We start from the raw sequence: 139,591 nt of genomic DNA, 5'->3' as shown, positions 1-139,591 counted from the left end.
CCCCACAGCATGATGCTGCCACCCCTGTGCTTCACGGTTGGGATGGTGTTCTTTGGCTTGCAAGCCTCCCCCTCTTTCCTCCAAACGTAACAATGGTTATTATGGCCAAACAGTTCTATTTTTGTTTCATCAGACCAGATGACATATTTTCAAAAAGTGCGATATTTGTCCCCATGTGGAGTTGCAAACCATAGTCTGGCTTTTTTATGGCGGTTTGGAGCAGTGGCTTCTTCCTTGCTGAGCGGCCTTTCAGGTTATGTCGATATAGGATGTGTTTTACTGTGGATATAGATACTTTTGTACCTGTTTCCTCCAGCGTCTTCACAAGGTCTTTTGCTGTTGTTCTGGGATTGATTTGCACTTTCGCACCAAAGTACGTTCATCTCTAGGAGACAGAACGCTTCTCCTTCCTGAGCGGTATGATGCCTGTGTGGTCCCATGGTGTTTATACTTGTGTACATTTGTTTGTACAGATGAACGTGGTACCTTCAGGCATTTGGAAATTGCTCCCAAGGATGAACCAGACTTGTGGAGGTCTACAATTTTTTTTCTGAGGTCTTGGCTGATTTCTTTTGATTTTCCTATGATGTAAAGCAAAGAGGCACTGAGTTTGAAGGTAAGCCTTGAAATTCATCCAAAGGTACACCTCCAATTGACTCAAATTATGTCAATTAGCCTATCAGAAGCTTCTAAAGCCATGACATCATTTTCTGGAATTTTCCAAGCTGTTTAAAGGCACAGTCAACTTAGTGTATGTAAACTTCTGACCCACTGGAATTGTGATACAGTGAATTATAAGTGAAATAATCTGTCTGTAAACAATTGTTGGAAAAATTACTTGTGTCATGCACACCGTAGATGTCCTAAACGACTTGCCAAAACTATAGTTTGTTAAAGAGAAATTTGTAGAGTGGTTGAAAAATGAGTTTTAATGACTCCAACCTAAGTGTATGTAAACTTCCGACTTCAACTGTAGGTCCTGGATGGTAGGAAGCTTGGCCACTGTGATGTACTGGGCCGTACGCACTACCCTCTGTAGCGCCTTACAGTCAGATGCCAAGCAGTTGCCATACCTGGCTGTGATGCAGCCGGTTAGGATGCTCTCGATGGTGCAGCTGTAGAACTTTTTGAGGATCTGGGAACCCATGCCAAATCTTTTCAGTCACCTGAGGGGTAAAAGGTTTTGTTGTGCCCTCTTCACGACTGTCTTGGTGTGTTTGGATCATGATAGTTCGTTGGTGATGTGGTCACCAAGGAACTTGAAACTCTCAACCCGCTCCACTACAGCCCCGTCGATGTTAATGCGGGCCTATTCGGCCCGCCTTTCCCTGTATTCCACAATCAGCTCCTTTGTCTTGCTCACATTGAGGGAGAGGTTGTTGTCCTGGCAACACACTGCCAGTTCTCTGACCTCCTCCCTATAGGCTGTTTCATCGTTGTCGGTGATCAGGCCTACCACTGTTGTGTCGTCAGCAAACTTAATGATGGTGTTGGAGTCATTTTTGGCCACGCAGTTGTGGGTGAACAGGGAGTACAGGAGGGGACTAAGTACACACCCCTGAGGGGCCCCAGTGTTGAGGATCAGCGTGGCAGACGTGTTGTTGCCTACCCTTACCACCTAATTTGCTCATTGGTCCAGGCAGCCAAGTGTAGGGTACAGCGAAAAGCTGTAGCCAGAGACGGAGAAGAAAGCAAGACACCCCACTTGCTGTTGTTTTTTCTGGTTCAATGAAAGTCAATGAACTAAGTAGATCAGACCCAGTTGCTATTGCATTGGTTTCTATGGGAGACCCATTTCGTTAAGTAGACCGGAACTGACAATTATTTTCAATGTTAAATGGCCTGAGTGAACTCTCTTCATTTATCCACCATCTTTGCTGTAGCCCAAGATGATCTATTATATTGCTCAGCTCAGTCGCAACTCGCAAACTTCGCGATGTTTCTGATTAATAAACAATGCCATGATGGTGGGTGGTATCATTAAAATAAAACCCAGCCCTGAAACGAAACGTTGACTCTCAAAGAATTTACACATCATTTCATAGGAAAAAGACACATCATTTGCACGAAGCGGGGAGTTCGGTTTTGTCACTTCAAGCCTGAAATATCATACTTTGACTAAAACGATGACTTAATGACTTACATCGTTGTGCAATATCATGGGTAAGCTATGGCCATCATTTTCCAGCTCAAAAAAGTGGAATTCTACTTGTGTGGCCATTTAAATGCAAGGCTACATTTAACACAGTTGATTCACATTGAAAACGTGTACATTAAATTAGAGTTTCCATGATCCTGCAATTGGAACATTTCTAGCATACATGTAGAGTCTTCTGAACTATTGGTAATATCCTTGGGAGAATTTAAATTCCCATTGATAAGTGAACGATGTGAACGATGTCACCGACAAACTTTGCAGGACAGGATATCCTGGATTCTCTGACTGACGCACATTGAGCAGCTGCATGAACATGTGGACTGTGCTCTTTTTAACCACATTCTTCCCAAAGATACACACAAGGTCAGCCCTTAATGATGCCATCAAGCACATGTTAAACCTACAACACTAATGTGACATGCTAGCAACACAGCAGTAGGGTTAGGGTCAGAAATACCCTGAAAACAAATCTGCCATTTTCAGGTCATCAACAAAATAATTATTTTTAAGAAGTGGGAGTGCAGTGTGGAAATGGCAAAGGACACGTAGATGACCACTGCTTTGAGCTTTTTAGCGCCAGTGGCAGCTTAAGCATCACCCTAGTGGGTGCTGCACATTAGTAGAGGAGTGCGCCTACAAAGTCCCGTGTGGATGCAGAGAAGCTGAAGAGGACTGAGGATCACCTGGGGACCAGAGAGCAATTTAACATGACTCGTGCTGGTACCCGAACTAACCTCTCCCAGTACATCATACCAGCAGCCAGCTGAATGATCATCATTCACTGCAATGTACTGCAATTCAGCTCTTAGCTGCCAAATATGGCCTACATTTAATATTCATAATAAACTACTACTACGGTCGACTTCCTGAATTGGCTGGGTAAAGCTAAATTAACTCCAACTCCGCCCAATACGTTGAGATTCAGTAGGCTGGTCTCTACTACTGCAAGTAGTAGCTATATTCTGTCTCACCTGCCAGCCATGCTCTTGTCTCAAAGAGCTGATCACGGAGCTCCACCAGCAAACTCTGACTTGGCATGCTCAGAAAGACAGAGCAGACACCAAATAGGACTCCTCGCCGCACCATCCTGTGTTAGGAATAAAGAGGTTGGGTAAGCCATAGACCAATTGGACGAAAGACGAAAACAGTTTCCTATTTATGACCTGTGTTCAGATATACTCGCTGGTCAACGCGGTAGCGTACAGCCCAGACAAAGTCCAACAGAGCTCTGCCCATCTAAGTGGCCACATAGTCAAGTCCCAGCAATGGGGACATTGTCTGAGGCGACACCAGAATACGCAGTAGGGAATGATGGACATGTTTAAGACACCTCACTCAGTCACATACTAGTTTAGTCACAACAAGGGTGACATCTTATAAGGTCACATCAGGATATACAGTGCATTCGGGAAAGTATTCAGAACCCTTGACTTCTTCCACATTTTGTTACGTTACAGCCTTATTCTAAAATGTATTAAATTACTTTTTTACCTCATCAATCTACACACAATACCCCATAATGACAAAGCTAAAACAGGTTTTTAGAAATGTTTGCTAATAATAATAATTCTTATTTTTTAAATACCTTATTTGCATAAGAATTGAGACCCATACTCTGAATGATCGGCTATGAAAAGCCAACTGACATTTACTCCTGAGGTGCTGACCTGTTGCACCCTCCACAACCACTGATTATTATTATTTGACCCTGCTGGTCATCTATGAACATTTGAAAATCTTGGCCATGTTCTGTTATAATCTCCACCAGGCACAGCCAAAAGAGGACTGGCCACCCCTCATAACCTGGTTCCTCTCTAGGTTTCTTCCTTGGTTCTGGCCATTCTAGGGAGTTTTTCCTAGCCATCGTGCTTCTACACATGCATTGCTTGCTGTTTGGGGTTTTAGGCTGGGTTTCTGTACAGCACTTTGAGATCAGTTGATGTAAGAATGGCTTTATAAATAAATGTGATTTGATTTGACTTTGCTATGAGACTCAAAATTGAGCTCAGGTGCAACCTGTTTCCATTGATAATCTTTGAATGGAGTCCACCTGTGGTAAATTCAATTGATTGGACATGATTTGGAAAGGCACACACCTGTCTATATAAGGTTCCACAGCTGACAGTGCATGTCAGAGCAAAAACCAAGCCATGAGGTCAAAGGAATTGTCCGTAGAGCTCAGAGAGACAAGATTGTGTCGAAGCACAGATCTGGGGAAGGGTACCAAAAATGTCTGCAGCATTGAAGTGGAAGAAGTTGTAACCACCAAGACTCTTCCTAGAGCTGGCCGCCTGGCCAAACTAAGCAATCGAGGGAGAAGGGCCATGGTCAGGCAAGTGACCAAAAACCCAATGGTCACTGTGACAGAGCTCCAGACTTCCTCTGTGGAGATGGGAGAATCTTCCAGAAGGACAACCATCTCTGCAGGACTCCACCAATCAGGCCTTTATGGTAGAGTGGCCAGATGAAAGCCACTCCTCAGTAAAAGGCACTGAGGACTCTGACCATGAGAAACAAGATTCTCTGGTCTGATGAACTCTTTGGCCTGAATGACAAGTATCCCATCTGGAGGAAACCTGGCACCATCCCTATGGTGAAGCATGGTGGTGGCAGCATCATGCTGTGGGGATGTTTTTCAGCGGCAGGGACTGAGAGAGTGTGGATCGAGGGAAAGATGAACGGAGCAAAGTACAGAGAGATCCTTGATGAAAACCTGCTCCAGAGCACTCAGGACCTCAGACTGGGGTGAAGGTTCACCTTCCAACAGGACAACGACCTTAACCTCTCTTGGGTAGGGGGCAGTATTTTCACGTCCGGATGAAAAGCGTGCCCAAAGTAAACTGCCTGTTACTCAGGCCCAGAAGCTAGGATATGTCTGTGAGTATAACAGAACTGATATGGCAGGCAAAACCCCAAGGACAAACCATCCCCCCCAAAAAATGTTCAGCCTACCACTGTTTTCAATGGCTGTCACTTTTATTATAAGGCGAAATCCTCCCAGATTGTAGTTCCTAGGGCTTCCACTAGATGTCAACAGTCTTTAGAAAGAGTTTCATGCTGGTTTCTGGAAAAATGAGCCAGAAATTGTAGTTTTTCTAGGTGGCTCCCATTTTGGTTGTAGTGTTTCCAAGCGCGTGGAAGAGAGTGCGTTCTTTGGTATTTTTCTTCGGTAAAGACAATTTGATTATAAACTTTGTTTGACTTGTTTGGAAAAGTTTATTACTAACTTTTGGGATTCATTTTGTATGCATTTTGATGGAGGGAAACTGGGTGGATTATTGACTGAAGTGCGCCAGCTAAACTGAGTTTTTATGGATATAAAGAAGGACATTATCGAACAAAAGGACCATTTGTGATGTATCTGGGACCTTTTGGAGTGCCAACAGAAGAAGATCAAAGGTAAGGCATTTATTATATCGCTATTTCTGACTTTCGTGGCGCACCTGCCTGGTGGAAATATGTTTTTCATGCTTTTGTATGCGGGGCGCTGTACTCAGATAATCGCATGGTGTGCTTTCGCCGTAAAGCCTTTTTGAAATCTGACACAGCGGCTGGATTAACAAGAAGTTACGCTTTATTTTGATGTATTATACTTGTGATTTTATGAAAGTTAAATATTTATAATTCTGTAGTTTGAATTTCGCGCTCTGCAATTCTACTGGATGTTGGCCAGGTGGGACGCTACCGTCCCACCTGCCCATAATTAAGCACACAGCCAAGACAACGCAGGAGTGGCTTCGGGACAAGTCTCTGAATGTCCTTGAGTGGCCCAGCCAGAGCCCGGACTTGAATCCAATCTAACATCTCTGGAGAGACTTGAAAATAGCTGTGCAGTGGCGCTCCCCATGCAACCTGACAGAGCTTGAGAGGCTCTGCAGAGAAGAATGGGAGAAACTTCCCAAATGCCAAGCTTATAGCTTCATACCCAAGAAGACTCAAGGCTGTAATTGCTGCCAAAGGTGCTTCAGCAAAGTACTGAGTAAAGGGTCGGAATACTTACATAAATGTGATATTCGTATTTTTCTTTTTTTATACAATAGCAAACATTTCAAAAAATCTGTTTTTGCTTTGTCATCATAAGGTATTGTGTGTAGATTGATGACGGGAAAAAAGCATTACAAATGTAATCAATTTTAGAGTAAGGCTGTAACGTAATAAAATGTGGAAAAAGTAAAGGGGTCAGAAAACGTTCCGAAGGCACTGTACAGTAGGAAGTGATGGACATGTTTCGACACCTCACTCAGTCACATACTAGTCGAGTCACAGCAAGGGGGACATATGTGACCAGATTAAGGATCGTAGGTTTTTGATGCCATTTCCTACTTCACAGTAGGGCAAACATTATTTTTCTCTCCAGAAATGCCTTCTTGAACATGTGAACGCTCATATGTCTTAATGACAACTTGTATGGGATCTGTAAATATGAATAAAACATTTCAATTATGAGCCTAGTTTAGCAAAGGAGAAAGTACTGAGCTTTGTAGGAAGGTGACACCAGAAGAAATTGAGCCTACAGGAGCATTGACTGCTAGGTGCATCAGAAGGGCCAGCGTGTGGATCAGTCTCCCCATTACCAGGTGGTCAATGCCCAGCAAGTCAAAGGTCACCTGAGGCCTAGGAGTCAAGGTCAAGGAGGAATGTTTTAGTAATGGAACAACAATGTCTTTCACTTGAACACAAGATCTCAAATACAACTAACGTGTAACACAAATACACTATACTTCAAATGAACACACACACACACACCATCTCTCTCATTGCCTCAAACTCACTTGTTACTGACACACACACACACACACACACACACACACACACACACACACACACACACACACACACACACACACACACACACACACACACACACACACACACACACACACACACACACACACACACGTCATAGTTCCTGAGCAGGGAGAAGAAGAAGTGTCCAGCGACGGGCGTAACGGTTTGGGTTCATCTCCTGGTCAGCTGCCATGTCATAAGGGGTGAGCTCATCATCACTGGTTCAAACACACAAAGGACAGGGACATAGAGCTTAGTTAATACAACACTAATACATCATGCTTTCTTAAAGGAAAATTCCACCCCAAAACAATCTTTTGGTATTTGTTTCATTAGTACATTGCTGTAATGGTGTGAACTGGCGGCAGAGAAGTCAGACGCGGGAGAGAAATAGCTGTGTTTCCAACGGCGCAGTTTATTTACAAAAAACCCACCGGAAAACATAATAATAAAAATCAATTGGTAACATAACCCGACGCACACCAGTACAGACGTTCACATACACTTACAATAAACAATCACCGAAAAGGACATGAGGGTTAAATACACAACATGTAATTGATGGGATTGGAACCAGGTGTGATGGAAGACAAGACAAACCAATGGAAAATGAAAAATTGATCAACGATGGCTAGAAGGTTGGTGACGTCGACCGCCGAACACCGCCCGAACAAGGAGAGGGACCAACTTCGGCGGAAGTCGTGACAATTGTTGATATAGTCCCAAAATGTGTTGCATGTCAGCAATCAAGTTTTCAAGACATATAACTTTCAAAATACAGAAATACAGCTGGTATGATCTAAAATGCATCATAACACAGTAACACATACAGTAACAGTCAATAGTTTGGACAAACCTACTAATTTAAGGGGTTTTATTTATTTAGACTATTTTCTACATTGTCTAATAATAGTGAAGACATCAAAACTATGAAATGACACATGGAATCATCTAGTAACCAAAAAAGTGTTCATCAAATCAACAAAACAAAAATGTATTTGAGATTCTTCAAAGTAGCCACGCTTTGCCTTGATGACAGCTTTGTATTGAAAACAGGGGTGCAAATCATTTTGACCCTTATCTTTCTAGATCCGTTCATCATGTGGACTGACCACAAGAACCTGGAGTATCTCCACACCGCCAAGCACCTCAACTCCAGGCAAGCCAGATGGGCCCTGCTGTTCACACGGTTCAATTTATCCCTCTCGTACCGGCCGGGATCCAAGAATGTCAAGCCAGGTGCACTGTCCCGCCGCTATTGCCCCATGATTACTACCCCGGAACCCGAGACCATCCTTCCCACCTAATACCTGGCGACGGCACTCAGCTGGGGAATAGGGAAGCAGGTCCGGGGGGGGGGACCTGATAACCGGATGTCCGTTCCCGACACTGTCCGCTTCGTGGTCCTGGAGTGGGGGCACCCGTCGTGCCCATCCGGGCACCCGTCGGACCCTGGCCTTTGTGCGACAGAGCTTTTGGTGGCCTTCCATGGTCCCGGACGTGTCCGCATTTGTCACCGCTTGCACAGTTTGAGCACAGAACAAGACTCCCCGGTAAGCTCCGGCTGGTCTCCTCCAACCTCTGCCTGTCCCCCACCGTCCCTGGTCTCGCATCTCCGTGGACTTTGTCATGGGTCTTCCCTCGTCTGATGGCAACACCGCCATCCTGACCGTGGTGGATTGGTTCTCCAAATCCACCGCCCATTTCATTCCTCTCCCAAAACTACCCTCTGCCAAGGAGACGGCCCAGCTCATGGTGCAACGCGTCTTCCGGATCCATGGACTACCCGTGGACATGGTCTCCGACCAGGGTCCTCAGATCTAGTCCCAGCTCTGGAAGGCATTCTGCACCCTTATTGGGTCGTCGGCCAGCCTGTCCTCCGGGTTCCACCCCCAGTCCAATGGCCAGTCGGAGCGAGCCAACCAGGAACTCGAGAACACCCTGCACTGCCTGGTCTCCGCCAACCCCACCACCTGGAGCCAGCAGCTTGTGTGGGTCAAATATGCCCGCAACACCCTTCCCTGCTTTGCCACGGGCCTATCTCCCTTCGAGTGTTCCTCAGGGTATCAGCCCCCGCTCTTCCCTGAGCAGGAAGAGGAGGTCGGCATACCTTCTGCCCAGATGTTTGTCCGCCGCTGTCATCATACCTGGAGGAGAGCCCGGTCGGCCCTCCTCAAGACCACCTCCAGGTATCGACGACAAGCGGATCGCCATGGGACCCCGGCTACCCGGTATCGTCTCGGGCAGAAGGTATGGCTCTCGACCCGGGATCTGCCCCTCCGGGTGGAGTCTCGCAAACTGTCCCCCCGGTTTATCGGCCCTTTCCCCATCTTCAAGGTCATTAGCCACTCTGCTGTTCTTCTTCTGTTGCCCCGTACCCTTCGTATACACCCCACCTTTCATGTGTCCTCTATCAAGCCCGTGTATCAACAGTCCCTTGTCTTCCACTTCCAGGCCCACCCCTCCTCCCTGTGTCATCGATGGTCATCCGGCATACATGGTGAGACGCCTCCTGAGGGTTCGACCACGGGGCAGGGGTTTCCAGTACCTGGTTGACTGGGAGGGTTATGGCCCGGAGGAGAGGTGCTGGATCCCTACTAGAGACATCCTGGACCCAGCCCTCATCGCCGACTTCCACCACCGGCACCCCGGTCAACCAGGTATGCGCCCAGGTAGGAAGCCAGGTGGCGCCCCTAGGGGGGGGGGGGGGATACTGTCACGCCCTGATCTGTTTCACCTGTCTTTGTGCTTGTCTCCACCCCCCTCCAAGTGTCGCCCATCTTCCCCATTATCCCTGTGTACTTATACCTGTGTTTTCTGTTTATCTGATGCCAGTTCGTCTTGTTTGTCAAGCTTACCACCGTTTGTTCTGTCAGCTCCTGTTCTTTCCCAGCCTCTCTTTTCCTCGCCCTCCTGGTTTTTGACCCTTGCCTGTCCTGACCCTGAACCCGCCCGCCTGACCACTCTGCCTGTCCCTGACCCTGAGCCTGCCTGCCGTCCTGTACCTTTGTCCCTATCTGGATTTCTGACCTCTGCCTGACCTGACCATGAGCCTGCCTGCCGTCCTGTACCTTTGTCCCTATCTGGATTTCTGACCTCTGCCTGACCTGACCCTGAGCCTGCATGCCGTCCTGTACCTTTGCCTCTCTTGCTGTAATAAACATTGTTACTTCGACACGGTCTGCATCTGGGTCTTACCTTATCCTGATACTTACTTGTTGTACACTCACCTATATAAGTAGTGACCTTCTCTCCCTATCCTGTGCCAGGTAGCCGAGGAGAATCCTTAACACATGAGTCTGGAAGAAAATAAGATGAAGAGTTCTGCTATTACAGAGGTTTTTCCAATACCAACAATGACAGATTGACCAGACTCATAGTCTAGTTCACTTTCTCACCTCATACTTGTATTGGAGCAGCAGCAGTTTACAGGTGACGACAAACTGGGCCTTTTTGTTCTTCAACACCAGGTTCCCCATGATCCTGGACAGAGCATCAGGCCTAGGGGGAAAAGAGGACTTACATTACAAGAGAAAGAGAAATACTTTTTTTTGACACCTTTCGATAACCTCTAGCCATCTCCCTTTCTCTCACCGTTTGACAGCCTGCACCAGCCAAGTGAGCACACTCTAGCCAGCGGCTTCTAGCACAGCCTCTGCCACACCCTGTTTGAACGCGTGCAGGAGGAGAGGCGAGGGGCCATAACCCCAAATACTAACCCTGCAGAGAGAAACACATAACGATGTAACCTTTATGATTATACAATGGGAAAGTGTTGCAGTAGACAATCATCAATGCAGGACAATCATCAGTGCTGCCTTGCTTACCACCATGTCCCTGAACACAGGCCTCGCCCAGTGCCTTGGCCGAAAAACGTCAGGGAGCAGTATTTTCCATCTGGGAACAACAGTGTATTGACAGTGAGTGACACACATAATAACATACATTTCCGATAGGACAGTTAAAGTTAAAACAGAATGTACTATCTTCTGCAATATATAAAGTAGACATACAAACCTCTCAAAGCCTGGCAGGTTCTCTCCAGCGCGGTGAGCATTCCTCTGGCCAATAGTAGGTAGTACAGCTGGGGGAGGAAGAGGGTCTTGTTATGGTGGTGCAACTGGTTGGCAGTCAGGTCAGGCAGAGCCACCAGTCGGGGACCAGTCACCTGACAGCGGGACCACAGTAGGACTGTCAGAGGACCGCTCTGAAGGAACCCGCTCTAGGATGCTCTAGGATGCTAACCAAACGGTCCAGACCGGCACTGGGGCTGCTGGAGATAGACGATCACTCACTCACACACACACACACACACACACACTCACTCAGGGACATGTACGAGATGAGTATATCATTATCACACAGGTCCCCACCAGTAAAGACACAGTTCTTCATAGTATCCAATAGCCCCATTGTATTGACTGTCAATGCATTTTAATGCAAATGTACTTCCTGTCTCGCTGTCACGGGGAATGTGTCGTTAACAATCATCCCTTTCAATAGGGTTTAGCAAACCTTTGGAACTTTAATACCACTGAGAGTGTATCAAGTGTATCTTTTGTATTTGTAAAATTCTTTCTTGATGATATGAAGTTCCAAATGTTTCCAAAACCGTCTTGCAAGCGAGGATTAACATTGAGACATAGCGTTGGGACTGTTGTACACATTGGCCGCGCTGAGGTCCATGGCTCGAATAAGAATCCGAGAGGGCTGGTAGGACCAAGTAAACACTATCAACATCTTCCAACATGTTTCTCACCTCACTGCAACGACACCATCCATCAGCACTAACACAATTCTGTGCGCTGGGCAGCGGGAAAGAAGCTGGAACCAATCAGCATTGATGTTAATGATGAGAAACTGTAGGGCCCGGGTGTAGTGGGCTCGACTGAATTCTGCTTGCTGAGCTGAGGGGATTGTACTCTGAGACTCACTGTCCAGGTAACTGGTTAGTGTGTGTAGAGCTTTGGTCACCTCCTTCTCTTTGGAGGTATTGAGAGTTCGGACACATTGGCCCACTGAACTTCAACATCTGGGGTTAGGGACTGCATCCTTCAACTGCACCTGGTCGGGACAAGATGAGCTTCAATGCATACATTATCTATGTTAGATAATAGATCATGTGTTCTAACTTCTATCACTAAATATAAACGCAACATGTAAAGTGTTGGTCCCATGTTTCATGAACTGAAATAAAAGATCCCAAAAATGTTCCATACGCACCAAAAGCTTATTTCTCTCAAATGTTGTGCACAAATTTGTTTAATTATTAAATCCCTGATAGTGAGCATTTCTCCTTTCCCAAGATAATCCATCCACCTGACAGGTGTGGCATATCAAAAAGCTGATTAAACAGCATGATCATTACACAGGTGCACCCTGTGCTGGGGACAATAAAAGGCCACTCTAAAATGTGCAGTTTTGTCACACAACACAATGCCACAGATGGCTCAAGTTTTGAGGGAGCGTGCAATTGGCATGCTGACTGCAGGAATGTCGACCAGAGTTGTTGCCAGAGAATGTAATGTTAATTTATCTACCATAAGCCGCCTCCAACAATTTTAGAGAATTTGGCAGTAGGTCCAACCGGCCTCACAACCGCAGACCACGAGTAAGCATGCCAGCCCAGGACCTCCACATCCGGCTTCTTCACCTGCAGGATCGTCTGAGACCAGCCATCAGGACAGCTGATGAAACTGAGAAATATTTCTGTCTGTAATAACGCCCTTTTGTGGGGGAAAACTGATTCTGATTGGCTGGGCCTGGCTCCCAGGTCCACCCATGGCTGTGCATCTACCCAGTCATGTGAAATCCATAGATTATGGCCTACTGAATTTACTTCGAATGACAGATTTCCTTCTATGAACTGTAACTCAGTAAAATTGTTGAAATTCTTGCGTCTATATTTTTGTTCAGTATACATACATTTGGTAACAGCATAATGAGATTTTATTTAAGTAACTACTGACAGCCCAATCCCATAATTGCTATTATTGGACCAATTGCTATTGACATTCACACATACATCAACAGAAAAGGTCCCATGTGGGGATACTAATGATAGACACTTAATAGGCACTCACCTGAATGTTTAGCTAGCTAGCCAGTAGCCACCGTTAGGCAGGTTGACAGGTTGTATTTCCACACCGTGGGTGATAAACGACACATTTTAAATGGTTTGAAGCAGTGAATGAACATAAATGAACAAAAACCACAGACCAAAACAAGCTAAGGTTCAAATTTCTTGAAAAGGTAATTATTTATTATTCTAATTAGCTAGTATTAGCTAGCTATTTTTCACAATGGTAAAAATCGCCTCCTGCGCTCAATGAGTGCGCTAACAAAATACGTCCTTACTGAATAAAAGTACGTACTGTGTATCAAGCAAGGGACGTTTCGGGTGAGGATTTTTTTAATAGCATTCATGTTGGTAACAAGTCAGAGTTTTAATTCAGACTTTTAATTTATTCTGAATGAACCTGAATTGAAAACATGAATAAACATACTAGGTGCAACTTAGCATAAGCAATACTCAACATCTTTACTTGTACAGCGGTAGGCTACTTTGAACGATATAAAAATACATATACAATTATATGATAATATTGTACTGGTCATATAGAAACCTTAATATTGTACTAATGATTTTTCATTGTACAATCCTCTACCAGATTTGTGAAGTGGCCAAACTGGCCAAGAGGAATATGACTGCTGTACAAGGAATGATCCTTCACTCCAGTATCTCTCCTCCTCAGAACTCTGTCATGATGCCAAAGTACATCGATAAAAGACAGTACTGTGCAGCCGTCTTCAGCGACCTGGCCAAGGCTTTCGACTCTGTCAGTCACCTCATTCTTATCGGCAGACTCAATAGCCTTTGCTTCTCAAATGACTGCCTCGCCTGGTTCACAAACTACTTCTCAGATAGAGTTTAGTGTGTCAAATCGGAGGGCCTGTTGTCCGGACCTCTGGCAGTGTCTATGGGGGTGCCAGGGTTCAATTCTCGGGCCGACTCTTTTCTCTGTATATGTCAATGATGTCGCTCTTGCTGCGGGTGATTCTCTGATCCACCTCTACGCAGACGACACCATTCTGTAAACATCTGGCCCTTCTTTGGACACTGTGCTAACAAACCTCTAAACGAGCTTCAACGCCATACATCACACCTTCCGTGGCCTCCAACTGCTTTTAAATGCTAGTAAAACTAAGTGCATGCTCTTCAACCGATTGCTGCCTGCACCCTCCCGCCCGAATAGCATCACTAGTCTGAACGGTTCTGACCTAGAATATGTGGACAACTACAGATACCTAGGTGTCTGGTTAGACTGTAAACTCTCCCTCCAGACTCACATTAAGCATCTCCAATCCAAAATTAAATTTAGAATCGGCTTCCTATTTCGCAACAAAGCCTTCTTCACTCATGCCACCAAACATACCCTCGTAAAACTACAGATTCTTGACTTCGGCGATGTCATTTACAAAATAGCCCCCAACACTCTACTCAGCAAACTGGATGTAGTCTATCACAGTGCCATCTGTTTTATCACCAAAGCCACATATACTACCCACCACTGCAACCTGTATGCTCTCGTTGGCTGGCCCTCACTACATATCCGTCGCCAAACCCACTGGCTCCAAGTCATCTATAAGTCTTCGCTAGATAAAGCCCCACCTTATCTCAGCTCACTGGTCACCATAGCGACACCCACCCGTAGCACGCGCTCCAGCAGGTATATTGCACTGGTCATCCCCAAAGCAAACACTTCCTTTGGCCGCCTTTCCCTCCAGTTCTCTGCTGCCAATGACTGGAACAAATTGCAAAAATCTCTGAAGCTGGAGTCTTATATCTCCCTCTCTAATTTTAAGCATCAGCTGTCTGAGCAGCTTACCGATCACTGTACCTGTACACAGCCAATCTGTAAATAGCCCACCCAACTACCTCATCCCCATATTATTACTCACCCTCTTGCTTTTTTGCACCCCAGTATCTCTACTAGCACATCATCATCTATCACTCCAGTATTAATGCTAAATTGTACTTATTTTTTGCCTCTAGGGCCTATTTATTGCCTACCTCCCTACTCTTCTACATTTGCACACACTGTACATAGATTTTTCTGTTTTTCTTTTCTTTTGTTATTGACTGTACGTTTGTTAATGTGTAACTCTGTGTTGTTGTTTTTGTCGCACTGCTTTGCTTTATCTTGGCCAGGTCGCAGTTGTAAATGAGAACTTGTTCTCAACTGGCCTACCTGGTTAAATAAAGGTGAAATAAAAAAATTAAAAACATACATCCTTGGGTTAATTTCCATGAACCGTTGGACTGTTAACCGCACACTGCCCAAGCCTATCCCAACCACAGGGACTACTGGTATACTGGAATACTTCCCACCATCATGACTTCCATCAGAGGACACACAGGCCCTATCTGTTCCAACACACGCTTGTCATACTGTAGGTGGGGGTCTGTGGTACCTTTATCGGTGGCGGTGAGAATGGAGCCCCCTGATACTGTATGGTAGTGATCTCCATGGGACAGATTGCCCTACTGTTGCTCAGTATGAGAGGATGGTGTATAGCCAGTAAAGCTAACACTGTGCTGTTTCCAGGGGGCATAGCCTTGTTGTGGGCTCTGGTAGTACATGTCCATAGCCTGCAGGTGGGGATGATGGGTTGGGGATAGAGGGGTCCAGTATTGAGAAGGCTGATAGTTTTTTTTAATTGAACCTTTATTTAACTAGGCAAGTCAGTTAAGAACAAATTCTTATTTACAATGACGGCCTAGGAACAGTGGTTTAACTGCCTTGTTCAGGGGCAGAATGACAGATTTGTAACTTGTCAGCTCGGGGATTCGAGCTAGCAAACTTTCAGTAACTGGCCCAACACTCTAACCACTAGGCTACCTGCCACCCCATAGTGGGAAAAGGCAGGGACCTGGCTGGGGAGGTTCTGGTTCTTGGGATGGAGAGGGTATCCATAGGTCAGGGGAGTGGGTGATAGAGAATGAAAGGCTTCCTCTGGATTGAATGGGCAACACAAGAGAGAGAGCTAAGGTCAAGCCATTGTATTAGACAAAGTTGTTTTTTATTCAAAACTTAGACACAGTGCATTCGGAAAGTATTCAGACCCCTTACCTTTTACCACATTTTGTTACGTTGTTATTCCTCATCAGTCTACACACAATACCCCAAAGCAACATTTTAGCACATTTAAAAAAATAAATAAACAGAAATACCTTATTTACATAAGTATTCAGACCCTTTGCTATGAGACTCAAAATTGAGCTCAGGTGCATCCTGTTTCCATTGATCATCCTTGAGATGTTTCTGCAACTTGATTGGAGTCCACCTGTGGTAAATTCAATTGATTGTATATTATTGGAAAGGCACACCTGTCTATATAAGGTCCCACAGTTGACAGTGCATGTCAGAGCAAAAACCAAACCATGAGGTTGAAGGAATTGTCCGTAGAGCTCCGAGACAGGATTGTGTCGAAGCACAGTTCGGGAGAAGGGTACCAAAAAAATTCTGCACCATTGAAGGTCCCCAAGAACATAGTGGCCTCCATCATTCTTAAATGGAAGAAGTTTGGAATCACCAAGACTCTTCCTAGAGATGGCCGCCCAGCCAAACTGAGCAATCGGGGGAGAAGGGACTTGGTCAGGGAGGTCACCAAGAACACGATGGTCACTCTGACAGAGCTCCAGAGATCCTCTGTGGAGATGGGACAACCTTCCAGGAGGACAATGATTTCTTCTCCATGAGAAACAAGATTGAAATCTTTGGCCTGAATGCCGAGCGTCACGTCTGGAGGACACCTGGCACCATCCCTACGGTGAAGCACGATGGTGGCAGCATCATGCTCTGGGGATGTTCTTCAGCGGCAGGGACTGGGAGACTAGTCAGGATCAAGGGAAAGATGAACGGAGCAAAGTACAGTGAGATCCTTGATGAAAACCTGCTCCAGAGTGCTCAGGACCTCAGGCTGGGGCAAAAGTTCACCTTCCAACAGGACAACAACCCTAAGCACACAGCCAAGACAACGCATGAGTGGCTTCGGGACAAGTCTCTGAATGTCCTTGAGTGGCCAAACCAGAGCCCGGACTTGAACCCAATCAAACATCTCTGGAGAGATCTAAAAATAGCTGTGCAGCGACACTCCCCATCCAACCTGACGGAGCTTGAGAGGATCTGCAGAGAAGAATGGGAGAAACTTCCCAAATACAGGTGTGCCAGGCTTGTAGCGTCATACCCAAGAAGACTCAAGGCTGTAATCACTGCAAAAGGTGCTTCAACAAAGTACTGAGTAAAGGGTCTGAATACCTATGTGAAGATGATACCAGTTTTATGTTTTATATATACACTGCTCAAAAAAATAAAGGGAACACTTAAACAACACAATGTAACTCCAAGTCAATCACACTTCTGTGAAATCAAACTGTCCACTTAGGAAGCAACACTGATTGACAATAAATTCACATGCTGTTGTGCAAATGGAATAGACAACAGGTGGAAATTATAGGCAATTAGCAAGACACCCCCAATAAAGGAGTGGTTCTGCAGGTGGTGACCACAGACCACTTCTCAGTTCCTATGCTTCCTGGCTGATGTTTTGGTCACTTTTGAATGCTGGCGGTGCTTTCACTCTAGTGGTAGCATGAGACGGAGTCTACAACCCACACAAGTGGCTCAGGTAGTGCAGCTCATCCAGGATGGCACATCAATGCGAGCTGTGGCAAGAAGGTTTGCTGTGTCTGTCAGCGTAGTGTCCAGAGCATGGAGGCGCTACCAGGAGACAGGCCAGTACATCAGGAGACGTGGAGGAGGCCGTAGGAGGGCAACAACCCAGCAGCAGGACCGCTACCTCCGCCTTTGTGCAAGGAGTAGCAGGAGGAGCACTGCCAGAGCCCTGCAAAATGACCTCCAGCAGGCCACAAATGTGCATGTGTCTGCTCAAACGGTCAGAAACAGACTCCATGAGGGTGGTATGAGGGCCCGACGTCCACAGGTGGGGGTTGTGCTTACAGCCCAACACCGTGCAGGACGTTTGGCATTTGCCAGAGAACACCAAGATTGGCAAATTCGCCACTGGCGCCCTGTGCTCTTCACAGATGAAAGCAGGTTCACAATGAGCACGTAACAGACGTGACAGAGTCTGGAGATGCCGTGGAGAACGTTCTGCTGCCTGCAACATCCTCCAGCATGACCGGTTTGGCGGTGGGTCAGTCATGGTGTGGGGTGGCATTTCTTTGTGGGGCCGCACAGCCCTCCATGTGCTCGCCAGAGGTAGCCTGACTGCCATTAGGTACCGGGATGAGATCCTCAGACCCCTTGTGAGACTATATGCTGGTGCGGTTGGCCCTGGGTTCCTCCTAATGCAAGACAATGCTAGACCTCATGTGGCTGGAGTGTGTCAGCAGTTCCTGCAAGAGGAAGGCATTGATGCTATGGACTGGCCCGCCCGTTCCCCAGACCTGAATCCAATTGAGCACATCTGGGACATCATGTCTCGCTCCATCCACCAAAGCCACGTTGCACCACAGACTGTCCAGGAGTTGGCGGATGCTTTAGTCCAGGTCTGGGAGGAGATCCCTCAGGAGACCATCCGCCACCTCATCAGGAGCATGCCCAGGCGTTGTAGGGAGGTCATACAGGCATGTGGAGGCCACACACACTACTGAGCCTCATTTTGACTTGTTTTAAGGACATTACATCAAAGTTGGATCAGCCTGTAGTGTGGTTTTCCACTTTAATTTTGAGTGTGACTCCAAATCCAGACCTCCATGGGTTGATAAATTTGATTTCCATTGATAATTTTTGTGTGATTTTGTTGTCAGCACATTCAACTATGTAAAGAAAAAGTATTTAATAAGAATATTTCATTCATTCAGATCTAGGATGTGTTATTTTAGTGTTCCCTTTATTTTTTTGAGCAGTGTATTTGCAAAAATATTTAAAAAAAACAGTTTTTGCTTTGTCATTATGGGATATTGTGTGAAGATTGATGAGGGGGAAAAAACTATGTAATCAATTTTAGAATAAGGCTGTAACGTAACAAAATGTGGAAAAAGTCAAGGGGTCTGAATACTTTTCAAATGCACTGTATAGGCTACTATTAATCACCCTTTGCCCTCAGAACAGCCTCAATTTGTCTGGGCATGGCCTCTACAAGGTGTCAAAAGTGTTCCACAGGGATGCTGGCCCATGTTGCCTCCAATGCTTCCCACAATTGTGTCAAGTTGGCTGGATGTCCTTTGGGTGGTGGACCATTCTTGATACACATGGGAAACTTTGGAGCGTGAAAAAGCCAGCAGCGTTGAGGTTCTTGAAACAAACCAGTAAGCCTGGCACATACTACCATACCCCGTTCAAAGGCACTTAAATATTTTGTTCATCCTCAATGGCGCGCATACACAATCCATGTCTCAAGACTTAAAAATCCTTCTTTAACCTGTCTCCTCCCCTTCATCTACACTGATGGAAGTGGATTTAACAAGTGACATCAATAAGGGACCATAGTCTTCACCTGATCAGTCTATGTCATTGAAAGAGCAGGTGTTCTTAATGTTTTGTACACTCAGTGTTTAGGCTGCTGTAAATAACCTGTAGATAACACTGGGCAAATTTTAGAATGCCTGAACAATTTACTAAGGAACTGACAATTTCAGTTCTCCCTTGTTCTATAGAGGGACATTCTTTTTTTAATCACTGGATTTGCAGCAATATGATGTAAGAAAATAGATCAGTGGTGCAATCCTCCAATGAGCAGCAATCCAGGAAATATAACTGTCTAGACAGTTATTTGTCTACACCACAAATACTATTGGTCAAGACACTTCAAAGTACACTGCATTCTCTCTCCACGGAAACCACATTCTTATCACGGTTACAAGATACCACTGTGTCTTCATGTATGCAGTCTCTTGTATGGAAATGTGATGAGCAATATCATACGAAATAACGAGATCAAACAAAATATCATTTTATTATTTGATTTATTTTCTAATCTTACTTCATTGTTTTCTTTGACCTTTTTACAATGACTTGAAATTATAATTCCCCAAGAACAAGGATTACATCATTCAGATCTTCAAAGAAAAACATAGAGCAGTAAACAATACATTATCCTTCAGAATAAGAATAAACTTCAGTTGTACAAGTCTTGTTTCTACAATGTTCTCTTTTTTCCCTTCCCATTCATTTTAAATGGCAAGCCATGCACTACTATAGTAGTGATGTTTGTGCCTTGAGCAAAACTTTCTTTGGACATTGGAAGCTAGTGTGAGAGCAAAAAATTCACATTCCATTTTATATACACATTTAAGTTTTTTATAATTATAATTTAACAAACTGACAGTCACATACGGTCAGTCCTTTCCAAGGGCTCGTCATCAGGTTAGTAAGAGGGGAAATTATGAGAGTGAGGCACAGTGTTAAGACTAGCAGGCCTGTTTTTCAGGGCAGAGTTGGACTCAGCAATGATACTGAATTACTTTTCTGATGATAACGTTTTCAAATTTCAGCAAAGAAGAGATTGTGAGCCGATAGTTAAAATGGTCAGTGAGAAGTAAAACTTCGGTTCTTTGGTCAGTTTTAAAATGATGTGGTTAAAAAGAAATTGGAACGTGTTTAAAGTGCATTAGAGAATCCCATTGAATCAAGTTTAATGTCTGGACAGGACTCTTAGTCTAAGTCTAATCAGTCAGCTAGCAATCATGCTAGTGTAAGTCTCACAACTAGCTGTCTAAACTACAGTAGACAGTCTGAAATAAAAAATAAACAAGGAATAAAAAGAAAATAGGGTAATCCTGCTGCTGTATCCATGTAAGATAGGGGAAGATATGTCTTACGGTTTCCTCCTAGTAATGCACCACTGGCTGCTGGGTACTGTAGTAGTAAATGATTGGTTGAAGCCTCTTGAGCCTCATATCTGCTGGGGAAAGCAACCTATTACACTCAAAGGCAGAATGACTTGAACCACTCAGACAGTTCAGCCCTCTGTGGGCTGGCTTTCTGAGGCCTCACTATCTGTCCCGAGGCATCAGGCGCAGTGCAACTCCACTGACCTCCATATGATATGGATCAGTGAACCGAATGATCGGTTTTAAAGATTCAGGAAGTGATATACAATAGTGATCAGTAGTTCTGTGCCGTGCCTGTTCTCAGCTGGGGCGATAACAGAGGTGGCATGTGTCACTGACGTTGACTACAATGACAATGCCCTTTAAGAGGCCACTGTCTGCAACCTCAGCATTACAGTGGATCACACTTGAGTTGGGTTGAAGTGGAATGACCTCACCATAAACAGACATTTTGAAGTGGTCAGACGAGACTGAAGCACGCCAGTGTTGTCAATTCAATGGGTGCTCAATGCAACACTTTTGAAATGTACTGTATGCTACCTTGAGTACAAGATATATATTTCAATCTAAAATAATCAAATATTTTTCTCAAATCAACAATTTCCCCTCGAGTAGCATTCAACAATTAAATCCACTGAATGCCAGTTTCCCTTGAGAATCCATAGATTCCAAAACTATTTACAAACTTTTCCCTCAAAAACAACTGCTATTAGAGAGAAACAACAGGGCAGAGACTGCAAAGTGAAATGTAGAATAAATATCTGGTTGTGATTCACAGAAGGGAGAAATTGACGTGTACGGGCTACATGCTAGAGCGGCATACACAAGACCCTCCCATGGGGGAGGATCATATTTTTCAGCAGAAGACCAAAAAGAAAATGAAGAGAAATTCAATTTTTTCCCCCCTCAACTATAAAAATACCTAGAATCTAAAGGTTTGAAAAAATGACATGTACAAGTCGTTTACATCCAAGGCCATTTTCCATGGAGCGCTGAAGAGGAGAAAAGCGTGGTGACATACTATAGCAAGAGTTTAATAGGTGGTGGAGGTGACTGCGTTAGTTTTTTAGTATAGCTGCGTTGGTTGGTACAGTATACATTGCTGTTCATCCCTTTCACCCAGGGACAAACCACAAGCTGTCAGCAGTTCCAGCAAGTAAGAGTCCGCAACAGTGATATCCTTCAATATGTCCAGTATCTCAAGTCTCAGGGAGTGCATTAGTGAATAGGCAGCACTGATGACGTGTATTAATAGTCTGCCATTCTCATTTCCTCTTGCTTACGTCCAGAAATGTGGCGAAAAGTTCCGGAAATTCAGATTGGTGCTTAGTCAACTGAGGCTCATACAGTAAAGAAGGGAGTTTTGTTGGTTTGCTGACGTCTGTTTGTCCATGAAGTCTGTTCTTCTTCGTTCTCCACTGTTCTTCAGAACATTATTGCTTCATCTAAGTGTTAAACATGTTCTGCTCCTTTAAATCAAAAAGCTGTGAGAGAGTATCAACATGTAACCTCTTCGAAAAAGGTCAGTTTTCAAATCAATTCAGCATTCTTAATTAATTCATATTGTTTTAAAACAATATATCGTCATATTAGGATTACATCCCTTCACAATAATTTTTAACTTTTATTTCTATTTTTTTTTATACAAACAATACTTTTTTTTGTCTAAACCCCCCCCAAAAAATGAACCGATTCTATTCCTTCAATAAGACATGTCAAATTATTCAGCATTTTCTGTCTGAACATTTTTATGGAAAGTAAGTCACTTATCCAGTAAATGTTTTTGGTTACAAGCAGACCAGACATGTCCTTCCCACCGGATAAACTGGCTCCCTTTCACTTTCACTCAGCAAGGGTCCACTAAGGATCAGGTGGGTCAGTCACACTATAAAGAACAACACTTCCCAGCGCACTCAGCTCAAATAAAAACAACATAGCAACATTTTCTCTCAATTTGATTTAGTTTCCAAGTTAGACCATCCAATTATTTCTTGTCAGTATGACCAACATTTATGTCAGTATTTGTCAGTTTTTAACTACCTCAAAGTCAGAGCTAACATTAAAAGGAATTGATGTGATGGAGAAGTGTTCTCGTATTGGAGTATTTAGCCCGCCTGACCCCCTAGGACTCTGTTTCATTGTAAAAACAAACGGAGATGCAGCAAACAATAAGCCACTCGGCTTCACTGTGGAGACATTGAGGCTCACAAGAATGAACATGTCATTCGTGTTACTACCATTGTAGTCAAACATGTTTAACCTTTTTTCAAAACAAAGTATTGCAAGCAACACAAAATAACGTAAAACACACATACACAAATGCATGCACTCACACACACACACTAACCCTCAGGGCATTTCTTGTCCTCTACCCCAGGAACTGTCCCTCACCTGGGTTGCGTTAACTCACACTGGGAATATAATCCAAGTCAAAAGTCAAACCAGGATAAAGACTTACACTGCAAACGTGACACGGTTTATGTAGTAGGTGGCACCGCAAGTCTGTGTTCAAGAGAGCAGCCAGGGTCAACTTCATCTGACCTCGTCCCCTGTCCAGTGCTACATACGGTTTAAACGTGGATTAAACACGGTTCAGTCCGATACAGGAGAACGCTCCCAAACACCCCAGGAGATCATTTACTGAGCTCATGGTGAAAGATGGTATCGGCTGATATGTAGTGCAAGGACAATACATTTTAGAATCATGCTAGCATTGGTGCTCATAAGATTTCATTGCCAAAAAGATATTTAAGGGGACAGTGACACGTTAACCAGGTCTTCCATGGATTCCAAGAGTTCCTCAGAGAAAACACATTTGCACACACAACCTCAGACACACAAGGAAAACTCAGGTCCCTCTACCCAAATGCAGGGAAGTCATTAGAACCAAAGCCTACTGTATACAGGGGGAACAGACACACACACACAAAGCAAAGCTCAAATCCCAGGGACTTTAAACCATGTAGCTTATTTTTTCATAGACAACAGCCACCAACAGTGACAAAAAAATAAATCTTCTTTAATCTTCTTTAACGGTAATTGGAGTACTTTTCCCCCACCTAATATAGTCCAATAGGTATTGCTCTCTCTGTGGCCAGTCTCAGTAGCCAGTCTTTAAGTGTTTAGCCAGTCTCTCCTAGTATGGCAGTCCAGCGAGGCAGAGAGGCCGCCGGGCTGCCCTACTCCAAGACGAACACCTCTACTTGACTTCCAGCATGGAGGGGTTGGACTCCATGATGGCCACGATGATGCGGTCGATGTAGTCCTGTAGTCGGAAGTTGACGTCCTCCTGCTTGCGGATGGCCTCCATCAACTGCAAAAAAAACAAAAACATATCTAATGTTTACAAGGATAGTAACTTATTGAGACCTTTTCATTTGCACTGAAAAATTATTCAAGATGGTAAAACGGCACAACAAGATATACAATACAGAGTTCAGCAATAAACGTGAAAGATTCAGAATTGTGATGGGGCCGCCATCTGGGCACCAACAGTCTTAAGAAATGTATTTTATTCCACCTTTAATCATCAAGGTTAAAATGGGGAAAGGGAGATACCTAGTCAGTTGTACAACTGAATGCCTTCAACTGAAATGTGTATTCGGCATTTAACCCAACCCCTCTGAATCAGAGAGGTGCGGGGGGCTGCCTTAATCGTTAGTCTCACTAACCACGTTTCTATCCAATGGCAGTAGAAACGCTTTGATGCACAAACATTGATTTAATAACCATAATATCGAAGCAAACTTGGGAGACACGCGATGACGTGTGGTCCTCCCACTACGACGCGGGAAATCATGCAGTTTATTAGGCTACAGATGAAATAAGTTACGATGAACTTCACAGGGTGGTGAAAGTGCAAGGTGATGAGCTTGATGCTGCTTTCCAATAAATACTGAGGGTCTTATTCTGGTGACTTGAAGATCGATGCTTGGCTGCCGTTTGAAAAATTAAAATAATCTCGCTCTGTCCTTTTGCCCATAATAATCTCCCCATGTAGGCTATACCTGCACTGCATCTGCCAGCTGTGTGTACAAACTTTTGACTGGTACTGTATATTTATGGCCTGTACATTTTTGGCCTTCTCTGTATATCTATGGCCTTATATCTATGCTTAGCCTTCTCTGTAAATCTACGGCATGTACATCTATGTGTATCTACTGTTTACATGTATCTATCTATATTGTGACTCACCTCTCCCCGGGACACAGAGTTGATCTCGGCAGCCAGCGACTCGGAGAAGGAGGCCGTCACCAGGTTCTTGGCTCCCTGGATGCTCAGGTTGATAATCTGGCCGTTCAGCTCATCGTTCTGCTCCTTCAGACTGCGGTTGTCCTGCTTGAGGCGTCGGATCTCCTGCTCCAACTCGGCCTCGCGGGTGCGGCTCTGGTACTCCTGCAGCCCGGCACTGGGAGAGCGTCCTCTCCTAGCCTCTGCCTCCAGCTTGTACAACTGCAGGTGCTCCAACTGCTTCCGCAGGTCCTCAATCAGCTGGTGGAGGGAGAGAAGGGGGGATAGGAGAGAGAGAGAAAGACCGCTGTTAGAGAGAGATACCGCAATAGTCTATTCTGCAAGAGCAACTAGTCACCAACCGTTGGAGGGGTAGGTTGAAAAATAGAAAACTTTAAATTTTTTACATTTTTACATATGTTCTACCCAGCAGCAGAGAAATAAAGAAAAGTGAAAAGGAACCCTACTCATCGACAGACCAAAACTAAACGACGGACAGGATAGCCCTCCACATTTGACGTGCATTCAGAGTCAGACGGACGTACAGTTTGCGATGTACAGGTGTCACCTCGTGACCTCTCACCTCCTGCGTGTGCTCCTTTTCCTTCTGGTTCTGGTGGCGCTCGTGGGTCAGCTTGTCGGTAGTCTTCCTCCGGGTTTCCAGCTCCTCGTTCAGCCGCTCCGTCACGTCCTCCACCTCGTCTTCCAGCTTCCTCTTCTCCTGATAGGCAAACGAGGAGGAGGAGGAATGAGAGATAATAGAAATACATAGACACGGTATGGGAGGGAAGAGAAAGGACAGATGAGTGGGAGGGAAGGAAACTTGGGAAATGGGGGTTGAGGTAGATGGAAAGAAGAGGTGGATGAGAGGAGAGGTAAATAGACAAGGGATTGGAGGGAACAGAAAGGAGATGGGGGAAGAGAAGGAAACTGGAGATGATAGGGAGGTGAATGAAGAAGAAAGGGAGGAGTAGGAAGAGGGGAAGAAAGACGAGGAGGAGGAGAGAAGACAGTGCTCTTACCTCCTCTAGTCTCTCGATGTTGGCGCGGTAACAGGGCACACAGGATTTCAGCTCACTGTTCTCCTCATCCAGCTGCTGCAGCCTAGGGCAGAAAACTGAGCAGTTAAATTACATTCACCAATGCTAGAGCCACGGTACACAACACAATTGACAAAACCAATTCAATCTATTCAAATCATTCATTCAACAAATTAAATGAACATTCTGTTCCACACACTGGCACATTCACAGCTGAGCAGATACAGTACAGTACAACTGACCTAGCCTGACGACTCACACTCCATTCTTCCGCTGCTCTGTGGTTCGCGACATGCTTTAGTCTGAGACTGCCATCATTGAAGCTGTTTGTGGTGACGAGGGGCACGAGGGGTGTTGTACAAAACAAAGTCATCAGAGATTGGATCGTCTCTAACCAATCAACTATCAAAGCCACCGCTTCAACCACGTGTTCTTGCTCTGGCCCAACCCATCGGTTTCTGGACCAATCAGACGGCCCCGAATGCGTTCGCATTTGGTGAAGGGTCAGGGAAGTACTCAGATCCAGATTCATTGCGGAGAAGAAACTAACGTCCGTGGGTGTGGCCTTTGGCCAAAGCAAGGAGTCTGGTTAGTCAGGCAACAACTGACCTGCTGTGACACCTACATGTAACTGTCAAAATAAAGGAAACACCAACATAAAGTATCTTAATAAGGAGTTGGACCACCACGAGCCGCCAGAACAGCTTCAGTGAGCCTTGGCATAGATTCTACAAGTGTCTGGAACTCTATTGGAGGGATGCAAAACCATTCTTCCATGAGAAATTCCATAATTTGTTTTTTGTTGATGGTGGTGGAAAATGCTGTCTCAGGTGCTGCTCCATAATCTCCCATAAGTGTTCAATTGGGTTGAGATCTGGTGACTGAGACGGCCATGGCATATGGTTTACATCGTTTTCATGCTCATCAAACCATTCACTGACCACTCGGTGCCTGTGGATGGGGGAATTGCCATCTTGGAAGAGACCACTTCCATCAGGATAAAAATGATTCACCATAGGTTGAAGGTGATCACTCAGAATGGCAGTGTATTTACCTTGCCCTCTATGGGGTTGAGTGGACCTAAACCATGCCAGGAAAATGCACCCGATAACAGAGCTGCCAGAACCCTCATTTACTCAAGTGTTCCCTTTATTTTGGTAGCTACCTGTTACACGTCTACTCTACTGAGAAACAGCTTTGGGTTCAAGGGCTTTGGGAGGGTGGTCCTGGGGCCACCCCTGGGTGCACAGTTTTTGCCCTGGCACTACACAGCTGATTCAAATAACCAACTCATCATCAAGCTTTGATGATTTGAATCAGCTGTAAACCAGTAGGTGTCAGTGAAGCCCCACAATGTCACTGACCGACGCAATCATTGGAGCAGTGTTGACAATCACTGCCTTTAAAGGCCTATTTCCAGGCACACCTGCTGGCCACCCTTGCTACAGTCACACACACACTCTCTCTCTCTCTCTCTCTCACACACACACACACACAAGTACCTGGGCAGAGCTGAGGATGCTACACACAGGATGCTAACCACTCTCCTCGTCTTACTGGACACGCACACCACACACCCACCCCCCACATACCTAGCCTGCAGGTTCTCCAGCTCCAGGCCCCTCTCCCGCTCCAGCTTGGTGAGGGCGTCCTTGTGGCGGCGGGTCTCCTGGTGCAGGTGGTCCTCGGCGCGGAGCTCTTGCTCCTTGAGCTGCTCCTCCAGGGCGTTGGCCCGGTGCACCAGCTGCAGGTTCTCCTGGCGAAGGCGCGCGTGCTGCTCCCCGCTAGCCTCCGAGTCCTTCTCCAGCTCCGCCACGCGACGCTCCAGTAGGAGCACCTGGGAGGTGGACGGGGTGAGGGTTAGCACAGAACAGTGTTGTTTATTACGATCTCTTTAAGCCCACAATGGGCGGGGGGGGGTGGCTACAAGTGGCACTACACTGTGTAGAATTGACCGGTGCTTTGTTGCATTTAAATGATGCTATTGAGAACTGGATGCTATTTTTATTTTATGTTCAGTGGTTTCAAGTTTTAATGTCAAATGCACAGGTACAGTGAAATGCCTTTCTTGCAAGCTCTAAACCCAACAATGCAAGTATAATACTGTGTATCATACACTGCATGTGTTGTTTGACGCTAAACTCTTTCCTTTACATTGACATACAGTGCTGCATAATGCTGTTTGACACTGTTGATAAACTCGGTATGATGCCGAATAATCTTATGATGTTGAACTCTGACCTTGTCAGTGATGTCGGTGTCAGCCAGGTCCAGTATGTCCCGGGACAGCTCACTCATGCTGTCCAGCGTCATGGAGCTGTTCTGGAGGAGGTGTCTGAAACGCCAGGGAGAAGAAATAAACATTTGTGATAAAGAAAGCAGCTCAAAACTGTTCCGTCCTGGAAAACTTTCACGATAAGTCAAGATAGCTAGGTGTGTTTGTCAAAATCCACCATATTTCCACGTTCAATCTAAAATAATTTTCTACTGAATTGATTAAACCAACTCATTTTGACCTACCGTGCTACTTTCTTGCTGGACAGCCTCTTGCTGGAGCTGAATGGGGGGGGATAGAACAACAGAAAACCAGTCACGAAGGGAGAAAAGACAGATGAAAGAGACAACGTCTGTCTCTTGGTGTCCTCCCTCCCCACCCCCGCATCCCTCGCTCCAAAAAGCAGAGGGATAAAGAGGTTGTCATACCGGGAGCATAGGATCCTAATGTAAGGTACATGTTCATATGCACATCTGCAGACACGCCACAGCAATAAAACACACACACATGCGCATTTGAAATGCAACCCGAAAACAAAAATGCATGTTTTTTATTGGACTGGTCTATGAGGTAGGCCTAGTCACTCCCCGTTTCAGTCCATTTTCATCCGTTTGGTGTCTAATGAACACAACCCAGACACAAAAGCATGTGTATCAGTTAAAAAGGTTGGTTTTTCCATCAGCATTCATGCTTGAACAGGTACAAGATGATTCAATCCATTTGTAAGGTTGTAATAGAGTGAGTACTTTAAATGGAATATGAGAGCAATGATATAAGCCATGCATCACTGACAATGACGTCAATTACCTGGAAGTTAATTCAGGTGTAGCATAGTTTTTTGTTGTTGTTGCAATGTTTGTCACTGCACACATGGAATTGTTTCCATGACCTTGACAGGATGCGAGATATGTATGCATGGAACTCATAAGGCATGCAATGATACGAGCAATGGGAACTCTGGGCAGACCTTCTGTTGGCCACCTGGCACCAACAGCTAGAGCAAAGCGCGGCGGTCCACCAAACTCACCTTTACCAACATCGACTATGAACCTTAGAAACCTTATTTATAACGCCACAGTACAGACACCATGAGCAAACTTGAGTTTGAGTGAGAGGTTCTCCCCAAAGCCGAGTCGAACCAAGCACTGACGTTGTCAACACACCGCAACTCACACACAAACGTGCACTGAAGAGTCAAGATGAGTGGAGTGGAGATGTGTGTGACGACCTATTCAAAAACATACGCACAAACGCTGTCAAACTCTGTGCATGTGTCCGTCTGTTTGACAGTATTAAACACAACACACCTGTGTGCATCTTACAAACCGAACACAACAGGACAGCACACGCACAGAGAGCGAGAGCAGTGTGTGTTACCTAGTCAACACGGCAATACAAACACACGGGATAACCTAGTGGTGGTGGAGAATGTTACCTATTCATCTCTAGGAAATTGAGGCGAGTGGAGAGGTCCTCCAGGCGAGAGATTTGTTTGTGACATTGGTTACAGAAAAAGTCCAGCGCCTCCTCCCTGAGGAAGCTCTGAAAGCTGGCAGGGAGAGTAGTGGGGGTGCTGGGGAGAGAAAGAGAGGAGGAAAGGAGGAGAAGGGGAGTGAGTGACGGAAAAGGGAGGTGCACCGTGATGGAGAAGAGGAAGCGTCGGGGATCAAGAGTGCAGGATCATGAGAGTTTGTGAAAAGTGAAACTTTGTGAGTAATTGAGCTGTGTGGGGGTAAACTGAAAGGATGGACTCCGTCTAAGAGCGCTGTTCCAACCAAGGGTTCTTCCCGTCCCTTCAACAAAAGGGCTACTGTCATGGGGAACACTTTTATCTGTACATTCATGTATTACTTTAGTGACTTGGCTCCGAGGAGCTGCAGTGAGGTTCATATTCAGTTCACTATAACTAGCACACAAACAAACATCAATAGTTAACTGGAGTGTGTGTGGCCGCCGCAGCCTTTCCTCACGTCACCTTTTCTGGCTGATTATTTATTCAGAAGAGTGCGCCTCTGTATGCTTGGCGTGTGCGTCAATTCCTGTATGGATGGCGTGTGCGTCGATTCCTGTATGCATGGCGTGTGTGTCTCGAGGTGGTCATAGGTTCCTGAGAATCACTGCTGTGCTGTCTCAGGCATGTTCTGCTGGCTGGCCTGAAGTGAAGGACACTTATGTGAAGTAATAGCTGCAGTAGGGTTTGTGTGTAGCAGTAGTAGTGATGCAGAAGTGTGGGTTTGTAGACAGAGTGGCAGTGAAACAGCAGTGTAACATCTAGGTGTGTGTGTGTAGTAAGATGAGGAGAGTGGTTAGCATCCTGTGCGTACAGAGGAGTGTGTTTACACACAGCAGTGTGGAGAGGGTCAGAGAAATTTTACACTTCAGCTCTGATCAGTAGTAAGTCTCTCGGCATCACCGCCTACACTACTGCTGCACTAACCACAATGCTCCTGCAACACACTATGAATCACAATGGCCTCATTCAAATTGCCTTAGTGCCCACTCATTCCAGTTGGAAGGAATTTACGGTTGTAAGGTTGACTTACAGAGGGAGGGAAAGGTTTAGAATTACTGGTAACTTGGAAGGAATCATTAAAGCCAATCCATTTAGCCCGGCTTATTTCCATATTGTGCCCGAGAAAAACCTAGGCAGTTAGCTGGCTAAGAATTTGCAGGCATGAAAGATGAGGAAAAATATCACCCAAATGGGAATTACGCATTATCCGGCTTAGGGTCTCTGATGAAAACAGAGTGTAGGAGAAGGAGGGGGTGGAGCGACTGCAGAAAAAGAGGAGAGGAAGTGCTCAGGAGTGTTCAGGCGGAGCAGTACTGTGTCAGAAGAAAGAGAGAGGGGAGTGCGTGATCAGGTGTGGTCAGGTGAGACCGACTTAACACAGTCCATACTGGCCGGCTCAAACGCCAGCTTTGTTAGAGAGCCTATGGAAAGCCTGTAACTCTCCGTTTTGGCTGAATTCCATTCAATAAACACGCTTGGTTATGTCTCCCCTTGATGACTGGATATGTGTAAGTGTATGGTGTGCAGTAGCTCTAAAGAGTAAGCAGCAACAGGAAGAGTTGTAGTAAGTGAACTTTGCCCGTGTTCCCTTTTACCTCGCCCTTCAGGGGCAGGAGTCAGTGGGGGTGGACTGGAAAGGAAAGTCTCCAGAGAGTTCTTATCCATGTTTGACCTCCAGTCTTTCCAAACATACAGCCAGTCAGTCTTGTTATAACAGCACCAGGGAAAGTTGTGGCTAGGACACTGCAGCTGAGAATGTAGCTGGGAATGTGCCACCACCATTTCCAGAGACTAAATCCACCCTGCTACTCTATCCAGCAAGACAACACGTTCCCTGACAGGAGCCAATGATGAAGACTACCAACAACTGCACTGTGTGTTTGACTTTAGAGACGATACCCTAGGATAAAGTAATGTTATTGTTGGTAACAATGTGGCAGCTACTGTGGGTGACCTTCATCCGACACGCCAGAGTTTTGAACTGATTTGTGGCACTTAAAAACATAGCAGTTGTGTCGTATATGAACGTGTAGGCTGTCACAGTCTTACTTTGAGTGCTCAGTATGACCCTGGCTGCTGTTCTTTAGGGTGGCCCGTACCTGGGAGAGAGTAGCAGGGAGGAGCAGTTGCTCTGGTTGGGGGTCTGGAGGTGGGATGAGTCCCCCTCTCCCTCAGTTCCCTCCTCGGTGGTGTCCAGCAGCAGCTCCGAGGTGTTGCTCTCCCCAAAGTCCTCAAAATGTTCCTCATCCCCGCCAATCACTGTCACGAGGGTGTGGCTGTGCAACTCAGAGCTTAGGGAGAACCTGAGGGAGAGAGAAAAGAGGGATGATTGTGTATAAAACAGAGTGCGAGAGAAAGAAACATAGGAGGAAGAATACTCCTTCAGGTACACACACAGGAATTGCATATAGCCACGTTCACTGGGGTATTTTTCTACATTTACCCAACTTTGTGACTGTATTGGTGTCTGTATCAATGGTGTCTCAGGGGTGGAAATGCCAGAAAAATCTTGAATTTACCTACTCATGGTTTGTGGTTCTATGCCTGTATGTGCGTTTGTTCCTTACATTGTGTACAAACTCATTTACGGGCTAAAGTTAGGGCTCTGGCTTAGTTTTTACACCTGACTATCTCTGTTTATCACTTCACTGTAAAAACAGATCTGGGTTTCCTTCACCAACAGACCACGGAGGCAGCGTTTCCGTAACGCGGGCGATCTATTTTAACACGGCTTCAACCAAATTAGAAGCGCTCAACTATTACAGTACGAGTGTGGATATGTTCCAAGTTCTATATGTAGACTTTAGCACACAGTTTGTGTTGAACTGTGATGCCTTGAAAGCAACTAGCCTAAATCCAACAAATAGAATATTTGGTATCCCAGATTAAGACAGCCCTACAAAGCCCCCGGCAATCTGGACATGTTCTAAAATCAGTTGTCTTTAAGGGTAATCTGATAATTCATTAATCCCACAGACTCGTTAGTCAAGATGAAGCACATTTAATGTTTGTGGTCCACCGGCAATATACATCTGATGTCTAGCTACACTCGCTGCATGAGAGTGGAGCTTTCACTGGGTTCTATGTAGGGTAAGCTTAAGGGGTGACATTAATTGAGAAGAGACAGGGCGAAGCTTCTCGTCAAGTTAAAATTAGCAGGCAAATTTTCACACAAATACATGGAAAGCTAAAGTTAGCCATGTTTAGCCACCAAAATAGACATGCTTGGCTGAGTTCAGATGATATACAGTACAGTGGCATTGCCTTCTGTAACAAGAAAGGGTATTAGATAGCCAGACCTTCCTTTGTACCCCAACAGGACAGGAAGGGTGGCTGGATTGTAGCTACATACACACAGGATACACACCTCAGTACCATTCCAAGGGTTGCTGTCATCCAATGACAAAGCCTAGTTATATTTCTTGTGTTTACACATACAGAGTCAACAGACTTTTAACCCACTCAATCCTACCTTAAAATTCACTTTACGCTAACCACCGACAGGGTAGCCTGCACTTAGACACTGATCAACTTCAGATACACTTCAGCCTCTCAACCCAACATTAAAAAACAATTAACACTGACTACGCACAACACTTGCAACACCCTAACACTTGAACACTTTAGCATAGCCCTCAAAATCTCAACCTCAATACATTTGACTCGCAACCCAACATTCGGACCCACTTACCCACTACTCAGCCCAACACTGAGGTCCCTAGTAAGGTCCCGCACATGGAGGGCAGGTGAGGAGAGAGACCGCATCTTTAAACGCCGTCCACTGCCCCCGCGTCTCAACCTCGGAGCAACTGGAGACAGACGACCTCCAGTCAACCAGAGCGGAATCCTGAATGCTCACTGGTTACACCAACCCAAGAGGAGTACTGCCCAGTTCTTCAGTTATGAGACGGTCCCAAAGACCTTGTCCACTCAAGGGATTAGTCCATGGTACCCAGAAAATGTTACTGATAGTTGCACACTCTTCTTTCCTTGCACGTTTAATAGGTTACCGCCAACTTGGTCGACTAGAAAGTCTTCCTCACAGTCTGTAACCACAAATGATCAGTCCTCACAAGTGACCAGCCGGTTGTCCCGTTACCATGGGCTCTTCCCCGTAGACTTCAGGCAAGACGGGGAGGCAGGCTGTGAGTGGCTGAGGGTTAATACGATTAAGGGCTAAGCAGAGGCACCAGGCAGGTGCGGTGACCGGCCCGGGCCCAGCCGAGTGAGGTAGTGCTGGGGTAGGACACGAGGGGCGGACGGGCTGGGGCTGGGTAATCCTGTTAAACTCCTAATCCCCAGCCAAGAGCATAGACTCATTCATGTAACGGCCATCTCCCGGGGCACAGAAACTACTGGGAGGTGTTGAAAAAACAAATCTTAAACATTTTGTTAAATGTTACTGACACAGTGTTGAGTCATCATGTGTAGGAATAGGAAATTCATCTAGGTCTTTATGCAAGAGCACATGACAGGGAGGTGGGAGTGTGTTGGTATTGTTCTGATTCACTTAATTTGTTTTTTTTAATGGGGCAGGATCATCATGGGACTCATCACTTGTTTCCAGTGGACTCCAGTGGAATATGATGTGAGATACGCACACAGGCCTGCTGTACAACAATTGCAGCGTCTTTCATGAAGCCAATTTATAATTTTAGATTAGCACATCTGATTGCTGCATAATTCTTTTTTTTTATTCCTCTGATGGTCAAAGGGGACTGTTGTGATCCCACCGCTGACACCCATTGTAAACCTTTTCACCGTGACGTCAACTCAAAATGGTTGTGGTTGGTTTGTGTAACTCACCTGCAGTGATCTTCTGACTCAGTGACAGACAGGGCAATTCAAAACAGGAAATATGGAACTCAAAGAAGGAACTGAGCTGAAACGCAGAGGAATCTGCCTCAAGGAAGAATTGATAGGTGAGGCCTAAGATAGCCACAACAAGCGAACTCTAGAAAGTTGTATAAGAAAACACCTGTATGGCAAGAGTAACAGGGGCATGATCTGACATAGCAGAGTAGAAAATGGATGTTGGATAGACTTTGCAGTTTGGCATTTCTATTCAAAATGTGTCAACACGATTCAGCCCAGCGAAAGGTCAAAATACACTGAAAGTTCTTTATTTCTTGGGAAGTTCAGCCCTGGTGAGTCAGGGGATGACCTTCCATGATTCCTGCCAAACCGCTGATAGTGCAGGACTGCTGAAACAGGAGAAAGTGGAAGTGCCTGCCGGCCGCGCTTTGGCCCCCATCAGCATGAAGGAAAGATAGGGCCCCTTCCAGAAAAAAAGGAAAAGAGCAAAAAAAGAGCAAACTCCACACTTCCTGGAATTCAAGGCACAGCTGTTGACAGGAAGTCCAAACACATCCCTGTTAACTTGTCCACCCCCCCCAGATCCGTCATCTACCCGGACAGACAGGTTACACAGTCAGCAGATAAGACCTCATTCCCCTACACTTCCTCCTCCCTCGTGACTGACCCCAGCACTACATGCAAAAACAACTCATTAATACAGTCGGAATACAGACCCCAAACAGTAGCTACTTTCTTGAGTGGATTTACTTTCTTGAGCGGATGGTCAGGGGGCCAGAACATAATTCCAAATAATTTGTGGACTGCAAATTGACCGCAAGAAGCCCAAACAGATATAAGATGACTAATACATAATAATTTCAAACCTTACTTACATTTGTGTCCCATCAAATGTATCTCTCTATTATGCATGGGAATACTTTGGAACAGATTTCCAAAATTAAAATCACTTGGAGCTGTTTTTACTTGGGGGGGCAAATAAAATCCCCCGCGGGCCAAATTCGGCACGCTGGCCGCCAGTTGGGGAACCCTGGCCAAAAGTAAAATCAAGTTAGCCTACATCAAAAATGAGTTGATGTAAACTTCTACAATTAGGTATCAAACACTTAAACACATAAGCTCTTGACAGAGATATCTGGAACTGCCTGTGAAAAGGACGTTGTCAAGTGGCTGTTCCAAACAGGTGGCGGGCACTAATCTGACATCTTAGGAACAGGGTGTTGGGGATACACACTACAGAGTGACCACAGCTAATAATCTTTGCTTCATTCTAACCATTGACTCAATTAAATCCTTAGGGTTGGAAGAACCCTACCAAAACAAAACCTTAGACAAAGAGTGCAAGACAATGATAATATGTTATCAGTATTTGCCCCGAAGGGACAATATGTCTAGTTTTTGCCCTAAGGGGGCAAATAAAGTAGCATTGACTTGAAACAAACTCGTTGGCCATTGATAATACTACACAAATAGAGCTCAAAAGGCAAGAGGTGTCATGCTATTGCCTGATTTCCGCTAACCAGAAAAGTTGAGGTAAAAGTGCAGGTAAAAGTCAACATAGAAGATTAACTTACTGTAATCATTGCAGCAACACATAACTCTTGGCCACTGAAGATCAACTTGTCTCAAAGCTCACAGTCAACCAAAAGACAAACTCAAACATACAGTGGATAGATCAGGGCACACGTAGCTGTCTCTTCAAGGTCTCTGGATTTTACATTGTGTCTGAGTGTGAGGTCATCTCGAATATCGTGCAGCACCAGAACAAAACAAAAAAAACGAGGGCAGAATGTTCAACAACCAAAGTGTAGTATAATAGCGGGGTAAGCAAGTTCATTTCAAACTGTCAGTGATCTATTACGCCTTTGAAAATGATGACGATGACATAAGAACTCTATTCTCTACCATCTGGTCCTTAGCAAATAAATACAAATCGTCACTCAAAATAACTATGATCTCCAGGCTTTGTTCCTCAAATAACCATGTGCTGCATTTCATCACAATCATCACTTTATAATGCTTTATCTTGCAAGTTATCTGCCATGTGTTGAAGACAGGTCCCATTGCAAATCTAAGAGTTCAAAACACATCTGGCCAACAGTAATCGTCCAATAGTAAGACAATAACATGATCTATGTAATTTGTTAACTGATCAATACAAACCATAGTAATTAGCCTAGAGGCACATTAGAACCTGCATGCACTTGAGGAGCAGCCAGGACCAACCACCCTGGAGCAACCATAAACAAAAGGCTTCTTCAGTTAGATGTATATGATAAGACGTTTTGTTCTCGGTAGACGAAAGGTATTTTAAGCCCAGGGCCATTACAATGGTGGCTATTATTGCCTCTAATCTGTCTGGTGACCCACATAAGACTCCAAGTCGTCTCTAGAAACTAAGACGGGATACAGAGGCTTGATGATACCGAGGCTGTGATGACTGGAGCTAGCGTTAGTTTGACTTATCCTCGTTAATTACCATCACTATTTCGACCTATATGTACTATACTGTTACAGTCAAACCCTGGTGTCTGAGTGATTAGCAGTGACTCAACGTGGGTGGTATTCAGGACAGCTTCTACCTACCTTTGCCTCACCTCGATTTAGCTACATACGAAATTACAACTTTAGCTCAAAGTTAAAGGTAGACTCAGCGATATGATGTAGATGCAGAAAGTAAACAGCACAGTGGATCAATTTCCGCAGCAACTAAGAGCGTTGAAGAGCGAGGCTCAACTTCGTCGCTGTTTTGGTCCCGTGGCTAGCACGTTGTAAAATCATGAAGCGTACCCGTGCACAGATACTGTGTGCGAGCGTCTTGCATTTCGCACATCGCAATAACCGCTGTGCTGCTCGTAGCAATGTCATTTCGCAGAGTCTACCTTTAATGATTATGGTAGTTCTAAGTATGAGATGAAGGGGTATAGTTAGGGTTTGACTTTGGCCAACCATATGTGGGTCGAGTTAACCTGTTTGGGATAGGGGGCAGCATTTTCACGTTCGGATGAACGTCATATTGCACTTCCTAAGGCTTCCACTAGATGTCAACAGTCTTTAGAACCTTGTTTGAGGCTTCTACTGTGAAGGAGGAGAGAATGAGAGCTGTTTCAACCAGATGTCTGGCAGAGTGCCATGAGCTGGTCACGCGCGTGGCCGTGAGAGCGACCTGCGTTCCATTGCATTTCTAAAGACAAAGGAATTCTCCGGTTGAAACATTATTGAAGATTTATGTTAAAAGCATCCTAAAGATTGATTCTATACATCTTTTGACATGTTTCTACGAACTGTTATATAACTTTTTGGACTTTTCGTCTGAACTTTCGCCTGGACTTGCCCGCGCCTCGTGAGTTTGGATTGTGAACTAAACGCGCTAACAAAAAGGAGGTATTTGGACATAAATGATGGACTTTATCGAACAAAACAAACATTTATTGTGGAACTGGGATTCCTGGGAGTGCATTCTGATGAAGATCATCAAAGGTTAGTGATTCATTTTATCTCTATTTCTGCTTTTTGTGACTCCTCTCTTTGGCTGGAAAATGGCTGTATGTTTTTTGTGACTAGGCTCTGACCTAACATAATCATATGGTGTGCTTTCGCTGTAAAGCCTTTTTGAAATCGGACACGATGGGTAGATTAACAAGAAGTTAAGCTTTCATTTGGTGTATTGCACTTGTGAATGTATGAAACTTAAATATTTCTAAAAAATATTTTTGAATTTCGCGCTCTGCCTTTTCAGCGGATGTTGTCGAGGGGTTCCGCTAGGGGCCGAGGTTAGAGGTGACGATCAGGACTAACTATTGGGCCAGGGGCCTGTCCTGAGAAAACTGCAAATGACCATGTAGCCTTACGCTCCGCATGGAGTAAGAGGCAAAAGTAAGCCAGAACTAACCTGTTGCTGCTGTCCTCAGGGTCGTGGAGCGTGGCCTCGATGCCGCTGTCCGTCTCCACATCCTCGTGCATCTCGGGCTGGACCAGGGCTCCTGTGTCCTCGTCGGTGAACGTCTCACACTCGCTGTAAGTGCTCTCCGAGCCCAGGTATGCACTGTCCGTCACCTCGTTTTGCTACAGGAGGGAAATAGGACATTTTTAGTTATCCTATAAGACAAAGTTAGTAATCATATAACGTCACAATTGTGGTCTAAAGTACATACATGTTTTGTTATTTAGCAAGACGCTCTTATCCAGAGGGACTTTACATAGCAATTAGGGTTAAGTGCCCTGCTAAAGGGCACAACGACAGATGTTTTACCTAGCTCCCGGATTCGAACCAACAACCTTTCATTTACTGGCTGAACGCTCTAAACCACTAGGCTACCTGCCGCCCTGGTACACAAAGAGAGTTAAGTGGTCATCATTTGAATTGAGAAATCATTAACAGGTGACTTAAAACAGCAGTATGATGTCTGATAGCTACAGTGCATTCGGAAAGTATTCAGACCCCTTGACCCCTTATCCACAATTTGTTATGTTACAGCGCTATTTTAAAATGTACTTAAAAAATGTAAATCCTCATCAATCTACACAGAATACCCCATAATGACAAAGTGAAAACAGTTTAGAAAGGTTTGCTAATTTAGAAAAAATGTAAAACTTATTTACATATGTATTCAGACCCTTTGCTATGAGACTTGAAATTGAGTTCAGCTGCATCCTGTTTTCATTGATCATCCTTGAGGTGTTTCTACAACTTGATTGGAGTCCACCTGTGGTAAATTCAATTGATTTGACAAGATTTGGGAAGGCACACACCTGTCTATATAAGGTCCCACAGTTGACAGTGCATGCCAGAGCAAAAACCAAGCCATGAGGTCGAAGGAATTGTCTGTAGAGCTCCGAGACAGGATTGTGTCGAGGCACAGATCTGGGGAAGGGTACCAAAAAATGTCTGCAGCATTGAAGGTCCCCAAGAACGCAGTGGCCTCTATCCTTCTTAAATAGAAGAAGTTTGGAACCACCAAGACTCTTCCTAGAGCTGGCTGCCCGGCCAAACTGAGCATTTGGGAGAGAAGGGCCTTGGTCAGAGAGGTGACCAAGAACCTGATGGTCACTCTGACAGAGGTCAACAGTTTCTCTGTGGAGATGGGAGAACCTTCCAGGAGGAGAAACATCTCTGCAGCGCTCCACCAATCAGGCCTTTATGGTAGAGTGTCCAGACGGAAGCCACTCCTCAGTAAAAGGCACGACAGCACACTTGAAGGTTGCCAAAAGGCCCCTAAAGGATTCTCAGACCATTAGAAACAAGATTCTCTGGTCTGATGAAACCAAGATTGAACTCTTTGGCCTAAATGCCAAGAGTCACATCTGGAGGAAACCTGGCACCATCCCTACGGTGAAGCATGGTGGTAGAAGCATCATGCTGTGGGGATGTTTTTCAGCGGCAGGGACTGGGAGACTAGTGTGGATCGAGGGAAAGATGAACGGAGCAAAGTACAGAGAGATCCTTGATGAAAACCTGGTCCAAAGCGCTCAGGACCTCAGACTGGGGCAAAGGTTCACCTTCCAACAGGACAACGACCTTAAGCACACAGCCACGACAACGCAGGAGTGGCTTCGGGACAAGTCTCTGAATGTCTTTGAGTGGCAGGGCCAGAGCCCGGACTTGAACCCAATCGAACATCTCTGGAGAGACCGGAAAATAGCTGTGCAGCGACACTCCCCATCCAACCTGACAGAGCTTGAGAGGATCTGCAGAGAAGAATGGGAGAAACTCCCCAAATACAGGTGTGCCAAGCTTGTAGCGTCATACCCAAGAAGACTCAAGGCTGTAATCGCTGCAAAAGGTGCTTCAACAAAGTACTGACTAAATGGTCTGAATACTTATGTAAATGTGATATATTCGTTTTTAATTTTTAATAAATGTGCCAAAAAATTCTACAAACCTGGTTTTGATTTGTCATTATGGGATATTGTGTGTAGATTGATGAGGAACAAACACAATTTAATCCATTTTTGAATAAGGTTGAAACCTAACAAAATGTGGAAAAAGTCAAGGGGTCTAAATTCTTTCCGAATGCACTGTACATACAGTAGCTAATGTGTGGGTGGACTGTATAAGCAAATCAACATTAAAAACACCCAGTTCAGAGCTGATGACTAGAGGCTGTACTGGATACGGTTGACTCTTAAGGCCTTTTTCCTGAGCTATAATTTTGCTGACAGCATTCATTGATATCAATTATGGCTCCAGAGGAAAGATGTTTATCTATGACGCATCCTGAGCAGATATGGAAAGAAACAAACGATGGTAATGATTAACAAGCTGTTACGTATATCATGAAACCAAGCAGAACAGATTAATTATGATCGTCGTAGATTATAGAGGCCAAATTGTGTAAATCTTGAGAGAAGTTTGTTAAAAACTTCACATCACCAATCATAGACGGTTCATCAAAGAAAACAAGCAAAGAAACAGTATTCTCATAGGAGAGCGTAGTCGCAATTCAACTGTTGCCAATGGCAGTGAAAAGCCAATTAGAGCCGCGTCCAAACAACTGATGCGGCATAAACACATTTCAGACCCAACCTGTCAGGTTTCAGATGTCCGTGCCAAGCAAAGCCTGTGTCAACACCTTGAATCAACATTGACAAACACAGAGATTTCACTTCCTAAAGCTCAAAGCACAAAAAAACATCAAAATGTTCAGATAGATACTCAATAGAACTTCATAAGACATTTAGCTATAACAAGAGCCTGCCAGGTGAGTCTCAATGAGTCCAGAGCAAGAGAGCCTTCATGGGAGAGCCTCCCATACCTGTCTGTGTTGAGTTCCAGGAGGAACCGGGCCCAGAAGGCTGTCCACCATGCCCAAAACCATGCTGTCTGCCTGGGGCTCACGGGCAGGAAGACTGGCCTGTAATGAAACCCCCCAGTAATTTCCCCTCCTAGCGCTTCCTCCTTTTCAATCTCAGAAAGCAAGAGTGTAAAACATAGAATGCCAACACCTAGTTCAGCTCCAGTGGGTTCTCAAAAGGGGTGGAGTCTGGAGACTGAAAGAGTCCGAAGGGTTGGGGAAGGCAAGGGTACAGCCCGTACTGCCACTACCACCCCAACTACCCCTCTCATGGAATTTGATGATCAAAATTTCGTATGAAAGAAAGGGAGCAATGTCCCTTTAACTTTTTCTACTTCAATGTCTCTAGTTCCTGGACCAATGTGACAGGGTGAATCATTAAGCCACCGCCTGTTCTACCCGTCTTTACAGGCTTGTATGATTGGATGAAGAGGGCCATATAAACTGTACGTGCATAGCCATAAACTGACTAGTTGTTTACTTTAAAGGCCCAGTGCAGTAAAACATTTGATTTTCATGTGTTTTATATATATATTTCCAAACTATGAGGTTGGATACTGTGAAAATTATAATAATACCCTCAGAGTAAGAGCTGTTTGAAAAGACTGTCGGAAACGTCAGCCTGTTTTGGTGGGACGGAATTTTGGCCGTAAATTAGTTAATAGAACAATTAGAGAGAGAGTTCCAAACCTCTCTGTCAATAACAGCTAGTTTTTACTTTTCCTCTACCCATTCAGACCACTCCCAGACAGTCTTAGCAAAATTCTTGCTTGAGAAATGTCTCTTTGCTAAAAAGCTTATTTTTTTGGACCATTTTAATTAAAAACAAATCACAGTAAGGTACTAAATTGTTAACACAGAAATGATTTGATACTGAGATAAAAACGGCTGCATTGGACCTTTAAGGAGGCAAAACCAGCAAGTTGTAAGCCCAGAGATCGAGCCATTGGAGGAGGGGTCCGGATTGGCTGTGTTAATGCATCTTTTCCTTATAAGAAGAGGTTAGGCCACAATGGCTAAGTATTGACAGGGAGAGATACTCTCACAATAACAAGGTGTAACAACACACTGGTTGGGTGTTTTTGGGGACGTAAACAAGCCGGCTGAGAGCGGGAAGGTCAAGGAAGAGGAAAAGTAGGAGGAGGAGGGTGGAGTGTTTGGTTTTCTCATGGCAAGCAGGCCCTCCGCCCAGCTACCTCACCTCTCCTGTTTTGAGAGCAAACAGGGTTAGAACAGTGTGGCCATTGAGTGAGGAACCTTACTGCCAGGACCCCAGGGGAAAAACAACGAGTTCAGGGACATAGGTGTGGCGTCGACATTAAAAGCACCAACCACCAACTCTCCCCAAACTCCGTCCAATACAGCTACCGCTATTTCTTAGGGCAGGACATTTGTTAGAAATGTATACTGTAGTGATACAGCAGGTAATGTTTAATTCAATGTCATGGAGAGGACACCCAACACTGATTTTAAGCAAACCGTTTCTGCAACTATCTTCACTGTGTTTTTGGAGGTGTGTGCAATAACTAAAGGCTAGTACTTGTAATTTTCCTGTCCCATGTGGCTCAGTTGGTAGAGCATGGTGCTTGCAACATCAGGGTTGTAGGTTCGATTCCCACAGGGGACTAAAATATACTCAAACCAGATAGGTATTATTGGAGGGCTAATACAAATGAAAGTCCATTGAAAAATGGTGTTGGACTTGATTCAACCTGTCAAGTAAACGCTAAGGTTTAAGTGCTAGGTTAGAGCCAAAGCTTGCCTGGCCAGACCACTGCTGTATATTATACTGAGATGACAGACTGCACTAATTAGCCATACCAATGGGGGGCGCTGAAACTACACAGTATAGAGTGCACTTATACTACAGTGTTGGAAGCAAACTGACTGAATAATATTCCGCCTATTTATTGCCCACCTCCCTACTCTTCTACATTTGCACACACTGTACATAGGTTTTTCTATTGTGTTATTGACTGTATGTTTGTTTATGTGTAACTCTGTGTTGTTGTTTTTGTCGCACTGCTTTGCTTTATCTTGGCCAGGTCGCAGTTGTAAATGAGAACTTGTTCTCAACTGGCCTACCTGGTTAAATAAAGGTTAAATACATTTTTTTTTTTTTTTTTTTTAAACCAGTCTTAAGAAAAGGTCTAATCTTCATATTCGTCATCTCCAGCACCACCCCAATGTCAACCTATGTGAAAATGGCGCGTTTATGTTTCGTAGTAAAAAAGATAGAAAAAGATAAGTATTTCCAATGACATCAACAACCAATTAGTAGGCAACGCCTACTCACAACTGGTCAAAATCACACGATGCCCACCGATGTCATTGGAAACACTTATCTTCCACTATATTTTTTACTACAAACATAGAAACCCACCATTTTCACCATGTTGATGTTGGGGTGGTGCTGGTGAGGATGAATATGAAGTAGAACATTTTTGAATATACAAGTCCACGCACAAGAGGAGCCAGGAATTTCAGATATGTCCACCGCAGCTGAAAAAAACATAACAGCATGCGTGCGAAAAGTACGACCAGACTCCAACCATTCAATATTTAGTCAAAAGAAAAATACGACGTGAAAATTCAGCCGGATGTCATTCGATGGGTCCCAAACCGTAGTGTTCAGCATGCGGAATAATCACAGTCGGGTAATGATAGCTTTTCTGGCCACTTGCTGAAAATACTGTGGGATGTGTGAGTGCACAGAGACTTCAGCCTGGGAGCTGTATGCAAAGGGACAATGGGAACAGCACAACCGGACCACACAAGACCATAATAAATTACAATGGACCGTCACAGTGGTGTACTATGCTATACAGGACTGCTCATTCACCACCCTGGCCCATATTATGCTGCTTTATGTTGGGGGTTCATATACTGTGGTGCAGTCAGTCACACTGCTTTCCTGATGTACTTAAGTTTGTGTGAGTGGTCATATTGCTGGTAGTAACTGTCACCAAGAACTGTGATGACTATATCCAATGACATCACCCACCTCATCGTACTCCTCTGAGCAGCCCACGGCTCCGTCCCCTGGGCTGAAGTGCACATCGTAGAGCTGGGGCTCTGTCCCTGCAGACAGAGACAGGACAAGGTCAACACACGCAGGCCAATAACACACAGCAAACACATACAGAACAAAGTCAACACAATGCTATGGTAAACACAGAGCCAATATGCCAACGGAAACATGACAGAACAGCGCCACTACACAGGTGTAATACAGTAAACAGAGAAAATACTGTAGGGTCAACTCTGAGAGTTAAAGATTTAACTACACGTTACAGAATGAATAATAGGCTGCACTGTATAAGTCAAGCAAATCAAAAAAGGATTTCAGCTTTTTTATTAAAAGTGCAAACCTTGAAAGTATACAGAAGGGGGGGGACTAAATGTCTGAAACAAAGTCAAATGTGCTCTGGTCAACTACAGTGCTTCTTTTACCGTACATGTCTTCGCTGCCCTATTTAGAAAAATAGTCTTTATGCTTGGAGTAACAATCAACATTATGTAACAGTCACATTTCAAGGGCTGCCGTGTACACAGTGTGAGTGTGTGAAGTGTGCGTCAGCTAAATCAACCAATAAAAAGAACACGAAATGACCCCTATCAAATTCAGATTTAGAGACTCCAATGAAAGCACCTGCAGATAAGTGCTGTGAAACCCGAGACCAACCAATCGGGAGTGGACAGTAGGGTGTCGGGCCAGACTCCCAGCAGCCACTGGGGCAGGCTCCTGTATCTAGTTAACAAAGCTCTGAATAACACCCTGCTGCTGAGCTAAGAACACAAACAGTGCTCTTGACAGCAGCGGTCGATGGACCACATGCAGGTTGTACCTTGGTCTTATGTAACAGCCGCTGCTGTTCAGGACTGATACAAATGACTGGCAAGTTAAGTAGAACATAAAGTCTCATTTTGTGTTGGGAGGAGGTTCGCTTGAGAGGGTTGCCTGTCCCTCTGTATAAGGCGGCAGAGCGCTGGCACCGACTCAAAAAGGGTCACAATGGACAGAGACACATTGTATTTTCCAAGAGTTGACAGACTTTATTCAACTTGTCTCCCTGTGCTACACTGGCTTAGCTATACCAGACATACCATAGACACCACGGGGGGTAAGGTATTTCCACTGCCAACAGGCTTTCTTTATTAAAAACACATCCAGCCAGTAACCGACAGAGAAATGACAAGGAGAAACCAAGTTAAAATTAAAATAATTAAACATTCTAAATGAACTGGGATTCCAGTTGGAGCTGGAATAGCAGGTTTTCTGATGTGACTCCAGAGAAACGAGGTGGGGGTGACCAGTGCAGAACACTTGTAGCCCTGAGCTAGGTTAGCTATACAGACAGATGGACTGGAATTCTGACAACCAAGTGTGAGAGGCCTGGGAAGTTAAGGGTGACTCTTTCTCCTGTCCTTTGTGAGGTCTCATGAAACGGATAAGGAGCTGGCATGAGAAGAAAGACAGAGAGACGATCAGAAACGAGTGGGGGGGGGAAGAGAGAGAGGAGAGACACTGAATTATTCAGGCGAATAGGACTCAGCCCAGTCCCTCTCCCTCCCTCCTTCATTCTCTAACTGAAACCTGGCCTTGCAGAAGTCCATGTGCCTCGTGTCTCATGCTTTCCAGAATATTACTTATTAACGGTCCGGGTAACTGGAGCGTTTGTAACCCAGAAAGCACAGGGAAAAACTCCAACACAGACCAACAGCAAAGCAAAGAGCTGTGCTGACAGCCAGGGCAACAACACTGTTGCAGCACGCTAACACAGCTAGTGTGTGATGTCAACACTGTCTCAGTATGATGATGTCAGCATAGCCCAAGGGTGACATTCATTACCATAATGATGGCAATATTGTGACTCATAACAGGATTGCAGTGGAATATTTGTTTTTTTATTCCACCGGTTTCGTTTGCAGCAATCTATGATTTTCATGGGTGGGCTGAAAAATTGACATTGTGTAAACAAGCAGTCTACGGCCTACACATACTTTTCAGGACACATCTCTCACCCGTCCTTGAAGTGGATTAGAGAAACCTGACGACTCAGTAGTCAGGCACATGATACATTGCTTCCATTGTTTAGAAAAGGAAAGTTTATAGTAGGCTAGGCCTTTGTATACTTTCCCACTTTTTCTCAACTCATGAAATGAGCTGAGGAGGAAAATGTTCCGTGAAAGAAAAACAATGTGATTTGAGTGCAGTCTGAATGAAATTGGGTCACTGTTTTTTTTTCTCCTCCTCGAAACCTTTCACCTTAGCTAAATGTGAGCATATGAACAATGGCCGCTGCCATCAGGAAGAAGCTGGGATAGATAAAGCCTGATAGGACCGACATATGCTACTGGTCAATGGAGGCCCTGCTCTTAAAACTGAACAGCTCTCCATATTGGTAGAAGTAGCAAACTTAATGAAATGATAGCAATTGCAAATAGACTCCAATACATCATCATTTGAACTATCTAGTGGATAGCGATACCAACTGATTGATAAAAGATGCCCCATTTTGTCCGATTTTCTTGGCATGTCAGTGAGAGCACATAGGCCTCATTTTCGAGCTTTCAAAGGCGTTTCCAAATAAAAGCCCAAGCTATGATGGCAGTCGTGGTCATCACAGCTTTGTAAGGAAGATCCTCTGACTCACCTCCATTGCTGATGGCCGAGATTCCTCGATGGAAGTCCTCGAAGCTGATCACCCCCAGCCCACTTGGGTCCAGGAACTTGGTCAGATCCTTCACCTGTAATAAAGAGACAGCCATGATGGACCTTTCAAACACACTTAGACACAGCAATCAAAAAGCTCACTTCACCATATAATCAAATCAGCTGTGTTGCCCCGAGTGCTTTGTGAATAAATCAGATTGCATTCTGTCCAAATTAACGTGATGTACGGGCAATGCTTACACGTGGTAAAAATTTGCGAATAGAATTAAGGAACAGGGGAATGCATTCAAATTGAAAGGCTGTAGCTTTGTGAACACTAAGGACATTAAAACAAATGGACTATCTAAAATTACTGATTTCATTGAGCTCGGTCACGTAATGGAAATTTGTCAGGGACGGCAAAAACATCATTGAAAATCGGCAAAATGACTGAACTGTCTCACTGAGCCTTCTGTGGTTAGGCTCCTTCAACTGTTATGTTTCTTTTCAAGACAAGACAATAAGAACCAATAAAAAAGTGCTCTGACCTCCACAGAATCATACGTTTCCGCACACGTAGACATATTTCTGATTTCATAACTCTTTCATAAAAGGTACACGGGAATGCGCTTCAATTTTACAGGACTGCAGTGTCCTCAGACAAGGTGAGCTTATGGGTTGAGCTCCAAGTGTCTCACCTCCCTCAACACAAGCCCAACACGTCTCTATAAGCCTACTCAAACCAAAAGACACACACACACACACACACACACACACACACACACACACACACACACACACACACACACACACACACACACACACACACACACGCATGCACACACTCTCTCTCTCTCTCTCTCTCTCTCTCACACACAACGCAAAACCTTGCTACCACTTGCATTTTACAACTTAAATAAAGATTTCTATACACAAAGAGACAGAGTGCACTTAACCTGGCACTCAAATGACAAGATACAATCAGTTACGTGATGTCCCTGTATCCATTCCCCGGGTAACCTGGCAACAAGAGGTGGTATCCAAGGAGATAGGCCTACTAGTGTTTGTGCGCTTTACACCCTAATGTATAAGATCTAGACCGAACAGCCAACATAAACATTGTTGTGGAGCTGAAATATGGAATGGGGGAATATGGAATGCACTTTATTGTTTTGTTTTCCTAAAGGTGAACTGCACTCACTGATTCCGCATGTGTTTCTTCCGGTGCTCATTAAAAAATTCAGCGGCCATTACTGAAGCCCAAACGAGTCGTTGTCTTTGGGGTGTGGCTTAATGTGGGTGTATCTTGGGTGTGTCCTTGCCATTCAAATCACAACAAACAAACAAGGGCAGTAGTGAGTAACTCAATGACAGCAAGGTAAGCTAAGCTAGCTTTGCTAAGGAGAGAAGTTGATGTTGAAGACTTCTCCCCTCCTGACAGACTCGCCATCTCAAGAAGATCTGCTGATTCAGTTCTAGGTGTAGGCTAAAGCCTGCGCTGACCTTATGTTTAGCTAACCTGGCAGCAGCAGCAAATAGCAATATTTATCTGTCAAATCCCAATTATATCAACATAGCAAGAAGTACCAGTGTCTGGAATGTGTTTCATGAGACACTCATTCGACAACACCTTGCTACTAGAGTAGCTTGCAACTTTAAGTTTTATCACGTCATCTAAAGACATGTTACCGTGGAAATGATAACAACTGCGAGTTGAATTCCCAGTCTTCAGTCAGCTCAGCTGTCAACACAAATTTCTATTAACACAAAAAAATATGGTTTTAAGTGAGAAAAAGGCATTGGTCTGAAAAATAAAGGATATTCACATGAGTACCACAGTACCACTTATGTCATGCAATAAAAATGCAAATTAATTACTTGAAAATCATACAAATGTGATTTTCTGGATTTTTGTTTTAGATTCCGTCTCTCACAGTTGAAGTGTACCTATGATAAAAATTACAGACCTCTACATGCTTTGTAAGTAGGAAAACCTGCAAAATCGACAGTGTATCAAATACTTCTTCTCCCCACTGTTTGTAACTTTTTACTCCTGAACATATTTAGGCTTGCCATAAAGGAGTTTAATACATTTCAGCTTTTAATTTTGTATTCATTTATAAACATTTCAAAAAGCAAAATTCTACTTTGACATTTTGGGGTATTGTGTGTAGATCGGTGGCAAAAATAAAAGATCCCAGAAATATTCTATACCCACAAAAAGCTTATCTCTCTCAAATGTTGTGCACAAATTTGTTTACATCCCTGTTAGTGAGCATTTATCTTTAGCCAAGAGAATCCATCCACTTGACAGGTGTGGCGTATCAAGAAGCTGATTAAACAGCATGATCCTTACACAGGTGCACCTTGTGCTGGGTACAGTAAAAGGCCACTCTTAAATGTGACCCGTTTCAATAAACTAGGCGTATGTTGTGGGTCACTACTTCACAGGAGAGCCGTGTGAATGTAAAGTTTTTTAAATATATTTTTTTAAACACGTGAACTTTCATGTGCCTTAATAACAAACTTGTATGCCTGTAAATACGAATAAAATTGTTAAATTACAAGCCCAGTTGGTTAAGTCACAGAAAAAGACAGCAACCTTCTCGCTAGCCATGATTGGCTAAGATAATGAGTGGGCTGGACATGCCGAGAGATGAGTTTGGATTGGTCTGCCATATAGCACGCTTCTGTCTATTTGATCTGGTCAGAATGTGGAGGTAATCCTGTCTAACGCGGCGTAACCATTTCGCTGTACCGTTTACAACTTCTGTAGAGACCCATCCACTTAGCAAGATGTGGCTGGGGGTTATTGCATTTTCACGACCCAGTGTGTCTGGGTAAGCGTCATCTAATATTTATAAAATATTTTTATCTGAACACTTTCTGTTTACCTGGATTTTTTCCTTACTGTAGGCTACTAATTTTACCACTTTTAGTCTTAATCTTTACTACTGTACTCACTGTTTAGCACATGACCTCACATGTGAATCCTTAAAGAGATGGGTGGGACTGGCTTAAGAGGGTGTGAACAATGCAGAATGGGTGTAGACAAAGGAGAGCTCTCCAGTAGGTACCAAAACATTCAACGGCCGTTTTCTCAAAAGTCGAGTTTACAAGTTTATCAACTTTCAAAGCAGAATTACTTTCCAATTGTTCCTCAAATGCAGTGTATGATATACCATTTTGTAGCTCTGTCTCTGCTTTTATCTAATGTAAAAATCACCATTTCAAATTTTTCCACAGAAGACGAAACCAAGGCGGTCGGTCACAAAGGTGCAATTTTGTCACACACCACAATGCCCCAGATGTCTTAAGTCGAGGGAGCACACGCAATTGGCGTGCTGACTGGAGGAATGTCCAACAGAGCTGTTGCCAGAGAATTTAATGTTCATTTCTCTACCATAAGCCACCTCCAATGTTGTTTTAGAAAATTTGGCAGTACGTCCGACCGGCCGCACAACCACAGACCATGTGTAACCACACAAGCCCAGGACCTCCATTTCCGGCTTCTTCACCTGCAGGATCATCTGACACCAGCCAACCGGACAGCTGATGAAACTGAGGAGTATTTCTGTCTGTAATAAAGCCCTTTTGTGGGGAAAACTAATTCTGATTGGCTGGGCCTGGCTCCTCAGTGGGTGGGCCTTTGTCCTCCCAGGCCCACCCATGGCTGTGCCTCTTCCCAGTCATGTGAAATCCATAGATTAGGGCCTAAATAATTTATTTAAATGAACAGAGGGGTGCTGTTTCGTTTGCTTGGAGACTTTCTCCGGTGAGAATAATTTTTTTGCCAGAAACGCTGTGGAACATCCAGGTGCTCTTTTGCAAACATCAGATGTGCAGCAATGTTTTTTTTGGACAGCAGTGGCTTCTCACGTGTTGTTCTCCCATGAACATCATTCTTGTTTAGTGTTTTACATATCGTAGACTCATCAGAGATGTTAGCATGTAAGTCTTTAGCTGACACTCTAGGATTCTTCTTAGCCTCATTGAGCATTCTACACTGTGCTCTTGCAGTCATCTTTGCAGGACGGCCACTCCTAGGGAGAGTAGCAACAGTGCTGAACTTTCTCCATTTATAGACAATGTGTCTTACCGTGGACTGATGAACATCAAGGCTTTTAGAGATACTTTTGTAATCCTTTCCAGTCAACAATTCATAATCTTAGGTCTTCTGATATCTATTTTGTTCGAGGCATGGTTCAGATCAGGCAATGCTTCTTGTGGATTGCAAACTCACATTTTGTGAGTATTTTTTATAGGGCAGGGCAGTTCTAACCAACATCTCCAGTCTCATCACATTGATTGGACTCCAGGTTAGTTGACTCCTGAATCCAATTAGCTTTTGGAAAAGTCATTAGCCTAGGGATTCATATACTTTTTCCAAGCTACACTGTGAATGTTTAAATTATGTATTCAATACAGACAAGAAAAATACAATAATTTGTGTGTTATTAGTTTAAGCACACTGTATTTGTCTATTGTTGTGACTAAGATGAAGATTAGATCAAATGTTATGACTCATTTATGCAGAAATCCAGGTAATTCCAAAGGGTTCACATACTTTTCCTTGCCACTGTACATACATTATTGACTGCTTAGTGTTTTGCACTAGCAGAGGGTCTGTGCTACTTCTTCCACTCATGCAGCAAACAAGATTTGCTTAGAATTTCATGGCATTATTTTATAGTATGAAGAATACAATTGAACATAGCTGAATAAAATAGAAGGGATATTTTCTCCAAATGATTTGGGGGAGTGCGCTCTGTGTTGAGCGGTTAACAAAGAAACATGTCCTCCTATATATGCTTAATTTAGAGTTATGTAACTTTAGATGTGATACAAATGTTGGGCTGTATGTTTTGATGCGACTCTAATGATGATTTGAAAAAGTCGCATGAAAAAGTCTCTTTTTGCGCAGGCTATACACACTTCATCAGTCTCTCATTCACAATTTGACAAGCATTTCATAATGCCTCAAATTTCCACCTGCATCCCATTTGTGTGGCTGTAATGCCCCCTAAAATACATGCATTTGTGGCCAGTGGCCATTGTGCCCTTGGGCTGAATATAATAATTATAATTACCGTCTCCTGGCTGTGTGCCGAAGCACCTCTCACTCACATGGCTCTCTGTCAAGTGATCGGGTCTTTCTCACAGGCTACAAGTGAAGGCAGACTGACTTCATGATCAACATGATCCTATTTACACTTTGTAATGTTTCTGACTCATATTGATACCACATTTATAACCAGAGAAGTTGGTTCTAGGAGGCAGTTCTCTTTTAACCTCTAATTCCTCCCAAACCCGGATCCGGGAGCACCCCCATCAGTAAAAAAGCTGACTAGCATAGCCTAGCATAGCGTCACAAGTAAATACTAGCATCTAAATATCATTAAATCACAAGTCCAAGACACCAGATGAAAGATACACATCTTGTGAATCCAGCCATCATTTCTGATTTTTAAAATGTTTTACAGGGAAGACACAATATGTAAATCTATTAGCTAACCACGTTAGCAAAAGACACCACTTTTTTTACTCCACCATTTTTTTACTGCATCAGTAGCTATCACAAATTCGACCAAATAAAGATATAAATAGCCACTAACCAAGAAACAACTTCATCAGATGACAGTCTGATAACATATTTATTGTATAGCATATGTTTTGTTAGAAAAATTTGCATATTTCAGGTATAAATCATAGTTTACCATTGCAGCCACCATCACAACTCTCACCAAAGCGACTAGAATAACTACAGAGAGCAACGTGAATTACCTAAATACTCATCATAAAACATTTCTGAAAAATACACAGCGTACAGCAAATGAAAGACACACATCTTGTGAATCCAGCCAATATTTCAGATTTGTTAAGTGTTTTACAGCGAAAACACAATATAGCATTATATTAGCTTACCACAATAGCAAACCACACAACAGCATTGATTCAAGCCAAAAATAGCGATAACGTATAACCCAGCAAAAGATATTAATTTTTTCACTGACCTGCTTAGAATTCTTCAGACGACAGTCCTATAACATCATATTACACAATACATATAGAGTTTGTTCGAAAATGTGCATATTTAGCGGCACAAATCGTGGTTATACAATGAGAAAAGTAGCCAAGCTGCAAAGAAAATGTCAGGAGAAATCTTGGGAAAGGCACCTATTCTAATCGATAACTAATCATAAACTTGACTAAAAAATACAGGTTGGACAGCAAATGAAAGATAAATTAGTTCTTAATGCAATCGCTGTGTTAGATTTTTAAAATTAACGTTACTGCGCATACAGTGTGCGCTAAAGCGAGACCGCACCGAAATTCATGGCGGAATTATTGTTTAACATTTGTCAACATAAATACGAATTAACAGCATAAAGACTTCTTACTATTTGACGAGCTTCCATCAGAATCTTGGGCAAGGTGTCCTTTCTCCAGAACAATCGTCTTTTGGTTGAAAGATGTCCTCTTCTCCTGTAGAAATAGCAGCTAACGCTAGCTATGTGCCGGAAAGGTGTCCAACTCGTGATAGCGCGTCACAAAGAAATTCCAGAAAATCGCAATAAACTGATATAAACTGCTATAAGTCGGTTTAAATTAACTACCTTATGAAGTTAAGACAAAAATCAAATTAAATCAGAGCCGGAGATATAGAACTGCTAAAACGAAAGCTTTTCAGGACGCCATTGTGATGTCCCTCCTGCGCCAGGCGCCCCGTTGAAAAGGTCGGACCTTCCGTTCCACGGGCTTTTATAGTGCCCCAGATGGTGCAATCCACTCCATTCAAATTCTCACCGATTACTGACATCTAGAGGAAGGCGTATGCAGTGCATGTAGCCCCATAGCTTACATGGGAATTTATAAACTGACCCTAAAACAGAGACCTCGATTTCAGAAATCTCACTCCTTGACAGGAAGTGTGCTGCAGAATGAGTTCTGTTTCACTCAGAGAAATAATTCAAACGGTTTTAGAAACTAGAGTGTTTTCTATCCAATAGTAATAATAATATGCATATTGTACGAGCAAGAATTGAGTACGAGGCAGTTTAATTTGGGAACGAATTTTTACAAAGTCGAAATGGCGCCCCCCTATTGACAAGATTAATAGGCTCCGAAAAATAATATCACTCCTAGTTGTGACCCAATTTCTCTAAAGTTTTAGATACTGCATTTGTATGTTGCAATTACACATCCCATACTCATTATGCTGTCATTCCATGCATGTATCATTTACAATTAGCTGGGAGGTTACGGAAGTTTGTGGGCAAAACACAAGCAGAGGCCTTGGGAAAACATTCAACATCAACATGAGAGTAAACCGAGACAATAGATGACATAGTACCACAATAGATAACATAGTACCACAAGTACAAATCTGACTGGGTTTAACATGGCCATTCAACAGAGGCTTTAACTTTTTGAATAGACTTTCCTGTTTGGCACTTTTGTATCAGTTACACACACCCAAACAGTCGATCTGCTTAGCAAACATAAGCTACATCTAGAGAGGGAGCAGCTGAAACTCTTAGCAAACTGTGGATTGACTTGAGAACTACAGCCCTCAAGGTGATAGACCGATTCACTTTACCTGCTTGAATATTAAAGAGATTTTCCAGTACTTTTGTATACTTTTTAGCCAGCAATTATGAGAGTAGCGTTCACGAGCCACATGCAGATATGTGCACCACGTCATTGCGCTCTCACGCTCTGCTGTGTGTGCATCTTGCTAGCTGTAACTCATTGGCTGGAACTCAAATTGCTAGGGGGCTGGCCCAGGTGGGGTAAAACGGCACTGAACAACTTCCAGTAAACAGTTGCTTTCAAATCAGGGATTTCATGGCTAATTGAGGTAAAACAGTAATTCTGCTCATAGATTATGCATGTACGAACTACACATTGACACATCCAGCCCAAAGCGGGAGGGTTAAAAAAAATACTTACTAGTTGCCAAAGTTCCAGAGCATGTCTTTAAACACAACTGAAGTTTTAAAGGCAAGATCAGACTTGTTTGCCTTATTGGTGGTTTATCACTGAAATGTTGATATAAGATTTCAGGTTAAATTTGATAGCCAAGCGCTCGCTGCTATGCAAATCTTTCATAAATTAGGTTGGTCAGGAAGTGGATGGCGGTGAATAGATGGGTCGTTTAAAGCGGTTGGAAGTTTATAAACAGCAGTAAATGAGATGGAGATTGACATTTGAGAGGTGAGAGTGAGTGGGTGTCTCCCTGCACTTGAGCTTTCGATCCTCCTCAGAACAGGCCACAGACAACCGGAGCGCAGTGTCACCACAGCACAGGAAACACCTCTCTTCACACCTCCAGTTAGAGAATAGGTGAGACCAGCACATGTAGGTGGGGGTTTCACTACTGTCAGTGCTGTGCTTTTGTAGTTCTGACAGCAAAAAAGGCAGGGAAGAAAGATCCCACCATATGTACAGTAGCCCAAAGAGAACGGCCCTGAGGGGACAGTCTGGGGAAAGCACTAGTCATAATACCTCATGGGCTAAAACGGGCATGTCCTTCCATTTACATGGCAGTGAGAGCCTGGATGGATGGTGGTTTTTCTGGGTTTCCTCTATTTGTGTCTAATCAGTGCTCCACACAGACCACAGTTGTGCAGTAAGACGCAGTAACATGCCGGGAGTGAGATGCTTATTCCGATGGGGGGGGTTTCATAACAGCTTGTCTTCAACGGAGTATTACTGTGCTGAATAACTATTACTGACACTTCACTAGCAATAGCCTAGATGGATAGGGAGATTGAGCTAATGGGAGATTCTCTATGTGAACAACAATGGAACACACACACACAGACAGGATGGGGGTTTGGGACAGGGCATCGGACATTCCGCTGAGGATTAGTGGGAATGTATATAAAAGCAGGACAGGGGAGGCTGACTGGCTGGCTGTCTGTAGAGGGGAGAGGGAGGTGGATGGACAAGAGCTGCCTGCCACCACCACAATGAAGGGCCAAGGGCTTTGTGTGGAAACTAGGTCAAAACCCACTGGAGTGTTGGTTGAAAAAAACCTTGTCCAATTTGTGATCTTCCAATTCCCTGATACTGCCATGTCTTCATTCCTGGGGTGACCTTATTTTGAGGGTGATCAATGTGCGATAACGGAGGGTTAGGATTGTGACAGAGTTATGCAGCAGGGCTTCCTGTACAATACACGTAAGTTACTTATTTACTGTAACATTTTCTGATCATCAGACCTCAGGGAAATCAAAACAACTGCGAGACAGACTAAAAGGCTGAGGTGGCTAGACTGGCTACATCATGAATCCCCGCCTGCAGTCTCATCTCTTTCATTTGCTCCGCTCTTCCCTCTCATTCTCATTGACTGCACCACATCACATTCAGGCTCTTCCTTCATCTCCGTTGTCTTTTCAGTCTTCTTTTCTCAGCCCAGTTACATTTTTGTCCTTTGCCACTAACTTGTCTAACCCTTCAGATCTAGGGTTGAATGGCGGGAACCCGGTTACCGAGATTTACTGGCCAAAACCACTCCCTTTTCCTGGGATAAAATAACTGCAAGAAACCAGAAAATTATAATAAATTATTTATATGAACAGCAAGGCGTGAAATGGAACTGTTAAATTATATGCAGTCTAAATCTGGATTCTCTATGGCCTCTGCATGATGAATCACCAACACTCAGGGTGGGGACAGACAGCCCATCTCAGTATGGAGCGCAGCTCACAATGCATGTAGACCTATCATCTCATGGTTTTTCTTGGAACAGGTATGCCTACATTTGCTGCAGCATAGTCTATGCTACAGTAATACAAATACCGAATGTATGTCTAATTTATCCATCTCCATCTGGCTTTCGGGGGTCACCTTGTTTTTTAATTGTAAAGATTTTTTTTAAATAAAATAATTGCAGCTATAGAGTTTTAAAAACAGCCTATCACTCACGTGAGCACAATCTCGCAGTCTTTCTCTCTCCATCAACTCCATTTAAACTGCATCCAAAATAGATAATCCTGTTCTACACTGAACAAAAATATAAACGCAACATGCAACAATTTCAAAGACTTTACTGAGTTAGAGTTCATAGAAGGAAATCAGTATATTGAAATAAATTAATTAGTCCCTAATCTAGATTTCACATGACAGGGCAGGGGCACAACCATGGGTGGGTATGAGAGGGCCTAGGCCCACCCACTGGGGAGCCAGGCCCAGCCAATCAGAATGATTTTTTCCCCCACAAAACTGCTTTATTACAGGCACAAATACTTTTTACATCAGTACCCCAGTATAGGGGCTTTACCACTGTCAAAGGTCATTCCGTGATGGAGTATATATATTTACATTCAAGTAATTTACCAGACACTCTTATCCAGAGTAGTGAGTTCATACATTCATACTTTTTTCATACTGGTCCCCCATGGGAATCGAATCCACAACCCTGGCATTGCAAGCTCCATGTTCTACAAACTCTTCCTGTTCCCTTTTCTCTCCTCCGATCCACACGGTTGCCTGATTGTCACACACACCTCTTCCTGGAATGTTTCCGGGATGGGATTTGCATTCAACTCTGAGGCCCCATTAACGGATTAGGACATCCATGCAAATATTAGATATCTGATATCATACTGTACATGCAATAGCTTCCCTCGTCTACAACTATCAACGCAGGGAATGTCCTATGCAGAACGTAGCAGTGTAAAGTTAGCTAGGTTAGATATTAATTCTCCTCTGCTCAGACCTACCTGTGAAATGTTTTTAGGTACATGAGATTTGCCAAGCGCTTCCACCACAAGGAAAATAAAATGATTTGTGAAGCTTACAGGCACAATAAAAATCCACAAGGACAGACAAAGTGTACCACATAAAATAAGTTGCTGTAAACAAATTGTATATGCCCATTGCCCACACTGTCATGCTGAACACCACTTTCTATTGACTTTTTATAGGGTATATTTTGTTTATGAAATGGCATCCTTCACATGAATAGTGGTGCAGACACCAGAAAGACCATTGCATTTCTGCAACCTAGTTACTCAGAAGCTTGTATTACCACCGAGCAAGGAGGGAATAACTAGGCCTAAGTTTTATCTGTATATAGCTAGGCCTAGTCACATTGTCCTTTCACCCGAAACCAAATGGAAAGTTAGGTGGGCTTCTATGGGTTTTATAGGTCTGTCTATCCTACTGGGTGGAAAATTTGTGTCACTAACTAGGACTATGCCAAACTGTCCTTGAATCGATAAATACAAAACCCACTCATAAGGTCATTAAATAACATTCTTCAAATTCTAGAGATAAGTCTGTCTACTGCTTGCTTACTTTCCTTAATGAAGAACGCAAACCAGTCTAAGCCCATCTCTCTCTCTAGTCATGATAGGCCAGGCGGACATCTGAGAAGCAATTGAATAAGCTGTAAAGGGCGCAAGCTTTCCCACAGCTCATGGAAACCAGACATGCAATACCTCAGCTCAACGAGAGACACTGAGGTAATCAAATCTGCACAACCTGGTTTGCGATCCAAAACAAATCCTTGATAAACATGGATGTCAGGAAAACCACAAGGATACTATGGAGCTACTCGTGGAAGAGGCCACCAGAAACCAAACACCATGGAATAACACGGAGTTAGACTACACCAGCGATCTGGGAGGGTTTCCCAAATGTCATGTTCATTTATCTTGCGCCATAAAAAAACAAGATATGGTACCTCGTGGTGATGGTCCAGAGGGAAGCAGTCCCCCCTCCCTCTCAGAAAACGGGGTCATAGGGAGGTGATGGTACCCTACACATTTCAGCCCCTCTGACTCTGGGGAAATACAACGTTCTACTTAATCCTCCCTAACCACTCAGTCTGGGGAGCCAGAGATACCTACGGGGTGTACAGGAAAAAACAGGGCTGACAATGGTGTTATGAACTGGGGGAAGGGGATTTAAAGAGACGATTAGTCAGCCAGCAATAGAGCCTGCTAATCTATCCTGTTCCCGTTGCAAATAAATCACTGTCAAATGTTTTGACTAGGCCTAAATGGTGGTTTGACTCGAGTGACTTTCGTTTGCCAACCACTACGCACTAACTATCTTGTATAATGTAGAGTGCATCTGTGCTTAAAATGTCATGGTAAAATCTAAAATCAGGGAAATGAGGTTAACAAAATAGAATGTCTCCTCTGAAAGAATTGTGGATAAAGCTACAACGGAAGTTCTTTAATTGCCTAAACCCCCCCCACCCCACCCCACCCCACATTCCAAGATCTTCCTTTCAGCAACCACATTCAGGGTCAGTCCTAAAATTCTGTTCTAGCCTACAATTGGCAAGATAGGCTAAATGTGCTGAAGTAGGCCTATACGGAATGGTAATCATTGAAAAGATCATTAATCGCGAATGTGTGTGTCACCAGTTACAATGGTATTTGCATCCAACCTTTCGCCCATTATTTGCAACTGAAAGGTTGGGTGCTTACAGGAAGTAAGGAGTACTTGTTATAAACATACTTTTGTGACTGGCACAAAAGGCAAGAATGTTGGACAACAGAGGAATGAACCTGACACTTTTTTAACTTTATTGTTTGTACTGAGTTCGTGTACATATAACCACATCCAACACCTTGGCCCAGCCATGTCCTCGTAGACAAATAATAAAATTAACTCCATGGCCTTGCAGAGAAATAAAGCAGGGTGGATTCTGAGTAAAACCAATGAACTATGAAAAAAAACGAAGGGGGAAACTCTAGCCTATACCCACATACAATTATTTTCACAAAAAGGGATGGATGCCAATCAAATTATTTATTTTACACCGTCCAACAGCTGTGGAAGGCATTTATTGTTTTTCTTTAATTGGCCTCACTTCCTAGCGAAGTAAAACCACAGAATTTAAGTGATACGTTTGGGTGTAAAGCAATATGCCTGGGATGGAGAATGGCTGAAGGTCATAGCTGGGGCAGGATGGAGCAGCCATTACACATGAGATTATCCAGTACAATGGAGTGAGGTATGTTGCCTATGGGCAGATTTGACCATCTTCGTGGCTTCTTTTGTAGAATAAGAGGGCTGGAGGTACCAGGCCTGTCCTGTCAGAATTAATTTCAGCCTGTATATTTTCCTTCAGATTTATCACAATTTTCATGCCAAATCCCAGCTATTGAACACTGACCAATGAGAGATTAGGCAAAATATTAATCAAAACAAGGTTAAGAATGAGTGGCAGTGTTGGCCAAATCTATTCTCAAATCCATTGGCCAACAAGCATTCTCTGGGTTTAACGGGAATAAGTGACCCGGGTTCATCCTCTGATAATTTCAAACCCAAGCTATAGAGCATGAAATTACTCTCAAGCCTTGTCTGATCATGTTTCAATAGTGTGTTCACAAACCCTTTGTGACCTATTGTAGCCTAGTTTACTGTTATTGCTGATAAATGCAAAGCTGAAGGTTTGTGTTTAGGGTAGCCCAACGGCCGGCAGATGGCAGTATTGCGTCATGTCATCTTACCGTCCAAACGCATTGTATGCAGCCAGCAATACATTCGTATCCCTCGTGAACCAATTCGTGCAAATAAAAAATACATTCTCCATTCAGGCTGCATGGGCTTCAATTTCCTCCTTAACCTTAAATAAGTACTTTACTTATGAAACACCATTTCCATCACCATGCTAGAGTGGCTAAATGTTAATCCCGGATGTTGTGTATCGCGTTCAGCCAATACGGTTGAAACTATCAGACGAAGGGTTTCATCGCATTAGTGGAAACCAAGACTGTTCTCAGGGCAGACCTGGTTGTTGCTAGATATGTTCGAGTCACGCCAGAGACAATTTTTAGCATTTTAGCTAACCCTAACCTGCCACGTTAATTCTCCTAACCTGCTGCGAAAATTCACTTCTGCTAGTCAAAACCGGCAGATCCGCCCTGAGAACAGTCTTAGTTTTCCACGATACAGCGCTGCGTTAGGTTAACGGTTAAAAAAAAGACTACTGCAACTTGATTGGCTGAACACGATACACAACCAGGATTGGCATTTGCCACCATGGTGGTGAAAAATGGTGATTCACAAGGAAAGTATGCATATTTCCCTTTTTTTCAGCCTTCTCGCCATTAAATAAAGTTAAGGAGGAAATCTAAGCCTATCTAAGTCAATAGAGAATGTTTTAGGTACGGTCTACAAGGGATACGAATGTATTGCAGGCTGCATACAATGAGTTTGGACGGTAAAACGACATGACTCAATATCGCCCTCTGTCGTCATTTAGGCTACGTTTAGGGTTTAAATTTTTTTTTTTAAATTGCCCGGTGTTCTTCAGTATCGTACACCAAATTCCAAGTGCTCAGGTTTCCTAGGTTCTATTGCATTTTGGGGTAACAAATCCCCCCAGTGCGTTCCCTCTTCATGGAAAATAACAAATAAGAATGTATGCCTATCCCACGTGAAAACATGTTACCTGACGTTTATAATCTAGGCTCCTCTTAATCTGAAACTAGTTGTAATAATGGGCATTAACAGAGGCCTACCAGTTAGCTTGGCTGCCAAGTCTCTGTTACAAAATAGCATACAAATAAAAGCCTCTCGCCCTTTGAGGAAACACTGAAGGATGGATTACAGTTGATGGAATTAACTAAGCTTTTACAGGAAGCTCTACAGTAAAGCGGAAAATCAATAGTAAATATTTTAAACAGAATGAGTCTTATGATCTCTAGGTTAACACGCATGCAGAACCCTTTCAGATGACCAATTCACCATGACCTTACACTCCTTCATGCACTGACTAGGAACTGAATAGCAAAAACAATGCACAGACAAAAATCTAAAAAGAGGTGCGTCTCACCTGGTCAGCCCCATAGGCAGCAGCAAACTCCATAAACTCCTCAATGCGTACAAATCCATCCCCATCCTGGTCCAGAGCGTCAAACACTGCCTTCAGAGGTGACGGGTCTTCCTCTCTCCGATTCACTATGGGGACCATGGAGTCAGACCCCACCATCTTAGAGAGTGACAGCGTCTCTACTGTTTGTTCACTAGTCCATCCAGAGTCAGAAGACAAACCATTCAACTCCAGAACTGGGCAATCAAAACATTCACGTTTGTGACAACCTGTGGTTCCGGCAAACAGGTCCAAGTCTGCCAACCTTTCCCCATCGTGCAGTTCAGTTTGTAAGGCAGGAACACTGTCACCCTGTATAGCCTCAGGTGGTTTCAAGTCCCACGTTTCCTCATCGGGCAGCACGTCTGAGGTCAAGCACTGATCCAGAGCCATTTCCTCCTCTCCCTCATGTTTGGTCAAATCAAAAATAATTTTGTCTTCCATCAAATATTGGGGGCCATTCTCCTCGGAGCTGCAGCCACTGGGCAGGTGACCAAGGACCGAAGCATCTCTGTTGGAAAGGAACTTTGGCGACGGGGGTTCAATCGATGGTGAAGAGTTCAGAAGGAGGGACGAGTCCCCCTCACCTCTGTGCTCTGATATAGTCAGGATTGAAGTAGCCAACGTGTGTTCCTGCTCTGAATCCTCTGCAGGTGATGCACCCGTGCAGGTAGGTGACTCAAGAGGAGTAGGGCAGAGGCTGAGGCTGCTGTCACAGTCAGGAACCTCCAGATCCAGCAAAGGCACAGATCCCACCTGAACCCCTGGCGATTCGCTAGCGCAGTCAGTAGGTATGGCGTCGTGTGAGAAGCTGCTCTCAGGTAAACCTTCAGGGGTACTGTTACTGACTGTGGGTAGATCAGTCACAGGTTCCAGGAATAAACCTTTGTCCCCGGTTTCAGGTGACACAGTCTCCCCGCCCTGTAAGGGAGGAGGGAAGCCACTGTCCTCATCCAGTGACAGGAGTAAAAGCTCCTTACTGACACCCTGTGGGTTCACCTCACTTGAAGGGGCAGGGCTGGGGGAGAAGGGGAAGTGTTCAGATGAGAGGTGATCTACCAACAAAGAGGAAGCCTCTGTGTTGGTATCTGGAGTCCTATCTGAAACCTTCACAGGGGAAGGAGGTTCACTGAGGGTTATCAGCTCCTTGTGACTGTTAACAGAGTCTGTGTAACTCACAGGTGGATCTTGCAGGGAATTTAGTTCCTCGCACACCGAGTTGTCCCTGAGCAAATCAGTGGTTTTGGAGAATAACAGCCAGGGTAGAGGACTGTCACTTACATTGTTGTGTTCCTCAATTTTGTCTTTGAGAGGCGATAACTCTGAAGGTTTGTCCAGGGGAACATCTTGGGAATGATTAGATTGATCTCCCTCCCATGGCAAAATCTTGTCTCCACCAGAGTAACTGGAGGTCCTGAAAAGACTGTCTAAATTTAAGGCGTTCTCCTGGAAAAGCTCTTCCAGGCATAGAGATACATCCTGGTCAACCTTCTGGAAATCCAAAGCTGTCTGACCACCTTTTCTCTGAGGCATTATGGCTCCTTTATCTGAATCCAAGAGGATGAATCCATGGGAGCTTGTGCCTTCTGGATCCCACTCAGAATGCCCCAGAGGGCTAGACATCAGAGTCTGTTCCATTTAAGTAGATAATTCCTGAGCAAATTTGAGAAAGCTTATAATTCCTCTTACATGAAAGTCAAAATCCAATTCTTTCTCAATTTCAATATTGTTATTCTACACATGGTAGTTGACATCCTTGATTAGATCCATAGGCAAATTTTGCATGATGGTAAATAAAAACCTGCCTGTCTAGCTCTGAATTTATGACATCTCAGCACTGTGTAAACACCTTAGTGCTTATAACCAGTGCACTCCCTATATTCATTGATTTGTCTACTTCCCATAATTGTTGATGTTGCCTTAAATTATCCACTACTCATGCATTTACAGTGACTAACCCTGCATTTTTTAAATGTTGTCAACTAATCCAATGTGCATTTTAAGAAAAACGTATAATTCATTCCATAGAATTATGAACTTTGATGTATACTTTAGAATGCAACATTCATTTGTGACATGTGGCTTAGCAAAATAGCACAGACTAAATAGAAATGTTCTAAGAACCAAACTATTACTGGGGCAACATGCTAATGTCCATTTCGATCCTATTAAATTACTCCATTCTAATAGTTAGCATTCTAATTCCATGCCAATGTCATACGAGGACTATGATATTACAAGAAAATATGAAGTGACATCACACACAAAAAGATGAGTTCCTGTGATAGTAAGGGAATTGATCAGTTTAGCTTGATAGAAAATGGTCAAACCTGATCAAGGAAAACGGAAGCAAATGATAAACACGGCGTGCTATCTAAAACATAAATTCACTGTCCCCATCTCCAGCATCATTGGGACGGACTAATTTTAGCTGTCAGTTGCCCCGGTTGTTGTCAAGCATCGTCTTGCTAATACAGCTGACTGCCAAACACTTCAGTCTGAAAATAAGCAGAACATGGGATTCATGCTATAAATTGGATGCAATAATATCACCAACGTTTAACCAGCTAGCTAGCTTTTAGCCAATGCGAGATGTGTTTAACTTGACAGTGGATTATAATACGCCAACCTTCGAGTAAATAAATAGCTAACTTGCTAATTTAGTTAGCTAGCAACGCTGAACTCCATGTAGTAAAGCATGCCAATGCTTGCTGACTGACAATAACATGTTTGGCAATATTAACATTGATTTAACGCTAAGGCGTCCGAGCATCCCTATAATATCCTGAAGGAAGCTCGAGCTAGTTAGCTTGTTAACTAGCTAGCTAACGAGCCAATTCGTCAGTCTCTGATTCTGAAGCAAAATTAGACTGAATATGAAGACCTTCAGCTAATTTCCTTTTCCCATTTAAGTCAGTTTATTAGTTCTGACGATAATTCTCATTTACATCCGCGTTTTGTGTTTTTCTCCAGACGTTTCGAATCCAACAATCATCCACCTGTGTCAGGAACAAATTCAGTCTGCTTGCTTAAAATTTCTTCAGCTTCTCCCGGCCTCCCGAAATGTATTTACCATCCTAACGCTCTCCAAAGACATGATTCTCCGTCTGAAGATGCTTCTGTATGTGTCAAACATACAAAATATGTTGCCACATTTCTAAACCGTGATTACAGCACTGAGGTATAACGATATAAAGGAGCGCAGAGGCCGTTAACACTGTCAACAGCATCAGCAGCAAATGCCCGGCCCTAGCCATCCCTCAGCCGCATATAGCGGTGACGTTTCACGCACGCGCACAGAACGAACCGCAGTCCAAAATACGATGCAAAATACCTGTGTAGGCTTTTAATTGCATTGTCTAACCATTGTTTATTTCATACACTATATATACAAAAGTATGTGGACAACCCTTAAAATGAGTGGATTCAACTATTTCAGCCATACCCGTTGCTGACAGGTGTATGAACTCGAGCACTCAGCCATGCAATCTCCATAGCCAAACATTGGCAGTAGAATGGCCTTACTTAAGAGCTCAGTCACACAACGGCTGTGTGCTAAAGCACTTAGCATGTAAAAATCGTCTGTCCTCGATTGCAACACTCACTAAAGAGTTCCAAACTGTCTCTAGAAGCAACGTCAGTACAATAACTGTTAATCGGGAGCTTCATGAAATGGATTTCCATGGCCGAGCAGCCGAACACAAGCCTAAGATCACCATGCGCAATGCCAAGCCTCGGCTGGAGTGGTGTAAAGCTCACTGCAATTGGACCCTGGAGCAGTGCAAATGCATTCTCTCGAGCTACCTGCCCCAATGTATGGTGTCAACTGTAAAGTTTGGTGGACGAGGGATAATGGTCTGGGGTTGTTTTTCATGGTTCGGGTTAGGCCCCTTATTTCCAGTGAAGGGAAATCTTAACGCTACAGCATACAATGACATTCTGGACAATTCTGTGCTTCTAACTTTGTGGCAACAGTTTGGGGAAGGCCCTTTTCTGTTTCAGAATGACAATGCCCCCATGCACAAAGTGAGGTCCACACAGAAATGTTTTTTGAGATTGGTGTAGAAGAACTTGACTGGCCTGCAGAACCCTGACCTCAACCCCATCGAACACCTTTGGGATGAATTGGAACACTGACTGCGAGTCAGGCCTAATCGCCCAGCATCAGTGCCCGACCTTACTAAAGCTCTGAATGGAAGCAAGTCCCCACAGCAATGTTCCAACATTTAGTGGAAATCCTTCACCGAGGAGTGGAGGCTGTTATAGCAACAAAGGGGTGACCAACTCCATATTGTTCCCATGATTTTGGAATGAGATGTTCCACGAGCAGGTGTCCACATACTTTTGGTAATGTAGTGTATTTTTACATCCATGGACATGCACATTCTCCAAAAGACTTAAACTAGCACCAACAGTGATTCTGAGTGGTACCCAGCCTTTCTCATGTAGGCAATAGATTAAATGCTCTTGGTTTTATTGGGCTTTGTTTAGCATAATAATGGTGAACGAATAATGTAAAGGGTATATTGGCAAATTTAACATCTTAGCAACACAACACACATTGAATCCAAAGCAAAGGTGCCAATTTCTACTGCATTGTACGTTGGCGCCCCCTTCTGGCAGATTTTAGTTAATGCATATTAATAATAATGTATTATCTTTCTGGCTATACTATTGGTGCGACTGTTTCGTTCACCATTTATCTAGAGCAATATGGTCATACAGTAGGGCATGCAATGTGAAAACTCAGTGTTTGCTTGGAGGAGTCATTTTGAATACTCAAGTTCAGTACATGTATGATAAGGTTAGAAAAGTGTTGTGATATTTGAAATGGAGGCAGAGTTTTTAAATGTCATTATGTCAAGGTTTATTAGGAAAAGTTCTGGACATTGTGTATGGAAATTGTAAGTGCTTTACAATGTAATTTCAACAACTAGCCTACATGGTTCAACAACTACAGAACGCGATTTTACTAATCACGTTCATCAACATATTGATTCTTAATCCAAAGTAGGTATTGTAGTTAGTAATTAGATTTTTTTTTTAATGGTGTGGATTAACTCATTATCCAATGCTTGAAACATGATTTGGCCAATCTATTCCGTTTTCAACATGTGGCTGTGATGTGTCTTTTTAGGTCAATAATTTTTAGTCAATATTTTGGTGTTTACCTCCTATTGTCCACTTAACCACTATCAGCTATGGTAGCTTTCTAGTCTCAAAGATCATACACGGCAAATCCATTGATTTATATTTGGCAGATTATTCAAAATCTGCCACTTCATCTTCACCATCTACTTGTCTCTCTTCAGTTCAGCTGACCAATAGCCTGAAAGCAAAATAAACACAATTTAATTTGAAGACAGTATCTGCATATCAAATAATAACAGTCGATGCTTCTCTATCTAAAGTGTCCTTAGGCTAAAGGCCACAGAAGAAAATGGAACACAAGCCAGACAAATTAAGCAATCAGTTATGCCCAACTCAGGGCAAAACACTACCCCTATAACTATGCCACTTACTCCAATCAATCAATCAAATTTTACATCAGCCGATGTCACAAAGTGCAGATTTTTTTTTTCTAGATTAAAGATTAATGCACTCTACTTATCCACAACACACTTCACAACGTCCTCTTCCCCTAGACCTACAGCTGCACCTCCTTTCCTGTACTACACACCTGGGACGGGGAGAGGGGCCATGTCAGAGTTTAGCAGACTGAGAGGAAGCAATACCGAGCAGCATGGACACATCATTGGCTGAGGTGAGCCAGCTCCCGCCGTCAGCCACCATGATGTGGCCCGTCACATAGGAGGAGGCGCGGCTGGCCAGGAACAGCACGCTGTGGGCCATCTCAGTCTTGTTGCCTGCCCGCTGCAGCGGAATGGATGAGAAGGCGCCCATGCTGTCTGCTCTGTTGCCACCTGAATGGAGGGGAGGAGAGGGGAGGGGGGGTGAGAACAAGTATTTTGGGCAAAGAAAAATGAGACTGAAGAGGACTTAACTTAGTTTACCTCTCTTAAGGCTCTGCTCTTGATAACTTTGACCTCACTACCATAGAAATAACACAGAATTACCTAGATCTACTTAAGTGTATACTAAAACATACTTCATTAAAAGGTAGAGAAGAGTGGCAAGATTTATCACTAAAAAGTATGTGTGGCCATGTGTGAATTTGGCACACGGCTTAATCAATCCAAACATGTTTATCAAATCCCAGCCAGGCAGCCACAGATCCTTACCCAGTCTACGGAAGCCCTCTGTCCCAGAAATAGGACCTGGTGCCAGGGTGTTAACCCTTACCCCACTTGGTCCCCACTCAACAGCCAGGTGCTTGGTCATGGCATCTGAGGGAGAGAGACGTGAAAAGAAAAAGAGTAGTGGGACGAATGAAGAGCGGGGAAGTTGTTAGTGGGCTTGCTGTTATATCTGAGAAATAGTGCTGAATCACCAAAAGACTACAGCTACTTCTACCAAATAGATAGAACCCCATAAAAACATAACAATATAGTAACAATCATATAGTTATAACACTGTAACGTTTCTTACCGTTGGCAGCCTTGGCAGAGCCAGCATGCACCTGGAGAGCCTGACCCCTGTAGCCGAGGGTGGCAGAGATGTTTACAATGGCACCCCCGTGGTCCTGAACACAAACATCAGACAAGATCAAGTCTATCTATCCATACATTTTACCAGAAGCATGACTACCTGAGATAATAGCACATCAATGAAAAACAAACAGGAATATCCATGCAAGTCATGCGAAAAGGTAGGTAGTTAGATTGAAGGAAATTGATTGAAAAATCTCAGTGCATACCTTGAACCACTTCTCATAGACCACCTTGCTGGTGTTAAATGTACCCATGGTGTCGATCTCCAGGACTGTCTTGAAGGCATTGAAGGAGAGGGAGGTTGCAGGGCACAGGAAGTTCCCAGCAGCATCTATAAAATAAAATAGATCGCTAGACAGTTCCTTACATATTTCAAACAACCAACGTTAACACGTTTCCATTCAAAATTGGGTATTAAAAAGAAAATGTACAAATGTAAAGAAAGACTGAGATTGAAATATTGTGAAATGCAAATCAAGTTATAAACGTAACAAAAATGATAAAAGGCAGAACAGATGATGGCTTTGTGATCTGAAATAGGCCTATATGATAACAGTTGATAAAGAGAGATTGACATAGCTTGAGAAAATGTAATAATTTAAACAAAATTACACTGCTTTCACCCCGTCATGGCTTCATTAAAATCAATTTCGCACACAATTTCACAGCAGAGTCAATTTAATTTCCCCCCAACCTACAATGTTATTGTATGGGTGCATGTATGTCTGTGCACACGTGTGTGTTCTACATACTATTAATGAGGATATCAATCCTGCCCAGGTCTTTCAGCGTCTCGTCCACTGCAGCGGAGATGGTCTGGGGCTGTCGCACGTCAATGGTCAAAGGGAGACAGTGGCGTCCTGTCGCTGCCATCAGCTTCTTAGCAGCCTGGAAAAAAACATAGACTATACATCAGCATGATAAATCAACATTTATTCAACATTAAATCAACATCGTTTTTGTTTGGTCTACTACACGATATAAGGGTAGCGACCTCTTTCAGCTTTTCCAAGTTTCTGCTGGCAATCACTGTGTCACAGCCGTGCCTGAAAGAGACGAAAGGTGAGAGGTTAGGGGTGAGGTGCAAGATGTTCCGTGTGTGATGACATGCTGCATAAGGTTTTAGTCGTCTCTAATGGTGGTTTGCGGATGACACAAGTAAGCTATAGGTAGAACACAGTGGCATAAGGTGAGCAGTCCCAGGTGCAGGCAGGGTACAAGGCCATGGGAATGTGCTAGATGAGGGGTGAGGGGTGCAGGGACATGTCAAGTGAAAGGTGCAAAGTTAAGGCTGAGATCATGTGATGTACCGAGAAGCCAAAGGTGACAGAGGCATCATTCAAGATCTTAGGTGAAGAGTAACATGCTCTATAGGTAAGAGGTGAGAGAAGATAGGCAGACACAGGCAGTGATAACCCAACCAGAGGGTTAAAGTACAGTCTCAGGGAGCATGGAGTAGTACGTCAAGAGACTCCAGGTACCTCATGAGCACTTCAGCTATGCGTAGTCCAATTCCAGTTCCCCCTCCAGTTATGAACGCCACTTGGTCTCTGTGAAAAGATATTGTTAAAAAATTATGTACAGTACCAGTATTATACAGAGTGCACTATGTCTGTCATCTTTTCCTATTACATCACTTAAGGTAATAACATTTCCCTTTAAAATCTACTGGCCATTGCTTTTGTTAAAAAAATTACAATGCACAGCTCAAGTACAGTTGGTACGTTAAGGTTGTATTTCCACTTACTTGAGTAAATCTGGACTGTAAATGTGAGTGTATGAAGTCATGCAGTCATCTGTGTCTACATCCTCGGGCAAATCTCCCACCCTCTGTGGCTCTGCCATACTGATGTTCCAAATGTGCCTGGCTGGAACAAAAATATATATTTATTACACTTCTAAGGCACACTTTGTGCAATGTGCTATGTAGCAATCGCTGGGACATATGCTGCATTGCAGACTGCAGCGGAAGATGCATGGAAGAATTTAAAGTTGACAAAGTAAAGTCAAAGATTTTTTTTAAACCCAAAGATAGACCACAGCCAAACGTTTCCAATGGGAGAAAATTAATCATAGTCGGCAGAACAAGCACGAGCTAACGAGATCCTATTGGCGCGTTCTTGCATGTATTTGCGTATTTCAGTTAGAGAACGCTTAGCCTGAATCTCAATTCGCCCTTGCACTACAAAACAACGCAATTTTTTTTGAAACTTTGGCACAAAGTACTATGTTCGTAACATATTTTAGTTTTGGGAACAGAAAACTGTATTGAGATCAGATGAGAAAATTTGCTGAATGTCGTCCAAAATCCATCTCGCTCCGTCTTCTCCCACTGCCGGCCACTGGGCTTCCTCTCATCACCATATTCGGTGTTGAGTGGAAACGCCAACCGGATGCTTCAGATTTCTACATCCGGTAAAACATCTGGCTCATTGTTCTCTCTATAGTAAAGTTGCACTCACCGACAGTGTTGGTGTGTTTTTCCTGTTGTAGCGTTTGCTCTTTAATGACACCGACGCACAAACGTCTCTCGACGACCAAATGCACTCTGTTGCAGATTAACTTCACAAATTGCGACTGAAGACGTTTACAGATTCACTAAATTGTCAAACAGAAAATTTGCTCTCTGGTCATGAAAATACTGTACCTTGAACCTATTTTTTTTGGTGAAACGACCAGTGCATTTTGGGATATGTAGTTCAAGAGGGGTCTGTTCAAGAGCGCAAACGTCATACTCATGCTGTCATTCTGTGGAGAAAAACTAACACCCATGGCTGCGCCCCTGTCCAGTCATGGGAAATGTGTTTAGTAGACTTTAATTTTTGCCAAAGTTTTTTTTTTTAAATGGTGTTGTTTAGTAGTGCAAGAGCACTTCACAGACTATTGCACACGAGCACTTCAGACTGCCCTCCCAGGCCCACCCATGGCTGCACCCCTGCCCAGTCATGGGAAACCGATAAATTAGAACCTATTGAATTCATTTCAATTGGCTGATTTCCTTATATGAAATGTAACTCAGTAAAATTGTTGAAATTATTGCATGTTGCGTATATATATATATTTTTTTGTTGTTGTATAGTTTAATTATCTCAACAGAAAAAACAACACTAGATATTCTATCCCAGCATTTTTATGAATAAGCAAAGAACACATTTTCTATCCTCTGCATGGATGGGAAACTCCTGTACAAAAGGGCTTTATTACAAACAGAAATACTCCGTTTAATTTGAGTGACTGGTCTCAGACGATCCCGCAGGTGAAGCCGGATGTGGAGGTCCTGGGCTGACGTGTTACACTTGATCTGCGGTTGTGAGGCCGGTTGGACGTACTGCCTAATTCTCTAAAACGATGTTAGAAGCGGTTTATGGTAGAGAAATGAACATTAAATTCTCTGGCAACAGCTCTGGGGGACATTCCTGCAATCAGCATGCCAATTGCACGCACCCTCAAAACTTGAGACATCTGTGGCATTGTGTTGTGTGACAAAACTGCACATTTTAGAGTGGCCTTTTATTGTCCCCAGCACAAGGTGCACCTGTAACGACCACGCTGTTTAATCAGCTTCTAGATATGCCACGCCTGTCAGGTGGATGGATTATCTTGGCAAGGAAATACCCAATAACAGGGATGTAAACAAATTCGTGCACAAAATTTTAGAGAAATAAGCTTTTTGTGCATAGGGAAAATTTCTGTCATCTTTTATTTCAGCTCATGAAACATAGGACCAACACTTTACATGTTGCGTTAAACATTTTGTTCAGTATACAAATGCCTCAAGGCTCACACAGACATGTTTCTAAATTCTACTTCAAGGCAAGAATGAATAAATCACTGCAGAACCTTCAGATAAGATACAGAAACAAAAAGGTCATTGTTCTCATTGTCAAAAGTGTTTCCGTAACACCATATTCTAGGTGGCCATTAAAGAATATATATATATTTTTAAATAATCTAAATGTATCTGTGCATGTTTAGGGAGAGCAATAACAGTGTCTCTTTTAAGGCCCTTCATAACCATATGTAAAAGTCTTTCTGGTATTCCACTTTACAAAACATTACCTGCTTTTCCAAATCAGAGGGATGTGGAAAATCCTTGATCTCCTATTACCCTCAGCTTTTTAGGATGGCACCAGGGAGTGTCATTGCTGGTAAACTGACACCAGATTTGGCTGGTGAATGGTATTCGTTTCCAGGGATCGATGCTCATCAGAGTACATTCGGATGGTGGATGGCTTTCTCTCAATCTGAATTTAGGGATTTTATTGACAGGAAGAGCCCTGTGAAATGGATCCCTCAGACAGTTCAGGGCTAATATATCCAAAGCACTTAGGCTGTGTGTATGCCAACAGTATCCATTAATGCATGCCAGCCTGGACAGTTTAATCAACAGTTTTCTGACTCCAGATAGTGAGGTGATGTGCTGTTATAAAGCAACAATGTAGCTACAGGAAAACATCAAGACATGTAAGTAACATTTTTTTGGTGAGACACAGTCAAAGCTTGCAGAAGCTTTGTGGGGGGTTAAGAAAAGTTTTCTTTGGTCTCCATTTTCTTCATTACATAAGTGGTCAAAATGTGTTTCCATTTGAGTCTGATAGCTCACCACCAGGTGGTGGTAATTGGCAGATTACAGTTTTTAAAACACTAGCAGAGCCTGTAGAACGCTAACCCTCTTCCTCACAAACGATTAATAATACATAAACCAGCCCAAACAAACATGACAGGGTTAAAGCATACATACAGCTCCAGATTCCACAGTATGTGCTTATCTTAATCATGTTTTGATTAAATCCAAGAATATATATTTTTAAAGTTTTGGATCTATAATGCAACTCTAGGTATCTCATTATTGCGTATCCACTTTTCTGAGTCCGACTGCCACTCTAGTATTGTTAGATTAGCTCAGTGAATAATAGTATAATCAATGATAAGCAATTATTTCTTCCGAGTGGCGCAGCGGTCTAAGGCACTGCATCTCAGTGCAAGAGGCGTCACTACAGTCCCTGGTTCGAATCCAGACTATCACATCCGGCTGTGATTGGGAGTCCCATTGGGCGGCGCACAATTGGCCCATGGTCGTCCGGAGTAGGCCGTCATTGTAAATAAGATTTTTTTCTCAACCGACTTGCCTAGTTAAATAAATGTTAAATGTAAAAAATAATATGAGGCAACATTATACTTTACTCATTACAATACATGCATTGAGCTTGAGCCTGTGTGTTCAGTTCATAACACATTACAATTGCTTTAATAACAGTGATTTCCATTTCCTTCTGTCTCAGTATCTGGGCATGAAAGGTTTCCATAATTATTCAAGACCTTCAATTAACATTCAAATATAACTTGACATTGGTTGGAATGAAAACCTGCTCCCTCTGGAACCTACTGTAAGCCAACACTCACTGTGCTGTTGGACAAGTCACTTCTGTATCATTGCCTTGATAACATCTCCAGATGTATGGACATTGGACAACCAGGTGAAATCAAGCATTAGTCTGTAGCATATGCCTATGTCTCGCGAGCCATAATCGAAATCCCCAGCTAGCTCTGATTTCATATTGTACATGCTCTTGTCGAGAGAAAATGGCGCCTATGCAAAGTCAACCGTTCACTGTGACTTCTTTCCATATCAGGGCTCATACTCCAGGGTTCACTCCTGTTTGCTCAAGCGCTGACAGTGCGTGCTTGGCTATGATCTTTGTGTCTGGGTCTGTGCTGGGCTTCTCTTGGGCCCCATTTGAGGCTGGCACTGCTGCTGATGGTGCCTGCTCCTGCTCCAGCCCCATCAGCCTGGCACTGGCCTCCCACAGCCTCCGGGACACCTCCTGGTCGAGGGCCTTGGGTGCTGGCTCCTTCTCTATCATGACGTCGTAGTAGCAGCCCGTAACCCCCTCCAACTCCTCGGCCACGGCCAGATAGACACTAGGCTGGGCCCCCAGCTCTGGCCCCTTCACTAGGAGGGTGAAGAACGGACCTGCAGGGAGAGGCAGAGAGACATTAGGGGTCATTTGGGGCATTTTGTAAATAACTTTTCCTGAGTGATTGGGAGCTTCAACTATGACCTACTGAGCCTATTAATCTAAACTGATATGATGGTTTAGAAAACATTTTCACGTGAGTGGATCTCTAAGTGTAATAGACAATGAGAAGGCGGTGGACTCACTGAGCACTGAGCTGGAGAACTGTGATTGGTGGAGGCCAGTGTGTCTCCCCAACTCTGTGGCAACAACCCCGGGGTGTAGGCAATTCACAGTGACCCCAGTACCTGTCACAACAAAGATTAACAACACAGTAATCAATACTGTAATCAATGGAAAATACAAACCCAACAACACAAAAATAACAAACCTACCCAAACAGAGTACAAACCTATCCACCCACACAGAGAACACACACACACACACATACAGAGCTACTGGAGTTACCTTCTAGCCTTTGGGCCAGTTCTCTTGTGAATAGAACGTTGGCGAGTTTGCTTTGGCAGTAGGCCCGTTTGGTGTCAAACTTCTTATTGTCCCAGTTGAGGTCGTTGAAATCGATCTCCCCGACGATGTGGGCGAGAGAGGTCAGGTTGACCACTCTGCTAGGGGCAGAGTCCTTCAGCTTTTCCAGCAGCAGATTGGTCAGCAAGAAGTGACCTGAAGAAACAGAGGAACACAGTAACATGAACATAAGACAATGTCCATATGCTCCTATATTATAGCTATGTATTTATAATACAATGTAAAGCAACAGTACGAAATAAAACCCTGCAGAAAGTGCACTCTACTTGGGAGTATTCAGGAACGTACCTAAATGGTTCACTCCAAACTGTATGTCAAACCCATCCTCTGTCTTCCCTGCTGGACATCTCATAACTCCTGCGTTGTTTATCAGCACATCCACATGCTTTTCCTCTGCAACGACATGAAGAAAACACACACAGAGACAGAGAGAGACACAGATACAGAGAGAGACACAGATAGAAACACAGAGAGAGACACAGAGAGAGAGAGAGAGAGAGAGAGACACACACACACACACACACACACACACCATTATCTGAGAATAGGGTGTAGCTCAACTCATAAAGTGGCCATTACTTCCAATGGGTCTCATTTGAGTTGATGTCTCTCCAGTGCGTACTTTAACTCACCTTGGTTGACTCTCTCTGCAAACTGGCGGATGGATTTGATGGAGGCCAGGTCTATATGGCGTGCGTAAACATGAGGATTCAGTGTCTGCCCCCGGATCTCTTTGGCAGCCGCCTCACATTTCTCCATATCCCTGCACCCCATAATGATTCGGCCACCTGATTGGATGGAAAAGGATAGGAAATGGGAAAGTAGCTACAGTTGAAGTAGGAAGTTTACATACACTTAGGTTGGAGTCATTAAAACTCGTTTTTCAAACACTCCACAAATTTCTTGTCAACAAACTATAGTTTTGGCAAGTCGGTTAGGACATCTACTTTGTGCATGACACAAGTAATTTTTCCAACAATTGTTTACAGACAGATTATTTCACTGTATCACAATTCCGGTGGGTCATAAGTTTACATGCACTAAGTTGACTGTGCCTTTAAACAGCTTGGGAAATTCCAGAAAATTATGTCATGGCTCTAGAAGCTTCTGATAGGCTAATTGACATCATTTGAGTCAATTGGCGGTGTACCTGTGGATGTATTTCAAGGCCTACCTTCAAACTCAGTGCCTCTGCTTGACATCATGGGAAAATTAAAAGAAATCAGCCAAGACCATAGAAAAAAAAATTGTAGACCCCCACAAGTCTGGTTCATCCTTGGGACCAATTTCCAAATGCCTGAAGGTACCATGTTCATCTGTACAAACAATAGTACGCAAGTATAAACACCATGGGACCACGCAGCCGTCATACCGCTCAGGAAGGAGACGCGTTCTGTCTCCTAGAGATGAACGTACTTAGGTGCGAAAAGTGCAAATCAATCCCAGAACAACAGCAAAGGACCTTGTGAAGATACTGGAGGAAACAGCTACAAAAGTATCTATATCCACAGTAAAATGAGTCCTATATCGACATAACCTGAAAGGTCGCTCAGCAAGGAAGAAGCCACTGCTCCAAAACCGCAATAAAAAAGCCAGACTACAGTTTGCAACTGCACATGGGGACAAAGATCATACTTTTTGGAGAAATGTCCTCTGGTCTGATGAAACAAAAATAATACTGTTTGGCCATAATGACCATTGTTATGTTTGGAGGAAAAAAGGGGAGGCTTGCAAACCGAAGAACACCATCCCAACTGTGAAGCACGGGGGTGGCAGCATCATGTTGTGGGGGTGCTTTGCTGCAGGAGGGACTGGTGCACTTCACAAAATAGATGGCATCATGAGGAAGGGAAATTATGTGGATATATTGAAGCAACATCTCAAGACATCAGTCAGGAAGTTAAAGCTTGGTCACAAATGGGTCTTCCAAATGGACAATGACCCCAAGCATACTTCCAAAGTTGTGGCAAAATGGCTTAAGGACAACAAAGTCAAGGTATTGGAGTGGCCAACACAAAGCCCTGACCTCAATCCCATAGACAATGTGTGGGCAGAACTGAAAAAGCGTGTGCGAGCAAGGAGACCTACAAACCTGACTCAGTTACACCAGCTCTGTCAGGAGGAATGGGCCAAAATTCACCCAACTTATTGTGGGATGCTTGTGGAAGGATACCCAAAACGTTTGACCCAAGTTAAACAATTTAAAGGCAATGCTACCAAATACTAATTGAGTATGTAAACTTCTGACCCACTGGGAATGTGATGAAAGAAATACAAGCTGAAATAAATAATTCTCTCTACTATTATTCTGACATTTCACATTCTTAAAATAAAGTGGTGATCCTAACTGACCTAAGACAGGGAATTGTTAATTGGATTAAATGTCAGGAATTGTGAAAAACTGAGTTTAAATGTATTTGGCTAAGGTGTATGTAAACTTCCGACTTCAACTGTAGTTAACTCATAATTAATACTAAGGTTGTTCTGGCTGTTTTCTTAAGCAATTATGGTTGCTTGAATTACTTGTAACAACTAGCCAATCACACAATAGTAAAGACAAACATTAAATAATAATCGTAGAACTATAATAATAGCCAGTGACCAGAATGGAATATAATTGCATTGTCTAAATATGTGCTCTGTAGCCTACTAATAAGCCCTTGAGTAAAATAAGTGGTTAGTTGCCGCTATGATGTAGCCAAATTCTCTGTACCTCTCTTGGCCAGTTCTTTGGCTGTCTCTTTACCAATCCCAGTGTTGGCTCCTGTTATGACCACGGTCTTCCCTGGTATTTTAGCCTTACTGGGACAAGGGCCTCCAGTAACATGGCTCCTATGGGGAGAATGACACAATCATAATTCAGAGTGACACACAAGCTGTTAAAGATGGTTTAGAAAGGTTTTGGCTACACATTACAACATGCAATGCAATGTAGCAATGTTAAATAGCACTGTGCATTATATATCTTTAACTGTGACACTGGCAGTTTCATAACATCAAACTCCTGATGGATTGGGGAGCTTTGTCAACCAGGTGCATAAGCTGATGGCAGAAGGTATAGTTAAGTTAGTTGTGTTAGGATTCTTCTAGCTTTTTGAGAAGGAGTTTCTTAGGCTACTCACTTCAATAAAACAGCGCACCCAAACACTGTTCCAAAGACCGAGACGGGCAGAATATATTTGCTCATCGTTTACGAAAATTTACACACACAAATAACATAAGACAGGTTATAAAACTGGGAACAAACAGGAGACTTTCATAATATCCTCATTGACAAGGTTAAAGGCGCACGGTAATACACGTCAATCCAGTTCACAGGCGTCTGACCAATCACGACGAAAACATTCGCCAATAGCATTATGGGACTTATAGTGCAACACTTTTTTTTAATAATAACTGTGGCGTTACTCTCTTGTACCGCAAAATGTTCAAGGTGCTATGGAGAGAGATAGTAATTACGTATTTTTGTAGGCACTAAATAATCCACAATGGTTAGTTGGATAAAGTTTATGGGGAATTGAATGGCGTTTTGTAGGATAAACCCCGAAATTAAGGTCTGTGGTCAACACAGGTTTAGGAGATCTTATACATTTTGTTCTATGACATAATCTTCATTAGCTAGCGAGGAAGAGCGATGCCCAATTCAGCTGAGATGCATCCATCAATCCAAAGAAAGGATAGGCAGGAACTAGACAGCCCATAGTGCTGCCTTGTGGACAATGACTCCCATTATTAGGGCCAAAAACGAAACTTAAGAACCAGAAGTATAAAAATAGCACATATAGAACAGATCTACCTACCTGTTCTTAGACTTGCTTTCAATGAGAATGACAGATTTATAACTCACATTTGCCCAAAAATATACATATTGCAGCTTTAACCACAGAATTAGTAATTCGAATACTTAATAGGATCTCTATGATGTTAACATTCTAATTCAGCAAATTAAGAAGAACTAGGCCTACTTGGTATTAAATCAAAGTCTTTGGAGTAGGTGTCCCAACTGACGAATACCCCTGCAGAAGCCTGAAGTGCAGTGTGACATTTTGATATTCCCACTCTTGTGATGGGTTATAAACCAGTCTCTGTACATGTTTCCCAACTGTTCATTTTTTTATCGTTTGTCAGTTTTTTTGTGCTTTTTAAGAACAACCATCAATGAAGTATTTGTGAAAGTGTAGCACTAGTTCTACAGCTGCACCATTGAGAGCATCTTGACTGGCTGCATCACCGCTTGGTACGGCAACTGCAAGGCACCCGAACGCAAGGTGCTACACAGGGTGGTGAGTACGGCCCAGTACATCACTGGGGCCGAGCTCCCTGCCATCCAGGACCTCTATACCAGGAGGTGTCAGAGGAAGGCGCAAACTATTGTCAAAGGTTCCAGCAATCCAAGCCATAGAATGTTCTCTCTGCTACCGCACGGCAAGTGGTAACAGTGCACCAAGTCTGGAACCAACAGGACCCTGAACAGCTTCTACCCCCAAGCCATAAGACCGCTAAACAAGACTGCTAAATAAATTATCAAATGGCTACCCAGAATACCTGCATTGACCCTTTTTTGCACTAACTCTCTTGCATTGACTCTATGCACACACACTGGACTCCACACACTCACACATACTTACACTGACACACCAACACATACATACACACCACTGGAGGCTGCTGAGGGGGGGGCGGCTCATAATAATTGCTGCAACGGAGCAAATGGAATGGCATCAAACACATGGAAACGATGTGTTTAATGTATTTGATACCATTCCACTTATTCCGTTCCAGGCATTACCACAAGCCCGTCCTCCCCAATTAAGGTGCCACCAACCTCCTGTGATAAACACACACACTACATATGCCCACACACACATAACGCGCACACATGCATACTGACGCCACACAAACACTCACACACACACACACACTTTTCATACTCACCACACTCGCTGCTGCTGCTGTTTATTATCTATCCTGTTCCCTAGTCACTTTAGCACTACTATATGTACATAGCTAACTCAATTACCTCCTACCCCTGCACATCAACTCGGTACTCGTACTCCCTGTATAAAGCCATGTTATTTTTCCTCGTTATTGTTTTTCGTTATTCACTGTGTATTTATTCCTCGTGTCACTATTTATATTTTTTATCTTTAACTCTACATTGTTTGAAAAGGATCCGTAAGTAAGAATTTCACTGTTAGTCTACACCTGTTGTTTACGAAGCATGTGCCAAATAACATTTGATTTGAATATGTGGTTATTGTACTAACCTCTACTGTAGGTGTTACACTTTCTCTGGTAAGTGCCTTTAAAAAAAACTTTAACAGTCACACCCACACAGGGCTTTGGTCCAGTGCAAACAAAATACATTTTTGGCTTTTATAATTCTTTCCTTATTATGGCTCTAACGCCATTATTATGACCTCTCTCTCGCTCTCGCTCTCTCTTGCTCTTGCTCTCACTCGCTCTCTCTCTCTCTCTCTGGTACAGGGTGACCCCCTGTCTGCATTGTACATTAGGACATGTCTTATTGATGTTCTCTAAAGCGATGCTGATGATCCCAGACACGTCCTCTCAAGCTGACCCAACATCAGTGGAGTAAACAAGTCTCCTATGCTGTCAGAACAGCTCAGTGTCTAAGCCAAATTTATAACCAGGGGGCGCAACTTTCACTGGGGACAGGGGGGAAATGCCCCCCCCCCCCACATTCTGAAATTGCATTTTCGTCCCCCCCAGTTTTATCATTGGAATGTGATACAAAACGAGTCAACGGTGTGTTTTAGAACCATGCGGACACCTCCGAGCGGTCGGGTAGGCTGTTTGGAGTGTTTATCCGACTGGATAAAAAAAAAATATTAAAAAATGATGTCCCCCATCACTTCTAAAACCAAAGTTGCACCCCTGTTTATAACACATATCTAAGCTCTCCATATCTAGACCACCCTCCCCTTGAACACTCTCCTCTTGTTATATAACACTGGGACATTACAAACAATGTATGGGGCAAGGACGGATATTCACAGACCTTCTTGCACTGGCAATAGGAAATAGAGAGTGAGAATAAAGGTTAGGAAGATTACATTTCATGATGACATTTTTTTGCCATGCTTTGATTTATTTTCAGAGGAATTAGAGAACAAATGTAAGCATGACAGGCCACTGATGTTATTATATCCTTTTTAGAAAGAAAAACAGTGCAGTGAAACAGTCCACTGTTTTATAGTTCACTTTGCTGAACAAGAAAACAAGTTTGAGAACAGAGAGAAAGGAGGCCACCCCTGTAAATGAGAGGCTGAGGTGACACACAAAAGTGAAAACTAGGACAAGAGCAATGAAGGTCTGGTGTCTGAAAAAAAGAGGAGAGAGAGAGAGATGGAGGAAGGAAGGAAGGATACAGAGCAACTTCTCTGGAGAGAGAAAGAGGGAGAGAGAGAGAGGGAGAGAGGGGAGAGCAGACAAGTGGTGTTGCTCTATTTGTTCACGGCTCAAGCCCCCCTGGACTTACTTGACCCACACCGCTCCCTGTTGTCAGTCCACAGTACTTGACCTTCAACATGATTTATGACAGGCTACTTCTCACTCTCTGCCTCACTGCTTCTTGCCCAATTCCTAAAGAGTGTGAGAAGTCTTGAACCTCTCAAAAGGTGAGATCATCGAACTGAAGATACTTTATCAACTAACTGTCTTTTCAATACATGTTACTTGAACAGGAAAAGACTGCAATAGAATACCCTGAGGTCACTGATATTGTTTGAAGACATAGGTAGAGGCAGACATACTTTCAGTACTGACATACACTCACCGAACAGTTTTATTAGGTATGCCCATCTAGTACCGGGTCGGATCCCCCTTTGCCACCAGAACAGCCCGAATTTTTGGGGGCATTCTACAAGGTGTCAGAATCGTTCCACAGGGACCTTGGTCCTTGCTGACACGATGGCATCACACAGTTGCTGCAGATTGGACGACAGCGCATTCATGCTGCGAACAGCCCGTTCCATTTCATCCGAAAGATGCTCTATTGGGTTGAGATCTGGGGACTGCTCAGGCCGCTCAAGTTAACTGAACTTGCTGTCATGTTCCAGGCCATGTTTTTTCACTCAATTGTCCAGTGTTGGTGATCGCTGGAGCCGCTTCTTCTTGTTTTTAGCTGATAGGAGTGGAACCCGGGGTGGTCATCTACTGCGTTAGCCCATCTATGACTGAGGAGTTGTGCATTCCGAGATGCCGTTCTGCACACCACTGTTGTACTGCGCCGTTATTTGTCTGTTTGTGGCCCGCCAGTTAGCTTGCACGATTCTTTCCATTCTCCTTCGACCTCTGTCATCAACAAACTGTTTTCGCCCACAGGACTTCATCTGACTGGATGTTTTATGTTTGTGGCAAAATTCTCGGTAACACCTAGACACTGTCGTGTGTAAAACTCCCAGGAAGGCGGACGTTTCTGAGATACTGGGTCCGGCGAGCCTGGCACCGACGATCATACCACGATCAAAGTTACTTAGGTCACTATTTTTCCCCCTTCTAATGTTCAATCGAACAGTTAACTGAATGCCTCAATGCCTGTCTACCTGCTTTATATAGCAAGCCATGGCCAGGCGAGTCACTGTCTGTAGGAGCGATCCATTTTCGTGAACGGGGTGGTGTACCTAATAAACTAGCCGTGTAGTTGTTACAGAGGCTGAAGCACATTTTTCTTTCCTCTTCCGTGGGCTGATCCTGTCCTGGTTATGTGTGTAACCAGCTTATCTTCCACACCCTGTAGGCCTAGGCTGTCTTAGTTCTGGAGCAGTGGGTCTTGAGTGGAACAAATGGCCAGCCTGAGGGGGATATGGCGATGACGAGTTCCCAACCGTTCAACTCCTCTACTCGTCAACCTTTCTGATCCGTGATTTCTGATGACGCTCACAAAGGATTAGTGGGGGACTATGCGCTAAGGTTGATAAGGTTATCCCTGTTATTCTAATCCCATTCCACCAATCCAATCTATTCAGGATGACAAAGATGCCTGCATGCCTGCCTGTTGTTAAACATGGCCAGGGAACCACCAACCAGTAAATTCATTGACAGTACATGAGGCCATAAACTACTGAATTATGCAACAGTCATTGGTGTGGTAAGTCAAAGACATATTGGCAACAATCCCCAGGCGCTAGGACCCAGTGCACGTGAGAGCGCGCTTCTGCTGCCAGAAGGTGGAGTGGTGGAGACGACAAGACGGGAGGGAACAATGAAAGAGCTGGCTGGTAGTGCTAAGCAGCAGAGAGATTGGGAACAGTTGTGAAAGGGAGAGTGAAAAGCAACAATAGCACCCTGATTCAAAGAGGATAAAAATTGAGAAACTGTGAATAGGTGCAGATAGAGAGTCGGGTCATTTTCCACGCAGGCTGAAAAGTATGCTGCAAATGAATGGATTTGGTGTGTGGTGTTGAATTGGGTCATGCAGACCCCAAGAAGAGCGAAAGATAAACAAACACCCGCCTCTAGTTGCCTCGCAGGTTGAGGGTAGATGTGCGCTTTCGAGAGACAAACGGGCAATCTTACCGACCATCGCCAAACCATAGAAGACAACGGAGTCAATTCTCCATTGGCACCGAATAACCCTAAATAGAAGAGCGCCTTTACGCACGGAACCAACCAGAGAATTACTACCAACACAGAGGAGAAAACAAGACACAAAGACGGACCTGAAGTCAGTTCACACTATAGGCTATTCATTTTTCAGACAAGAGAACCCTGCATAATTGAAACAAAAACACAACTGCAGTTTAAAAATAAAACTTTCATATATGGACTCATTCGTTGATGTTGAAATATGATTCATTTAATTTAAAATAGAATAGTTTAAAAAACAGGAGATCTCGTCGGTTTATTGCCACCAAACCCCGGTGAATCAACCGGTCAGTTGAAGAGCGCAGGGGCTCCTCGCGCTGCGCAAATGCAGGACCATGGAGGAGACAGACAGGTCGCCAGCAGGTGAGTTAAGTTACAACCTCTGATTGGACTTCACTATCACACACACAGATCGTGTGAAAGTTACCTCATTAGCATATGCATACATCTTGGGAAATATGATGCAATGGCAACTTGAATCATAAACGCAAGGAACCGTTATTTATTGGTCAGTCTGTGTTTGCTTGTTTGTTTCTATGTATTGTGCTTTAGGCTATGTGCATAATTTTTAGTGTAGCCTAGTCTCTAAAGATTTTCAGTGGTCTTTGCAAGTGGATTGTGGACTATTCATTCAACAAATTGTGATCATTATTTCACATAGATTTTAAGAACCATATTCACTAGGCTTTCACTACTCACCTATGCAATATGTTTTCTTTGAGGAAAAGGTGACATCTTCAAAATCGTCTCTATTGTACCTATGTCCTTTTTTTTTTACAATTAAAACGATTTGATGAGCACAGACATACCTTCAAGGTTGACGGGCTATTCAGTATATTCTCCAGGTGAATTTGAATGTGTGTTTCTCTCTAGGTGGATGTGATTGAGTTTTCCTCCACACATTTCCATAGTGTATGTACATTTTAAATCAGGCAGGATTTCCTTTCCCAGCCAGCACTTTGCATTTGTTTTTTAGCACCATTATGCACTAATAGAGTAACAAAATGGGCACTCTGAAGCACCATAAAGCGAGTGTACACTCTGGTCAGTGGCGTTAACATCTCACTGATAAGGGCATGTAATACATTTAAATGAGTGTCTGACTCTAAATGAAACATGATGACGGTGAAGAGTTGGACATTCATTTTGTTCACCATTTATTGCTTGATGACAAAGCGTTACTTCCTTGACCTTGCAGGGCAATCACAGGACCATTGTTCACTAACAGCGTTGTAAAGTGTTCATTAACAACTTCGTGAAGCCAGTATGTTACTGTACTATATGAATAAATCACAGTACAGTTTCCCTCTATATACTGGAAAATAGTTAAATCCCATACTGTATAATTCATGGTAGCGTATCATACACTGTAGCGTACCATATATATATGCACACCACTCTGCCCTGTTTTGCAATTAACACAGTGCACTGAGCAGTACACCTACTGCATAGCCTATGTCCGGTGTAGCGTGTAGACAGGGGGCAGGTTGGACACGAGAGACCTGGTGGGCTGGTAAATCATGACACACTTTGGTGGCAGGTAAATTGATGTGCTTAACTGAATGGATAGGCGTGATGTTTGATCAGCGGCATCTACAGCGGTGGCATTCCATCCGAAGTCAATGAGGCCAGAGGAAAGGGGAAGGAACGAGTGAGAGGATTGGACTTGATTGGATTGCAGCCCATCTGGTTCAGCGATCTCAGCAGCCTCAGCAATCAATCCAGCCTGATGTCACCACAGGGTTGGCGTTTGGCGGTAGGATCCCCCTATCGTCATGGTAATACATCAAGGCCTGATTCTCTGGTTACAGTGGTCCCCTCCAGCCAATGGCCAAGTTTCTCTTTAGATCCTCCTCATCATAATACAGCCAAACTGTGTCTCTCTCCCAGCCTGTAGTAGACTCTAGACTCTAGTCTACTACAGTTGTTGTCAGTACAGCTGTGGAGTCACGGTTACCCATCCATTTCATATCAAAGAGATTAATTTTCCTCCCTGCCTTGGGGAAGGCTGCTGTGTTTCGTTCCCATTTCATGTCCTCAATCCTATAGTGTCAGTCATGACATTAAACATTCCTATACTGTAGTGTGCATACAGGGTGAGGGGGTATACAGTATATTTTCCTATTGGCTGGCTGAGCACAGATTTTTGACTGTTGAGTGGTTTTGTGTGGCTCTACTGTTTTGATAATTGCTTTTGCATGATGTAGACTAGTCATTTCATGTGGAATGGTGTACTAGCTATTTCATGTTGAATGGTGCTCTACATCCTTATAGTTCAATCCATTGTAGTTAGCAGTATCACACTGTCTAGTTTCTTTGAATCTAGCTGCTCTGCTCACAATAGAGCAATAATAGGTGGACAGTTGACTGCTCTCTGGGTGTTTACCCTCGGGTAGGGTTACCGCTCTGTTCTGTGGTCCGTGTTGTCCAGTCCCTCTCGGCGTGGTGGCGAGGTGATGCTTTACTGTGCCTGACCGTCCCTGACCGTCCCTGACAGCTCTCAGCAGAAGCAGCAGGTGTTGAGGCGGGCATGAGAGAGAGAAAGAGAGAGGGAGTCAAGTGGCGCCCGCACGGCCCACAGGCTCAGTGGGGGGGTGGAGGACAGAGAAGAGAGAGCCGGATCAGCAGAGTGAAGGTGATTTGTCAAAATGAGTGGATGTGGCCCCGGCTGCTGGTCTGTCCAATCACCGGCCAGCAGGAAGTCTCCAATGTTACGGGCCTGTGTGAGGAAAACTGAGAAGTGCTACTGTAGCTAGCTCTCCTCGTACCTGGCTCTACTGGCACTCGTGCTGTTAAGGTAGATGATTCAGTTATTTACTACTGAGTGGTGGACCACGGAGCTAGATAACACTCACAGGGCGTTCCTATTGAACAGGTTGTTTATTGAGATTATATTGAATAAAGTGTTTTGTTGTTCCTCTCAAGCATGTCCTCGGTGCTGACAAACTGTGATACAGTGCGTGTATGCGTGACAGTGGAAATCCCTCAGAGAAGGAAGGGGAGGACCATCCTACCCAGTGAATTTCATTTTACATTTTTTTTAAAGTTGAAACTATACTAAACATATTCACGTCACCAAATAACTGGTTAAAACACTGTTTTGCAATGAAGGTCTACAGTAGCCTCAACAGCACCCTCTAGGGTAGACCAATGGTGTAGCCGGAGGAAAGCTATTTTCTGTCCTCCTCTGGGTAGGTTAACTTCAATACAAAACCTAGGAGGCTCATGGTTCTCACCCACTTCCATAGACTAACACAGTAATTATGACGACATCCAGAGGACGTCCTCCAACCTATCAAAGCTCTTGCAGCATAAACTGAAATGTTGTCCACGCAATCAAAGGTTCAGAGAATTACTCTATTACCGGAAGCATAAGCTGCATAAACTACAGCTAGCTAGCACTGCAGTATGGTGAGTTGTTGACTCAAAGAGAGAGAAGGACAATAGTTGAATTTTTTTTAACAAATTAATTTATCTTTCAAAATTATTTCATTGTGTTGTGCACTGAAATCCACAAGTGAAGGGAAAAGCTGAGAGGAGGAGAGCGCGTAGATGTGAGAAGAATTATACAACGAGCAAAGTGATGATGCTGTATGTGGTTCCTATGAAAGTGAAATGTGTGTGCGGGTGATCAGTGGTGTATTCATTCTGCCGATTTGGTTGCAAAACATTTCTTAAACAGAAGCAAGAGGAACGAAACTTGGATGAACCTAGCTGAATTTGTCCAATAGAAACTCTCGTTTTAGTTGCAAAACGGAATGCAACTATTTGGACTAATGATTACCCCTCAGATCAGCTAGATACAGGCAAGAGTGTGCAAAACGGTATTGAAAGTGTCACTGTCAGTCACCTTGATTACTCCAATTTGTCTCTCGACCTGTGCACCTACATTCTGAACTTTTATTTGTAGGCTAGGTTGTAGCACCGCATGATGGGTATATGGCAAATGTGAGTAGCTAAACCTATCAATGTCATATGAATGACGGTCATCCAATATGCTGTAATAGAAAACGGCACCTACCGACGCGCGTGTGTGAGAGATTATGAATTTTCAGCTGAGACAAAAGGTATAGTCCATTAGGGCCTGGGAGAGAGAAGTGAGTCAGACTATGAAATCAAATTATTTATTTAATTAGTCTCCTGTTTACATTTCTCAAGAATCGAGAAGAGGGAATTGAGAAGGTGGACTTTAGAAGCTATGAAGAGCGCAAACTCTCCATATTGATTTGCTGTGGGGACATTTGCTGTGTCAGACACCCACTCCCCCACTTTTTAGAATCAGTAGGCCATTTCCTCAGAATGGAATGTAAAGAGCGGCCATGTTGTTTCATTTCATTGAAGGTTTTTGACCCCTCTAACACAGCAGCTAAAGTAGACCTAATGATGACATTAATACAGCTATGATTGAATATCTCGAGCTGTTTAAAGTAGTGCCCCAGTTTACAGGCCATAGCTTTTAAATAAAGCTTTTTTAATATATTCTTTATATCGGCTGATTCGCCTCAACTCAAGCTTATGACATGACCTTCATCACAGAATGAACTTTTTTCCTCACAGGCTACAATTAACTCTGATTGCGTTATTCATACAGTTTTAATTAAATGGCCAGACTCAGAGTATAGGATGCTACTGTGTAGATGAGATTCCTACTGCAGTATTAAAGTGTAAGAGAGAGATGTCCACTTGAAGTTGCCAAGCTGCGTCTATTTTCAGGGGAGACGGTTCCCATGGAAATGTAATGTTAAAGGTCCAATGCAGCCGTTTTTATCTCAATATCAAATCCTTTCTAGGTAACAATTAAGTACCTTACTGTGATTGTTTTCAATTAAAATGGTCAAAAATAAACAAAAATAGCTTCTTTGCAAAGAGCAATTTCTCAAGCAAGAATTTTGCTAAGACTATCTGGGAGTGCCCACTGGACAAAAACTGGTTGAATCAACATTGTTTCCAATCATTTCAACCCAAAATGCATTGCGATGACCAGGGGCATCATTTTTCAAACACTTGAAACAGCTTTGTCCTGCTATCTAGAGACAAAACTGTTGTGCTTAGTAAAAAATAAGTATATTTTTCTGCATATCTAAGCATACCTCTTGAGCTGTCTGTATCCTCCTGACTGGTGTTTTTTTAAATTTTTTATAGAAACTAAATATGTTTCTCTGCATCTTTGCAAAAATCTGTAAATGATTGAAAGGAATGTGAATCTTATTCAGTACATTTAGTAATTGCTTTTCTAAAGTCTACCAACCTTGTCAGCAGGCATGCCAGCTAAGATAGTTAGACAAGCTAGCTACTCTAACTTGATTGATAGCCTGAAATGGCTTCTTGGTAGCTAGTTATGAGGTTGGGAGATTGGGAACTTATCTGGGCTACCCAAAGGCAACTTCATAAAATTCCTAGGTGGCTAGTAATATTACAGAGAAACAAAAAATAAAATAAATAAAAACCAAAAATACAAATACATTTTTTTTTTTTTTAAACAGGACAAATCTGAGTGGGCATGTGCCCTTGTGCCCCCTATGGGCATGATGTCTTTGGTGATGATGTGGAAAACTGGATGAATTTGCAAAAACGCATCAACGTAAGGGAATTTCGTGTTTTTGGGTTGATTTCACATTGAATTCACGTTAGTTGACAACTCAACCAAATGTAAATCAAAACTAGACGTTGAACTGACATCTGTGCCCAGTGGGTGGTCTGCGTGGGGAGGGTAAAACGGAAAACTAGCTGTTACTGGCAGAGAGGTTTGAAACTCTCTTTCACATTGTTCTATTAACTAATGTACTGCCTGGTGATGTCACCAGGCAGTCCAAAACTCAATCCCACCAAAACAGGCAAAAATTCAGGCGGTCTTTTCAAACAGCTCTTACACTAACATGGCATCATCAATTTTCACAATTGCACAGTATTATTCCAACCTCATAGTGTGGAAATATATATAAAACACAGGAAATCATATTTTTGACTGCACTGGGCCTTTAATTTAACACCAATATGAAAGACAAAAGAGCCTAATTATTGATGTGTTCTCATGTTGAGATGAATAGGCACTCAAACACGAGGCCAATACTGTACAGATAGAACATTACAGTGAATATGGGAAAAGGATGAGATGAGGCACGAGGGATCAATTAAAGATTCAAGACCAAACAATCTTTACAACAAAACAACGCTAAGTTTAGTAAAGAACAAAGGAGACATACAGTACCTTCAGAAAGAATTCATATCCTTGGACTTCTTCCACACTTTGTTGTGTTACAGCCTGAATTCAAAATGGATTAAATAGATTAAAAAAATTCTCACCCATCTATAGACAATACCCCATAATGACAAAGTGAAAACATGTTTTCAGAAATGTTTGCACATTTATTACAAATAAAAAACAGAAATACCTTATTTACATAAGTATTCAGACTCTTTGCTATGACACTACAAATTGAGCTCAGGTGCATCCAATTTCTTTGATCATGATTGAGATGTCACTACAACTTGATTGGAGTCCACCTGTGGTAAATTAAATTGTTTGGACATGACCTGTCTATATAAGGTCCCACAGTTGACAGTGCATGTCAGAGCAGATAATATACCCCCATAAAGTCCAAGGAACTGTCTGTAGATCTCCAAGATATAAATTGGGATGAGGCATAAATCTAGGGACGGCTATTAAACAATTTCTAGAGTGTTCAAAGTTTCCAAGAGCACAGTGGTCTCCATCATATGAACATTTAAAAAATATGGAACTAAGCAGACTCTGCCTAGAGCTGGCTGTCCGCCCAAACTGAGAAACCGGGCAAGAAGGACCTTGGTCAGAGAGTTGACCAGGGACCCAATGACCACTCTAACAGAACTACAGAGTTCCTTGGCCAGGATAACAGTCTCTACAGCACTTCACCAATCTGGGCTTTATGGGAGAGTGGCCAGACGGAAGCCACTCCTGAGAAAAATGCACATGACAGCATGCCTGGAGTTTACAAAAAGGCACGTGAAAGACTCTGAGATAAGACAAAATATTCTGTGGTCTGATGATACTATTGAACATTTTGGCTTGAATGCAAAGCGCTATGTCTGGAGAAAACAAGGCACAGCTCATCACCCGTCTAACACCATCCCTACTGTGAAGCATGGTGGTGGCAGCATCATGCTATTGGGATGCTTTTCAGCGACAGGGACTGGGAGACTGGTAAGGATAGAGGGAACAATGAATGCCAAATACAGGGAAATCCTTGATGAGAACCTGCTTCAGAGTGCAAACGACCTTAGACTGGGGCAAAGATGTATGTTCCAACAGGACAATGACCCCCAAGCATACAGCCAAAGCAATGCTGGATTGGCTTCAGAACAAGAATGTGAAAGTCCTTGAGTGGCCCAGCCATACAAACTGAGACAAAAAATAAAACATTTTGGCATTAGTCTCGCAAGGTTCATCTCTATTCTCATCTCAAGCCAAGAGTTTGTTCAGTAAAGGTCGTCTGGCTATTTCACTAACCATCTCATGTCTCGGCATATGGAGGTCCAGGCTGTTACTGTAGACCATTTTAATATAATAATACAGTTTTTGCAATTTAACAGAAATGTTTGTGTGTGTGTGTGGTTCACGCAGTTTCTTCTGTCTGTTAGTGTGGACTATTCTGGACCTTAAATGGTATGTTTTTGTCTGTTAGGGCATTCTGGGCTTCAAAGGGTATATCTTATCTGTTAGGGTTAGCGAAGTAAACGACCTCTGCGCTGATGGCTGCTAGAGGTCAGTTTTCAGTTCACAGCACAGGAAATATTGCAGAAAATACCTAATGGCTACATGTGGTGATCTCTAGAGTCTAGAACAGTGTTACAAAAAATAGCGAGTAAGGGGGCCACTTTGGGTTGAGACAATCATTCAGAGGGCCTCACAGATCTTTAATTTGTTGTACTTTGTCTTCCAATATTATCAATTATCAATTGAGAGCAAATTCAGAGCAATAGAGCACATGCAATTGATTTGATGTACAGCACATCACACATATATACATACACTCATCAAATAGGCTACATCACATGTATAAGACCCATATTAAGGGTTACTTCAGTAGTTGGATGAGCGAAAATGTCCCTTCTGCTCCTTGCCTGAATTCATTCTAAATGTATAGTCTGTTGTTGTTATCCTTGTGAGGCAATCCAGGTGTGCATTGGTCAGTCTGTTTCTCTGTTTTTGTTTCATTGTTGAAAATGTTGCTTCACATGAATAAGTGCTGACCAATAATTGTGTCACCTTTTGCACACACTGCTTCAGAAGTGGATACTCTGTCTGACACAAGGCTCCAGAAATGGGTAACCCCTGATCTTAGTTCACCTTGCAATGTCCCATGTGCCTGCATCTCCACTATCTCAATCTCTATTCCAGCACGGTCAGGACAGTGCTTCTACACCTGCATTGCTTGCTGTTTGGGGTTTTAGGCTGGGTTTCTGTACAGCACTTTGAGATATCAGCTGATGTAAGAAGGGCTATATAAATACATTTGATTTGATTTGATGACTGGGGTCAGAGGTGACACTGGCACATGAAAGGGGTTCTCAATGAAGTTGAAAAACTCCTTGTACTCCATGATATTCTTGAATCTTGACTCAAACTCCAACTTCAGCTCTTCCAACACACGCACAAATGCATCATAGCTAAAATGTTGCAGTATGTCTGGGTTGGATGTGGTGACTGCTCTGAGCTTTGGGAAATGAACAAACTGTCTGTCAAACAAACAGTGTGGTGATTTTATTTGGAAATGCTGTGACCACACGCAGCATTTTGCCCGGAGTTTTAGCTTTCCCTTGGAACTGGAGATTCACCGTGTTCAGGTGGCAGGTGATGACAGTTAAAAAAGAAAGCTTTAATATCCACTGTGGATCATCCAGCTCTGGCTCCTCTCTCCCCTTGCTTGCAACAAATTCACGGATTTAAGGGAGGAGAGAAATCTTTCCAAAAACTCTGCCACGAGACAGCCATCTCACCTCTTGTATTCTGTCTGGTATTCCTCCGGAAACTCGCGGAATTGCCGGTGATTCAGTGCCCTCGCAATAATAATGTTCACCCACGCACACGACTTGCTGCATCACATTCTGTAAGTCACAGTCTTTGAGTGTTTCCTGATGAATGATACAGTGAAATGTAACAAATTCGGGAATATCCTCTACCTTTCTCATCAGGCCTATGAGTCCTTTCTCCTTTCCTCGCATGTTTGGGGCACCGTCAGTGCACACAGATGCCAGATTTGACCAGTCAATATTATCAGCAAAGAATGTAACAAGGACTTTCAGAATATCCTCTCCTCGTTTTTGTCCCTAAAGAGGCAGTGAACATAGAAGTTCCTCTCTGAACGACTCATTTTGAGGGAAGCGGACACAAACACATAATTGGGCAATGTCACTTACATCAGTGCTTTCGTCAAGCGCAATACTAAAACACAGCGCCACGGATATGTCAGTAATCAGTTGCTTACCGAAGTCCTCGTCAATGTCTTCTATCCGTCTTGTTATTGTCGAGTCTGAGAGTTGCAGTCCCTTAATTTGCTTTAAAATAGCTTCCTTGTTTGTGAAATCATCATACAATATTTCGGCTGAGGCCACAAAACATTCTTTGACAATCTCTGCGTCTGTGAAGGCCTAGTTTCTCGCGAATATCCAAGCAATCTCTGCAACAGTGCTAGCTCTGTCCATCATTTGTTGTTGTCCTTTGAGCTGCGCTATTTTGTTGTTTCTGATGTTGCTTTGTGGCGGATATGTTTTGTCAAAGTGGGCATGATGTGACTGGAAATGTCACTCTACATTTGCTCGTTTAAAACTATTGACTGCCTTCTGGAAAATAAGACAAAGTGAGCTGGTCCCATCATGCAGTTCAAAAAAATACTTGTCTGTCCATTTCTCTTGGAACTTTCAGTCGATTTCCTTCTCTTAGCCATCGAAGCCACATTAGCTACGTTAGCTAGCTGCATTTCCCCGCCGCCATCTTCCTCATTTTCCTGGTTCTCCGGTGGTTGTTTGTTCATAGCTGTCACGTTGTTCTCCAGCTCTTCCCCCCCATTTTCATTGTCAATAGATTTACGTTTATTTTTTACAATAAATCGATCCATGTCGCCAGACTGCAAAATTAGCTAGTAGCAAACTGAAATGTGTCAGTCGCTGTAGCTGAGCAGTTGCGTTTTATTTCGGCAAACGTTCTAGGTCGGCCTTAGTGTTCAACAGCTGTGCTATACTGCCATCTATCTGCCGTCCAGGGAACAATAGATCTATTCAATGAAGTGATTCAGGCCTGCATTAAACACATTGAATTGAAATTGTATCATTGTTATGTACTATGAATGGAAAATAGGAAAATCACTGCGAGCCGCAATTTAAAGACTTGCCGGCCCCATGCGGCCTGCGGGCCACTGGTCTAGAGCAATGAAGGTTCAGAGGTGCTAAGAATGACATGAATTGTGAATGAGGAACTGGAATAGATCTCTCACTGCAATCCGCTCACCCATTTTAATGGCAGTCATACTGTATTATTTAACTAACATACCTTTATTTAAGTGTTTTGATCTTAGTAGATACAGTTGAAGTCGGAAATTTACATACACTTAGGTTGGAGTCATTAAAACTTGTTTTTCAAGTTTATAACAGATAAATAAAATAAAATAGTAAAACCACTCCACAAATTTCTTGTTAACAAACTATAGTTTTGGCAAGTCGGTTAGGACATCTACTTTGCGCATGACACAAGTCATTTTTCAAACAATTGTTTACAGACAGATTATTTCACTGTATCACAATTCCGGTGGGTCAGAAGTTTACATACACTAAGTTGACTGTGCCTTTAAACGGCTTGGAAAATTCCAGAAAATAATGTCATGGCTTTAGAAGCTTCTGATAGGCTAATCGACATAATTTGAGTCAATTGGAGGTGTACCTGTGGATGTATTTCAAGGCCTACCTTCAAACTCAGTGCCTCTTTTCTTGACATCATGGGAAAATCAAAAGAAGAAAAAAAAATGTGTAGACCTCCACAAGTCTGGTTCATCCTTGGGAGCAATTTCCAAATGCCTGAAGGTACCACGTTCATCTGTACGAACAATAGTACGCAAGTATAAACACCATGGGACCACGCAGTCGTCATACCGCTCAGGAAGGAGACGCGTTCTGTCTCCTAGAGATGAATGTACTTTGGTGTCGAAAAGTCAATCCCAGAACAACAGCAAAGGACCCTGTGAAGATGCTGGAGGAAACAGGCACAAAAGTATCTATATCCACAGTAAAACAAGTCATATATCGACATAACCTGTAAGGCCGCTCAGCAAGGAGAAGCCACTGCTCCAAAACCGCAATAAAAAAGCCAGACTACAGTTTGCAACTGCACATGGGCACAAAGATCATACACTTGAGAAATGTCCTCTGGTCTGATGAAACAAAAATAGAACTCTTTGGCCATAATGACCATCGTTATGTTTGGAGGAAAAAGTTGGAGGCTTGCAAGCCGAAGAACAGCATCCCAACCGTGAAGCATGGGGGTGGCAGCATCATGTTGTGGGGGTGCTTTGCTGCAGGAGAGACTGGTGCACTTCACCAAATAGATGGCAACATGAGGGAGGAAAATTCGGTGGATATATTGAAGCAACATCTCAAGACATCAGCCAGGAAGTTAAAGCTTGGTCGCAAATGGGTCTTCCAAATGGACAATGACCCCAAGCATACTTCCAAAGTTGTGGCAAAATGGCTTAAGGACAACAAAGTCAAGGTATTGGAGTGGCCATCACAAAGCCCTGACCTCAATCCTATAGAAAATTTGTGGGCAGAACTGAAAAAGTGTGTGCGAGCAAGGAGGCCTACAAACCTGACTCAGTTACACCAGCTCTGTCAGGAGGAATGGGCCAAAATTCACCCAACTTGTTGTGGAAAGCTTGTGGAAGGCTACCCAACACGTTTGACCCAAGTCAAACAATTTCAAGGCAATGCTACCAAATACTAATTGAGTGTATGTAAACTTCTGACCCACTGGGAATGTGATGAAAGAAATAAAAGCTGAAATAAATCATTCTCTCTCCAATTATTCTGACATTGCACATTCTTAAAATAAAGTGGTGATCCTAACTGACCTAAGACAGGGAATTTTTACTCTGATTAAATTTCAGGAATTGTGAAAAACTGAGTTTAAATGTATTTGGCTGAGGTGTATGTAGACTTCCGACTTCAAATGTACATATGTGTATGGATCATTTGAGTGTGCAGACTATATTCAGTTATTTTAATGATATACACTGGCTCAATAAAGCAAGGGACAAAAGGATCTCACACCAGTGAAATCCGTATATATCCATGGTGCCACTCTTTTATAGCTGCTGAAGACAGAGTGGGATCAGAGAGCAGTATGGGAGCACAGTATGGCATGTGGCCTTAACTGAACATTTACGCTGAGTCGTGAGGAAAGAGACCCGGTGGAGACGCTCTGCCTCCCTCATGCAGCGCCGCAGCTGCTCTCTGGGAGAGATAGAAAACACAATGGCCCTTTGATAGTGTCACTGCCGGACTGTGTGTACGGGGGCACACATACATACGCAAATGAGTGCACAGACACACATAGACAGACGTTCACACACAAACCAGTACACATGCAAACTGAGCTCAGTCACACACTTATGCACAAACACATTCATCCAAACCCAGACTCACACATAACCCTCCATCAACACACCCACAAAGCACTTTGCAGGTTCCCATTTCCTGGTTCCCATTTAGAACTTTAGACTGCAGCTGATGCATCTCTTCCCCTCATCACATTCTGGGCCTCTTAATCATGCTCTGCAAAGGAAATGAGGTGGCAGCGTCTTTGGTTCGGGGTGTTTTTGTCTCAGTGGAGGCTGAGTAATGCGATTAGACTTGATGCCGGAGCGTTACATGTTCCCCCGTGGAGCCCTAGGTGGCTGCAACTAGCAAGCTAGAGCTGAAGGAGAGCCAGTAAACAAACATTCATTATGATTGATGGATCAGGAGCAGGATGGGGGATCCGGTCTATTCAATCTGTTTCTAACTTTCAAAGGCTATTTGGGCAATTGAACCAAACCTGTTCAAAGCTGTTTTTTGATAGCAACAAATGAGCAACATAGATATACACTGCATAGACAATGCACTGTTGTAACGTTCGTTCTCCTCCTCGTCTGAGGAGGAGCAAGGATCGGACCAATATGCAGCGAGGTATGAAGACATAATGATTTAATAATAATAACAAAGACGAAAAACACTTAATAAACTACAAAACAATAAACGACGTTACAAGACCTGAACATGTGAACTTACAGACAACGAAGAACGCAATGAACAGGAACAGACTAACAAACGAAACGAAACAGCCCCGTGTGGTACAAACACTGACACAGGAACACAATCACCCACAAACAAACGGTGTGAACAGCCTACCTTAATATGGTTCTCAATCAGAGGAAACGTCAAACACCTGCCCCTGATTGAGAACCATATAAGGCTAATAAACAATGAACCTAAACAAGAAACAAATAACATAGACTGCCCACCCAGCTCACGTCCTGACCAACTAAACAAAGCTAAACAAAGGAAAATAAGGTCAGGAACGTGACAACTGTACCGTTTTCACTGCTAGGCAGAAGACATGCTGCGACTTACAGTATGTCTATATATCTCTCTCTAATCGTGACTGATAAATTAGTATTTGTGTTCTTATGGAGATACTTAGCGAGGCACACTTTTATCATTTGGCCTTGTTTAGTCCCAGCATGGCTCCTGAGAGGCGTCACTGCAGACCCTGGTTCGATCCCGGACTGTATCACAATCGGCCGTGATCGGGAGTCCCATAGGGCGGCGCACAATTGGCCCAGCGTCGTCTGGGTTAGGGGAGGCCGGGGTAGGCCGTCATTGTAAATAAAAATTTGTTCTTAACTGACTTGCGTAGTTAAATAAAGGTTAAACAAAAACAAATACAAAATGTGAAAATCTTAGAAATGAACGTGGCTCCAAATAGCTGCATCCTATTTCAGTTTTCTCCCTCTAATTCATCTTGCAATATTTATTACTTTCTTCTCACAAGATATAGCTGAGTAATCTCAAATGGACGAGAGGAAGAACAAAAAGCTGGGCTGTGGAGGGAGGGAGAGGAGAAAGAGCCTTCAGTGAACTTGTGTGTGTCTGTGTGTGTGTGTGTGTGTGTGTGTGTGTGTGTGTGAGAGCCAGAGTGCTCGCTTTCCAATGGTCCATCTCTGTGTGAAAAACACACTGTTGGGGTTTGTGTGTGTGTTGATATTCATGCACAATAGACGACATCTCCATGTGAGATCAGCCTTGCCTTATGAACAACCCTATCTGTGTGTACAGTACAAGTAAACACACACAGCACGTGCAAACAGTCACACATAACGACAATGGTAGAGATGTGTACATTTGTTCGTTTTTTAGGTCAGCCTTGCATTCCGAATAAGCTTATCTATTGTGTCATAGAGTGTAATGAAGTGTTGATGCCCTATACGACCACAATGTCCTCCAATGGTCAGTCCGCCCTATTGCAAAGTCCTACCAAACATGTCAGCGACAACTTTTTCAGGGTTCAGCAACTTGAGTCGACAACCAACATTCCAACAGCTAGCCCAGAGCCACTACAAGCCAAATATATTTACTGGGCACAACTAAAGTAATCCCGTTTTCTTCCTTCACGCTATCGATTGTATGGAAACGCATTTCTATTGGAAAAGGCACTTGAATATAAATCTGGATGATATTATTATTACTATATTATATCCACCACTGTCTTTACCATTTCTGTGTCAGCTGTTTCTATCCCTACATCCAACTGCCCAGCTCCATTTTCGTGTACTGTCAAGGTCAATATTGTCTGCATGAGTTCCTTGTCACGCCCTGACCGTAGTTCCTTTTTTATGTCTCTATTTTGGTTGGTCAGGGCGTGAGTTTGGGTGGGCATTCTATGTCTGGTGTTCTATGTTGTTCTTGTTTTGTATTTCTATGTGTTTGGCCTGGTATGGTTCTCAATCAGAGGCAGCTGTCTATCGTTGTCTCTGATTGAGAATCATACTTAGGTAGCCTGTTCCCACCTGTGTTTGTGGGTGGTTGTTTCCTGTTTACTGTTTGTTTCACCGTTCAGGACTGTTCGTTTGTCGTGTTTGATGTTTTGTCAAGTGTTGCGTATTTTATTAAATAATATGAACACTTACCACGCTGCACCTTGGTCCTCCTCTCTTTCTCCCGACGACAATCGTGACATTCCTAGAAGATCAGCGACCCATGTCTAACTTCCCAGAGGGACTCCATGTCAAATATGTTTACCATGCACCAAAGGAGGCTGGTGGGAGGAGCTATAGGAGGACGGGCTCATTGTAATGGCTGGAATGGAATCAATGGAACAGTATCATACATATAGAAACCATGTTTGATTCCATTCTATTAATTCCATTCCAGCCATTACACATTATCGTCTTCCTATAGCTCCTCCCACCAGCCTCCACTACCAGGCACACAACCCAATCCCCTTCTGCTCCCCTGCCACTGCATTGATTGTATGCAAATTAAGATGTACTCGAACATGTCGGTTATGCACTGACTGGACAAAACATTAGGAACACCTTCCTAATATTGAGCTGCACCCCCTTTTGTCCTCAGAACAGCCTCAATTCGGATTTTACAAGGTGTCGAAAGCATCCACAGGGATGCTGCCCCATGTTGACTCCAATGTTTCCTACAGTATCAAGTTGGCTGTATGTCCTTTGGGTGGTGGACCTTTCTTGATACACACGGAAAACTGTTGAGCGTGAAAAACCCAGCAGCGTTGCAGTTCTTGACACACTTAAACAGGTGCGCCTGGCACCTACTACCATACCCTGTTCAAAGGCACTTAAATCACTTGTCTTACTCATTCGCACTCTGAATGACACACATACACAATCTATGTCTCAAGGCTTAAAAATCCTTCTTTAACCTGTCTCCTCCCCTTCATCTACACTGATTAAAGTGGATTTAACATGTGACATCAATAAGGGATCATAACTCTCACCTCAGTGTAGTCATTCACTTGCACATAGGCAAACAAGCACACACACACGCATACACACACAAACACACACACACACAAACACACACACACTAAGTCAAAGTTGTCACGTGTGTGTGGGATCGCCAAAAAGCTTGCTGTATTTAGCATGAAACTCTCCTACTCTTTACTGTCTCAGACATGACATAATGTTATGTTTGTGTGTTCTCTTCTGTCCCCAGTGTGCCCCACAGCGTCAAGGCGAGCCTGTCTCTGTCTCCGTCGGGGCCGGGCCAGGTGGGCAGCGGCAGGGGCTCTCCCACCTCCAAGGTGGGCTACTGCGGTGGTGGCGGTGTGCCTGTGGAGGACATGCAGGCTCTGTCCATAACCTCCCTGTCGGCTGCAGATGTGGCCAAACACTACGAGCACATTCGCAAGCTGGGCAAGGGCACCTACGGCAAGGTGGACCTGGTGGCACACCGCACACAGGGTGAGTCAGAGGGCATGCATGGGTGTGGTGAAGGGACATTGTTGGGAGCAAAGGTTTCAATAGAGTTTACACGGTCATACCACAACAGGACCAGAGAGTCAGATGGTGCAATAGAATGTAGGCTAAATCAAGAGTTCAATGAAACGGGCCACTACAGTGACAGGGCGTTTGTGAGGTCAAAGGTCACAATAGTGTAAGACTTCAGGGTGAAAAGGCTCTTTAGGTTGAGAGTTCATTAAAAGGTTACATGCCATTAAGGTGAAGAGGGCACTAGACCGGGTAAAAGTGCAGTGGGAGCTTTCTAAGATGCTCTGATTGCACAGCTGTGTGCTTAGTCAACAGCTGAGGGTGTGTTTCAGAGCACAGAGGCAGCTGGTACGGAGAGGGGAGTGGAGGAGGTTTCAGATACACAGAATCAGATTGCACAGGCATATTTAGTTAAATTCACTTAATAAATGTCAGTTTAGTTTATACATTTGCCTTGACTCTAAAATATTGCTCTGATACTGTACAGTATTTTGATACAGTCTGTCTGTCTTCGGAAGTGTTGCCAAACAACTTTTCCCATGGGACATTAAAGTATTCATTCATTCATTCTGTTCTTCTCTGTGTGAACATATCAGGCACCAAAATGGCTCTGAAGTTTGTGACAAAGAGCAAGACGAAGCTGAAGAGCTTCCTGAGGGAGTACAGCCTGACGGGCACACTGAGCTGCAGCCCCTTCATCATCAAAGTCCTGGACGTACTCTTCGAGACAGAGGATAGCTACGTCTTCGGACAGGAGTACGCCCCCGCGGGAGACCTGTTCGACATCATTCCCCCCCAGGTACTGTACTGGATCATGCTTATCATCTGCCCACCAATCACTGTTCTCCCACACCTTAGCCAATCAAGCGCAGTGTTTCAAAGCAATGTGGTTTTAACAAGCCCTTCTGGGATTGGAGCCTTGTCTAAGTCCCTACTCAGATTTGAGCTGCATGCTCCTTTAGTGTGTACTGTAAGGCTCTCATTTAATTCCAGTGCTTTTCAGTGGAGGGCTACCTTTGACTCAAAGGTTCTTACTCTAGGTTGTTAAAGATGAGTGCAAATATAATGCTTAACAAAACCTATTTTGTCCCACTTTACTCCCTCTACACCTCTATTCTGTTTCTTTCTCATTTAATTTATTGCACTTGGTTTTCCTCCCCTCCACTGTACACTAAAACAAATCTGTTCACCCCTTTCTCTTTCTTCCCTCCTTCCTCCTTTCCTATCCTCCTCCTTGTAGGTTGGTCTTCCGGAGGAGATGGTGAAGCGCTGTATGCAGCAGCTGGGTCTGGCTCTGGACTTCATGCACAGCAAGAATCTGGTGCACCGTGACGTCAAGCCCGAGAACGTGCTCCTCTTCGACCGTGAGTGCAGACGCATCAAGCTGGCTGACTTCGGCATGACACGGCGCGTGGGCTGTCGCGTGAAGCGTGTGAGCGGCACCATCCCGTACACTGCGCCAGAGGTGTGCCGTGCCAGTCGTGCCGAAGGCTTCCTGGTGACCACCAGTCTAGACGTGTGGGCCTTCGGTGTACTCGTCTTCTGCATGCTGACGGGTAACTTCCCTTGGGAGGCAGCGCTGCCCGCCGATGCCTTCTACGAGGAATTCCGCCGCTGGCAGCGAGCGGGGTGCCCCACGGCGGCCTACCCGTCCCAGTGGCGCCGCTTCACCGATGATGCCCTACGCATGTTCCAGCGGCTGCTCGCCGCCGAGCCTGAGAAGCGCTGCGGTGTGAAGGACGTCTTCTGCTTTGTCAAGTACGAACTGGTCAGCGAGCTCCGACGCCGCGCCTCCTGCCGGGCCAAGAGAGGCGAGAGGTCCAGTTCGTCTGGCGTATGCTCCGCAAGCTGTACCTCCAACTCCTCTTCGTCTTCCTCCTCATCACGCTCCCACAGACACCCAGAGCCCTCCACCCCCCCTGGGACGACCTCACTCCTGCGCCCAGCGCCCCTGAAGAGGAGTGTCCTCTCTGACACCCATTCCCCTCAGGAGGAGTCTCCTGGCCAGCACCACTCTTCTCCGGGCCGGGAGAAGACCAAGAGCCAGATGGTGATGGCTACTGCCATAGAGATCTGTGTCTGAGAATGAGGGGATGAGCAGCAGTATTTGTGGCTGTTGCCACAGCGATAGGAAGCTGTGCAAAGTAATAGCCACTGCCATTGAGACTGGAGTGAAAGGTTGACGTATTACAACGCTGCCGAGAAGAACCCCAATGTCAAATTCCTGACTGTGCCACAGAAATTGGTATCATCACTCACAGCAGCGTACTATAGGACGAGTCATCACTAGAGCATGCGTTTGTCATTTTGATTTGTGACCAAGAGTTGGAGAAGCAACATTCAAGAGTCCACTGACTGACACCGTTTCTCACAGCAACTCGTTCTGCTGTTCAGCCATTTTGCTTCTAAGGCCACACAGTAACACTGCTAATGATGCTAACAAAAGAAACAACGCTAGCCACTTCTAAACAAGGAGTTTGGTAAAAACACGCAATGCTCTCTGACGTCACATCTATTCTCTCCTTTCTCCCTAATTTCTCAATTTTTTTCCTTTCTTCCTCCGCTTCTCTCTCTCTATGAATACATTTAACCTGGGGAGGCCGAAACGTTAGCTGGTCAGGTGACTTTCTTTAGAAAACTAGCTGATCTAAGGGCCAGTGATCCAATAGGGAAAACTGATCTTCTAGCTGACATATCGCTGAACCAATGGGATCTCACAGATTTTCTGGACATTTCCAAAGTGTGAAAATGGCTATGGACAATAGGGGAGAAGGATCGTTTTTCAAAAGAAGAAAATATGTGAAAGTGACTCTCCAATGGAGCAGTTACCATGACGACAGGACATTGCTCATCTAGACTGTCTGGACTGAGACAGGACCTTGCTGTCAGACATCGGGAGATTCTAATTTGGTGCAAAAGTTCGTCCTCTCCTCGACTCCTCCGTCCTCTTTCCATGATCCGAAAACCGATAAGTGTTCGAGTGGTGGAGGAGTGTCAATTCGTTAGTAGGCGAACGAAGGAGCCTGCTCACCTCCTCGATTACCTACTTCTGCAGAGGAAGCACAAGAGTATCCTCGTGGTGGCAAGCGCGGAAGTATTTTAATGCCTGCCCCTTTGAATCAGCTGTTGTTTTCTTGAAGGAGAAAAGCATGCAAACATTTAAAAACAATATGCTACTTATCCTTTTATCTATAAAATGTCTTGCACAACTATCTAAATTAGTTTTTTATCACATCAAACATTTATTTTGGGGATTCCACCCATGGATATATAGCATATATCTCTATGATTCCACCTGTGTAAACATAATTTGCCTAATATTGCGTGAGTGGAGAAAGAGTCTTGTTTCATATATAGTAAGCGAGAGAGGGAGGACGCAGGAGAGAGGACACAGGAGTTGAGCAAATCCAAATGAGATTCCCCCATTATCTCAGGACATCTTAGCAGGTCACTTCCTGTCTCACAAGGACTTCCTTATTAGGGTTACAAGGGATTTCCTCTGGTAGACAAACAGTTTAAAAGGACACATTTCATACTGTAACAGTGTGCCCATTGGTTCATACAGGCACAAGTATCTTCAGGTGTGAAAATAAATGATTTATTATATTGACATTCAAATGCTTGGAAGCTGTTATAGAATAGAGTCCAGCGATTGCTTATTTTATACCCGCTATTTGTGTGTGTGTGTGGGACTGTGGGTGTGTATGTGTGTGTTTGAACAACTAAATCACACGCTCTTTGTAATGGGGGAGAAATGTTAAAAGGAAAAATTGACTTTATACTGTAAATATTTCATACGTGAAGTGGTACACTGTATTATCGTCAGGTAGTTCAACCATGTAGCTTTACTAATTTAGTTTTACCACTGGGAGGGGTTACAGGATTTTATGTTATTTTTAGAGCAATGCACTGTATGTAGCAAAGGAATATGGCAAAGTATGTACAGTATATGAAAGCTATAAAAAGATAATGCTCTGTAGTGGTGAATAATGGTGCAGAAACCCGGGACGATATTTGGTGGACAGTAGCAGCCTTTAGAGTGTGGGAGGGATCGGACCAGGGCCCATTGGAATAGTACTGTTTAACACTTGTAATGTCTCTCCCTGAGCACATTCTGAACACCGTGACCCCATCATGACCTGAGCACATCTTGACCATCAATAGTCCCCTTCGCCTTACTCACAACTCAATTCAATCAAGTACTTTACTGAATTACTGCTTTACTGTATTACTGCACACATGCATACTGCATAACATTACCAAAGCAATTCCAACACAAGTGTTCAAAGATCCCATGTTCACTCCAGGCTCCTCAAACCCCCAGCCACCCAATTTTCCCACTCTCTGTCCTTCACCTTTTTCTCCTTTCTCTCTCGCTCACTCATTCCTCCCTCTCATCTGCCTGTCTTTCTCCTGTGAATGAGTCTCTGAGCCATGTTGTGTTGTCTGGTGGGATGATCTCTCTCTCCCCTTTGGCATGCTGTGGGCTGATGATCAATAGAGGCCGTTGCATGGCGAAAGTCTCATCTAACGGAAAAAATAAAACGAGTTATGTAAGTGTAAAGGACGTCACGCTGCTTGCTTAGTGAGTACAGCTTCCTCCTTAAACCCAGGACCTCTGCACACGTGACCGCCCTCCTGGAGCGTCTTACCCGTCAGCGCCACGCAAAAAGCTAGCTATTTGCTGGCGCAAGTGGGGACACTACAGGCTGAGGAGTAATACCCTGACTACACCGCTCGCGTGCGCAAGCGTTGCAAAATACATTTTGAAATCTATATTATTCAATTATTGCACCCACACTGCTCGCGCGTGCCAACGAGCATCTGCGTTGCCAAGGGCTAAAATAGAAGTCAGTTCTATTTGTGACACAGATCGCGCTGCAAGTCTGGTGTGGGGGGGAAAAATACATTTATGCATGATGGCGCACGCACGCAGCCGGTTTGGGTTCCGTGTAAGTTTCACACATCCGCATGTGCTAGATAAGCATCTAAAAAGCACACTGTATGCTGCTTTATCAAGCGTTCATCTCTATTTATCTGCTAAGCTGCCTCTACTGTTATGTCTAACAGGTGTGTGTGTGTGTGTGTGTATGTGTTTGTTTGTTAGTGCGTCTCACCCTTCCCTTCCTTCCTTTCAATGATGACAGACCATCATCCCTGTTGCTATAGTGACAGTCAGTGTTTTTCTGGTTAGTTTCTCAGCTCCTGTCCACTCCCAAAACATCAAACATAATTGACTTGTCTGGTTGTTCTGCAACAACACCTCCCAAGTATGAATAACAACACCACCCTGCTAGCCATGAGTTCTCATGGCAATTGCCGTCTTCACATGTATGTATGTATGTGTGTGTATACATAGTTTGGACACACCTGCTCATTCAAGGGTTTTTCTTTATTTATACTATTTTCTACATTGTAGAATAATAGTGAAGACATCCAAACTATGAAATAACACATATGGAATCATATAGTAACCAAAAAAAGTGTTACATTAGAAAAAGTGTTTAGATTCTTCAAAGTAGCCACCCTTTGCCTTGATGACAGCTTTGCACACTCTTGGCATTCTCTCAACCAGCTTCGCCTGGAATGCTTTTCCAACAGTCTTAAAGGAGTTCCAATATATGCTGAGCACTTGTTGGCTGCTTTTCCTTCACTCTTCGGTCCAACTCATCCCAAACCAGCTCAATTGGGTTGAGGTTGGGTGATTGTAGAGGCCAGGTAATCTGATGCAGCACTCCATCACTCTCCTTCTTGGTCAAACAGCCCTTACGCAGCCTGGAGGTGTGTTGGGTCATTGTCCTTTTGAAAAACAAATGATAGTCCCACGAAGCGCAAGCCAGATGGGAGGGCGTATCGCTGCAGAATGCTGTGGTAGCCATGCTAGTTAAGTGTGCCTTGAATTCTAAATAAATCCCAGACAGTGTCACCAGCAAAGCACCCCCACACCATCACACCTCCTCCATGCTTCACGGTGGGAACCACACATGCGGCGATCATCCGTTTACATACTCTCACAAAGACACGGCGGTTGGAACCAAAAATCTCAAATTTGGGCTCATCAGACCAAAGGACAAATTTCCACCGGTCTAATGTGCATTGCTCGTGTTTCTTGGCCCAAGGAAGTCTCTTCTTCTTATTGGTGTCCTTTAGTAGTGGTTTCTTTGCAGCAATTTGACCATAAAAGCCTGATTCACGCAGTCTCCTCTGAACAGTTGATGTTGAGATATGTCTGTTACTTGAACTCTGTGAAGCATTTATCTGTGCTGCAATTTCTGAGGCTGGTAACTCTAATGAACTTATCCTTTACAGCAGAGGTAACTCTGGGTCTTCCTTTCCTGTGGCGGTCCTCGTGAGAGACAGTTTCATCACAGAGCTTGATGGTTTTTGCGACTGCACTTGAAGAAACGTTAAAAGTTCTTGAAATGTTCCGTATTGACTGACCTTCATGTCTTAAAGTAATAATGGCGTGTCGTTTTTCTTTGCTTATTTGAACTGTTCTTGCCATAATATGGACTTGGTCTTTTACCAGATAGGGCTATCTTCTGTATACCACCCCTACCTTGTCACAACACAACTGATTGGCTCAAACGCAATAAGAAGGAAAGAAATTCCACAAATTAACTTTTAACAAGGCATACCTGTTAATTGAAATGCATTCCAGGTGACTACCTCATGAAGCTGGTTGAGAGAATGCCAAGAGTGTGCAAAGCTGTCATCAAGGAAAAGGGTGGCTACTTTGAAGAATCTCAAATATAAAATATATTTTCATTTGTTTAACAGTTTTTTGGTTACTACAAGATTCCATATGTGTTATTTCATAGTTTTGATGTCTTCACTACTATTCTACATTGTAGAAAATAGTTTAAAAAAAGAAAAACCCTGCAATAAGTTGGTCTGTCCAAACTTTTGACTGGTACTGTACATACAGTTGAAGTCGGAAGTTTACATACACCTTAGCCAAATACAGTTTTTCACAATTCCTGACATTTAATCCTAGTAAAAATTCCCTGTCTTAGGTCAGTTAGGATCACCACTTTATTTTAAGATTGTGAAATGTCAGAATAATAAGAGAAGAGAATGATTTATTTCAGCTTTTACTTCTTTCATCACATTCCCAGTGGGTCAGAAGTTTACATACACTCAATTAGTATTTGGTAGCATTGCCTTGAAATTGTTTAACTTGGGTCAAACGTTTCGGGTAGCCTTCCACAAGCTTCCCACAATAAGTTGGGTGAATTTTGGCCCATTCCTCCTGACAGAGCTGGTGTAACTGAGTCAGGTTTCTAAGCCTCCTTGCTCGCACCCTTTTTCAGTTCTGCCCACACATTTTCTATAGGACTGAGGTCAGGACTTTGTGATGGCCACTCCAATACCTTGACTTTGTTGTCCTTAAGCCATTTTGCCACAACTTTGGAAGTATGCTTGGGGTCATTGTCCATTTGGAAGACCCATTTGCGACCAAGCTTTAACTTCCTGACTGATGTCTTGAGATGTTGCTTCAATATATCCACCTAATTTTCCCTCCTCATGTTGCCATCTATTTTGTGAAGTGCACCAGTCCCTCCTGCAGCAAAGCACCTCGTGATTCACGGTTGGGATGGTGGTCTTCGGCTTGCAAGCCTCCCCCTTTTTCCTCCAAACATAACGATGGTCATTATGGCCAAACAGTTATTTTGAATTTTCCAAGCTGTTTAAAAGCACAGTCAACTTAGTATATGTAAAATTCTGACCCACTGGAATTGTGACACAGTGAATTGTAAGTGAAATAATCTCTGTAAACAATTGTTGGAAAAATTACTTGTGTCATGCACAAAGTAGATGTCCTAACCGACTTGCCAAAACTATAGTTTGTTGACAAGAAATTTGTGGAGTGGTTGAAAAACGAGTTTTAATGACTCCAACCTAAGTGTATGTAAACTTCCAACTTCAACTGTATATATATATGTATATATATATATATATGTATATGTATGTATGTGTGTGTGTGTGTGTTTGTGTATATATATATATATATATATATATATATATATATACTCAGCAAAAGAAACGTTCTCAGCAAAAGAAACGTTCTCTCACTGTCAACTGCATTTATTTTCAGCAAAACTTAACATGTGTAAATATTTGCATGAACATAACATGATTCAACAACCGAGACATAAACTGAACAAGTTCCACCGACATGTGACTGACAGAAATGGAATAATGTGTCCCTGAACAAAGGGGGGGTCAAAATCAAAAGTAACAGTCAGTATCTGGTGTGGCCACCATCTGCATTAAGTACTGCAGTGCATCATCTCCTCCTCATGGACTGCACCAGATTTGCCAGTTCTTTCTGTGAGATGTTACCCCACTCTTCCACCAAGGCACCTGCAAGTTCCTGGACATTTCTGGGGGGAATGACCCTAGCCCTCATCCTCCGATCAACAGGTCCCAGACGTGCTCATTGGGATGGAGAACCGGGCTCTTCGCTGGCCATGGCAGAACATTGACATTTCTGTCTTGCAGGAAATCACGCACAGAACGAGCAGTATGGTTGGTGGCATTGTCATGCTGGAAGGCCATGTCAGGATGAGCCTGCAGGAAGGGTACCACATGAGGGAGGAGGATGTCTTCCCTGTAACGCACAGCGTTGAGATTGCCAACAATGACAACACGCTCAGTCCGATGATGCTGTGACACACCGCCGCCCCAGACCATGACGGACCCTCCACCTCCAAATCGATCCCGCTCCAGAGTACAGGCCTCGGTGTAACGCTCATTCCTTCAACGATAAACACGAGTCCGACCATCACCCCCGGTGAGAGACAACCGCGACTCGTCAGTGAAGAGCACTTTTTGCCAGTCCTGTCTGGTCCAGTGACGGTGGGTTTGTGCCCATAGGTGATGTTGTTGCCGGTGATGTCTGGTGGGGACTTGCCTTACAACAGGCCTACAAGCCCTCAGTCCAGCCTCTCTCAACCTATTGTGGACAGTCTGAGCACTGATGGAGGGATTGTGCGTTCCTGGTGTAACTCGGGGAGTTGTTGTTGACATCCTGTACCTGTCCCGATCCTGTGCAGGTGTTGTGGTCTGCCACTGCGAGGATGATCAGCTGTCTGTCCTGTCTCTCTGTAGCGCTGTCTTAGGCGTCTCACAGTACGGACATTGCAATTTATTGCCCTGGCCACATCTGCAGTCCTCATGCCTCCTTGCAGCATGTCTAAGGTACGTTCACGCAGATGAGCAGGGACCCTGGGCATCTTTATTTTGGTGTTTTTCAGTCAGTAGAAAGGCGTCTTTAGTGTTCTAAGTTTTCATAACTGTGACCTTAATTGCCTACCGTCTGTAAGCTGTTAGTGTCCTAACGACCATTCCACAGGTGCATGTTCATTAATTGTTTATGGTTCATTGAACAAGCATGGGAAACAGTGTTTAAACCCTTTACAATGAAAATCTGTTAAGTTATTTGGATTTTACGAATTATCTTTGAAAGACTTGATCCTGAAAAGGGGACGTTTCTTTTTTTGCTGAGTTTATATATATATACACATTGGCAATAGAATGGCCTTACTAAAGAGCTCAGTGACTTTCAACATGAAACTGTCATCGGATGCCACCTTTCCAACAAGTCAGTTCGCCAAATTGCTGTCTTACTAGAGCTGCCCCGTCAACTGTAATTGCTGTTATTGTGAAGTATAAACGTCTAGGAGCAACAAATGGGTTTCCATGGCTGAGCAGCCGCACACGAGCCTAAGATCACCATGCTCATTGCCAAGCGTCGGCTGGAGTGGTGTAAAGCTCGCCACCATTGGACTCTGGAGCAGTGGAAATGCGTTCTCTGGAGTGATGAATCACGCTTCACCATCTGGCAGTCCGATGGACGAATTGGGGATTGGTGGATGCCAGGGGAATGCTACATGCCCCAATGCATGTTGCCAACTGTAAAGTTTGATGGGAGGAGGACTAACGGTCTGGGGCTGTTTTTCATGGTTCGGGCTAGGCCCCTTAGTTCCAGTGAAGGGAAATCTTAATGCTACAGCATACAATGACATTCTAGACGATTCTGTGCTTCCAACTTTGTGGCAACAGTTTGGAAAAGGCCCTTTCCTGTTTCAGCATGACAATGCCTCCGTGCACAAAATGAGGTCCATACAGAAATGGTTTGTCGATATCGGTGTGGAAGAACTTTACTGGCCTGCACAGAGCCCTGACCTCAACCCCAATCGAACACCTTTGGAATTAATTGGAATGCCGACTGAGAGCCAGGCCTAATCCCCCAACATCAGTGCCCGGCTTTACTAATGCTCTTGTGGCTAAAGGGAAGCAAGTCCCTGCAGCAATGTTCCAACATATAGTGTAAAGCCTTCCCAGAAGAGTGGAGGCTGTTATAGCAGCAAAGGAGGGACCAACTCCATATTAATGCCCATGATTTTGGAATGAGATGTGCAACGAGCAGGTGTTCGCATACTTTTGGTCATGTAGTCATATATATATATATACATACAGTGCCTTCAGAGAGTATTCACAACCCCATTGACTTTATCCAAATGTTGTTGTGTTACAGCCTGAATTTAAAATGGATAAAGTTTATATTTTGTGTCACTGGCCTACACACAAAACCCCATCATGTCAAAGTGGAATTATGTTTTTAGAAATGTTTACAAATTAAATAAAAATGTAAAGCTGAAATGTTTTGAGACAGTAAGTAGTCAAACCTTTTGTTATGGTAAGCCTAAATATGTTCAGGAGTAAAAATGTGACCAACAAGTCACATAATAATTTGCATGGGCTCACCCTTGTGTGCAGAAATAGTGTTTAACATGATTTTTGAATAACTACCTCATCTCTGTACCCCACACATACAATTATCTGTAAGGTCCTTCAGTTGTCAACCAGTGAATTTCAAACACTGATTCAACCACAAAGACCAGGGTGGCTTTCCAATGCTTAACAAAGAATGGGCAACTATTGGTAGATGGGTAAACATTTTTAAAAGCAGACATTGAATATCCCTTTGACCAAGGTGAACTTATTAATTGCACTTTGGATGGTGTATCAATACACCCAGTCACTTGGAAGATACAAGGGTCCTTCCTAACTCAGTTGCCGGAGCGGAAGGAAACTCCTCAGGGATTTCACCATGAGGCCAATGGTGACGTTAAAACAGTTTCAAAGTTTAATTTGAATGGCTGTGATAGGAGAAGCTGAGGCGGGATCAATAACATTGATACGAACCTAAATCGCAGACTGAAAAGAAGGAAGCCTGTACAGAATAAAAAATATTCCAAAACATGCATCCAGTTTGCAATTAGGCACTAAAGTAAAACTGCAAAAAATGTGGCAAAGAAATTAACTTTATGCCCTGAATACAAAGCGTTATGTTTGGGGCAAATCCAACACATCACTGAGTACCACTCTTCATATTTTTAAGCACTATGGTGGCTGCATCATGTTATGGGTATGCTTATCATCGGCAAGGACTAGGGAGTTTCTTAGGATAAAAATAAACGGAATATAGCAAAGCAAAGGCAAAATCCTAGGGTCAACCTGGTTCAAACTCTGGGAGACAAATTCACCTTCCAACAGGACAATAACCTAAAACACAAGGCCAAATATACACTGGAGTTGCTTACCAAGACGACATTGAATGTTCCTGACCTAGTCACACAATCTATGGCATGATTGGAAAATGGTTGTCCAGCAATGATCAACAACCAACTTCGCAAAGCTGGAAGAATTGAAAACAATAATGTGCAAATATTGTACAATCCAGGTGTGCAAAGCACTTAGAGAATTACCCAGAAAGACTCTGTAATTGATGCCAAAGGTGATTCTAACATGTATTGACTCAGGGGTGTGAATACTTAAATGAGACATTTCTGTATTTAATTTTCAATAAATTACCAAGAATTTCTAGAAAGATGTTTTCACTTTCACTTGTCATTATGGGGTATTGTGTGGGTGAGAAGAAAACAAATATTTAATCCAAAATGAATTCAGGCTGTAACACAGCAAAATGTGGAATAAGTCAAGGGGTATGAATACTTTCTGAAGGCACTACGTATTATACAGTATGTCTGTTCTACTATCTCTACTATCTCATCAAAGTCGGTCTCATTCCATCACATATGCTATGTAAATACATCTGTTGTACTGATTGCATTGTCAAAATATGTCCAATTCATCTTAATTATTCCTTCATCCTCTCTAGAACACCTACCTGCTAGTCCTGCAGTGCCCTGGTCAGATGTCACAATTTAAGGGTGACCGTAGTCAGAGATCGATGGTTCATAGACCTCAATCTAGGCGCAGCTTTCTGTGATCACTCAAAGGGTGAAGCATCAGTCTCCCATTGGTTGTAAGAACGTTTAATAGCTCTGCCTTAGGTCCCACTGTCCGTCTGTGCAATAATGTAGATAATGACAGGGGTAGTCTAGAGACACTTGAAATGGCGGTCCAAATGCTTGCATAACTTGCTTATGTGTGTAGCCTTACACTTATGACATACACTGTTTTGCTGTGTGAAATGGTGAATATTTATAGTTTTGTTCAATATCGCACAACTTTATACATCAGAACAGTGTCATGTCAGTTGTCATAAGTGTCAAGTCAGTTGTCACAGACTGTTATTAGGTTGTGTAGGCATTATGATCACATTGTGTAGTGTTGATTTTAGCTCTGTACTGAGTAGCCTACTGTTTACCCTAGTTACGTCCTGATCCCACACTGGTCTTCACCAGCCAGTTGAATTATGTAAATGTGTAAATGTATAATGTCTTTAACATGCAAACAAATAAAAATGTTTAATATCGAGTTAAAATTAAACTTTCTGTACACCACTGATGCCAACTTTTTATATAATGTTAAAATGATGATTAAAGTCGCATTAGCATTAACATTAACATCTACAAATGGCTGAATGTCTTAGTTTATCCCCCTTCTTCCCTGCATTTAATTCCACTCCGTCTATATGTGTATGCAAATCCAGTCCTAGACGCGTCCTTTCGACTGCACATTAGCTGAAGGTCAGCTCAAAGCACGTCTCATTTCCCGAGGCTTTGGTCTGGTGTGTACACTAGCCCCTCAGACTGCTTTAATAAGCCGACTTCCTGCTGAAAGACCAATTAACACATCCGTAGATAGGAGTTATCTGGCGGACCTCAAAGAGGTTGAGAGCAATTGGTATATGCCACGGTGGACGAGAAGAATTATCAGCCGCCACCCTTCAGCGCGTGTTAATGTTGTCTTCTTTGATCTGAGGCATTAGTGGTATATTCATAATGGGGCTGAGTTGGATGATTGGGAAATGGTGGGTTGTAGCAGCTGCTGCACTAAGCTAATTAGGTCACACAATACAAAAGCACCGGAAAGGTCAATGTGGCAGAGAGAGTGCTGAAGTTAGCGTGTGGAATCTTGTAATGTGCAATAGACTGTTCTCCCGCTCTTTGAAGGGCTGGTGACCTGAGGTAGCTAGCTAGCTACAGTAGCATAACGACTGAACTGCAGACTAATTGAGTTAGCATTAACCGCTCCAGCAGCCTATACCTCAGATCTTGCCGGAGAGAAATAGGGTCTCTAAATACAAGCTGTGTGGAGCTGATAGGCAAAGATGGATGGAGCCAAGATGTTTCATGGGTGGATGGAGTTGTCAAGCTCAGTGGAGGTGCTGAGTTGTTAAGCCCAGGCTTTGGGGAGATGCTAGGCTATGCTAAATTTAATCATTAGGAGGCAAGGCAGTTAGCAGAAATTGAAGACTGGTTTGTGAGTGTTACAGACATCACACCGCTTGCTTAACGAGTGCCTCCTCCTCCTGATTCGACTCACACCGAGGCTCGAACCCAGGACCTCTGTTTTGCTAGCACACATGACGGCCCTCCTTTGCAACATGCCAACCGTTTGAGCTATCAAAAACAATCTAATTCAATAGCTCCATCGGCGACAGTTAGTTGAGCCAAAGGGTTAGTTGAGCCACACCTTGTTTCTAGGAAACCATAGACAAAATTAATCATGTGACCAAATATTTAGGACGAGGTCATCATTTCATGGAGTTTGTCAAGGAAGAAACCACATGGAAAAATTGGTAAGCAAGTTATGTCCAAAACTGATTTTCTAGGAAGTCAAATTAATTTATTGTGTTATAGGTTTCATAATGCTTATTTCTAAACCAAGTAGATTTGGTCAGTTTCATGCATAATATGCATAGTGTTTTTGTAACGTGTTATAGATATGAACTCAAGATGTGCATTTGTATTGTTACAGAGCAGATATCATCATGCCCCGTGTTACAAACGTAAAACAAGCAGGGGTCTGGCCCCCCTTCAAGTTGTTGAGAGAGCAGCCAAGGAAGTGAGAGAAGGGAAGAAGTCCATTCGAGTAACAGCAAGGGATGAAAAAATAGACTGAATTACATTGAAGAGCTACATTGACAATAAAGGAAAATAACATGTACCTGTAAGAAAGAGAGGCTATGTAGCAGAGGCACACAGGTGTAGACAATCAAAAGATAAATTGTGATCTGATTGTGATTAGATCTTCCCGACCACCTCCGGAGGTTGTCGAAAACGCATCTTGTATGGATATCCTTGAAGTGTAAACAAATCCTGACAAAAAAAGAGGGTAGCATTTTACTTGACACCCAGTGTCATAACACGGTCATAACCATGTCATAATATGTCATGACAGCTGACATTACTTGTCATAACACTGTCATGACCCATATATTTACACCTGTTGTGACATATATTGCGTTATTTTATGGCTGCCAAGAAGTTTCCTTTAGTTTGAAAGTGTGTTTCTTAAATCGGTCCTGCTTAAATTGCGTCCAGCTGATAAAGAATTCATAATGCCTTGATAAGAACTACATAAATGTCTTACAAAGCATCTGTAATCATATGCCATGCTTTATAAAGGGTTCATAAATGTGGCATAACTGTGTGACATAACAAACAATGTCAAATGTGACATAACTCACTATGTCAAATATGACATTTTTACATTTATTTTTAATTGAACCTTTATTTAACTAGGCAAGTCAGTTAAGAACAAAATCTTATTTACAATGACGGCCTACAACGGCCAAACCCGGACGACGCTGGGCAAATTGTGCGCCGCCCTATGGGGCTCATAAACCTCTGCTTTATAAAGGGTGTCATAAGCACCGCTTAATAAAGGCCTTATAAATCATATTAAATGGAGGCTTCACAAAGCATTTATAACCTTGTCATGCATCTTGGTAGACAATTGCAATGCCAGGATATTGTGTTCGATTCCCGGAACCACCTACACGTAAAAATGTATTCACGCATGACTCAAGCTTTGGATAAAAGCATCTACTAAATATTATATATTATATTTCACGAAAACATTTCTAGGATGAACCAACCGCTTTCCCTCTTGGGTGCATAGTCAACATTGGACCTGACCTCAACATCCCCTAAAATGCTCTGCTGCAGGATGACACACACTCAAAAGTTGGTAGGGCCTTTTAAAATCAATTTGTATTTTTTGCCTTCTTTTGTTTTTTTTGCCAAATTCCATTTTGTTGGTTTTGTTTTTCCAGGTGTCAAATTTCCCCCATTTTTTTCTTGTTTCCCCCAGTTTTTGTCACACATTTTTAATAGAAAAAAAATGGTTTTGTCATTTAGAAAACATAGAAAACAATAGAAAACATAGAACACAAAACATAGAATGCCCACCTCAACTCACGCCCTGACCAAACCAAAATAGAGACATAAAAGGTCAGGGCGTGAGTTGAGGTGGGCATTCTATGTTTTGTGTTCTATGTTTTCTATTTTTGTGTGTTTGGCCGGGTGTGGTTCTCAATCAGAGGCAGCTGTCTATCGTTGTCTCTGATTGAGAACCATACTTAGGTAGCCTTTTCCCACCTGTGTTTGTGGGTAGTTGTTTTCTGTATTGTTAGTTTCCTTACAGACTGTTTGTTTTTCCTCTTTGTTTTTTTTGTTGTTCTAGTGTTCTGATTTTAATAAAATATCATGAACACGTCTCACGCTGCGCTTTGGTCCAGTCATTCACAGGAAGAGGATCGTTACAGATTTTCTGTGATCACAACAACGCTTAAACCCCTTCAGGGGATTACTTTTTGGGGTCTGGGAGTGTAGTTTTGAGTGTAGTATGTAATATGTATTCCATACACAGTGATTCGCATTGGAGGCATTTATTTGACCTTGGAACATGTTTTAAAACCCACATTTAATGCAAATGTCACTTAAATAGGAACAAATATGAATCATTGTTAATGTAAGACAATTATTTTTCATATTTCATGAATGAATGGTTATTGACACTTTTCTGTTATTATGTGGGGCACTTTTATTTTGAAAATTTCTGAAATTCTGTGACACAGTAGTACTTTTTTAGTGTTTCCGTTGAGACGCTGATCATGTGATAAGTTCGCAAATCAAATGCCCACTTGGGCTGCCACTGGACAGCGAAAAACAAGTAAGTTAACCTTTATTTATTGTCATTTAAAAAAAATTGTAGTAGTTAAGTGTTGAGTTAGATTACATACTGTAGCTAACTCAATCGTTATTTCAAATAATTCCGTGTGACTTCACAGCAATTGCTAGCTAGTCAAAATTTTGCTCGCTATCAAGCTCAGCTAAATACAAATCCCCCTAGATACAGCCACATCTCATAGTCACATCATGAGATTTGTCAATGAAAGAAGAATATAATCATATGAATTGAATGAAGTTTCCCATCTTCCCATTTAGAGTTTCTGGCGCAGCACAGAATACCCTTATCCAAATAGTGTGACAAAGGCATTTCCTAACAGACCTGCTAACTTTCTTTGTTGTTACTTTTAAGGTTGGAATCAACATGTAGTACCTCCAGCAGGAAGAGAGGCAAGAAGCATTCCTCCACTATTCACAGCCCTGTGTAACGGGTGTCCTCCTCCTCTTCAGACGAAGAGGAGGAGTAGGGATTGGACCAAAGCGCAGCGTGGAATGTGGACATAATGAAGTTTATTAAAGTAAAGATGAAAACCGAAAACACTTCAACAAACTACAAAATAACAAACGAACGTAGACTGACCTAAAACATGAGAACTTACATATAACACGAAGAACGCACGAACAGGTACAGACTACAACAAACGAACGAACAAACCGAAACAGTCCCGTATGGTGCAACATACACAGACACGGAAGACAATCACCCACAAACAAACAGTGTGAACAGCCTACCTTTATATGGTTCTCAATCAGAGGAAACGTCAAACACCTGTCCCTGATTGAGAACCATATAAGGCTAATTACACCTGACCTAAACATAGAAACACAAAACATAGAATGCCCACCCCAACTCACGCCCTGACCAACTAAACACATACAAAATTAACAGAAAACAGGTCAGGAACGTGACACCCTGTGTAATGTTCAATGTAATTGCATTGCTTGACGTTTTGAAACTTTATGTATTTGTATTGTTTAAAAATGTACAGATAAAAGGAAATGTATAGTTTAAACATGTCTTTAATGTTTATTTGTTTTGGCTATTAGTGATAATTCCCTAAGTGTTAATACATTTGTGTTTACGTCATTAAGCCTTTATGTATGTGTTATGAATGACCAAAGGTGTGTGAATTTATAGTAAGTACAGCGTCATATGATACAAGGCATTTATGTACAGCGTCATGAGAGATATACATTTGTGTTTACGTCATTAAGGCTTTATGGATTTGTTATGAATGACCTAAGGTGTCTCACTTCAAACAAAGTATTACAGAACACTACATAAAGTGTCAATGAATAGGTTATTAACGTTCTGCTGATTTATGAAGGTTATGTCATGAGCAATCCACAGGTTACTGTAGGGTGTTAGAGGTATTTAAATGGGTTGATGGACCTGTAAAGCTTGCGTTTGTGTGTGTGTGTGTGTGTGTGTGTGTGTGTGTGTGTGTGTGTGTGTGTGTGTGTGTGTGTGTGTGTGTGTGTGTGTGTGTGTGTGTCAGAACCAGTGGTGGAAAAAGTACACAATTGTCATACTTGAGTAAAAGTAAAGATACCTTAATAGAAAGTTACTCAAGTAAAAGTAAAATACTACTTGAGTAAAAGCCTAAAAGTATTTGGTTCTAAATATACTTATATATAAGTATCAAAAGTAAATGTAATTGATCAAATATACTTAAGTATCAAAAGTACAAGTCATTTCAAATTCCTTACATTAAGCAAAGCAGAGGGCAGCAGTTACTTGTTTTTAAAATGTATGGATAGCCAGGGGCACACTCCAACACAATATACAAACGATGCATGTGTTTAGTGAGTCTGCCAGATCAGAGGCAGTAGAGATGACCACGTATTCTCTTGATAAGTGCGAGAATTGAACCATTTTCCTGTGCTGCTAAGCATTCAAAATGCAACGAGTACTTTTGGGTATCAAGAAAAATGTAGGGAGTAAAAAGTACATTATTTTCTTTAGGAATGTAATGAAGTAAAAGTAAAAGTTGTCAAAAATATAAATAGTAAAGTAAAGTACAGATACCCCAAAAAACTACTTAAGTAGTACTTTAAAGTATTTATAGTTAAGTACTTTACGCCACTGGTTAGAACCAAGATGATTTGGAATAGTCCAACCTGAGACTACTGCACCAGGTATTCCTCCTCTGTTCCCATGCTGGAAACCAGGGCTTGATTACAACCTGTTACAATGGTGCCAACATTTTGTGACTGATCTTTCAGCTGGAGAGTAGGTGAATGTGTCAAAGACCTGAATGGGCCCAGCACCCCACGGCAGGGCTTGTTTTTGTTGTGTGCATGTTTGTGTGCTGAGGAACTTGTAACTTGCTTCCAGAAGACACTTTCAATTTCTTTAGGTTGGGGGCTTTCATCAAGGTAAGTGTTTCTTGACGTAACACCGTCCCAAGGCTCTTCCACACACAGCGCATAATGTATAATAAGCCTAGGATATCAACCATTCAAAATTGGCCTTAGTGGGAGTGACCATAAAATTATATAGGAGTGACCTTACTGAGTAAAGTATTTGTTATCTTCACTACTTAACACAGTCATAAAGTCAAAATGATTGCTAAACCCTGCCCATTTCCACAATTTATCTTCTAAAATTAGATTTTAAACCTAACCCTAACTAATGAATGCCAAGTTTGATGCGTTGGTCCACTGTCTGGGAACAAGATTAGGTGTAATATGACTAACATCACATCCCTTTAGAGCATATGCCATCCTTCAGACAACATGTCACCCTTTTATAAAGCACATTTTTATATCATATTCGACATATTGGGTTAGGTCACATTTGACATTGGTGATTATATAACACAGTTACGCAGCATTGATGAACCCTTTATAAAGCATGACATATGGTTATAGATGCTTTGTAAGACATTTATGTAGTGCTAATGAAGGCATTATGAAGGTTTTATTAAGCCTAAGCTGGACATCATTTAAAGCGGGACCCTTAAATCCGTCGTTGTTGTTGTAATGAACTCTTTACAGTCATGTTTTTTTTAAATCATATTTTAAACAACTGTCATGAAGCATTATGACCATCCTGTGTCACTTTGAACGGATACCACAGTCCAATACCGTGTCCAGCTCTTAATAAAATGGGCATATAGAAATAAAGACATTTATGTCCAGATATCGTCCCAAACAAAATAAATAGGGTTCTCGCATTCCCACGTCCAATGCCAGCGCAAAATCTAATATTTGAAAACATCATACAGAATGGCCAAGGAGTGTAATAGCAGAATATAAACTGAACTGGAAATGTATTGGGGATGCATGGGACGGACTATGATGGAGTTGCGGTAGAAGAGCACATTGTGTATAACAAGGAATAATTTGTAGGCCTAATTTTAGCCTAGCGTTTAACAGCGTTGGGCTAGGCTAAAATTGATATCCTATCAATAGTCACAAAAATAGTTTCAAAGAACTGAAGCAAGTCACACAGTTTTTCTTCATGGAAAATGTACATCTAGTTTACAATACAAGATTACAATAATATAAAGACAACGTATCTTAACATCCATACATAAAGATCAACTCTGTCCAGACCTGTGTGGATAAATGTGCTGTGCCAGACAGAGATGCACTTTGTAGCCTATTCTGTAACGTAACCTGTTTATGTTTTTAGTGTGTGCATTAGGGCCTAAGTGCCATTTTTATTTATAATGTGCTTTAATTGTATTTTTTTACACACATCCAGATACTCAGCTCATTTGTGTGGTGAATTTTTTAGGGATGGGAGAGATTCTCAGAATATTTATTTGTATTGCTGTGGACGCCCAGTCTTAAATCGTTGGATAACAAAAGTGGGCTCTAATGATGAGAGTATACAACTATTGACTATAAAAGTGTGCTGTTTTCTGTCGATGTATACAGCTTGTGCCACAAGGGGAGGTGCAAGGCAGGTTGGGTTAATTTGCATACAGGGAGGGACCAGGGAATTTGGTCACAATACAGATGATGTGGGCAGATAAGAGACACATTTTGTTACCATGAGTAGACGCGACAAATCTCGATCACATAGTGATTGGATCATCTTGACTAGATGATGACAACCACATGTTAATGCAAGGTGTAACTACAGCTACGGAGTCTGAGCTTGTTAAACATATGAATAATCTCACCCCCCCCGCCCCCAAAAAAACGCAACACACTGCTGCTCATGCTCCTAGGTGATTTCATTATAACTACATTTAGACCCTTAGGTCTTCATCAGGCATCCATATCCCAGATTGGGGTGGAAGGTCCTATATATAGGGGCAGTGAAAAGTTTTCCTTTTTATTTTTCATGAATTCACCCATAACTCCAGAACCTGCTAAAAGTACCTGAATGTGCATTTGTTCTTCAGCTTTTGTACTTCAAATGAGGAAAGCGTTTCTACGAATTGGTACGTTGAAACAACATCCCTGTCCCAGACAACTGGTCAAGAAATGGAAGGGTAAGTGATATTGAACAGAGAGATCTATATCTGAATGTAGGCATACATTTAAGATATGCAATATACCACAACCCCGTTCCATGAATTAAACTTTGACCTACCAGCACCCACTGTCACAGGACACCATCGCCTACTTACCCCAAGGCGGCTCAACTTACCCTGTCCCTATGCTCAACTTACCCCATACCCGGAGTAAGTTGTGCCGAGACTTTTTTGATAAGCTATGTGTCACGTTCGTCATACGAATGAGACCAAGGCGCAGTGTGGTATGCGTACATTGTCATTTAATATTAAGAATGAACACTGAACAAATTAACCAAAATTACAAAACGACACGTGAAGCTATACAAAACGAGTGCTGACAGGTAACTACACATAGACAAGAACCCACGAACACCAAAGGGAAAATGGCTACCTAAATATGATCCCCAATCAGAGACAACGATAAACAGCTGCCTCTGATTGGGAACCTCCCGGGTGGCGCAGTGGTCTAGGGCACTGCATCGCAGTGCTAGCTGCGCCACCAGAGTCTCTGGGTTCACGCCCAGGCTCTGTCGCAGCCGGCCGCAACCGGGAGGTCCGTGGGGCGACGCACAATTGGCATAGCGTCGTCCGGGTTAGGGAGGATTTGGCCGGTAGGGATATCCTTGTCTCAGTATGTAAATGTAATAAAATGTATGCACTCTACTGTAAGTCGCTCTGGATAAGAGCGTCTGCTAAATGACTAAAATGTAAATGTAATATCAGGCCACCATAGACATACAAATCACCTAGACCTACAAAAACCTTAGACATACAAAAAAAAACTAGACAATACAAAAACGAACGTTCACACCCTAGTCACACCCTGACCTAACCAAAATATAAAGAAAACAGAGATATCTCAGGTCAGGGCGTGACACTATGTTTTCAAAACTGTTTAATTTATTCTGATTATTTCCAGGGATACAAAACATCCAGAAATATATGTAGATATCTTTGTTAGAAATAATACTATATTTTCCTTGATGTAGTGATACTGAATGTAAAAACATTCTGAACACCCCACTCTCCCCTACATTCTTAACTCCGTTACATGGGCAGGGTGGTCAAAGGATGGGAAATAGTAGGGTAAATTGACTCGGATGGATAGCAGCCGTCTACATGTCAAGTGTTAGATCCTCTTCAGTTACGCTCTCTCAGCAGAGGCTAATATCCGTAACAGGAGGAGACTGTGATTGACAGGCAGTTTTCATCATGCCTGATATCACAGTATCTCATCTATCAAGTGTATGTTTGCCCAATTATGTCAGTGCAGTGTGCTTATGATCAAATGAATATATCAGCATCAATGTGTGTGCAGCAACCAACCTGTCACAATTCCTTAAGATCAAGTCCTTTGCCCTGTGAAGCGTAAGACAAATTGCAGGCTCGATGAATTTCCCATCAAAAACATCATGGAATATGGATTGACTTAATATTATGGTAATATTACCTCAGTGTTTGAAATATAGACCAGAGACTACTGGAGGCTTGCTGGTGGACTGTGAATGTACTGTATCTCTAGCAGTACAGCTGTTGTGCACTTTGAAAAGGCCTCGTAACCTGGTTTGCTTCAGTAAATATCCAGCTGTATGACTGGTTGACTATTTCAAATGTAGCCCGAGTGATTCACGACTGTTAAACGGAAAATAATTACCAGTGCAGTAAATCTAAATCTTATAATTTCAATGTTTTCACAGCATGTTGGGTGAAGCAGGGCATGATTGGATGAAACATAGTTAGAAATTCTATGTGATGGTATTTTACAGTAACATTTTGACATTTCCACAACAGTGAAGTATCAGACACACTGTAGGAACTAGAGATGGAACAATATTTCCCCATCCCAGTGGGAAACCCTGGAGCATGAGGTCTTGATCTGATGATTGCAATGTGAAATAGTTCTCTTGGTTGGAGCAGACTGCTGAGGGATGTTCCAGGTCTGGAAGAGATGAGAAAAAAACTATCTTCTGTTCCTTCCGATCAAAGCTGGAGAGCAGGGGAGGATCTGTGTGTGCGTGTCGAAAGCATGTCAAAAGGAAAAGAGGAGGAACAGATATTTGAGACAACAGTGTCTCTGTGCACACGTGTGTGCGTGTGTGTACTTTTTGAGGGAGAAAGTGGCATGTAATGAGGATGTATGAGGGCATGTGTGCCAGAGAGATGGAGACTGGAAGTGTGTTAATGTGTGTGTGTGTGTGTGTGTGTGTGTGTGTGTGTGTGTGTGTGTGTGTGTGTGTGTGTGTGTGTGTGTGTGTGTGTGTGTGTGTGTGTGTGTGTGTGTGTGTGTGTGTGTGTGTTGGCAGAGAAAGAGTATATGCATGCACTTGTCAAAAATTGTAGGCAGCTGGCTCCTAGACCTCACTTCACCCACTCTCGCCCTTGGGGGATGGTGGTGGGGGCACACAACACCAGACACCTCTAGCCCAGCTGTACCCAGTGTGTGTGTGTGTGTGTGTGGGGGGGGGGGGGGGTCCAGAACTGTGGCTGTACATTTTGCCGGAGTGAGACAAGAAGAACTCATGGGCAGTGTGTGGCCGTCTGTCACCGTTGCCATAGGAACCGAGGCGAGCCCAATATAGAAGAGTTCTAAAATGTACATTGTGTCCAAAGCCTCCTCCACATCCCTCTGTTTTGGAAGCATGCACTTGTTCATAAGTGTGCCTGTTTGTTTGTGTGGGTTTATGAATACATTGTACTATATCCTGTGTCTGCTGACCTGTTCCCCATCTACCAGTTCACTAAGCAGAGAGGATATTAGCAAAAAGCAATCCCGCCTCATCTTTGTGTACTGCTAGACAACAGTCTTTAGTTTTTGAATCCTGTATTAATACTGCATGTCTTATATACAGTGCTGCTGGAAAGTATGTGAACCCTACAGGGCTGGTCATTATTTTGCTTTAAAATATTTAAATAATCGTATAATATCCTTATCTCAGTGGTGGGCCGTCAGGGCCTGCAAGGCCTTCTCTGCTGGCCTAAACATCATCAGAATATAATTTTTTTTTAAATATATTTTCCCACAAATATGTATTAAATTATTCCCCAGAGTAAGAGTTATACTCTTCATTTCATAGCTTTCCTCTTGGTTGCACTGCTTCCAGCCCCAGGTTGAGATTTGGAGGGCTGGTCTTTATGTTAGATCTTTTATCCAATCATATTCAGCCATCATGTGTTGCCAGGGGTCTAAAATCTGCCCTCAGGCCTTCAGAATCAACAGTGCGGGCGCTTGTCGCTTATAGTGAATGGAAATGAAAATTTAGTGTCAACCAATCAGCTTTAGAGTTGGCTATTGTACGCCTGCTGGCTGGCTCCAGTGTTACACAGGAGCCAGCTAGCAGGCGTAGTGCGTGCACGTCTTTTGATTGGATTACCAATATTGAGAGGCAGGTCCTATGGAGATCTAGGAAACTGAATTTGATAAACGAATTAATTCGCGTACTACTAAGCTGTTTTTTCAACCCACAATGGCGGAAGGAGGAGAAGATATCGATTTGGTCAAGGATATAATTATAACGCCATTCTCAAGACGAACTTTTCAAGAAAAGTTAGACATTGTAAGGAGAGGTCGCCCGACGCCACAAAGCCTGTCACAGGCGGGAAAGGGCTTCGTTCGCTCGCCACTTTCAAAGTTTCAACTACGAGCGCTGTCAATGGCTCACAGGCTCCTTGGCTCCGAGAAGCACTGCAAACTGTACTGCTGGGAATGCCTATTATTTGCAAGTGATCGATTTGGTGTTTGGAGCCACACTGGCTTTGCAAACTTGAGTTGTCTAACCAAGGCAGCAACGAGACACCAAAGTACGGCTGGGCACTAACAAGCAATGGTGCTTTTGAAAACTTTTGGGGACACCGGAGTGGATCTACAGCTCAAAGAATAAGCGCGCAGGGCAACGGAGCTGCACAATGAAAAGGTGAAGGGAAATATTGAAAAGACTCATTGATTGTGTCATGTTTTTGGGTAAACACTGTTTACCCAAAAATGTCAATTTGTCAATTTCAAGGTGACGCAACGCCTGGTTATACTGCGTTTCTGTCTAAATGTATAGTGTCTAGAGCCATGGCATCATAATGAGGTGGATTAATTCGGGTGGGACTGTGTAGTACCTCACTGAAGGCCCAGGCCCCAGGCCCACGGCACGCCACTGCCTTATCTAAACCCCAATTCGCAATAAAGACATTCCAAGTAAATTACATAAACCCCCAAAATATATATTTTCATTGTTTATTTAACAGAAACTGAGAATTGACGTGTGCAAAAATATGTGAACCCCTTCAGTCAATAGCTTGTGGAACCTCCATTAGCAGCGATAACTTGGAGTAAATGTCTCCTATAGCCAGTAATCAGTCTCTGACATCTGTTTTGAGGGATTTTTCCCCCACTCCTCCTTACAGAACTCAGCCAATTGAGTGAGGTTTGAGGGTTGTCTGGCATGAACTGGCCAGTTCAGGTTCTGCCACAGCATCTTCCAAAACACAAATCCAAAGCACAAATCGTCTTTCTCCTGAGCCATTCTTTGGTCGTTTTGCTTGAATGCTTGGGTTGTAGACCCATTTTCGGCCCAGCTTTAGCTCCTTGACTGATGGCCTGACGTTCAAGAATCTCCTGGTACACCTCAGAATTCATGGTTCCCTTAATGATGTGGAGTCATCCAGGTCCAGCCCCAGATCTTGACATTCCCACCACTATGCTTGACTGCTGGGATAAGGTTATTTTGGAGGTAGGCCGTGTTGGGTTTTCACCAAACATAGCGGTGTTGATTGTGACCAAAAAGGTCAATTTTGGACTCATCGGTCCAGAGAATTGACTTCCAGAAAGCTTCAGGTTTGTCCAGGTGGTTTCTGGCAAAGTTGCTAGGCTTCTCCTAGCAACCCTCCCATGATTGGCATTTTGATTCAGTGTTCTTCTTATTGTTAAAGTATGCACAGTTACCGGAGATGCAGCAAGGGAGGTCTGCAAATCTCTAGATGCAATGTTTGGGTTGTATTTTATCTGATTTATTATTGTTCTTGTGGCTCTTGGGGATATTTTGGAAGGTCGTCCACTTCTAGGCCGAGTTGCTGTCATGTTAAATGCTCTCCATTTGTAAATGATTTGCCTCACAGTGGACTGATGGAGCTCAAATATTTTTGAGATGATTTCATAGCCTTCCCCAGACTGATGTCCTCTGAGATCTCCTTTCCTCTCAGCATGGTGTGCTTTGCATTCACCTAGATGGGTAACACCAAACTGACCAGGTTTCTTATCTCTACTTATCAGAGTCCCACCCAAACTCTTTCCTAATGATCTCTCCTTTGATTGGTTCATTTGGCACCCAATTATTTACCCACCTGATTCTACTTACCTACTTGATTGAACTAATGCAACCTGGGGTTCACTTATTTTTGCACCTGCACTTATTCCTTTTTAATTTTGTTTACTACACACATGATTTCCTCTACATCAACATATGGTATTGGTAAATATAAACCTGTTATGTCAGATCAAAAAGACTGGTTCTGATTAAATGAAGATTTCATGGTAAAAACTAAAATAATCTGTAATTGCACAAAGGGTTCATACTTTCAAGCAGCACTGTAATCCATAATGAACAGTCTGATTTGATCCTGTGCAGTCTGTATGAATCCTGATTCGAATCCATCCCAGTCGTGTTTTAAACCTGTTTTGAGCCCACTGTGTATCCTACAATTTCCACAGAATAAACTGGACCCTAGGGAGCTCTCGTTTATCTGCCATGGCAATATTCTCCCTGTGCTATGACATCTGTATGCTGGAGGGGGCATCACAACCTGCCTGTGTCTGCCAGCAACACCTGTCAACACCCTTTAACTCTCAGAGTTCCAAACCGGTACTTTGACTCAGTCTTAACGCTCAATAGACAGCTTGTACTACCGTCTCAGAGCTCAGCACTTGTTGCCTTAACACTAATTTAACACTACTGTAGCTGCTTAACAGTTATTCCTTGACACCACCTCCTTACAGTAACACTAATGGCTTAAGACTAAATGCATAGCACTAACTCTTTAACACTGCATTTTTAACACTAACTCCTTAACCGTACTTTACCTCTTGAACTCAACACTAACTCTTAAACTCAATCTCAGAAGTCAACAACACCAATGCCCAAACCCTCTCGGCACTGAACCCTGCATAAAATAACTGAAAAACACAAACAAATAAATAAATGTGTAAACAAAATGGCTCCCCCTTTAGATTGGCCTAGAGATAGAATCGTCCAGAACAGCCGCATAGTCACGGGTCGGCCTGATGGGCCCCACCCTCTGGGGAGCCAGGCCCACCCAATCAGATTGAACCCCAAAATTATCTCCAATTGGCAGTGTTCCAAATGGGGCAATATTTGTGTTTTTACCTAAACATGCAACACCATTAGATAGAATTCAAAGCAAGCAGTGCACTGGAATGACAGGCTAAAAATAACTAACTGAAAGCCACACCCCCAATAAGCCAAAAAACCCCATCATCACCTTTTTTATTTATTAATTTGGGCCTATCCACCAACTCATTTCTGGGGTACGGTTCTGATCCGGAGATGCCAAGGTCCCAGTGGACGCCTCTCCAGAGTGTGGAATAATCGTTGTCTTTACTTTTTAATTACCCTCTAATGAGTCCCCATAGCAAGCGGGAAAGCGAGAGGGGTACAGCTGTATGACATATGAATTACAGACAGTGTTAAAGCAAAGATGATTAATGTCACTGTAATTATCTGATTACACTGGACTCACTGGTGTTGCCAGCAGGACATGAGCGAGGATTTTCCACACATTCTGATTATGGATGCTTCCCAAATGGTGCCCTATTTCATATATAGTGCACTACTTTTGACCTCGGGCCAAAGTGTCAAAAGTAGTGCACTATGTACGGAATAGGGTGCCGTTTGGGACGCGGACACTCTGATTAGATGATTTTGGATGGTTTCTTTATTGGCTGTGGAAGAAAAGATAAAGCACTTAAATCTACTGGGAGCTTGTCTCTTGAAGAGAGCTTTTGTTTCGAATTGGAAGGTAAGCTCATCAAATAATGACTCAAGTTTGCTGTTGTGACATATAGTATAAAGTATAATCTATAAAGGCTTTATGAATACCTGCCTTCATAAGAAAGAGTGTTACCCTAAATGATTACGAAATCAGTGTAACCCAGCTTGTTGTGTGTGTGTGTGAGTGTGTGAGTGCGTGCATGCACGTGTGCCTCCGTGCTGCAGTGATCTAGATAGCAAGAATCTGGGACATTGGAGTAATATAAGATTGTCTCCTCTATTCCTCAGTCTCAGCAGTGTTGAGAGAGTGGAAGTCTGTTTTTCCATCATGTGCATAGAAAACACATTGAGCTAGGCATCCTCTTTACCTCGTTAGCCCATACCAAATGACTGGCTGGGTCTTGTTCTCTTTCTTTCCTTCCCTCATTCCCTTTCTTTGCTTCCGGACATTGTTCCCTGGTTGATGAAGCGCGACGTCCCATTGCATCACTGCCTTATGAAAAAGCCTTGCTGCTGACGTCAACGACCACACCCTCCCCAGGTCCTCTCCTCTCCCCTCCTCCCCACCCCTGATACCACCACAGAGTTCACTGACGAGGAATTCTATGAGTCATACAGCAGTGTGAATCAGGCGAACACAGACTTGTGTACCTCAGGGACCTGTGAATCATAGACCTGCTCACATTGACTTCACTACAGATATGCTGTGAATAACTTTCACACCGCTCTGGCTTGGTGTGACAACCTGCTAGCTTTCCATTCATGGAGTTTGATGTTGTTTGTTCTGAGGCTGAGGGGATGTTTGGTAGAGGACACACACAATTAGTTACCTGGTTAATCTTAAATTAAAACTGTGACCTTCTGTCTGAGGTGGTTGCTTTGCGCTGTTTGTAAACAACACACCATGCTCTTCTGTTTCCAAGGTAATCGTAATTCATTGATTTGGTTTGGCACAGGATATGATTGTCAATTTTTTTCATCCAATGAGCGCAGGAGCACAGAAAATGCTCTTATGAAGAAAAAGTGACTGTTAACGACAAGGTTGTCCATTCCCTAATTGGTAAGGTTTTTATGAAAGAGATGATAACAAATGAATAGAATTCATAAATACCATACGAATTAGGGAATGGACAACCTTGTCGTTAATAGTCACCTTTACTTCGTAAGAGCATGTTCTGCTGATGAGTCATTTTCAATGACTGAATGTCTTTTTCAGATGAATTCATTACTTTTCAGAGCCATACTTTTTACCTGATGGTACTTGATGATAGGTGAATGAGTCATTCAGCTGTTTTTAGCCAAAGCAATAGGATGTCCTTGCACGGCATGTTTTTGCATACTGTAAGAAAAACACATTTGATTTCAAAGCATGCTTTTCCCAGAACTTGTTATATAAAGATTACGGCTCTAGTTCTAGGTATGGAACAGTTCTTGATTAATACAAAAGTTCCATCTCATTAAAGACATTAATGGCGTATGATAACAAAGGGCAAGAATAAAATTACTGTCACGTTCCTGACCTGTTTTCTCTTGTTTTTGTATGTGTTTAGTTGGTCAGGGCGTGAGTTGGGGTGGGCATTCTATGTTATGTGTTTCTATGTTTAGGTTCATTGTCATTTAGCCTGATATGGTTCTCAATCAGGGACAGGTGTTTTACGTTTCCTCTGATTGAGAACCATATTAAGGTAGGTTGTTCACACTGTTTGTTTGTGGGTGGTTGTCTTCCGTGTTTGTGTCTGTGCACCACACGGGACTGTTTCGTTTGTTCGTTCGTTTGTGTAGTCTGTACCTGTTCATGCGTTCTTCGTGTATATGTAAGTTCTCTAGTTCAGGTCTGTCTACGTTCGTTTATTTGTTTTTGTAGTTTGTTGAAGTATTTTCGTGTTTCGTCTTTACTTTAATAAATATCATCATGTCGTATAACAACGCTGCGCTTTGGTCCAATCCCTACTCCTCCTCTTCGGAAGAAGAGGAGGAGGACAACCGTTACAATTACCCCATTATTAATATATCCTTGTTGTATATGAAGATAATGAATGCAATTCTGGCCACTCTCTTACCCAAACTGGTCCAAACAGGGACCAAAGCGGCTTTGTTAAAAACCTTTTATCCTCAGTTAACTCCGTCGACTATTACATATCTTAAATGCTTCATCAGAAACAACAGCTCCTTGGGCTGTTTTAACTGTCGATGCAGAAAAAGCATTTGATGGACTAGAATGGTCATATCTCTGGTATGTCTTGGAACATATGGGAATTGATTAAAATACTAAATGCAAATCCCTCAGCCTTAGTTATAACAGGTAATATCTGCTCTGTTCAGAATCACTTGAAGCAGCAGAGAAGGTGATTTAATTTCTCCTTTGCTATTTTTATTATCCTTGGCACCCCTGGTCCAGGCAATTCTTTAATCAAAGAAAATACTATATCCAGACAATGTATCTCGATCGCTCCCAAACACATTGAATATCAGATGAATTCAGCTTAATCTCGAATTATACAGGTCATCTAACCAAATCAGCCCTAATGCCTCTTACGAGTCCAATGGAGGACTCCATCTCTACTTGCGGAATCCCAATTGTTTCCCATTTGAAATATTTGGGGGTAGATATATTTCCTTCCTTCGATAAAACCATTGCATGAAACATTAACAGAACACTCAAATCAATTCAATCCAATCTTAGTAGATGGATTAACATCCCACATTCTTTAACCGGCAGAAAATCTATTGTCAAAACGAATATACTGCCACGACTGAATCGCTGTAGTTCAATGCTTCCCATGTCTCCCCATTCTGGCTATTGGGATTACATTTATAGTGGGGTTTCTCAATGTACACTACCGTTCAAAAGTTTGGGGTCACTTAGAAATGTTCTTGTTTTCCATGAAAACATACATGAAATGAGTTTCAAAATGAATAGGAAATATAGTCAAAACGTTAACAAGGTTATAAATAATGATTTTTAATTGAAATAATAATTGTGTCCTTCAAACTTTGCTTTCGTCAAAGAATCCTCTATTTGCAGCAATTACAGCCTTGCAGACTTTTGGCATTCTAGTTGTCAATTTGTTGAGGTAATCTGAAGAGATTTCACCCCATGCTTCCTGAAGCACTTCCCACAAGTTGGATTGGCTTGGCTTGATGGGCACTTCTTACGTACCATACGGTCAAGCTGCTCCCGCAACAGCTCAATAGGGTTGAGATCTGGTGACTGTGCTGGCCACTCCATTATAGACAGAATACCAGCTGACTGCTTCTTCCCTAAATAGTTATTGCATAGTTTGGAGCAGTGCTTGGGTCATTGTCCTGTTGTAGGAGGAAATTGGCTCCAATTAAGCACCATCCACAGGGTATGGCATGGCGTTGCAAAATGGAATGATAGCCTTCCTTCTTCAAGATCCCTTTTACCCTGTACAAATCTCCCACTTTACCACCACCAAAGCACTCCCAGACCATCACATTGCCTCCACCATGCTTGACAGATGGTGTCAAGCACTCCTCCAGCATCTTTTCATTTTTTCTGCGTCTCACGAATGTTCTTCTTTGTGATCCGAACACCTCAAACTTAGCTTCGTCTGTCCATAACACTTTTTTTCCAATCTTCCTCTGTCCAGTGTCTGTGTTCTTTTGCCCATCTTAATCTTTTATTGGCCAGTCTGAGATATGGCTTTTTCTTTGCAACTCTGCCTAGAAGGCCAGCATCCTGGAGTCGCCTCTTCACTGTTGACGTTGAGACTGGTGTTTTGTGGGTTCTATTTAATGAAGTTGCCAGTTGAGGACTTGTGAGGTGTCTGTTTCTCAAATTAGACACTCTAATGTACTTGTCCTCTTGCTCAGTTATGCACCTGGGCCTCCCACTCCTCTTTATATTCTGGTTAAAGCTAGTTTGCGCTGTTCTGTGAAGGGAGTAGTACACAGCGTTGTACGAGATCTTAAGTTTCTTGGCAATTTCTCACATGGAATAGCCTTCATTTCTCAGAACAAGAATAGACTGACGAGTTTCAGAAGAAAATGCTTTGTTTCTGGACATTTTGAGCCTGTAATCAAACCCACAAATGCTGATGCTCCTGGTTCTCAACTAGTCTAAAGAAGGCCAGTTGTATTGCTTCTTAAATCAGAACAACAGTTTTCAGCTGTGCTAACATAATTCCAAAAGGGTTTTCTAACGATCAATTAGCTTTTTAAAATTATAAACTTGGATTAGCTAACACAACGTGCCATTGGAACACAGGAGTCATGGTTGCTGATAATGGGCCTCTTTACGCCTATGTATACATTCCATTCAAAATCAGCCGTTTCCAGCTACAATAGTCATTAACAATGTCTACACTGTATTTCTGATCAATTTGATGTTATTTTAATGGACAAAAAATTTGATTTTCTTTCAAAAACAAGGGCATTTCAAAGTGACCCCAAACTTTTGAACGGTAGTGTATATGGCAAGGTAAGCGGTCCCGGTTAAAATTGACAAACTTACAAAGAGGGAAAGACGTAGGAGCACTATCCATATCAAACTTAATTGTATTTCCAGGTACTAACTTTTCTCCCCATCCTAAATTGGTTAAGACATGATTCTTCCGCCCCTGTAAACTACGCTTTGGTCCTATTATTGCTCACACAATTTCAATTTGGTGCAAAATTCATAAATGTAACTGGTAGTCAACATGTAGCAATGGTCATCCAAATTGTTAAGGTTTTAAAAACAATTCTAATTAATGCAACAATTGGATAATGGATGAATATACTTCAAACTTTAATTTTAAAAAATCCATCAGATATTGATTGAATTATAGCATATAACACATTTTACTGGCATGGACTATCACGTTTCAGGTAAGACCCAGATGCAGACAGTAACAAAAGTTTATTACTAATACGGGGCAGGAAAAACGACAGGTCAAGGGCAGGCAGAGGTCAGTAATCCAGATAGGGTTCAAAAGGTCCAGAACTGCAGGCAGTCTCAGGGTCAGAGCAGGCAGGGGTCAATAATCCTGTGTGGTGTGGCAAGGTACCGAACGGCAGTCAGGGTCAGGGCAGGCAGAAAGGTCAATACTGAGAAAAAATTGAAAAAAGGAACTAGAACAGGCAGGAGCAAGGGGAAAACCGCTGGTAGGTTTCACAAAACAAACTGGCCACATACAAACAGAGGACACAGGTATAAATACACAAGGGATAATGGGGTAGATTAACAACACCTGGAGGGGGTTGGAGACAAACACAAAGACAGGTCAAAACAGATCAGGGTGTGACATGGACAAATAACTAATGGAGTTGAGGGATATTGGAGGGAATTCAGGTATTCAATTTGTCTTTTTTTTATATAATGCATTCATATACATTTGTAATGGTATCGGGTATATTTAAAAATATTTGTGTTAAAATAAATTAAGTTATGTGTGCCTGATTTGCATAAATACAATTGGATAATTTGTATATATTGATCAATTAACATAAACATGTTCTGTTGCATAATTCACAAGTGTGTCAATAGCAGGATACCCTCGAATTAAAAATGTACAGGCTTGCCTCTAGACAACACCTACCTATACATGCTTTACATTGTTTGCGAGACCAGAAATAATATAATTATAATCGAAATGTTCATTTTCGGAAATTGCTTTCATTTCAGCCATCTAATTAGTAATTTAATTACTTTTTTCCCCTATTTCACAAAAAATGTACACCCATCTTTCTTCTCTTGTGATGTAAGTGTCGAGACGATGCGTTTAATCCCCAATGAAGCTTTAGTGTTCTTATAGATGCAATAAAGGAAAGTTAATGTATTCCATTGAGCCCATTTCAGCCATTACCGGGGTGTGTTTGACAGTTCATTACAAATATTTCAGCGGTCTTTATGTTAACGGGAAAAAACAATAGGCAGAAGCAATCCAGTGAGATTTAAGTGACAAGTGTATTTTACACCTCTCAAACACAGGAAATAGATGGCTGAAAAAGACCGATCCTCAGGTGGGCGGGGCATGCGCGTTGCTACAAAATGGCCCATACTCAAATATTTCACAATAATGACTTGCGATCTGGAGGGCGGCATTTTGCACCCCCCCAATGGTCCAAATGTTCCAATATCATAGACAGTCATGGTTTGAGAACATTCCAGGATTTGAAAGACATACACATGACCAGGCAACTCTTTTTTTTCCATATTTACAACTTAGCTCAGCTATGCGAGCCTATGGAGTCCCTTGGGAAACCCAACTACCGAACCATCCAATAATGGGATTTATAAATACATGATCTGGGTCCCCGAAAGGACTGACCTCTTTAATATATAAACAACCTTTGGAAAGCTCATATTCTGTGATAGCCATTACAAAAGTATGGTCCACAGATCTAAGTAAATCTGAACAACCATTTAACTGGAACAGAATATGGAAAAATATAACTGTCACGGCCGTTTAAAGGAGTGGACCAAGGTGCAGCGCGATTGGAATACATCTTTTAATTAAACGAAGAACACTTAACAAACTAACAAAATAACAAACTAACAAACGAACAAACGAAACGTGAAGCCAACGTAGTGCTCACAGGCAACTAAACATGGACAACTACCCACCAAACCAACCTAAATAGGTCACACCCTGACCTAACCAAATAATAAAGAAAGCAAATATAACTAAAGTCAGGGCGTGACAATAACAGAGTCTGACCCATCAACTCATACATTCTAAGTTTGTTCACAGACTGTATTTAACACCAAGGAAACATTTTATGAAGAAATTGGCACAGACTCCCAACTATTCACTGTGTCCCCTGAATCAGGTAAGCACATTCCTTCATATGATGTGGGAGTGCCCTGCAGTTAAATTCTTCTGGGACAAAGTTACAAAATATATTTTCAATTGCATGAATCTAAATGTTCAATGCTTTGCATCTTCTATGATACTTTACAATGATACCCACATAAAAACACTATAGTTTACTATAGAATACTAAAAAAATATATAAATATCATACTTTTTGGAGAAATGTTCTCTGGGCTGATGAAACAAAAATAGAACTGTTTGGCCATTACGACCATTGTTATATTCGGGGGGGAAAAGGGGGAGGCTTGCAAGCTGAAGAACACCAACCCAACCGTGAAGCACGGGTGTGGCAGCATCATGTTGTGGCGTTGCTTTGCTGCAGGAGGGACTGGTGCACTTCACAAAATAGATGGCATCATAAGGAAGGAAAATTATGTGGATATATAAAAGCAACAAAGTCAAGATATGGGAGTGGCCATCACAAAGCCCTGACCTCAATCCTATAGAAAATTTGTGGGCAGAACTGAAAAAGCGTGTGCGAGCAAGGAGGCCTAAAAACCTGACTCAGTTACACCAGCTCTGTCAGGAGGAATGGGCCAAAATTCACCCAATTTATTGTGGGAAGCTTGTGGAAGGCTACCCGAAATGTTTGACCCAAGTTAAACAGTTTAAAGGCAATGCTACCAAATACTAATTGAGTGTATGTAAACTTCTGACCCACTGGGAATGTGATGAAAGAAATAAAAGCTGAAATAAATCATTCTCTCTACTATTATTCTGACATTTCACATTCTTAAAATAAAGTTTTGATCCTATCTGACCTAAGACAGGGAAAAACATCCCCACAACATTATGCTGCCACCACCGTGCTTTACCGTAGGGATGGTGCCAGGTTTCCTCCAGACATGACACTTGGCATTCAGGCCAAAGAGTTCAATCTTGGTTTCATCAGACCAGAGAATCTTGTTTCTCATGGTGTGAGAGTCCTTTAGGTACCTTTTGTCAAACTCCAAGTGTGCTGTCATGTGCCTTTTACTGAGGAGTGGCTTCCGTCTGGCTGCTCTACCATAAAAGCCTGATTGGTAGAGTGCTGCAGAGATGGTTGTCCTTCTGGAAGGTTCTCCCATCTCCACAGAGGAACTCTAGAGCTCTGTCAGAGTGACCATTGGGTTCTTGGTCACCTCCCTGACCAAGGTCCTTCTCCCCCGATTGCTCAGTTTGGCCGGGTGGCCAGCTCTAGGAACAGTCTTGTTGGTTCTAAACTTCTTCCATTAAGGAATGATGGAGGCCACTGTGTTCTTGAGGACCTTCAATAATGTAGAAATGTTTTGATACCCAGATCTGTGCCTCAACACAATCCTGTCTCGGAGCTCGACGGACATTTCCTTCAACCTCATGGCTTGGTTTTTGCTCTGACATGCACTGTCAACCGTGGAACCTTATTAAGACAGTTGTCTGTGGACTTCAATTAAAATGTAGAAAGATCTCAATGATGACCAATCGAAACAGAATGCACCTGAGCTCAAGTTCGAGTCTCATAGCAAAGGGTCTGAATACTTATGCAAATAAGGTATTTCTGTTTTTTATTTGTAATTCATTTGCAAAAATGTCTAAAAACCTGTTTTCGCTTCGTCATTATGAGGTATTGTGTGTACATTTTGATTTAATCAATATTAGAATATGGATGTAACGTAACAAAATGTAGGGATCGGAATACTTTCCGAATGCACTGTACATGCAATACCTGTCAAGAGTTATTGCATGGCATATATTTTGGAACACTCAATCAGTTCCTTATCAAAATTCCTGTCAGTGCCAATATCTCTTGATTAAAACCTATTTGGAAAACACTTTTGAAGATATACTCATGTTATTGTTATTTATTTTATTTTAACCTTTATATAATTAGGCAAGTCAGAACCTCTTAGCGATCCCTTAAAGCGCCAATCCCGTTAGTGGGATAGATTTGACAACATCCGGTGAAATTGCAGAGCGCCAAATTCAAACTACAGAAATATAAATATTCAACATTCACGAAAAAAATAAGTGTAATCCATCAAAATAAAGCTTAACTTCTTGTTAATCCAGTCGTTGTGTCAGATTTCAAAAAGTCTTTACGGCGAAAGCACACCATGCAATTATCTGAGGACAGCGCCCCGCATACAAAAACATGAAAATCATTTTTCAACCAGGCAGGTGCGACACAAAAGTTAGAAATAACAATATAATAAATGCCTTACCTTTGATGATCTTCATCTCTATGCAATCCAAAATGTCTCAGTGACACAATGAATGGTCGTTTTGTTCGATAAATTCCTTCTTTATATCCCCAAAATGTCAATTTATTTGGCGCGTTTGAATCAGAAATACACCGGTTCCAACTCGCCCAACATGACTACAAAGTATCTAATAAGTTACCTGTAAACTTGGTCCAAACATTTCAAACAACGTTTTTAATCCAACCTTAGGTACCCTAAAATGTAAATAATTGATCAAATTTAAGACGGGATAAACAGTTTCCAATACCGAAGAAAAACAACACGGAGCGCACTCTTGTTCACTGCACCAAAATACTAGAGACTTTCTGAGTGACACATGGAATGAATAGCACTACTTCTTAATTTCTCAAAAGAAAAACATTGAACAATTTCGAAAGACTGTTGACATCTAGTGGAAGCCATAGAAACTGCAATCTGTGCACAAATAAATCAGGTTTCCCATAGAAAAGCATTGGAAAACACAATGACCTCAAAATAAAAATCCCTGGATGGATTGTGCTCGAGGTTTCGCCTGCCAAATCAGTTATGTTATACTCACAGACATTATTTTAACAGTTTTAGAAACTTTAGAGTGTTTCCATCCAATACTACCATGCATATGCATATCCTAGCTTCTGGGCCTGAGTAACAGGCAGTTTACTTTGGGCACGCTTTTCATCCGGATGTAAAAATACTGCCCCCTATCCCGAATAAGTTTTTTAAGAACAAATTCTTATTTTAAAATGACGGCCTACCTCACCACTAACCTGGACGACGCTGGGCCAATTGTGCGCCCCGCTCTATGGGACTCCCAAAGTGTGTGAATTTGACCATTTTCCTGTCCTGCTAAGCATTCAAAATGTTAGGAGGACTTTTCTTTTGTGTGTCAGGGAAAATGTATGGACTTAAAAGTACATTATTTTCTTTAGGAATGTAGTGAAGTAAAAGTAAAAGTAGTCAAAAATATAAATAAGAAAGTAAAGTACATATATTCCAAAAAACTATAAAATAGTTTCTTACAATTGAAACCTGACCACTTTCTCTTGGTCACAGAGGGAAGAAATGGTGTTGCTGAGGAGGCTTGGCAGAAAATCCTCTGTCATGGTATATGAAATGGGGCCAAATTTGTACGGCCACAAAATATGATCCTGTTTATTTTACATTTATAAGAAAGGTGAAATATTTTATTAAGTCATTTATAATTTGATTGTTACTATATTTAGAAAGCATTTCAGTAATTTCAAGCTCTATTCCCTTATATATGATTATTTTATATCTAAATATTTTCATAATATTTGTACTACAGTTGAAGTCGGAAGTTGACATACACCTTAGCCAAATACATTTAAACTCAGTTTTTCACAATTCCTGACATTTAAACCTAGTAAAAGTTAGGATCACCACTTTATTTTAAGAATGTGAAATGTCAGAATGATAGTAGAGAGAATTATTTATTTCAGCTTTTATTTCTTTCATCACATTCCCAGTGGGTCAGTAGTTTACATACACTCAATTAGTATTTGGTAGCATTGCCTTTAAATTGTTTAACTTGGGTCAAACGTTTTGGGTAGTCTTCCACAAGCTTCCCAAAATAAATTGGGTGAATTTTGGCACTTTCGTTCTGACAGAGCTGGTGTAACTGAGTCAGGTTTGTAGGCGTCCTTGCTCGCACACACTTTTTCAGTTTTTGGATTTTCCCATGATGTCAAGCAAAGAGGCATTGAGTTTGAAGGTAGGCCTTGAAATACATCCACAGGTACACCTCCAATTGACTCAAATTATGTCAATTAGCCTATCAGAAGCTTCTAAGGCCATGACATAATTTTCTGGAATTTTCTAAGCTGTTTAAAGGCACAGTCAACTTAGTGAATGTAAACTTCTGACCCACTGGAATTGTGATACGGTGAATTATAAGTGTCTGTAAACAATTGTTTGAAAAATGACTTGTGTCATGCACAAAGTAGATGTCCTAACCAACTTGCCAAAACTATAGTTTGTTAACAAGAAATGTGTGGAGTGGTTGAAAAACAAGTTTTAATGATTCCGACCTAAGTGTGTGTAAACTTCCGACTTCAACTGTATATACTTGCGCTTGTGTCCTCAAAAGTGAGTACACCTCAGCAAATGTTTTTTTTTAATTACCAGAAAGGTGATTTGTAGATATGCTCCATTACTAGTTATTATTTACGGCCATCTCATGTAAAATTATTATTTTTGGGAATGTCAAATTAGGTGGAAATCTACATTTTGCCAACATTTTTTGAATAGCTTGGCAGTTTGTGCTCTGGCACTTCAGGGAACAGTTTCTGGAAAATATATTCCCATTCCTGAACTTACTAATTGGACATCATGTGAGGAAATGGAATGACTGGAGTGCTGACAACCATCTTACACCAATCAATGATTATGATTTAATCAAATCAAATCAAAGATTA

General features: G+C 42.9%; 4 protein-coding genes across 7 annotated transcripts; 1 reads left to right on the top strand and 3 right to left on the bottom strand.

Annotated features, from left to right (window-relative positions):
* Positions 1-19,923: 19,923 nt before the first annotated feature.
* On the bottom strand, positions 19,924-65,136 carry LOC120046263 (rab11 family-interacting protein 3-like). 2 transcript variants are annotated; one of them, XM_038991343.1, is made up of 12 exons: positions 61,937-65,136; positions 47,132-47,225; positions 44,479-44,555; positions 38,573-38,745; positions 31,965-32,168; positions 28,598-28,633; positions 28,319-28,412; positions 27,670-27,914; positions 26,060-26,141; positions 25,621-25,758; positions 25,002-25,298; positions 19,924-24,120 (listed from the first exon to the last, which is right to left on the bottom strand). In XM_038991343.1, exons 1-12 carry the CDS (start codon positions 63,608-63,610, stop codon positions 24,007-24,009), a joined length of 3,228 nt encoding a protein of 1,075 aa, XP_038847271.1. In that variant the 5' UTR covers positions 63,611-65,136; the 3' UTR covers positions 19,924-24,006. The 2 variants fall into 2 exon arrangements, with proteins under 2 accessions (XP_038847271.1, XP_038847272.1); XM_038991344.1 differs by lacking the exons at positions 44,479-44,555; positions 47,132-47,225; positions 61,937-65,136 and adding an exon at positions 41,436-41,723.
* A 1,678-nt stretch (positions 65,137-66,814) lies between these two features.
* On the bottom strand, positions 66,815-71,250 carry decr2 (2,4-dienoyl CoA reductase 2, peroxisomal). Of its 3 annotated transcripts, none has more exons than XM_038990394.1 (10): positions 71,046-71,250; positions 70,331-70,451; positions 70,065-70,133; positions 69,578-69,629; positions 69,336-69,471; positions 68,790-68,914; positions 68,522-68,615; positions 68,215-68,319; positions 67,653-67,896; positions 66,815-67,301 (listed from the first exon to the last, which is right to left on the bottom strand). In XM_038990394.1, the coding sequence occupies exons 2-9, from the start codon at positions 70,426-70,428 to the stop codon at positions 67,676-67,678; spliced, it is 900 nt and encodes a 299-aa protein (XP_038846322.1). In that variant the 5' UTR covers positions 70,429-70,451; positions 71,046-71,250; the 3' UTR covers positions 66,815-67,301; positions 67,653-67,675. The 3 variants fall into 3 exon arrangements, with proteins under 3 accessions (XP_038846322.1, XP_038846320.1, XP_038846321.1); XM_038990392.1 differs by having other exon boundaries at positions 67,708-67,896; XM_038990393.1 differs by having other exon boundaries at positions 67,708-67,896; positions 70,331-70,447.
* Positions 71,251-73,803: 2,553 nt separating this feature from the next.
* On the bottom strand, positions 73,804-78,386 carry LOC120046262 (retinol dehydrogenase 13-like). Its single transcript, XM_038991342.1, has 7 exons — positions 78,209-78,386; positions 77,800-77,918; positions 75,719-75,874; positions 75,375-75,479; positions 75,009-75,221; positions 74,747-74,848; positions 73,804-74,557 (listed from the first exon to the last, which is right to left on the bottom strand). Exons 1-7 carry the CDS (start codon positions 78,271-78,273, stop codon positions 74,220-74,222), a joined length of 1,098 nt encoding a protein of 365 aa, XP_038847270.1. The 5' UTR covers positions 78,274-78,386; the 3' UTR covers positions 73,804-74,219.
* Positions 78,387-84,021: 5,635 nt separating this feature from the next.
* On the top strand, positions 84,022-102,299 carry si:ch211-183d21.3 (serine/threonine-protein kinase SBK1). Its single transcript, XM_038990267.1, has 4 exons — positions 84,022-84,059; positions 99,942-100,189; positions 100,813-101,015; positions 101,457-102,299. The coding sequence occupies exons 1-4, from the start codon at positions 84,022-84,024 to the stop codon at positions 102,297-102,299; spliced, it is 1,332 nt and encodes a 443-aa protein (XP_038846195.1).
* The last annotated feature ends 37,292 nt before the right edge of the window (positions 102,300-139,591 follow it).

Source organism: Salvelinus namaycush, chromosome 4, assembly GCF_016432855.1.
Source record: "Salvelinus namaycush isolate Seneca chromosome 4, SaNama_1.0, whole genome shotgun sequence".
NCBI classification, from domain to species: Eukaryota; Metazoa; Chordata; class Actinopteri; order Salmoniformes; family Salmonidae; genus Salvelinus; species Salvelinus namaycush.
The sequence above is the reverse complement of the archived record's forward strand: the minus strand, read 5'-3'. Positions and strand labels throughout refer to the sequence as shown.

Bases quoted from the DNA above. Each gene is read 5' to 3' on its own strand.
- LOC120046263 (XM_038991343.1), bottom strand. From the start codon at position 63,610: ATGGAACAGACTCTGATGTCTAGCCCTCTGGGGCATTCTGAGTGGGAT. The intron at 25,759-26,059 runs GTAAGAGCACTG...TTTGCCTATCAG, and splicing joins ACATCGAGAGACTAGAGGAG to GAGAAGAGGAAGCTGGAAGA. The intron at 25,299-25,620 runs GTGAGAGGTCAC...TCCCTCCACCAG, and splicing joins AAAAGGAGCACACGCAGGAG to CTGATTGAGGACCTGCGGAA.
- si:ch211-183d21.3 (XM_038990267.1), top strand. From the start codon at position 84,022: ATGCAGGACCATGGAGGAGACAGACAGGTCGCCAGCAG. The intron at 84,060-99,941 runs GTGAGTTAAGTT...TTCTGTCCCCAG, and splicing joins GACAGACAGGTCGCCAGCAG to TGTGCCCCACAGCGTCAAGG. The intron at 100,190-100,812 runs GTGAGTCAGAGG...TGAACATATCAG, and splicing joins GGTGGCACACCGCACACAGG to GCACCAAAATGGCTCTGAAG.
- LOC120046262 (XM_038991342.1), bottom strand. From the start codon at position 78,273: ATGAGCAAATATATTCTGCCCGTCTCGGTCTTTGGAACAGTGTTTGGG. The intron at 75,480-75,718 runs GTGAGTTAAAGT...ATGTCGTTGCAG, and splicing joins TGCAGAGAGAGTCAACCAAG to AGGAAAAGCATGTGGATGTG. The intron at 74,558-74,746 runs GTGAGTCCACCG...CTCTCCCTGCAG, and splicing joins GTTCTCCAGCTCAGTGCTCA to GTCCGTTCTTCACCCTCCTA.
- decr2 (XM_038990392.1), bottom strand. From the start codon at position 70,428: ATGGCAGAGCCACAGAGGGTGGGAGATTTGCCCGAGGATGTAGACACA. The intron at 68,915-69,335 runs GTATGTAGAACA...TTTATTTTATAG, and splicing joins GATTGATATCCTCATTAATA to ATGCTGCTGGGAACTTCCTG. The intron at 68,320-68,521 runs GTAAGAAACGTT...TCTCTCCCTCAG, and splicing joins CTCTGCCAAGGCTGCCAACG to ATGCCATGACCAAGCACCTG.